The 110,842-nt window shown below is 39.9% G+C and overlaps 2 protein-coding genes and 1 long non-coding RNA gene across 6 annotated transcripts; 1 reads left to right on the top strand and 2 right to left on the bottom strand.

The window, feature by feature from the left end:
• Positions 1 to 41,908: 41,908 nt before the first annotated feature.
• LOC132327714 (uncharacterized) lies at positions 41,909 to 43,870 on the bottom strand. The gene is made up of 3 exons (XR_009486581.1): positions 43,177 to 43,870; positions 42,882 to 43,082; positions 41,909 to 42,138 (listed from the first exon to the last, which is right to left on the bottom strand). It is a non-coding gene; the product is annotated as an uncharacterized LOC132327714 (long non-coding RNA).
• Positions 43,871 to 43,899: 29 nt separating this feature from the next.
• On the top strand, positions 43,900 to 91,024 carry ANKRD26 (ankyrin repeat domain containing 26). Of its 4 annotated transcripts, none has more exons than XM_059847163.1 (37): positions 43,900 to 44,296; positions 46,054 to 46,168; positions 46,405 to 46,578; positions 46,699 to 46,805; positions 47,321 to 47,458; positions 48,237 to 48,388; positions 54,105 to 54,138; positions 54,220 to 54,289; positions 55,515 to 55,575; positions 55,927 to 56,948; positions 57,482 to 57,611; positions 59,159 to 59,220; positions 60,303 to 60,414; positions 61,933 to 61,961; positions 62,062 to 62,128; positions 62,213 to 62,257; positions 64,339 to 64,421; positions 67,883 to 68,091; positions 68,650 to 68,799; positions 69,748 to 69,781; positions 69,935 to 70,073; positions 70,472 to 70,685; positions 70,976 to 71,159; positions 71,532 to 71,678; positions 72,838 to 73,791; positions 75,346 to 75,498; positions 76,448 to 76,623; positions 76,824 to 76,917; positions 78,029 to 78,103; positions 79,254 to 79,388; positions 80,301 to 80,413; positions 80,831 to 80,972; positions 81,573 to 81,854; positions 82,551 to 82,786; positions 83,527 to 83,773; positions 88,451 to 88,496; positions 89,530 to 91,024. In XM_059847163.1, exons 1-37 carry the CDS (start codon positions 44,094 to 44,096, stop codon positions 89,649 to 89,651), a joined length of 6,456 nt encoding a protein of 2,151 aa, XP_059703146.1. In that variant the 5' UTR covers positions 43,900 to 44,093; the 3' UTR covers positions 89,652 to 91,024. The 4 variants fall into 4 exon arrangements, with proteins under 4 accessions (XP_059703146.1, XP_059703144.1, XP_059703148.1 ...); XM_059847161.1 differs by having other exon boundaries at positions 54,217 to 54,289; XM_059847165.1 differs by lacking the exons at positions 43,900 to 44,296; positions 46,054 to 46,168; positions 46,405 to 46,578; ... (2 more) ...; positions 54,105 to 54,138; positions 54,220 to 54,289 and having other exon boundaries at positions 48,267 to 48,388.
• Positions 91,025 to 98,387: 7,363 nt separating this feature from the next.
• Positions 98,388 to 102,736, bottom strand: LSM8 (LSM8 homolog, U6 small nuclear RNA associated). Its single transcript, XM_059847160.1, has 4 exons — positions 102,613 to 102,736; positions 101,771 to 101,811; positions 100,287 to 100,414; positions 98,388 to 98,636 (listed from the first exon to the last, which is right to left on the bottom strand). Exons 1-4 carry the CDS (start codon positions 102,641 to 102,643, stop codon positions 98,546 to 98,548), a joined length of 291 nt encoding a protein of 96 aa, XP_059703143.1. The 5' UTR covers positions 102,644 to 102,736; the 3' UTR covers positions 98,388 to 98,545.
• Between the last annotated feature and the right edge of the window lie 8,106 nt (positions 102,737 to 110,842).

Genomic DNA, 110,842 nt, shown 5'->3' with positions numbered 1-110,842 from the left:
CTGCTTTGTGCTGTTAACAATCTGTGTCCTGAATTACACTGCCTACATGTTACATTAATAATCCTTTTGCCATTTAATTTCTCTTGACTAGCTCTTCAGAACTGATTCATTTATTCCCCAAAGCATTATAATGACTTTGAGCACACAACAGAATACATTTAGGATTAGACTTTACATTTGGTGTAGTACTTTCAGGCTCCTAGACATTCAAAACTAGTAAGATCATTTCTACAGCCAATTCAGTTTCTTATTTGTACAATTCCTCCATGCTTTTAGCTTACAAGTGAAGAGGTGTAGGTTACAAAGATTTGCAAAATATAACTTAATTATGCAAAATTTAATCAAGAAATTATATTTTTCTTATAGCTTGAAGCAATTCCTAAAAATCTAATTAAAATCTCTTTAATTAATGCTGGCAAAATTGTTCAAGTGTCAAAGCAGATCATATTCCCCACTTCTAGCAGAAATGATAAAATCATTTTACAATTTATATGCACTATTGCTTCTGGGGAAAATATGGCCATTTGACACTTTCTAGACACTCTGTTCAAAAATGTTCAAAGAAAAACTGTGCAATGAGTCATACTGGCGTTGTACTGCACATGACAAGAATAAAAAATCATGATTATTCTGGAAAAAACAATGTTCTGAGATGTCAAACACTGTGTCAGTCATCAATGTTATCTGGACTCTATACTGATTTATTATCAATTGGGTGAGGCAAGGTACTTCATACTGTCTAATGTGTATTCTTGTCTATTCATTAAACAATAACTTTTGAAACTTATGTCTGATCAGTGTCAAAAAGGTAGGGAATGTCCAGCTAAATCTCATTCATTGTGGTCAAAAGTCAAAAAACATGAGAGGAGAAACTGGGCACTCACAAAAGCTATTTGTCTTTCTGTACCAGCAAAACCTGCACAGGTGTTTTTGGAAACATTGGCATGCTCTAGTGACATGCACACAGAAAAGAGCTTGAGCCTTTGCAGTGTAGTACTTGTGTCCACTCACATCATCAGGTGTACCACTGAGTAAACAGGGGATTAATTTTGTGCACCTCACCCCACAACCCTCTGCCAGCTGCATGTTCCATGACCACCACAGCACGCCACACAGAAAGGACTGCAGCTGTCACAGCCTCCAGCCATTTCTCTGAATGTCTTTCCAAATCATGCTACAGCCTTCTGCACTCATGGCAGACAATAAGATGAGGACCAACACTAGGGCCAGCATCTCAGGAACATCCTCCCCTCCTGACAGGAGAAACAGTGTAATTGCACAGTGGCGTGTGCAGGGCTGACAGGGATGCACAGCAGAAAGACAAGAGGGAGTGGGCAGAGAGGGATATAAGGGGAAGAAAAGAAGGAATGGAGATGGGGAACAACACAGTGAAAAACAGAAATGAGGCCATAGAGAGTCAAATACCATGTCCCTGGGATTTGCAGCTGGGGGTGCACCATTCCTGGTGTCAGCTGTTCCACTCCTTTCCATGCAGCATGACAGAAAAATGCCAGGCACACTCAGCAGGTCTCCATCTCAGTGCACTGGTATTAATGCAAGACCCCTCCTACTGTTTGTTCTTCTGCCTAATGGAAGATCACCTGAAAAGTTAGTACAGATACTGTGTACCAAAAGACCTCTGGCTCCCAGACCAGAAGAGCTATCTTCCTCATCACTGTCATGGATGTGCTCATGCAAGATAGCAAAAAATCAGGAATACAACAAAGATAAACAGATCATAGGGTCATAAAATCTTTTAGGTAGGAAAAGACTTGTAAGATCATTGAATCCAACTGTTAACCTAACACAGCCAAGTCCACCACTAAACCATGTCTCTAAGTTTCACATGCAGACAGATAAATGTGCAAACACACATCCATATCTGTAATAAATCCCCAGCAAAATTTCTCCTAATTCCATGACAAATTATGAGATCTTCTGCCTTCCCTCAGCCAGGAAGTGAAGGTATAGAAAAAGTCTGGGGGCACAGAGCTAGTAAGAACATAAGAGATCCAGGTCTGGTTGATTAAAGGTTTCACCTGGAGTTCCTAACACAACCCAAAACTGAGAGCTCCCTTTTCCTTTTGACTTTCCCTGTCACGATGGAGAGAAAACCTATCACTCCCCAAATAACAAAATGTTTTCTAGCAACTTCATTTTCTTTCTTTTTGATGCATTGTTAAGAACCTGAGCATCAGTTCTGCCTCCTTCAGGTCAGCAGGCTGTCTTATTTTGTGAGTAGTAGCAGCAGTACATTTCTCATGTCAACTGCCTTTTTCTGATTATTCTTTGAAATATCTCAGATGCATTGGAGAAGTTGGTGGGGGTAAAATAGAGGTTTGAGGGACATCTCTATAAGTGAAGTCTGATGCTTTCAGAGTTAGAAGACTTGCAAACCACAAGACATTTGCAATAAATGTTGTTTCATATTAGGCATGAGCACAGGCCCTCTGGAGAGGGATCCAACGATGATTCCCTGCCTAGACACATACAGCCATTCGTCCTGACTGGCTGCTGTTATGGTTTTTACTACTATAATTAATGCTAACAACAGTAATAATAATATTATCTAAAGCTTGGTAGAGCTCTCAATTAGTAGATCTCATAATACTTCCCAGGAACCATTAACTTCTCAGTTTGTCAGTGGCATAAATGAGATGAACTAAAGCGCCACTTACTGTCAAATGTGCATCACTGTCTGACACTAATAGGACTGGCAATTGCTTTTATCCATGTATGTGAGCATAATTACTTATGGTTGTTGTCTGAAGTGCTGCCATAAACTAAGAATTAAAAGTCTCAAATGCTTTCAAATAAGCTGCCTGCCAGAAGAATCAAGAGGGACATCAGCATACAAAATCTTTAGAGATATAATTTAGACAGCAAAATGTTTTAGTTAGTTCCTACCAAATTGTAAATGGAAACTTTCCATTATTGTCAGACAATTTTCTTGTGTGTTTCTGGTTTTTTTGTATGTTTCTGTTTAAAAATTTCTGCATGGAGTTAGTCCATGACTAGCTCAAACCCAATGGCACCTCTGTGCTTGCGTTGTCATGCACCAGTGCAAACCCCTGTACTAGTACAGAGGATCAGCACCACAGCCATTTCCACAGGAGCCAGCCCAGCTCAGAACACTTACACCCTAATTCTCTCTAATAAGCTCTGCTAAGAAAAGTAATAACCTGAAGTAAAAGGCCACCTGAATGAAGGCACATAGTGTTGAAGTTAGTGGGAACTTTTTGTAAGTTTTGATGTTCATTAGGATTTAAAGTTAGTGAAACAGTTTTTAAAGCCTAACTTCTTGTTCCTTTTATTATGGGTATGAGCAGGGAATAAAAGGTCATAAGAATGAATTAGAAGAGCATTATTTATGTATACATGTAAATTTATCTGCTGGAAGCATGTTGCCAAGCAGAGTAATAAGTATTGTAATAAAATTTTCAGGATTATACCTAGTATCTTAATTTTGCTTTTATAGTCATGTAAAAATTTCTCTATATTATATAATGATGATTTAGTCCAAGAAATAATTACATTTTTAATTAATTATGACGAAGTTATACATTGCAGGATTTAGAACAGATTAGTAGAGATGAAGAACTATGCTATATGTTGACTCATGTATTTCATACTATAAAAACACGTAACAAACATAGCAGTTATAAAATTTACCCTAGGAAGAAAGTTTTAAAAATTAATACACAGGCTGCTAACTTGGTCACTGCAAATAAAAAGAACATTCATTTATGCAGGCAAGTTGGACTCTGATGAGGTTGAACACTGTGGCCGAGCAATTAAGGTGCCTTTTGCTTCCAAAAAGGAGTAATTTTTACACCATACTCAGTACAGCTACTCACAGCATTATTTTTAGCTTTGTTTGCAATAATGCATTGGAATATCTGCCCTGAGCTATGAGTTTGTGACATAGTACAAATGAGTCTTGGGCAGACTCATTACAAGGCCCAGTTGTGACCTAACAACTTTCTGTCCTCATGTCGCAGGCAAAGCTTATTAAAAATTGCTAACAAAAGTTGTTGGAAAACTGCAATGGACCAGATGTAACATGAAGGCACATAAGTTTTCCTTTTGCATACTTTTCATGGACACACTAAGACCGCCAACGTATTTCTTTCTGGTTTACATTTTTTTAATTGCAATACTGGGTGTGCCCAGTCTTGCAATTAAAATTGTGTGAGATTAAAATTTATTTCCCCCAAATGTCTGTGCTAAAATTTCCCACTCAACACCTCCCTGGACTATGCAGAAGACTTGAAGACCTGAATGGAAAATCGCAAAAGCATCATTGTAGGAAAGAAATTTTGGAAAAGGTAATAAATGCATAATCTTTTTCTCAGGAACATTATCTGGTTCCTGTTAACAGCAGAGTTGCATACTGCAAAATATGTTTTGGGGTTTTTTAGACTGAAACAGCCCATTACGAGCAGTTCGTTCATTCATTAAGCACTGTGGAAACCATAACTCCACTTGTATGAATTGTCCCCTTATGTATGCTAAATGTGGACAACAGCTGCATTTAGCAGATTTCATTGATTGCTCAGTGCTCCTGAAGTGTAGGGAAGTGCCATGTACATTTAGGCCTAAAACATTTTACAGGCCTCTTTTCATTATCAGCCAAGGGCAGTTAATCCCTGGAGGAGAGGAGGTACAATGTTTTTTTAGTTTGCTGTTCTCAGTATCAAACTTGATTGTCTTTAATTCTCCTCCATTCCTTCCTAAAGCAAACAACTGGTTGTCTGCTTCTTATTCCCCTGCGGCTCTGCTATTTCAGGCTGCTTGTCTGAATTTCCTTGAAGAATTTACTTTCTTCCAGTCTGACTTCAAAAGAGAATTATCAAGCGGGCATGGCTGTGTAACTAAAGATTACTTTTTTACTTAGCATCCTCCTCATGTTTTTCCACACACTATTTTTTTTTGTTCAAAATCTCAGCTTCCTCTGTGCTTTGAACAAAATCTTAATCTTCTTTCTCTGTCCTATATTTGTCTCCAGTTGTATGGAGACTGAAGTTTGATGGGAGCACGCAGCTGTGATGACTACTGAGGGATTGTCTGAGAAAGGAAGAAGTTGGAGATGATGGTTCTTAGCACAAAGACTGTTGTTGGCAGTAGTCTGAGATGAGGTCCTGAGGGAAGCACTTCTGCTAGGAGGAGTGCTTTGGGGAAGAGGACGAGATAATTTAAGGTGGAACTGTAGGAAATGGAAAAAATGAGAAAGATTAGGAGAGAAGGAGAATATAGTGGTGAAATCACAGCAGGATGAGAAAGAAATGGTAAGTACAAGTCAGTTCCTGAAAGAGAGGCATTTAGTGCTATTTGAGATACTCTATAGTACTTTAGATATCTCCATGGGACTGGCAGCTAAAATACAGAACACAAGTGAGTGTTCCTGGACTTGCAGGGGAACATTTCCAAGGACATTTCAAAGGAAAATAGATCCCTATGAGTATTTGATTGAACTATTCCTGGTATATGTAGCAAGACATAGAAATTAGGGAGAAACAAGGACCACTCTATAAAGAAAGCACAAAAAAGTAATCACAGAAAATGGTAAAAGTGAAGTAGAAAAAGGAAAATTTGACAGGTCATATTAAAGAGAGAAAACATGCTGAAGAGTAGAAAGCACAGAAGCAAGGGATCTCTGGGGTAACAGTAAACAAGCAGAAAACTGCAGTGCTGCTTAAAAGCTCCACTAGTGAGTTACTGGCAGACACTCCCTACACAAGTCAGGTTCAACTTCAAAAATATCCATGTCCCACAAGGCCTCAAGTTCAACACAGCTCTTATTCTGCAATGTCAGGACCTCATCCATGGGTATATTGCATTAACATGTAGAGTTCTAATGTTACATTTTACTTAAAGGCAATAATTTATTATTTTCTAAATCAAAAGCTAAAACTAAGGACATAAGTAGGTCAGCCATTAAAGCACATACTTTGCTTATGTCTGAATCCATCTTTCTTACCAGTTGGTAAGAGTGAGCAAATGAAGGATCATAAAGTTTTTTATCCAGTAGAAGGAGAGGGGAAGGAAGAGGGTGGAAAGGAAGCAGCTTCATCTTCTTGCCTTAGATCAACTGGGCATGACTTCAGGCAGTGTGATGTTTTTCCAAGCTGGAAGCAAGAATTTAATTGATATGTTCAGATCCAGGCTCAAACTGAACATTTTTCCCCATAACTTGCATTTGCATATTCAATTTAGATCCTGATTTAGTTTGATTAAGAACTTGAAAAAGATGCTATTTAATAACAACTCTGCCTGGATAGACTGGAAAATAAAGAAATATGGCAAATAATTCGACTTAATAGGTTTTTTTTTTATTGCCAAACATATTTATAGATTTCATTGAATGAATTCTATGGGACAAGGAATGTATTCAAGATGGGAGATAAGGGTTTACATTCAGTGGCCCAAAACTGCCCATCTTAGGGTTTTAAGTCTGTACAAAATGTTAACGTACCAGAAGGAAAAAACAGAATTCATTGCAACCCCTAATGTCTCACCAAAATTCTGTAAACATAAATTGTTCTGTATAAGGCACTTTAGCAGGCAATATACTGCAGTAAGAATCAGACTAGCTCTGGCAATGGCTTGACATGCAAACTTGACTTCCTGTGTTCTTGTGTACCTTTATCCATTTTTCTTTCACTGCTAACGAGCTGCAGCACGAACAAAGTGTTTTGTAGTACCCTGACCAAAGGAGAGTCCTAGTTCCTATGAGATTTGTGAATGCACAAAGAAAAGTAATTAGAAAGGGTATCCAGAGCATCCAACTGTATGATTCTAATTTAGCCTTGGAGCCCACTCTGTTAGCAAACCACAGTTCCTGGGAATTGCCTATGGCTCTTTACTGCTAGGCAAATGTTACACCTATTTAGTAAAGTCTGGTGCCTATTGCTCAGCAAGATAACATCCTCTCAATGGAAATGTACCACATGTTTGGAAAGGCCTCATGGGCCTAAAAGGAAGCAAAGCAAAAGTAAAATACGAACACTTCAGTTCAGGTGTCGATTTCCCATTGTACTTCTCACAGAAGAGGGAGAGTAAGAAGAAAGATACAATGTAGTTTCTATTTCAGAACAACTGAGAAACACCCACAGATCACTGTAGCATACAGTCATTTCATACATGTGAATAGAACCATCAGTGCCCAGCCTGGGAACACAGTTCATGTTTTCCCTAAGAAATTAAAGTAACATTAATCCTTGATGAATTGAAGTATCTTCTAAATACCAACCCTTGTAATTTCTTTTAAAAGCATTTTTTATCACCAGACTATAAATGGGACAATATGCCTGTAAGCATGTCACTCTGTAGAGAACAGAAGCTGAATATCTATGACAAAGAACTGTCTAATTAGTCTACATTTTTAAAAACATTTTGGCTGTCAACCATTTAAACCATCTTCTTGGAACCATATTTCCCAGGGAAGCAATTGAAATGACAGAATGTGGATCCCTGAATATAAACTTTCCTCAAAGAAGAATATAAACCTTCCTCAAAATCGGTCCTATTTCTGTTGAGTTATAGAAAAGCATCTTTTCAGTGCTATTTTATTTTTGAAGTGCTAGGCATAAAATTACAGAAAGATATATTTAAAGGTTTTTCAGGGCTCCAGAAACAATGTACAATAATGTACATTTCAACTAATGTACAACAGCTTATTTCAAATAACAAGGCCAATGATTTATTTTATGGTATATTGTAAGTGTTCCTAAACCTAAACAGTTTAAAGCATTGCTGTTGGTTTTTCAGAGGACATAAAGCCCATGCATTAACAGTGGCATGAACAGATTACTGTGAGGTTGAAGAAAAAGGGGTTGAATATTAAAGCTGTCACTCCAGGGGAAGATGGAGGCTATTTTTTGATCTTCCTTTTAAATTGTGCTTTGAGCAATAATGCATTCATTATCAGACTCCATGGGTACTTCTACAAGGTAAAACTTATTCTGAATGTAATGGTACAGAGACTAGGTACTTTCTAAGATACTTTTACATAACTTAGAAAACATAAAGCATATTTCAATAAATATTAGTATCTTTAGCAAAGCTCAGATGAGCTATTTTCCAATACCTCATTATGTATCATGCCTTCTTATTCTACCAGCAATAGACACCAGGGAGGAAAAGATCTAATACCAGGAAAAACAATTAAATTAGAGATGGAATAGACTTGTTTTGTTCTAGTTATATCCCTGAATATGAATCTGATATTATGTAATCAAGAAACTGTTAAGAACATAGGTGAAAACTGCCTAATTATTTATTGGACATTGGTGTTTATAGATTTGCATAACTCAGCTCTTCATGCAGTGCAATTTGTATGCTGTGATTTACAAATCATATATAGTTAATTTCTGGTTTTTTCAAGGCCAGGGTTCTACAACTTGAAAGTCTAAAAATTAGGAAATTTAGAAACTGGGGAAGTTTTCATGTTCACACTTACCACAACTTTCAGCAACGCATCTCTCCACAAAATACTTATTCTCATCCTTAACACCCAAAGCACTATGATATTTAAAAAGGAGCTACTAATGTTTGCTTGCAAAAAGTCTTTATTTCATTTTTTACCTTAGAGAAAGATTAATTGTGATGTTTGGCTTCCCAATATATATAAGCAGAAATAAAAATCCCTGCTAATTTTAATATGCCTCTGAAGTACAAATCTAATGACTACTCTGAAGTTCACACACTAGAAATAAAATACCCCAAACCTCTCTTTTGCCATCTGAATTGGCAGACACCAGATGTAGCAGGTTTTGTGTTTACTTGCCATTCATTATTGGAAATCTCTTAACATCAGCCTTCAGGAGTATTTTTGTCACTCTGTGAAGGAAGAATCCTGATTTTCTTTCCATATTCAATATAAAATAGATAACAGAGATGGTATTACAAATAGAAAAAAATTCCCTGACCTTCCTTAAGTTAGTAATTATTTGACTACACGACCTAACATGAACATTTTCCAAAATACTATGTTCATTCTTTCAAAATGCTACATTCATTCTTTTTTGCTACAAAAACCACCCCAACAAATCAATGTCTTTAGATATATTGCTTCTAGGTACCTATATACCTATATCTAAGTTTTATTTTAGCGAGCTTCAAAAATTTCCAAAGATACCCCTTCACTTATACTGCAAGGACTCAGGATAGCCTTAGAATTCTTTTCATTTGAAAACTATTTATATGAAAGGATTTTTAGTTGTGCGTATATATATAACTTATTACCTATGTGTGCTCTGAAAAATAGAAAAATGAGTGGATTTGGAACTATAACTATACTTTTCCATGTTACATGGATCATCACGTTTCCATAATGAACACACCAGTGACATCACTGAGATTTTACTTTTGTACATGCAAACAGAATCCAGACAAGACTGGACATATACATCAAACAATAACAGGCCATATTGCTTATTGCATATTGCTTAGGTGTGTGTTTGGCTTTGATTACACTTTGTGTGTACTATACGCATCCTTTTCAGGCATCTCTGCTATAAATAACTAGAGTGGTAGACTCTGTGAAGAAACAAATGGACTCTGTAAGACAATATTCTTGGCTATATCAACATCAAAAATTAAGAACCTAACTGGGAAAAAACTTGGCATACCACATCAAATGTTCCAAACAATGTATTAATCAAATATACTAGTCACAAGTTTACTGTGGTTAGCTATGGAAACAGGTCACATGGTACTTTCGTGTAATTTTTAGAAGGAAGTCTGGACATGCCTCCCACTCTCCCTCATTTTTTCTGTCAGCAACACTTGTCTCTTTGGTGTCTAATTGCAAATTTTCTGTATAATGCAATTATGCTGGTACCCACCCAAGCTCTACTTTATCAAACCAAATTGGTTATTACTGGTCTGAAGTTAAAATTCCTGATTCGGTTCTCAACAGAGACATTATAAATCCTCAGATAACACTGACTCTTGTGTAACTCTTGTTACACATGGCTGTTCTGAAAAAACAGTTCATAAACTTGCAGTCCCTGTCAGAGTCTAGTTACTACAAACAATTCAGAGGAGGAGGCAACAATAAAAACTGTCATCCCATCCAAAAATGGCAAATGACACAGGGGTGTCAGTATGAGGAAAAGCACAAGCAACATTGCAATCATCTATGTCAATTTGAAGAGAACATAGTTTACAATTCAATGTTATGTATAACAATAAGATAAAAACAATGAAAAAGAAAAATACAACAGAAGAAAAGGTTTTTTCAGTAAATATGAGGATAAAGGTCACAATGAATATAAGAGTTGGTAAAGCCATCACTGCAATGCAGTTACAGAAGAGGAAATCAAATAAGTGAAGAAATTGCCTTTTAGAAATGTTTCTATGCTTTTATTACAGAATCAGCACCAACTGAGATTTAAATCTCAGGGGCTTCCTCACATTTATTGCTATGTAAATTGCTAATGTTTCAACTGAAAAAACTCCAGCCCTTAGTGCTGGTAAAGAGGGAGAAAGGCACAACATTTTTTAAAATAGGAACATCTCTATTGTACCAAGCCCTGGAATAAAATAAAACCACTGGGGCCCATGTTAAACCCTTATAGCTACCAACATAATTGAAAAGGTTTATCTTCCTACAAAGAAGACAACTTTCACTGAACTACTGTGAAGCACATGTTTTACCATTTCCTCCAAGGTCCTCTTGGCTGCCATCCAGCAGATCATATATAGCTGCAATACTGCAATATCCAGTGGGCTTTAAAGCCTTTTCTGCAGGGACTAGTGGCATGTACACTTTTACCATTGCATCATGTCATTAAAAGCGGAATAAATTTTGGTGCACATTGCACTGGCATGTATCTTAGATGGGAAAAACATGTTATTGCAGAATTATTTATGTGATCCATTCAGTTCCTCAGAGATACACCTGGTATTGGCCTCACATAATTACTACAATCTCTAATTTTGCTTCTAGAATACAAGTTGTATTCATGGTTGTAATACACCATGCTAAACATTACATGGTAGAGGTCTGCAGTTGGGAATACACTTTTGTTCATAAGATGCTCTCGAGATTTGAGGAATCCATATGGATACAGGGAATTCCTGTTAGCTTCACAAATTTTTGTGGTTTCCTTCTAGTTTTCTGACTCACACTAGACAATAATGAGAAACTGTCTCCACTTACAGTCAAGGAGAAATATGCTTTACAATCACAGAAAGTGATAATATTCAGATTTGATGTGAAGCCAGTTTAAGCTCAATAACCAAATTTAAAGAATACTCTGAAAATTTTAACAAAGATCTAATGATATTAAAATAACAGTGTGTAAGCTCCAAAATAGCTGAAGTCTGCTGTGTTTATCTACATGCATACATCTGACCAAATGTAAGAAAGAAATTTCTTCCTATGAGGGTGGTGAAACATCGGCATGGGTTGCCCAGAGTAGTGGTAGATATCCCATCCCTGGAAACATTCAAGGTCAGGTTTGACAGGGCTCTGAGCAACTGATCTTGTTGAAGATGCCCCTGCTTATTGTAGGGGTGGTGGGACTAGATGACCTTTAAAGGCCCAAGGATGCATCTACTTAAGCATCACTATAATTAAAATAAAATAAACCCATCAGATGTTTGGGTTTCAGCTGGGATAGAATTACTTTTCTTCTCAGTATCTGGTAAAGTGCTGTGTTTTATATTCAGTATGAGAATAATGTTAATAATACACAGATGTCTTAGATGTGGCTAAGTAGTAGCCACAGTATCAGTATCTGGTAAAGTGCTGTGTTTTATATTCAGTATGAGAATAATGTTCTTCTCAGTATCTGGTAAAGTGCTGTGTTTTATATTCAGTATGAGAATAATGTTAATAATACACAGATGTCTTAGATGTGGCTAAGTAGTAGCTACTCTAAGCCAGGGACTTCTCAGTGTCTCATGCTCTGCCAGTGAGGAGCTGCACAAGAAGCTGGGAGAGAGCATGGCCAGAACAAAGGGATATTCTACACCACAAAACATCATGCCCAGTATATAAGCTGGGGGAAGTTGGCTCAGACTTTTCCTCGGAGACAGGCTGGGCATCCATCAGCAGGTGGTCAACAATTGTATTGTTCATCACTTTTTCTAACTTTCTATTTTTTTGTTGTCCCCCTTTTCATTACACCATCATCATTATCATTATTGGGGTTTTGTTAATATCAAGATAAATATTCTCTCAATTATTAAACTGTTCTTATCTCAACCCACAGGCTTTACTTTTTTTCCTATTCTCCACCCCATCCCACTGGGGCAGAGGGGATGTGCAGTGGGCTAAGCTAATGGCTGCATGGTACTTAGTTGCTGGCTTGGGTTGAACCATGATGACAGTTAACTCAGCATTTTTTCTTGAGGCTGGGAAAGTCAGATTGATCATTGCCATTACTACTTTTAAATCCTTGGGAGGCACTCTCCAGTGACAGAAGTACACAAAGTCTGAGGCAGGTAAATGGATTTTCCAACTGAAATCTAAAATAATATTATCAGGTTTTCCAGAAGATGTGATGTTAGTCCCAAGGGCAATACAATGATGGGGACACACTGCTTGATGCTATAAATGCCATATAGTTTTTAATTTCTATCCCTTTCATCTCCCTTGTAACATGACCCATCTACATGCAGTGAACTGAATGGAAGGACTTTTTACTGGGAAGATTTGTGCCTGGAAGGGATGAAAAGCACTTTCTTTGTAATCTCTGTAAACAATGAATGATCTTTCCTGCAACAGCAACTAACTAGGCACGATTGAATCCAGACATTAAGTCATGAACATTTCACAATATTTTCAGAAATGGGCAAGCAGTTGTAGGGGCCAGAAACTTTGCAAGTAAATGACATCACACTGCAGTTTCCATCTCAATTAGTTATCAGCTGAATGTCCAGAAACACATGCACATTTTTTTTTCTTTTAAACCATGAGTTATATAAAATAGGAAAAAATTACTTTTTTCAAAATAAGAATCTGGTCTTTTTTGTACATTTAATTCTCCACCTGCCTAAATTACTTCTCTGACAAATATTTTTAGTATTGTGTGAAGATATTAGTGTGAAGCTTTATAATGGAAATTGTTGTTTACTGTGTATCCAACACCGTATTACTTTTCACCTTGTAGGAAAATGTTATCTTCAAGCAAAATCATCACTTGGAATGCGGAATACAAGCACACTAAATGATTCTGCTGTTGTTATTGTGGTTTTAGTAAATTATTATTTCAACTCATAATCTCATTTATTGTCCCTTTCTTACAAATAAGGGGCAGAGGGAATGGCTTAGTTGGAGTTTAATTTCCCTGCTGGTGGTAAAACCAGCACACTGAGCTACAAGCTGGCCACAAAATACACTGACAATTTAAAATACACCTTTGGTAAAGTCATGGCTTTAAGAAGAATTCACACTTAATCATAACACTGTAGAGATGACACTATATTTCATTACCTGGAGTTGAGTTCAGGATCTATCTCTCTGTGTTATAATTCACTGGTTTATAGTATTGAACTGAATGTATTTGAAGTACAGACTATGACAGGCAATAATGGAGTGTGTTTAACTACAAATTGTGACAGGCAATAACCACTCTCTGGTTATCAGGGAAGTATTATACTCCTAGAATCATGAAACACTAGTAAGAGAGATTAACATGAGTCTATAAATCTAGTGAAGACATCTGCATTAGTCTTTCCTCAAATGATAGTGACAAGACAAATTTCAAGCTGTAGCTATCATGAATTTAACTTCTGACAACTTTCTTGTTAAAATGCAACAAATATTAAGTAGTTGGTTACAGGTCTCCTTGGGCACCAGTGAGAGACAGCAGAGAAAATACTCAGGAAAAAGAAATAATGGTAAGAAAAACCCATAAAGCATCTTAAAATAGCTCTAAGTGTATGAACACCTAATATAATGGAAGTCCTTTGTATAGACTTCCACTCAATAATTCAGAATATCATGCACCTTAAAAAACATGAGGAAAAAATAAAGCAGCATTGAAATGCATGAAGAGCAACTTTTCTGTATGCCTTTGTTAATGAACATGTAATGTTTTAATCTAACAGCAACTTTAGCTTTATAACTGGAAACTTAGACATCTTGTAGTATTTAACCTTAAATGCTTTGGAAAGAAACTGCAAAAAGTAACCTAGTTATTCTTTCCATGTTGAGAAATGACTGTGCTGGGATGGGGCTAAAACCAGCCCAAGTGTTTCTTCCTCTTTTGGAAGCAGTCCAAGCAACTTTGAAAAGATCATTTGAGTATTTAAATAGCTACTTACCACACCAAGCCTTAAACCTAACCAACAAATGCTAACAAAAATATAAATGCAATAACATTATAAAATACTAAGTTATACAAACTAAATTTACATGAATAAACTCATTTAGATAAGATCTCAGTTTTGCATATATCATGCTGAAAGAAGCATGTAGCATGCCTTTTTTGTTTAGTCTAATGCTCTCCCAACTGAGCTATTGAAACATCCAGATCTTGACCTCACTTGCAATGGGACAATGAGCTATTCCAGCAAGATGGTTTTTTAATCTTTGGAAAATGTAATAAAACATAAAAGGTGTTTGCAGCACTTTGTGACAAAAAGCATTAGAACAAAGGAATGCATGTTACCAAGCACTTTTCAAGTATTACATGCTGCTTCCTTTTTCTAGCTGCCCAGTATTTTGACTAAGTACTAAAGTACTAAGTCAAGAAAAGTAGTCAAGTACTACTAAGTACTAGAAAAAATAAAATAGAAAATTATACAGGACTTTATTAAAACTAAGCAAATCCAAGAATTCCTATTACCTTCTTTTGTCTTGGAATCATGGCTAGGTGATCTAAGTGCTTTTCATGCACGTCTTAGTTTTTCTTTACCTTGTTAAAGGGTAAGTAACTGATTACATTTATAAAGTCTTTTTAATGCATTCTTGTCACTGAGATTGCTTTTTATGACTCATTCAGGTACATTTACTGCAATCTTCCATTTATTGCTACCTGAAATTTTATGTGCAAGAAACTCTGCCATGACTGCATTTGCAGTCTTAAGAATTTTTCTTTTCCTTTCATTTACTTTTCTTTCCTTTCTATATTCTTCTCCATCACCTAGTGTCACCCCACTGAGGTTTTATTGCTAGTGAAAGAACATTTACTTACGTGAAGCAAGCACCCCTTTTCACAAATACATGTGAAATAGATGATACAGCTATAGAAAACCAGATATATGCATCCAAGTTATACTGTTCCTTGCAAATGCAGTTTGATAACATTAAATTCACAGGAGAAATGTACCCCTCAGGTCTGCATTATTCAGATCAGTATGGATGATTGGATAATTTGGCTTATTCAAAAAGCATTCCTTTATGTGATTTATATCTCACCCATTGAGAAGAAGTAAGTCTTTGGACTGTCTCCTGTAGGGAAGGAAGATGATATTTATGACAGAAAATGCTGAGCTGCCAGCACAAGTCTTGGGTCCACCAGCACATTTTTAGTCTAATCTCTTCACTGTCTATTTAAAATACTTATTGGCTCCTACTGATATACCTTCTAATCTGAGGAACATGTATTCATAAAATCTTGGGGTCTGAGAAATAGCATTGTTCCTATTCTCACAGGTGGGTGGAATGAGGCACAAGTATTTTAAATCATTTCTCATGATCAAAGAACAAATTCCTGCTCCTCTACAGTTTAAGTCTGAGCTACAAATGCTCTAGTCAACTTAATGACTTCTGAACTCTCAAACTCACTAATGAACAAGCAAAGCAGGGCAGTGCCTGGGTAGCATCAGTCTGATGTGGGCCACATGCATGCCTAATGAGTTCACAAACCACAAACTACGTTACAGCAGAAAAAGTCTTCTCTTCCACAGGTCCCTGGCACATCCATCAGGGCTTCACTGGTGGACAGAAGTTCTAGGGCTGAGACAGGATAAAACCCATTTAAGTACTGAAATCAATGTTGCTGCACAACAATAAAATGGGGTAAGACTACAAAGACTCTGATGCAGGCTGCTGAGTGCACATGTCCTGAAACTACACAGGCACCTTCCCCAAAGTCTGGGAAGACACAGGTTCAGCACAAGCTTTTTCTACTTCTTTCATCCTGCTGCAGCTGGTGCAGCAAGCACACAGCTTAGAGCCATTACAGGCAAAGGAAACAAACTGCAGCATGGAGGACAGGGCTGAAGCACAGCTGTGCTTTGATTACATGGTGCTGGGCCTGATGCCTTTGGTAGGGAAGAAAGGCCTCTTGTGGCCCTGAAAGCCCTCCTGAGACTACTTTTGGGGAAAATACCCATCATTAGTATAAATAGGAACAAGGACCTCAGACTGAAAAGATGCTTTGTCAGTGACACAAAGTCTCATGGCATCTGCTATTGGCTCTGGGAAAAGAAGCCACAGAGCTGTGTATTTAAATCCTCTGAGTCCTCTGTGTTGGAAAAAGGACTTCTACCTGCCCTGAATACATAAATCCATCCTCTTTTAACATTGCAAATACATGCTTTCTGGCTCTTTGAGATGCAGACCGTCTCGAATAAAGAGGCTGAGGAATTTAACACTCTTCCTTTTGGCTGTTGAAAGCACTTGCCCACCACTATCATATATGTCACTTAGAACCTTCTTTAGTAAACTTCCTCAGTGCAGCATAAATCTAAAACTGATCTAGGCCACTGGGCTAAATCTGAGCAGAAGTTTGCAGAGGTAGGTCAGGGAGCCTTTCCCAGGTGTGAGGTGATCAAGGTTAGCTGAGCCTTCCTGCAATCCCTGGCTCCCAGGAAGAGCAGAGTGTCAACTGAAGATTCATGGTTAATGTCAGGAATTTAGGAGCAAGGGTTTTCAGAAAAGAAGATCTGTGTTGATTGTTTTGTGTGAACAAAGGTTCTGGTTTTTTTTCTTCCTCTTCTCTCACTTAAGCTTCAAAGTAGCCAGTAGCTTTGCAATACGTCTGTGATGTTTCAGATGTATGAACATTCTGTAATTACAGTATGAAAATCTGTAGAAGGATATTGTTGTCACTTCCTAGCCCAAAGCTGTTACAAGGGCCCAAAATTGCTTGTTTTGTAACTAAAAGACAGTGTTTAATATTAAAACTAGTTTATTCTAAATCTGTTAGTTTCAAAACAGTCCTCTTTGTACATAACTTGGTGATCCAATTTCCTTCAGTTGCCTGTTTTGGTGTATTACTCTGTCTGATTCAGCTGTAGGAATCAGCAAAGCTAAAATCACTGGTGAATTGATCTGCTTCAAGCTCATGCAAATCAGCAACATCAAATTTCTCAGTGGCCTAATTTGTGAATCAGCAAGAGTTTTACTGAACCTAGCAACAGACACTGATGTCTGATAGCATATTAAAGTACTTGCTTTCCTAATTTTTATCACTTTTGATAAATAATAGCTTTATAATAGCTTTAAAATTTTCCCATCTTCACCACTATAGTTTCTTCATTAACAGCAGCCTACCACCTTAAATATACTGTATATAATTGTACAGTATTTAATATTCCCTGACTACTTTCAATTTACAGTATCTCCTTTCCTCCTCCCTCTCACAGAAGAATATTATATTTTGAGCCCTTTCTCCCATTTATATTTCCTAAACTGCAGTAGCTGTTGCCTTTTCCCTGCTGTTTAAAACGTCTTCCAAGCCATCCATCAATTTATGTCAGAGTGGCACAGTGAGGGAAATGCAGCAGGGCTCTGCACCTGCACCAAATCCAGAGTTATGCTGGGCTAGTGAATAAAAGCAGCAAACAAGCTGCAGCATAACAAAAACAACCCAGCAGATTGATTACAGCAATGGATAATACTAATGTCTTATATTAAATATGTCTGACAGTATCCTCATCTATTTCTCGCACTTGATGCCAGGATGTACTTAACTTCAGCACAGGCCACGGCAGCCTGCAGCATTATAACAGGGAAAGAAAGTGTCTGATCCAAACAGGGGGGTAAGATAGGGGAGGGGGCAGCCATGCAGCTGTACAGCACAGACATCAATGGAAAAATCTGTTTTCAGTCAGCTGATCCTAATGGAAAGAATAAAGCCTCATCCCTGCTGCTATACCTATGTCTGGTTATTACTTGGATTTCCACAAAAATATCAACATTCCACAAAAATATCAGCTTTCCACAAATATCAACCACAAGGCAATGAATTAATCTGCCCTGTAGTTCATGTACATCTCATGCAATTAACCTGTCATGGCTAAGACAAGTTCTTGCAATATTTACCCATCTTCCAAAAGTTGGTAATGTATTTAAAGTCATGACATAAGACAACTGAAATGAGAATCACATTTCTGAAATGTACAGGCTTTTTTACAATGTTTATTTGTATTCACTAAACCTCCAAGCTAGTTTTGTTTTAATATGATCTATACATAGCATTTGCATGATAGTGAACCCAAGACACTGCCCCAACCAAAAGAGTGGTGGCAGTACAGGGCCAAGCCATGCAGAGCACAAGCCCCAGTGGAGTGACACCAGTGCCAGAGGCATCCACTCAGAACGGTCTGAGGCTGCAGCATGGCACAGGGCAGATGATCTAATTTCTGAGGGGGTGTGCTTGCCCTAGATCTCCATTGCTTTATCAGACAGGGCAGTAGGAGCATTAAGCCATGGAAGTTCTCACAAGCCATATTGCTCCTGTCTTCCCAAATACCACGTGGCCCCTGTTGCCATATTGCCTTCATCTGGGAAACCGCACAGGGCACTACCTTAGGGAAGTGCTCTTGTTTGCTTGGTGGTGAACATCCTTTTGTGAGTAAAACACTCTGTCTCTTTTGTAAACTTTTTGTTACTAATATTGCTGTGGTTATTGCAATTTTCAGTAAATTGTTATTCCAATTCATAATGTGTCCCAGTGTTCCTCCATTATCAGAAGGAGAAGGGGAAAGAAAGAAGCTTGAGTGTGTTTAATTTTCCAGCTAGGTTTTAAACCATTACCTGATCCTTCTTTAATAAAGCGAATCAATCCTGCAATCCTCTCCAAGTACCCATCTCCTGCACTGCAAATGGTCCCTTCCCCACTTTCACTGGAATGAAGGAATAGAAGCAGACCCAGCAAAAGAGGGCCATGCCATCCACTTATGCATATCGACATAAGAGAAGCTAAAGAAAAGGCTCACCCTGAGGGGCAGCAAAGGTTGGGTCAGCTGTTAGCACTGCAAAGGAAAACCAGAAAAGGAGGACCAAGGGCTAGTAAGAGAGCTAAAATTCTTTCTGCACCACAGTGAAGCACATCTAGACCATATTCTCTTTAAGATTGCCTGGCTTCAGTGAGTTCCTTCATAATCCCATGAAATACAGAAGATGATGCAACATAAGACTTTAATAGAGAAGCACTATCCAAATATAATCCTAATCTCAACAATACAGCACACAAACTGCACACATTTGGAAGGAGTGATACCAGACTTTATCTTGATTAATATTGTTTCCAGGCTGCAACTGAGTAATAATTAAATGCAAAAAATCTGCCTTTGTATACTGCTAGGGTTAATAGTTTACATATAGCAGGAGTAAAAAAGGAATAGATTTATATTATTTGTCTGTCAAATCAGACAAAATTGATCTGTGCAGAAGATTTTATATGTAAAGAAAAACACGTTGCTCACTAGAAGGTAACAATAAGACATGTCATTAGAGTATTACAAATAATCTAAGTTGTATCACAGATCACGTCACTACAGAATTTTGAAGGGTTCATAATATAGTCTTGTTCTCCATCTTAGGAAGTTGTCCTGTGGGCACATGTTCCATGTTATGCCATTGTGCTTGAAATAAAAGAGATAGCTAATACTGAGTAGGGATATTTAACAAGAATCAAAACATTTAACTGCATCAATATAAGAAGCAGTCTGAATAAAAAAATTTATTGTAAAATCAACCCCTCTTAATATTAGCAAATCCTAAAATGTGTCCATTCTCAAGTAAATTATTCTGTCACCTTAAAAAAATCACTTTCTGGAGGGAAACTTCCTAAAATCTCAGATACTGGTCTTGCCTGGCCCCAACTATCTTCCCATGTGCATTTTCCTGACCTCTGTTAAAGCCTTCCTTGAGTCCTCTATCCATCAATTTTTGTGTAAGACATTACAACACTCTTGGGAGTCATTTGCAAGTTATTGAAGTTGAACAGGTAATCTGAGAACTTCCACTCATATGCCTTCTAAAAAAAGGACTGAAAATCTGAAGAACTCAATTCTGATTAGAATCTTCCTACATTAGCAAAGAACGTGGCATTGCCTTTACTATGCAACCAAATTGCTTACAGCATCAGAAATATTAACATCAAAGTCTTTGTTTTTATCTTACCTGCTTTTCATCACCTGAGATAATGAAAACCCAACTGAAAAAATTACAATGGAGCACACCAAGAGGAAGAGAAAGAAAGCATAAAATTTTGCTTATTATAGATTAGTAGCTGATATCCAACTGCCCAAAAGAGAGATGGAGAAAGATGTTATGCTTATGTTTTCCTTCTCTTTCTCAAAACCCACCTATCACCTGTGATCAAGTTATAAAACTGCTCTTCTTAATGACTTAAAAGCCAGAAAAAATTCCACTCCCACACACATCATCTCTGATAAAAAGCCTGTATGACTTGTGTCATTTTGTTTTGGCATAAAAAGAAATCATTATGATGAATCATTATGATGAATGCTGGCTTCTGGGTATTTTGATGATATGATTCTATAAAAGTAGAGTTTCAGTATTGCTGAACATATCCTGTACTAGTTCACCAATTATAAATATTTTAAATCTCTCAGTGACATTCTGGAACAGCCCCACCTCATTAATTAACACTAATGATTATGAGGATCAAATTAGTGACTAATGGATGAATACATAACAAAGCAAGGCAATGTAGCAACAAAAGTCTGTTAATATGTTTGTTCTGAACAGTGTCATTCCTTTTTAATGCAATGATTTATGATGAGAGTAATTAGAACTCTTTCTTTTCTATAATTATTTTTATTTATTTGAAAAAATACTTTCCCTGTGGCAAATGCCATTTTATTCAACCTGAGACATCATGTAGTAACATCTGAATGCAAGAAAAAAATTTACAGAGAAAAGGTGTAAACCTCCCTATCTCTCTGGCATCCTACCAGAGGTTACACTGCTTTGTTTAAACTAGTGTCAGGCAGAAACACTGAGTCTATCTCCAGATAAACTGGTGCTCCCACAGAGCAGAGGTCAGTGTTACCCAGATTTTTCCTTGGGTCCCATATGCAATACCAGCCCATATTTACAAAACCTCTGCTCATGCACATTAGCCTGAACAATGCTGAGTGCCTTATTTTTAGAGAGTCAGGTTTCCAACCTGGCTGGTTCAAAAAAGCCTTGTGCCATACATTCTCATGCCAAGAGACAATCAGCAGCCTGGCAACTCTTAATCAAGTCACTAGCAGAGATTAGGGAAGGTCTGCAAGCATCTCCTGCATCCTCTTACTGTAAGTATGTACGTATAGTGATGGCAGGATTTCCTCATATCTATCTTGGCCCCATGTACTGTCCATAGGGCTGATCAGGACTCTTTCATACACTCTAAAATTAGCAGAGTAGCTAATTACCAATTTCTCTAAACTGAAAAATTCCAGTCTAATTCTTTTTCCATAGAAATTGTTTTAAATCCACTCCTTTTTTGTTTAATTCATTAAATGATAGAATTTCAGGAATTCCAGTGCATGATGTGTTACAATAATAATGGTACACATAAGCCCTAAAGTTCAAACTAAAAGTTAAAATTGTAGAAAACCTGAATTTTCTTAATGTGGCTGTGTTCTACATTTCTCCTTTAGGAGTATCCCTAACATTACCAGCTGGATAGTGAAGGATATATTGGAGCAGGCAACAGCTCCCATCTGGCATCAGGTATCTGTTACCTTTCAGATAGTGTATTTATTGGAAATATACCTTCCAGAGGGATTTGAATATGAAGGAAATCTAGAAGAAAACTCATTTTTATGTAAAAAATGCAAAATGTTAATAAAACACAAGTTTTTAAAATTTTGCTTTAACACTTCTTCCCAAAATATGATTGATAATCTGCCATGATAGCAAAAAAAGCAGAAAAGAGACTATACATATTAAATAGGAAGCCAAAAGCTACTAATTAAATAAGAATGTTGAGCTCCAGTGATCACTGCATAACTCCCTGTAAAGGAAATGCACCACCGAATTTACCTGCTCCTCTAGCAGCTATATTTTATAGAAGCGCTCCAAAAAAAGGGAAATTCTCAGTGGAAGCTGAGTTCATGGAGGTCAGGTGGGGGATGTCTACACAGATGGACTTGTCTTGAGCTTCTCTCCCCTATGCCTTATCAATGAGCCATGAACATGTTCATCCCAGGAACTACACAACCATACTTGTTAAATGTAGACCTGTGGGCAGCGGGAACAAACATGGCTGTGTCACTCTACACAGGAATGATGCCCCAGGCTGGCTTGGCTGACATCTTCTGCCAGGGATTTCTCTGTTGGGTGACAGCACTGTGTTAGCAAACGTTGTAGTGCTTTGCCCAGGCTCACAGGTTACCAGTGGTGCTCCGCAGCCTGAGAAAAGAGCCCCTATGGACAGCAAGGTTTCACACTGTTCACACTGAGATGAAGCAGTGCCCCTGAGCCTCACCCCTCTCTCTTCATTACTGAGCATATGCATGGAGTGTAAATAAACTAATTCACCAGGGAAATTATTTTCTGTGTCACTTAATTTTCTACAGCCTCTCCTTCCAGAGGCCTGAAAAGGCTGGTATTGAGCAAACAGGCAAAACTAATTAACCTCTCTCACCTTCCAATTGATCAGCTGTGGCCATCCTCCCTTTTATCTGGCTACAAGGAAGAGGTTTGTGGAACAACTTTTCTATAGTTTACCACTGGTCACTGCATGAGACATTATGAGATCTACTGATGCAGAAAAAACTTATAATTAACTATCTGAGATCTTCAAAAAACTGAGCTAAAGGGTCAGAGATGAGATCTCAGCCCTTATCACATGTTTGGGGAAAATTACCAGCTCAGTGACAGAGCCCAGCCTCCTGCTAGCAACAGTCTACTCTAGAAGGATTTTACTTTTGGTCATTATTTTCCACATGGAAATTCTGTTTCCATGCTGCTCCAATGAAACACCTTGAATGAATGCGCAGGTTTGCCTTTCTAGTAACCCAGTTGCAGAGATTTCTAAATATTCACGGGTAATGGGTGATGCAGATCTCAGAATAGCTGTCTTCCTCCAAGAACCTCTTAATATTACTCAATAAAGCAGCTGTGAAAATGGTTCCAAACTTGTGTTACAAATAATCTTCTCAAGATAAGACAGTTGTCTCCATGAAAAAACGCATGGGTCTTTTTGTTCTGGACAAAACCTTCCCCAGATTTTGACCAATGACTTGTGAAAATGGTCAGAAAGTGTCTTACAATAACTGTTTTGTTAGAAAATCAGTGTTCTTCCATGGACTGTTCTGTGTTATGAAAAAGACCCCTTTTTGCAATGCTGACATAGGAGTTCTTGTAACTCTTCTGCCCCGTTTTTAGACAGAGAAAAGGCAGAAGAGATTGGAGATCACATCGACTGCCGTGTTTTGAGTGGTGTTTTGTTCAGTGATGTCATACATATTACAGTCAGTGACAGCCCTGAAGGGATTTTGAGAAAAGGGAAGTGGAGCCTAGCAGGGCTTCATGGGTGGCACTGCTTTCTGGAAGCAAAAAGCATGACCACAGCAAGTGAGAAGCTTAGTCATCAGCAGGTGACCAAGGAGATTTTCTTCCCGTGGTTGTATCAGAGGTACTGTCTGCAGATCTTAGGCAGGCCATCTTGGAGAAAGAGAGGATGCTGGTGCTGATTTGGAGGATTTAATATTTAGGCATGTCAACCAATGTCAGGATATAGAGACCTGTTACCTCATTTATCCCAATGAAAACTGGATGGGTAGCTTGTCTCTTAGATCTCGGGGACCAGAGCAACGGCTCTGGTTATCCCTGCTGTCTATGGACAATGACTTTTTACTCTGCTATTGACTGACCCAAACATTTAAGATCCTTGAGTCCACTGAGTCAAGAACTTTTGAAGCCTACATTCAGCCTGCATCCAATTGCTGTGTGTCTGAGGTGCCTGAGGTTTTAATTCAACAGCAGTCAACCTTGAAGAAGTTTGGCTGCTGTTCCCTTAAAATTCAGAACAGGTCTGCTCTGTGTGGAAACAGACACACTATTCCTCATCTTTACAGTTAAGACTGATCTAAATTATGAACATTTTACAGTCTGTATGTACTGGTCTCTTTTAAATATTTTTCTCTTGAGTAGTCCCATATGTAATTCCCTGTCTTACAGTCTTTCTTTACCCTGTTTTTGTCTGCTCTCTTCATATCAGTGCACCTGCTAATTTATTTGTGTTGCCACGAAACTGAACATACAAGGAATGAGAAGCCGGTATTGTTGATCTTAAATAATCCGCTGTACAGCTTGTTATCTTGCCATAAACCATTACTCCCAAGATATTTGACAGACACAGAACAGCTAGTAGTTCAGTAGAAGATCACAGAACCTGGGGACCTGTGCAAAAAAATGAATCAGGAAGAAATAATTAAATTTGTATACTCTACTGAGGCCTACATGTTGTACTTCTGTGAGAAAGAAGGGGCCAGACGAGTAAAACCCAGGAAACAGAAAGATGCATTAAGATAATGCCAAATAATATGGAAATCTAGTGGTTCTTCAGTAAACATTCATGTTCATCCATACCTGGAGCTCACCAAGACTTCCAAAAACAATAGAATGCACAATATACAAATAAAAATCTGCAGTGGGGACTGAAGGAATTCAGCTACCTAGCTAGCATTCTGATTGCTAGGGTGGGACACAACTAAGCCAAAGCCTCTTGCAGACAAAGTGCTAAACAGACAGGTAAGCTGTCCCTAGAGGACAGTGACAGTAATAATGACACTCCTTTTTCTTTTTTCATTGTGGTCAAGCCTAGAGATATATTACTGATTAAGTAGAATCAAAATCTCCGTAACATCTTTCCCTGAGAACAAACAAAAGCAGTCTGGTAAAGAGGTTAGCAATAGCCATCAGGTATCTGGGAACAGCACGAGTATTCACTACTGACCCACTCACGCTATGTTGCATGTAGTTGCTAGGTGCAGAGGAGAGCCTTCTGATATGTGATATTACACATATGACAAATGAGGCACTTCAAATATATCTCTTTGGCTTTTATATAAGACAATGGACTTCTTTCTATCCTTCTTTATCCCCTCTTAGAACAAGGAGAAAAATATTCTTTTCTGAATTTGATCCCTGAGGAACTGGAATTAATTACCACAACACTGAATTTCATTTTTGTTCAGTTTTTTTATGTTTGCTTGTATCCTGTATAAACAAAACAAATGAGATTTTTCCCAAGTAGCCTAACACCACAATTCCTCTGAAAATAACAAGGTTTGTATTCCAAAGTTAGTTACAAGTTTTAAGCAGACTATCAATTGTATTTTATATACATACTTACTCAACTACATATCTACATATTTATTATGTATATAAAGACACAAATAGTACAAGGTGTATACAATACACCACTGTAATTTGAAGGTCTCTAATTTCTGGATGTGAAAAGACACATACTTTAATAGCTTCATATCAGGTGCTAGAACAAGACATGAATAAAGACAAATCTAGTTCCAGTTCATACCCTGTTTCAAAAGTGGATGAAAGCTCAGGAAAATGGCCACATAAAATCCCTACAAATGTGCACAACTGTATTTCAGTGAAGCAAATTCCTCTAAAGCAACTTGGCATCACTGTTGTGGAGCTGTTTTAAGTACCTGCATGTCCAATACAACTGCTGCATTTCAGAGACACAGCATACCTAATGATAATGGGAGGCATTCATGAAACACACATTCCCATCAAAATACAGCTTTTCATTTTAGAGGCTCTACAATCATAGACTTGCAGGATTGTTCAGGTTGAAAAAAACCCTTAAGGTTGTCAAATCCAATTATTAAGCCAGCACTGCCAAGCCCAATACTGAACAATGTCCCTGAGTGCCACTTCTACACATCTTTTAAATAGTTCCAGGGATGGTGACTCAGCCACTTCCGTAGGCAGCCTTTTCCAATGCTTGACAAACCCTTCTGTGAAGAATTTTTTTTTATTATTATCCAGTATAAACCTCCCCTGGTACAACTTGAAGCACTTTCTTTTGTCCTATGACTTGTTATCTGGAATAAGAGACTGACCCCCACCTGGCTACAATTTCCTTTTCAGATTATCATGGAGAGTGATAAGGTCTCCCTGCTGTTTCCTTTTCTCTAGGCTAAACAACCCCAGTTCCCTCAGTCATTCCTTGTAAGACTTGTTACTTCCAGGACACATCCCTAAATCAGCAACCAGGCCTCCATACGATCACATAATGAGCATTTGGTTAATTAACTCACAACTCCATTAAGCTTCAGAAAAGGACCAATTTTGAGCACTGCTGTGGTGAGGTGTGAAGTATCCACTTGACACTGGATACTTCACCCAACCTGACCATTCCATCGAATCTGCGGACCCTTCACCACAGCAGCACAGTCAGTAGCATGGATGGAGAGTTGCACCTTGCTACTTGATGGAGGAGTCGTACAACAAACAGTTTTGCATCGTGCCTAAAAAAGTAAAATTGTGAGGCAAATAGTATACGAAGACATACGGGCTGCCACTAGATGGCATAAAGTGCCCATGAAAAGCATAAGGTGTTTCTGAGAGCACAACTAATGGTCTCTTCACTTAGAGGAGCTTACTCCGTCATAGGAAAACAGACGTAGGAAGGCAACAAGGCAGCAAAAAAGCCCTGCCTGAGTATATAATGTTCCTTTTGAAAAGCTGTATTGTATCCCAACGCTAATTCTCCACCTCCCATTGCATCAAGCTGTGTTTTAAAGCTAGCTAACAACAACAACAACAACAAATACAACAAAAAATACAATAACAAAGTTGCAGCTGAAGCCCCAAAGGCTGTTAAGGGAAGCTTTAAAGACAGCGCACAACAGAGTTCAGAACTCTGGGTGCAAGAGACTATGAAGTTGTGAGGATAGTGAAAGAGGAGGGAACAAGGAAATTCCTGAGCCATTTGAAAGGATTTACTCCAGAAGTCTTGTTGTTGACTTGTGGAGTGATTATGGGACACGACACATTATATGAACAGAGACTTAAATAACACAAAACAACCTCATCTACACTAGGCCTGGGGACAGGCAACACTGTGGGAGTTACTTGAGAAAACACTGACACCTAACATTAATTACCACAATGATAGCGGTGTAAGTTTCCTTTTCCAAACATACCGGGAAACAGATCTCCAAACATACTTCCCTCATCTTTACAGCATTATCTCCTTTTAACACTAGACTGGGAAGTGACTCTTACTGTTCACAGACTCTTACTCTGTGAACACAAACTGAGATGTCCCCGAAGGCTGAATGACTGCAAGGGTTACAGGTTAATAGGGCAGCAAAGATTTTTGCTATACATCCTAGCAGGTCTGCTACAAAGGACCATATTACTGGCAAGTTTCATTTATTCTGGTACAGTGCTACAGACAGAGTCCATCCATCCCCTTTTTGCATCTACTAACCTTCTTCACATCAAAATCTCCTTTCCAGCACTTCTTCAATTTAAAAGACTTTGCAACACCTTGCAAAGCACAATGACTCAAGAAAGCGTGAACTGAAGGCGCTCAGAAAGCAAGTGCAGAACCTCTAGGCCTTCACACTCTCTTGTGACTGGGACCAACAGGGATGTGCTTTCAAGCATCTTTGCAGCGGGCCGCGTGCTGTCCCTTGGCTGGTGGAGCGGTGGAACAAAAATTCAGCGTTGGCAGCCGACATAGCAGCAAGTGCCAGAGTTACCATGGTGTAAGGGGATAAAGGGTCTGTTTGGTCTTCAGCAGGGACAAGACAGAGGAGTTGGGGAATTGTTCTGGAACTCCAGCATTGCAGCTCGGAGCCATCACCTCCGAGATGACTGAGACCTCCGGTTGCCCCCGCCCTCGGACTGGGATCCGACCCCACCCTGAGGGGACGTGAGCTCAGCGGCACCCTGGCCGTGCGCTGAGGGAAGAGCCGAGAGCGGATGAGGCGATATTTGCTCGAGTACGTGCCGCAGCCTCCGGCCCGGCCGGACCAGCCCGGGCCGTGCCCCGGGGCAGCCCGAGGCGAGCCTCACAAGCCGCGGGCCGCCTCCTTCCCGGGCGCCCCTCGAGGCCGCGCGCAAGGCCCCGCCGTCCCCCGCCCGGCGCCTCCTCCGCCCGCGCCGCGGCCTCTGTGACGCCCCCGGTGAATGCCGGGCGTGCCGCCGGCCGTTGTGTCGCCGCAGGTTCTGTAGGTGCTCGGAGCCGAGCTCAGAGCTGCCCAACCCGCTTCGGGAGCCGCAGCGCGTCCCTTCCGCCTTCTCGGAGGATCCAGACCGCCGCCACTGCGCGGACCGATCTTGTGGACCACTGCCTTGTACCGAGCGCCTTTTCTGGTCCTTTTCGCTTCCCTATCCTTCATCGTCGCCCTGTCCCTCATCCTCGTCCTGTCCTTCATCCCCCATCCACACCCGGGGCAAGCAGCCCGCCGGGTGCTTCCTGCTGCTGATCGCCCCCAGCAGGGCCATGTCGTCGCACGCCCAGCAGAGAGTCGGGTGGCTGTTCGGCAGTAGGCGACAGCAGTGGCCATCCAGCAGCCCGTCTGGGCAGTCCCTCGCCGCCGCCGCCGGTGCCGCCGAGCTCAGTGACGAGGTCCAGGGCAGGCTGCACCGCGCGGCTGCCCGCCGCGACCTGGCATGGCTGAGGCCCTGGCGCTGGCGTTCCAAGAGAGTCGGCATCGACCCGCGAGACCAGCTGAGGCGGTCAGTTCTGTGGGCCACGGATGGGACACTTTGGCGGCTTCTGGCAGGCGCTGCCGCGGCATTTTCTGAGCCAAGCTCCACTAGTCCTCAGCAGGCATCTCTTCAGGAATAGGCAGAACGAGAGTATCAGCATGGTGCGACCAGACCCCTCTCAGCAGCTTTAGATGCCATATGGAAGCCCCCGCCCTTAAGGCCGTGTGTGGGATCGCGTTCAAGCTAATGGCTTGAAAAGCGAGATTTGTCCTGTCAGCTGGGAGAGTGAACTCTAGAGTATTTTGTGGCTTGGAGCGGCCTGGTTGGCTCAAGTACTGCTGGAAGTGCATGCTGCCGGCCTGCTGCTTTGCCGTTGTCTCTCTGCAGGGCTGTTTCACAGCTGCTTAGACCTCACCCATTCTCTTCTGCCCTGTGGCTCTTCCAGCGTGACTGGTAAATGCAGGTCTGCTCTTGGCTGCTCTCAGACCTTCGGTACTCTTATATTTTGTCTGCTGAGGACTGCCAGAACGTGTTGTCTGTGGTGCACTCTCCTCACACAGACCCAGACTCACTGGGGAACTTGCCATTAGAAAAGCAGCAAGGTTGCTCTGCAGGAGAGGGGGTTTTAAGCAAAGGACCTAAGTGCCATGAATGGCAGCATTGGGAGAAATAGAAGAAACTTGTCCAAGGGGACTTGATGGATTCCAGCCACACTTACTGGATTCCAACCACACATGAAGAGAAAACATCTTGCCATGTAGATGGTCAGGCAGTTGAACAGCTTGCCCCAGGAGTTCATGCATCTGCATCCAGAGGGATTTTGAAGAGTAGTTGAAGGAGCACTAAACACCCATAGTCAAGGCTGTACTGCAGAGGCAGTGGGACTGGAGACATCCTGAGGTTCCTTCTAAGCTGCATTGTCCAAGCTTCCATGTACTTGGCTGTCCTTTCACTGTTCTTATAGGAAAGGGGGAAAGAGTAGACTTGGGAGCAAGCAGGGAAAAAATTATGCCGAATTGGACATGTTTCCTATCAAATTTTGGATGCTTTAGGACTGCTCTTGCGGTTACTACAAGCCATGAGGCTGATGTGGATGAAGACAATCTGCACTTGCAGGAGAAGTTGGAGTGGGTTGAAGCAGAGGTATGGAAAGCCTGTTCCTACAGGAATAAACCATGGGGTGCTTGATGCTTTCCTGTTCATCATGAAAAAAAGACAAAAGAGTATCCTCTTTTGGCCAGAAGAAGAGAGATCTAAGGAAGTGCTAGTTACACTGGGATTTGATCTTCCTCTGTCTCTCCTGCCTTTGTGCCCCACCATGCTGAGGTAGAGCTACCTCTCTTCACTGTTTCACCCCCTCCCGGTCAGGGGTGTGGGATTTCTCTCTCTGCTCTACATTTGAGATCTTCCTGGTTTAAGAACACTCCCCAAGCACCCCAGTGTGATTCCCAACTCCAGAGCATAATGGTCTAATGGCATAGCTCACCTGGAGCCTTTGCTGAAATGGTGCTCACCAGGTTATAACTGCTGCCATCCCTCCTGGCCCCACCACGCTGAGGCAGAGCTGCCATTCATCAGGAATCCACTGCTTCCTGCTCAGTGGGAGCTGGGCACCTCTCTCAGTGCTGCGTTTGAGGTGGTCTCTGCCATATCAGAAAACTCCCCATGCTCCCCTGGCACAATGCTGTGCTCCAGAGCAGGTCCACTGAAGCAGTTTTCATCTGACACTTCCAAGACTCCTTCATTCTTTAGGACTAAAAGCATTTCAGTTCATGCTTTCCTGCAGTAGCAAATAAAGTGAATACAAAGAGCATCACCACAGGTCCCCAGAAGGGTCAGAGCAGCAGTGTCAGTGCTTAGAACCATGCTCTAGGAATTCTGTGGAGAGATGGAAGAGGTCACTGTAGAAGATTAGGAGGTAACACAGCTTGTGTTCATTTGCTAGTAGAAGCAAAGCTTTGAAGGTACTTGAGATGATTACGGTTCTTTGGGCAGTGGTTATGGGCAGATATCTGCAGCACATGAATCCCTGGACAGCAGCTGAATCCTTTGTATAAAAGCTCACCTGAAGACTGTAGATCCTTTCTGTCATTTTACAGCTGCGGGAGGTGAAAGAAAACTATCTTAAGTCTAAGTATTTTACTCATGAATTGAAGATTGCATTGGATGATAAGGATAGAGAAGAACTAGCTGCTGTCCAGGAACTGCAGGAGCAGTTGTTGGCATATTTGGAGAACCAGACTACTGTGAAAGGACTGGAAGAACACGTGCAATGGTAAGGGAACAATACAGTGGGATGAGGTTCTTGTTGCTTGCAGAGGCTGGGAGGAAACCACAGGACACATACCCTGATTTTGAAGGACACTCTTGCTTTTGATTCTGTTACTTCATACTGTTCATTTGGAATTGGAGCTCTCCTTCTAGAATTTTCTTCAATAAGACCTCTATTTCTCTTAAAGCCTTGAAATTCAAAATACCAAATTGGAAGCCACTGTCCAGCGACAAAGTGACAGGATTGAAGCCCTGCAGAGAGACCTGCAAGCCACTGCCTCAGTAAGCTGCTCATAAATTTCTCTCTTGGAGCCTCGTTACCTATTTCTGTGGGCTTTCTATTGTGGACTTCTCCTGAAGACCTGAGGGGAGCTCAGTGCCTGCATTCTCCTGAATACAAGCTTCCAGAAAGCAGCTGAGGACCTGACATTCATAGCAAGGGGCCTTTGAGTGGCCTTTCTAGTCTTGAGTAGAAGCAGTGAAGTTTTCCCTATTTCCCTCTGCAGCATTGGGCTGCTTGCTTAGAAAAGGAGAAGAGAGAGTTCATTTGTTTTTTGGCTACCTGCTGGTGGCCAGCAGCATTTCTTAGTTTGAATTCACTCTGAAGACAGGCATAATTCTGCAACTGAAGAAGTAAAAGCACCCATAATATGCTCAGCAAAAACTTCATGCTTGTGGAACACCATTTCCCTAGGGCTCAGTGCCACACCTGCAGTAGAAGGTTGCCAATGCAACCAAGACTCCTTCATTCTTTAGGACTAAAAGCATTTCAGTTCATGCTTTCCTGCAGTAGCAAATAAAGTGAATACAAAGAGCATCACCACAGGTCCCCAGAAGGGTCAGAGCAGCAGTGTCAGTGCTTAGAACCATGCTCTAGGAAATCTGTGAAGGGATGGAAGAGGCCACTGTAGAAGATTAAGAAGTAACACAGCTTGTGTTCATTTGCTAGTAGAAGATTTGAATGTACTTGAGATGATTACAGTTCTCTGGGCAGTGGTTATGGGCGGATATCTGCAGCATGTGAATCCTTGGGCAGCAGCTGACTGCCCTGTATAAAAGCTCACCTGACAGCTTTTGACTCTTTCTGTCATTTTACAGCTGCGGGAGGTGGAAGAAAAAGACCGAAATTCCAAGTTTTGTGTTCAGAACCTGATGGCTACCTCGGATGAGAAGGAAAGAGAAACAACAGTTTCTGTCCAGGAACTGCAGGACCAGCTGTTGGCATATTTGGAGACTGTAAAACAACTTGAAGAACGCGTGCAACGGTAAAGAACAACAGTGGAACAAAATGTCTGGTGCTTGCAGAAGCTGTGTGGAAACCACAGAATAGAGCTCTTGTTGCATCAAAGCAAATCATTATGGTTTTGAATTATGCTCTTGATTTTCAATATTTTACTCTGTTTTTTTTTTGAATTGGTGCTCTGGCAGATTTTTATAGTAAGACATATTTCTTTATAAGCCTTGAATTTGAAAATACCAGTTTGGAAGCCACTGTCCAGCAACAAAGCAACAAAATTGAAGCCCTGCAGAGAGACCTGCAAGCTACTACCTCTGTAAGCTGTTCATACATTTCCCTACTGATGAATCCTGAGGCTAGTTACTTATTTCTATAAGGAAATTTTGTAGTGTGGCTTTCCCAGAGAGCCAAGGGGAGCTCAGTTCCTGCATTCAGCTGAATAGAGGCTCCTCAGAAAGCAGCTGAGGACCTACCTGGCTTTCATAGCAAGTGGCCTTTGAGTGTTCACTATGCTCTGTCCTACAGAGATTGTGCCCTTTCATTAGTAGATTTGAATAGCAGTACTAATTTGGGCTTTGTCCTGAGTGAAAAGACTTATGGTAGTAGCTCCAGGGTTCTGCCTTAACTGCTGATGGTAGTGAGAAGGCACAGCTGCCTCTGTGAGCCAGGCTGGGCCCTTGAACTTGGATAAAACTGACAGATGGGGAGAGTTATCTTTTTCTTTGTGGTGGTTGAAGGTGCACTGTTTCTTTCAGGCACAGGCAGCCACTCAGGAGTTCATAAAACAAAGCAGAGCCAGTCATCATGACTCACTGACCAGCCAGCTAAAATACAGAATTAGAGATCTTGAATGTGAATTGGATAGGATAAAAGAAACTGAACAGAAGAGTACTTTTCAAAAACAATGTGTACAGGCAGAAGTGGAAAAGTACAAGGAGCTGTATCTGAAGGAAGTGAATATTAGCAAATGGCAAGCAAAGGAACTGGAAAGGCAAGTCCATATTTTTTGGAGTGGCAATAAAAGTGACTCTTGTTTCCTCATGCATCTTCCTTCCAAATCACTCTTCTCCACCTGCTTAGCGTCATGTGTGGAAGCATGAAATGGCATAATTCTGGTGAAAGACCATCCCCTTCATCAGCCTTCTCTTTATTTCTCTTTAGAGTTCCAACAGCAACACCACAGTAGCAACACTATGCACGAACAGGATACTTTTCAAGTCGATGATTTTTTAACTGGCCGATTTGTTTGCCAGCCTCTATAATCTCTTCCTCCTGTGGACCACAAAAAAGATTAATTTCATGTCCATTACTCTTTGAGTATGAATAGGCCCCTCACAGAGAACAGATTTCTATTCTGTGAAGGAAATATAGAAATTATCTTTTTTGGCTTCTGTTTAAGCAGTGGCTCTGAGCTTTGAGCTTTCCTTGGGAAGGGAATCCAGCCCAGAGTTGTTATAGAGGTGACATACATTCCAGAAGTTCTGTAAACACATGGCTTTCACGGAAGGCTTTGAAGCCCTCATGCTGAGCACTCCTAAGTGTTGGTGACTCTGCTCCTTGCACCTAGTGTGATGTCCTAGAAACGGGCCCTCCAAACAAGCTCTGGTCAAATGATGTACCACTTTTGGAGGTTCTTCACCTCAGAAGTCAAATAATAGTCAAGGACCTGGAGATTAACTTTGGAACAGTGTTGCTACCGAATGTAACTGTTTGTGTGCTTCCAAACGTTTCAGAGCTAATGAGAGACTTGAAGAAGCCAATGCTAAGCTCCTGCGGGAGCGCCATAACAGCAAATCGTTAATCACAAGCAGCATCGTCAGCAGAGGTCTGGCTGCAACTCCAGTTCTGTATTCAACTGCACTGGGACATCTTGGCAACAGTTTAGGACTGGACAGAAGTCTTAGTCTTGGGGGAAGCTTCCTAAGCCAATGTGAGATGATCTTATCATCAAGAAAGAGGTTTGCGGCCTCTGTGGCCAAGGTAAGCATTATGAAATAACATTCTCGACTCCTGATGAAGAGTAGCCATATGAAAGGTTCTCCCTTTTAGCCTGAAGTTAGAATCCATTTCTTGTTCCATGCCATATGTCTAATAGGCCAAAGCAACTGCTAATCCTCAGAACAGTGCACAGCTGTACATTCTTAGGCTGAAGATTTTTGGTCATCAGGGTTGTAAAAATTTTAAACTCTTAAAACCTCTCTGAGTCATAAATAGGAAGTACTGTTAGTGATCTGTGTACCAGAATTTGGAAATGTAGTGCATAGCCCAAGGCAGAGAATGTCTGTCTACTTGCTGCAAGTATTGCAAGATTTTGGGACACAAGGCCATTTGTTATACTTACAAACTGTCAAGCTTCTATCCTAACAGCTGTGCCAAAGGCTGCTGCAAATGAATGTGGGTGTCTTGATGTAGAAAAGGATAGTGAACTCTGCTAGCTGCAACCAGTGTGAATTGGTGGATTTATGAAACCAGTTTCCCTACATAATGTGAGAAAGGGAATGTCAGCTCCCTACGCTCTCTCTCAACTTCTGTTCCTTTTCTGGCTTCATTTTCCAACTGCCTTCTTGTATTTTAGTGGTCTTTCTATTGTGAGCTTTTTTCCTTGCCTCATGTACATGTAGGCCATGTTCTTGTCTCACTGAAGACCTTTGAACTTAAGGCTGTTTTTCTTTCTTCAGATCCTTAATCAAAAAATCTTCTCTCTCTTCTCTGCAGCCAGATATATGACAAGGTTTGTAGTCTGTACTGCTTAACCTTGGGTGCTATTGCAAATGTTTTGTCTATTTATGCTGCTAGGTTTGATTCAAACTTACTGATGCATTTACATTGGCCTAAAGCTGGAGACACTTTGAAGTTGCTGGTTTCTCTTGCGTAAAAGAGTGACTTGCTGCTGAGTAGTTCTGTGCTTTATGTCTTTGTGAAGTTATGACTTCTGTGGTAGTTCAGCTTCTGTAAGATGGCACCATATGTATGGATTTCACCTCTTCTGATGGAACTTGGTTAAACTAGAGGACAAGGCTCTTTACTGCCCTTGCTTTTTATGACAGTCAAGAAGTTCTGGGTAGCAACAGCAGTTGTGCAGTAGCAGTACTGCACTGGAGTTGAGTTCCTAGACCCTGAGTATCATCTCATGGAGTCTTGGAGGATCCAACTTACTCTGTGCTCAAGAAGCCCCATGGGTAAGTAGTAAGTCAACATCACCTCCTGAAACAGAATTACTGAGATGGTGACTGCTGAAAGTGACCCAGTATGTTGCTGCCTAAGAGCTAAGCAGTGAGAGGTACCTACTCAGGTACCTGCTCAGACCTGTGATGCCTTCTCCAGAGGGCTTGGGGATCAGGAGATCAGTGGAGACACTTTCAGAGTCCTCAAAGGTGAATTTTCTTTCTCATTCCTTTTCAGAGAAATCCTTGTGTTAGCTTTATTTCTATCTATTTCTCTTCCATCAAGAAGGGATGAGAATCACAACAAGGTTACTAAAATAAATAAGAGGCAAACAAGACCTTTTTCTTCTCTTGATTCATCCGCACATGTAGCAGAGGGTCCTGTGGACCTTCTGGTCATTGTGAAGGCTTCATAAATTGGGGAAAGTGCTTTCTTCCAACAGCTCAACTACTGTGGCTTTGCTTAGATTAGTCCTGCTTTAGGTCATGTTTTGGTCTAGGCCTGAGATTTCCAGCTTCCTTCCTCTACCCATGTCTTATTTCATGTTCTGGAGGGATCCTTCTTCCCCAGGATTTTACTGTCCACACTTGAAAAAAACTTGCAGCTTGCGGGCAGTTGGTTTTTTGGCACCACTGAGAAGAATTTGGCTCCATCTCTGTTACTCCACTCCCTGATAGTTAATACACACAGACAAGGTCGCCTGAGCTTTGTCTACTCCAGGAAAGAAACAGTCACAGCTCTCTCACAGCCTTTCCACATAGCTCATGTGGTCCAGGGCCTTCAGCATCTTCTTGGCCATCACAGCCCATCATCTCCTTTTGGGATGATATTTTTAGGTCTTATCACGTTGTCCGTGGGGTATAAGAATGTTTTAGGAGTTTTAGCAGTTATATTTGGGTCATATTATGTATATTATGTCTTAACTGTATATTTGATGCATAATTGTAGGCACAACAGGAACTGGATGAAAAAATCACTAAGGAACTGAAAGAAGGTAATGTGTCATTACATTTGTGTTATTAAGGAAAAAGGTGTCTATTTCTAAGTCTTGACATCTTTCAAGCCATTATTTTAAACTTCCTCTGCTAAGCTCAGAGATTTTTTTTCTGCAAGCTCTCCAGTTTAGACTTGAATGTGAAAAATTCCTGCTTCCCAAAATACTGCACAGAATGTTATGCACTTGCCTAGAAAAAAACAAGCAAAAAGAAAATTCATCCACTGCTCCACTCAGAAACACTCAGCTTAGGATGAAGCTGCTATTCACTAATCTCCAGCAAAAACATCAAAGAAGCCCCCAGATTTTTAGAGATCTTTATAGGCTTCAGCCATCCCTTTCTTCCCTGTACGTGGATTGCATTCAGTACTAAGCAGTACAGTACATATTCTCTGCTCTTAGATCTTGATTTTTCTTGCTATGATTCATGGCTTGTCTTTGTAGCTTAGGTGTTGCAGTCAGTCTTGTTTTGAATAATTAAGAAGAACATGATCAGGGATAAAAGACAACATTTCTTTAGGAAGAGATGGTTCAGTAGTGTTTAGGCAAACATGAATTCAATGCTTGCAACATGGAGCATAAAACACACTCTGTAACTTGAGGCCAGGCGTCCAAAGAGGAAATCCACTTGCTTCATGATAGCTGGTCCTCCAGAGTCACTGCTTTGCAGGGACTGCAGCTGTGTAGTTGTAGTTGCAATAAAGCACAGCTTTGAACAGTTAAGGAAAGCAAAGACTTCAGGTTGAAGAGCTCTGCAGGGGCTTCTTTAAGAAGCACTGTTAAGGGCCACTAGAATCGTGTGGAGTCCCACAAGATGTTCTGTGTGTAACTGTAGGCACAGTTTGTGGTGATTGGGAATGAGCTGAGCCTCATCCCTAATGAGATACAACTGTGTAGGATAGGTGAGCAGTATTGAAGGCAAAGAAACATGGAATGCTGAGGTGTACTGACTTATCACAAAATTGTGGAGAGAGCACACAAGTGTAATGAAATAAAGATGTAGGGTATAAAAGATTGTACTGAAATAAAGTGCTGATGCTTAGAATCTTCTTCAGAGTCAGTAGTACCTCTACCGTCATGTAGCCTCTGGAATGTCTGTCACTAGCTTTAGAAATGTTGTTGACTGATAAGCACATATGCATAAAATGTGTCTCTTCCTATTTGCCCAGTTTGTCTCTTGTTAGGTGTCTTTGGAAATTTTCAAGTCTTGTTAAGATTTGCAGACTCTCAAGTTATGTAAAATCTTCTTACAGTGCCTTATTTCTCCATGTCTGCTGTAGAAGTAACATAAAGAATCTTGTGTCATTTCCCCCCAGCCACTGCTGAACTTGAAACTCGATGTGCTGGATGTTCCAAAAACCTTCATGTGGACCAGAATTCCCTTTGCAGAGCAGTAGAGGAGTACCATGATGTTTTAACCAAAAATTACCTAATTAAATGAAATGCTGTGGGAAAGGCTCTGGACATTTTTTGCTTTTATAGAGCATCTATGGTTTCCCTTCTCCCCAGCTCAGATGTGAAAACCTATTCATTGCAGTCTGAATATAAACTCTATTAAATGGATGTCAAGCACAGTGCACCCACCTGTTGGGCTTTTTCCTGCATAGTTGGTTTCTTTTGCACTCACAGTAAGAACCACATCTGATTTTTCTGACCAGGAGATCAACTGATCTGGATTCTTGAGTTTGACAAAATTGTCAGAAATGTTTCCTCTTACAGTGGCTTCATTATGTTGCATTTTTCATGTTCTGTTTTTTTAAAATTAAAAAAGTTTAAAAGTTAAACCAGTTTCCCTTTGTTCTTTCTCATCCTTTCCCTTAATGTGTTTGGAATGTTTCCAGTGTTATTTTCATGCATAGAGAAATGTTCGAGACCTGGAAGTCAAGAAGAAACACCATTCCGAGGTCTTGATGGGAAGTAGACATCTATGGAAGTCCATCTCACCAGTCCTCATTTCCTCAGAAGGCAGGCATTAGAACTCTTTGACGTCACTCTCCACACATACACCAAAGTACAGTTGGCAAAAAGTGCATTAAAATAATGTTCCACCTCCTCTCTAGGTGATCCACATGAAAGTTACATTTATTAGCAAATGCATGGGTTGTAAATCCCAAATGCCCTTTGGAGGCCAACAGTTTTAATTAAACAGTATATTGCATGAGTTCTTCACATGATTGAGAACGAGACCTCTGCTTGGAGGACGAGAGGAGCAACAGTACTGTAAACTCTAGGTAAAGGCAAATTATGTAAGAAGCAGCAGTAAACTCTGTGATGCCATGTGAGCTGATGAAATCTGGCTGCTTAGTTTGATCAAGGACTATGCGGTATAAGCAAATCACTGCATATGTGTTTTGATTTAACACTGTTTTCTTTTTGTCTGATGCTGGTTTGATTTTAAACACCAAGTATGCATAATTATTTCAGAAAGTCTTGATCTTTCAAGAAATTGAAACTATCTTAAACGTGAAAAAAAGGCTAATAATCAGTATGTGAGGGTCACAGAAAAACCATTTACCAACTGAAACTTTCAGTGGACTTTTCTGGGGACAGTCATGGTTCTCTCTCTCAGTGTCTGTTGAAAACCATGTCTAAGCCTATTCTAAACTAATTTATCAGTATCTGAAACACAGCTGGCATAAACTGTAAGCACAAGAAAATATTTCATCGGACAACAGAGTGAATAATGTCATCATTAACTTTCTGCCTACTCTCATATTTGTTCACTGCTGGAAGGATGAAGCCTCCCATACCTCTCCATCAGAATGTTTCTCACATGTTCTCTGTACTCAAGCACAGCTCTGGGCAGGGTTGATATCTGCACTGCAGACTCAGAATAATTGATGCGTTAAGTTCACTGTACAGATGCATCAAACCCAAACATAGGTCTAACCCTACAAAGCATTTTAGCTCAAATTATTTCATTGCCATTACTGGATTCACTGATAGACTCTCCACTGAAGAGGAATGTACACCCTTACTGCAGTTCGATTCTGAACATTCAGCACTTTTCAGAATGAGTAAGATTGGAAATTAAGATTGGTTCTGCCATCATTGCTGCCATGAATAAAACTTTCTACTGGATTGTTTGGCATTGTTCTGCCTAATTCAGCCCAGGGGTATCCCAAATATCGCCTGCCTGGGTAGGCAGTCCAGGACTGTGCTCTCAGGTCCTGACATTTTGTAGCTATCCCAGAGCAGGTGGCCCAGGACTGCACTCTTGGGACCCAACCGCACTGCTCAACAATAGTAAAATCACCTCTACACTGTCATCATTGTGTTCAGAAAAAATCCAAAACTCAGCCCCATACCAGTCACCATGAAGAAATTAACTCTGCCACAGCCCAAACCAGCACAATAACACACTGATGTTTTGGCTGTTGCTGAGCAGTGCTTATCAGAAGTCAGGGAGTTTCCCAGGTCTTGTATGTCAACCAGTGGGGAGGTGTACAAAAAGCTGGGAGGAGTAAGCTAGGACAGCTTACCCAAACTGGCCAAAGGCATATTCCACACCATAGAAACTGGGTCAAGTTAGACAGGATGGGCATCAATCAGTGGGTGGTGAGCAACTGTATTGTGGATCACTTGTTTTTTATGGGTTTAATTTTTCCTTTTTTAGAAATTACAATTCTTACCTTTTTGTTTGTATCAATTATTAAACTGTTCTTATCTGAACCCACAAGTCAGGAGGTTTTTGCTACTTTTTCTAATCCTCTTCCCTATCCCACTGGGCTGGGGAGGGGTGGTGGTGTATATACAGGGGGTAGTGATCACGCAGCTGTGTGGTACCTCAGTTTGGGTCTGGGGTTAAGCCACAGCATTTAGGAATTGGAATAAGTTCTCAATGCATTGCAGTTCTACTGTCAGCAGACATTTCTTCCTTTCTTTGGTTTATCATTTCCAGGTAGTTTAATAGAAAAAAGGAAGACAAAGTTCTTATTTTGTATTTTTCTCAACTAAAACAAACCAAACCTAACAAATCCAATTGCGACCTACCTGACTCCACAATAACACAGAGTTCATTTCCATGATAACTGTATATTGGTAGCCCAGAAAGTGAGCCAGTGAATTTGTGTGGTTCTGAATATGCTAGTAAGTCTCTTCTGAATCATAGTATCACAGAAGATTCTGAGTTGGAAGGGACCCACAAGGATGGATCATCAAGTACAACTTTTAAGTGAATGGCCCATAACCTCAGTGGTATTAGCACCAATCTCATACAGTATCTCTTTTACTGTATTGAAAAAAAAATAAAATTTCTTGTTCATCACTTAGAGGAAGCCAAAAGAAATCCCTTCTACATTCTGAATGGAAAGCTAGCTGTTAGTCCTACCATATGCATGGGATATGGTGTATCAGGCTGGACTCTGGGAGCAAGTAAACTGCCCCCACTGGACTCTCCAGTGACTCTGGAAGGCTCCAGAGGTGGCACACCAGAAGCACCCCCACAGCTGCAGCTCTGCCCTTAGAGCAAAAGCTGCTGAAGTCACTGTCTGAAGGATGTGTTCTAGCTACCCCGTCCCCATCAAAGCCTCAGAGTCAGTATTACTGAGACATGCAATCCTCCCAGGAAGCTTTTCTAAGCTGTACCACTTCTTCTATAAATACAGCAGTTGCAAAGCAGGTGTACTAAACCAGATTCTTATCAGCATATTGTTATCAGCCCAAGTCTTTACTGACACTTGTCCCTCCTGGTTGACAAAATACACCAGGTAGTCTAATAAGGGAATCAGCCATATTGGCAAAGGGGAATTTCAGACTGTCATTTTATACCTCAGTAAAAAGATTGTGAGCTAAATTATCCAGCTACAGTGAATCATGTTGAAGGAAAGGTGTACCTATAGCAGACTAATCCAAATACCAGTGCTTATGCAACATTGAAGTCACACTTAAGCCCTATCTGGAAATCTCCCAGTGGTACACAAGTCTTGTAATGAAACAAGAATTCAGGAACAGGAATGAAACATTTCATGCAGACAGGAAAAGAAACAGCTGCTATTAGATGATACTGAGAAAACTACAGATAAGCATAGAGAACACTGAACAGAATAGGAAATACCAAAAGTAAAAAAAAAAAAAAACCAAAACCACAAACCTAAATCAAAAAAGGAACTATAAAAATGAAATTTAAAATAGAAATGGATCAAAACTAAAAACATACACTTTGGTATCTTCAACAGCACCCTGAGCCAACACAATTAATGAAGCAGTATTAATAAAACAGCTGACAGTGATAGAGACTAGCTATTTCTTTTGCATCTTTCTTGGCTAGTAAGGAATGAACAGTGCCTGTTGTACCCATATCACTCTATGACCCCATCAGCATCCCCTTATCTTCAAAAGCATGAAACTAAATTTTAGCCCATTCAGCTATCAAAGTCACCAACTGAAACTGACATTGTAATCACAGGGGTTTTTATTGATACCATTCTGAAATATTTGACATAGAATTAGGGCTTCCTGGTCTTAGCTGGGGAGTAACCTGTAAAAACAAAACTATTTGTGGCTGAGCATGTGTCCACTTGAAAAGCTGAGATTAAATACTTCCTCCTGAAGAGCACAGAGATGACTCATGTTTATCCCATGTTGCCATCTTGTAAATAAAAACTTGTTTTTCTTCTAAGATGGCTGGAAGAAAACAAATATATCCAGTTAAAAATGCATTTTGCTCTCCATTTTTCCATTAAATGCTCGACTGACTATAGAGACACTCTCTAAATGGTTACTAGTAGTTATTTCCTAATACTCATAGAAATTTAGGTTTTGCAACCTGAATCTATTTAGCTGCGGTTTCAGCAAAAGAGTATTTGTATATCTTTTAAAAAATATTGTTTTTATTAGTATTTTGGCTCTTCTTTCTAGAGTCAGGTCTGAAAAAAAAAAGAACACTGCTAACACACTGAGAATCAACTAATGAAAGTGTCTGTACATCAGTCACCGCAGTACAATAGAATATTGCCAGAAGCAAACATTTGATAAAGCTGTGAGGATTCTTTCTGGAAAGGAAAGTAAAGATTTTAATATACATACCATACTTAGTGATGAAGGAAAAGAAAGTATTTCAAGGGCTGAATCATCTTCCTACAAAGTGGTACTATATTCCTCTCCAGTTGCAATAAATATTTTTACTACTTATCATAGTGAAATGCATACCTCTGTTTGAATTAGGTTTTGTTTGCCATCTGTTTTTCAGAAATTCATATGCAAAAAGTAGTTTCTAAAGATAGGAAGAATTGTTTTGGCAAGGTGTTCCATTAGACAAATACCCTAGGGTATACTGTACCATGGCATCACCCCCAAATTATATGGTATCTGAACTACCCAGTGGCATCACTGTAGCAGTACAATATTAATAATTATTTCAAACTTACCAAATATTTTGCTTTCTCTGCTACAATTTCATACCGGCCGTCTGCATCCATGTTTGTATTCCTCCGTGTCGGGGCCAACTTAGTCCCACTTATCAGAAAGTAACTTTCTGAGTCTGTCATGGACGTTAGGGAATCTTCCCAGTCTGACCATTCACAAAACTCTGACAGTCACATAGCCCAAAGGTGTCACAGGGCCAAAGGCTTCCACTGCTGGAAGCGCAGCTCCGCACGGCGGGAGGCTGCAGCGAGGTGAGGGCGCCTCGCCTGACACATCTCCCCACACCCCGACTCTCACACGGTCACACCAGGTTTCCTTACCGCTCCGACCCCTGTTTCCCATAGCAGAGTCTCAGATATCTCGTTCCATAAAGCAGTTTATTCCTGTGCAGTAACACAGAAACAGCTCGAGGTGGTGCCTCTGAGGAGAGCGCCTACATAAAGAACCTCTGGGCTTCTACACCCTCACCGTCGCCCCCTGAGCCAGTCTCGCTCTTCCGCCCGAGTCTTCGGATCGCGTCCCACTCTCCAGGTTCAACGACTTCCCTGCGTCACCTTTGCTACCCAAGAAGTCGGCAATTCCAGGCTCCTGCTGTGTCTCTGTTCACCTGAGTAGCGTCACCCATCTTCGCGCTCTTGGACATCCCGAAGGTTGGCAGCTCACGGCCTCTTGTCTCGGGCTCCCATCCAAAGCTTAACCTGCATCTCAGTCGGAAGCTTGCGATCCCAGCTACCAGACCTACGTCTTCCTCAGCATCTGGTCAGGCACGCAAATAGATGATGTCTGAAGTTCTGCTCCATCCCCTTTCCTCTTGTATTAATCCTTGCTGTCTGTTGTTGTCACTCATTCACCCAAGCCTGATAGCGGCACCCACGCAGTACTGAGTGCCCTGGGACATTAATTCCATCCCAGAACTATTCCCTCCCTACTCCCTAACTCCCCGCCTCTCGCGGCCGCGCCTGCGCAGGCCTGCCCGCGCCTGCGCAGAGCTCGCGGTGCGCGGGGCGGTGGGACGGGGCTACCGGGGGCAGTGGCCCGGGCTCAGCCCTGGTGCGCCCGCTGCGCCCGAGCTTCGCTCCGCAGGAGCCCTATCGAGTCGAGCTCGCTGCCGGGAGCTCCCCTCCCCTTCCCCTGCTTGAGGCACGATACAGCCCGCCGGTGCCTCCCGCTGTCGCTCTCCTTAGACGGGACTGTGCCTCCGTTCCTGCTGCAGGATGAAGAGGATCTTCGGGTTCGGGAGGAAGAGGAAGGGGCAGCCGCCGGCCAGCAGCGCCTCCCTTCCCTGCCCCGCCGGTGCCTACGAGCTTCGGCAGAAGGACCTGGGCAAGCTACACCGCGCGGCCGCCAGCGGCGACCTGGCCCAGGTGCGGCAGGGACTGAGGAAATACGGCATCGACGGGCGGGACAAGGCGGAGCGGTAAGGGCGGGAGCCGCGGGGCGGTCTCGGGGGCCCCAGGTGCAGCTGTAGGAGCCCCCGGGAGCTCCCCGGCGCAGGAGCGGACAGGCAGCAGCGCTGTGAGGAGTGGGAGTGCGGGCGCCGCAGCCCAGCGCTGCCCTTGGCTGGCTGTGGGAATCAGGCTCGGGCTGCCAAAAACCCCTTGAATTCGGCCAACTGTCGCCTTACCATTTTTGACCCGGCTTCCTCAGTGCCCTCATTCCCGGACTCCTATGTCCTTGCCCAGGGGCGCGGGGGTGGAAGCGAGCTCTTAGCCTGGCAAAGAGGAGTTGCAAGAGGAGCCTTGTGGCCGTTCTCTAGCCAGGGTTTGAAGTCTGAGTGTAATCGCACCCATCTCTGTGCATCTCTGGGGGCTCAGCCTGCGGGTTTGGTAGTTGAGCCTGAAGGATGTGCTGCCTCAGCTGGGAGCAACTTCAAGAAAGGCGGACATTGCAGGAAGGATTTATAACGCAAAATAAACATGTTTATTGATGCTGCACGCATAGTTGCCTTTTTTGAGTGTGATCTGCAGCCTCAGCCACAGTGTGGTTTTAGGTGGCAGTTAGTTTTTTGCTCTGAGGCTTTGGTACAGCTGATCAGTACCTTGAACTGGAATATCTGGTCAGTCACTTGTAGGAGAAGCTGTTGCTTTCTCGCAGGTGTTGTGTGGAGGTTTGAGTCAAGCACAGCAAGCACTTATCAGTTTTACCTTAAGGAGAAGCCCTGGGCTGCAGCTTAGTTCTTAGTGATCTATCATAAGCAAAAAGGAATCACCTTTTCTGAAAAGGCTCAGAGTCAAACCCTTTGTGATATTCTGAAGAGGGTCTGGTTTTTGCAGAGTAGCTTAGCTTCCTGGGCTGGACTTGTGGCAGCAATAAAGCTCATGTAGTTTTATTGCCCTAAAAACACCTACTAGATTCGTAGGAGGAAAGACATGCAATGACTTCCTCAGTGATTGTGTCTTTGTGTACAAGTAGATTGGTTAATTGACATCAGACCTAAGATGTTGTGGTTTGAAGGACTGCTTTTTCTCCTGGCAAGGCTTTAAATTGAAGAAGAAAGTTCAGTTTTCCTGTGCTGGTTATATATTGTGGGAACACAGTACTGCCTCATTGGGGAGGACTTAATCTGTAGGCTTTTTATCACTATGATAGTTAAACATTACAGGAAAGTCAAAAGCTACTTTATTGTAGCCAGGATCAGAGTGTTCTGGTCTCTGGTTTGCTACATATTGTTAGAGGCACTTTGGTGCACATGTGTTCTTGGTTTTGCTTTAATAGTAAAAAAGCTAGAGAAAAAGGAAAAATTCTCAAAGTGAGGGAAAGCTCTAATATTCTTGCAATTCAGCCCATCTCTAACATCTCCAATACATTTCTGGCCCATGGATGATCAAAGAAAACTTAGAAGTTGATTTGCCATAGTCCTCAGATTCCCTGGCTTTGGTCTCTGTTGCTGTGCCACGTGTGTAGTCCCACACTACAGAGGACAATACCCAACACCTGGGCGCAGGAATCTCTGCAGATTCTGTTTAACAATGAAGGAAATGTCTCCTTACTAAGCAGATGATGTGGAGGGTTTTTGCTAGCAAGTCCCGAGTATTTGGTGTGCAGCTACTGTGCAGCTAATGGAGTGGGTCCTTAAGCTTGAGATTTGCAAAGTGAAACTTGTCGTCATGTCTGTTTATCAAAAAAACCTGAAATTATCCCTGTCTGTGCTGATTCAATTTATTTAATTTTTAGGACAGCTCTGCATCTTGCTTGTGCAAATGGCCATGTGGATGTAGTTACATTTCTAGTAGAAAACAAGTGTAAGCTAAATCTTTTCGACAATGATAACAGATCACCACTGATGAAGGTACGTGGACTATGGTATGTTCTTGCAAGTGAGACTTACTGATTTTGAACTAAATTATGTATTTTTCAGTATTCTTTATATAGACCTTTGTAAAATCATGCATATTGTGATTGTTGTGGAACGGGCATGTGTTAGCTAAATTTGAAAGTGCTCTTAATTCCCAGTGTTGGGAAGCTGGAGGAATTGCAACAAAGTGAAACTGTAAATGCTGGAAGTTTTTTGTGTTTCGTTTCCAGGCAGTACAGTGCCAGCAAGAAAAATGTGCGGCTATTCTGCTAGAACATGGTGCTGACCCAAATCTGGCAGATGCTGATGGCAACACTGCCCTTCACCTGGCTGTCCTGTCTGGTAGTACTACTGTAGCAGGGCTGTTACTTCGGCATAATGCCAATATTGATGCTCAAAATAAGGTAAATTTTATATTTGTTAATGAAGTGCTTTCCAAAAGTTGTGTTCACATTTTTCTTAAAGTTTTGTTTAGTTGGGGTTTTTTTTTGTTTTTTGATTTTTAACTTTATCTGCCCTTTCAGGAGGGATGTACCCCTCTTATTCTTGCTGTCTCCGAACATCATGAAGAAATAATGGAGTTTCTCCTTAAAAAAGGAGCTGATGTGCATGCTCGAGATCAATGTGAAAGGTGAGGGGCTGTCAAAACTTTACATGGTCTCTTTAATATTCTTCAGGTTGGCTTGAGAGAGACATGGGAGTGAGGTTTGAAAAAATACTAAACAAGGAGCCACTCAGAAGCAGTTACTTCTGTGTGACTTGTGAAAGATGGTTGTACCTCAGTGCTTGCTGTCATATCTCGTTCGATGCTTTCCACATTGAGGATTGTAAAATTTTATTGTCTGTGATGGCCTTTCTGGCAGGAAGCCTGCCACTAGCGCAGCAGCATTCCCTCAAATTGAAAAGCCATCTCCTGCATAGTAGTAGAGTTTCTACGTGTTGTCTGTGTGAAAGCTTTGTTTTAAGATTAAATATTTAATTGTTTTGAGACCCTCTCCCATTTTATTGTTTATCTTAATGAAAAATGCTTTTTCTTTTGTTCATTTTAAAGTAATGGAGAGTATGCTTTTTTGAGGGTGAACAGAAAGAAAAATATGTATGGCAACTGTAAGGCAATCTATTTCATATATTTCCTGGATCCTTCAGAACCCCACTTATGACTGCTGCTTCTGGTGGAGAGCTTAATGTGATAAAGGTTCTTCTTCGGTATGGTGCTGATGTTTCCCAGAAAGACACTAACGGATGGACAGCTGAGGATTATGCTGTTATTCATGGATATTCTAGGTAAATTTTAAACTGTATCATCAGACTAAGTTGTCAGTTATCAGTGTGGTTTTTGATAATGTTTGATAACAGCACTAAAGTTTAATAGTGTGCTGAGACTTGTGTTGAAGGTGTTCTCAGTGATGTCTTCATAGAATCATTTAAATTGGAAAAGGCCTCTGAGAATCAACCTAACCCTGCCAAGCCCACCACTAAACCACGTCCCTAAGTGCCAATCTACAACACCTTTCAAATACCTCCAGGGCTGGTGATTTAACAGCTTCACTGGTCAGTGTGTTCTAATGTGTGACAGCCCTTTCCCTGAAGTAATTTTTCCTAATATCCAGTTTAACCTTCTCTGGCACAATTCATGGTCATGTCCTCCTGTCTTCTGATATGTATCATTCCAGTGTCTAGTGTTAACTTGGAAGTTGAGGAAAATTTTTACCCAGAGTTCTCTATTAGATTTCAAGTTTTATTGCTAAGCTCACTTTTGCTCAGTATAAACTCTAAAATATATCTGTATCCTACAGTTCACAGAGGTGAAACTTGACAGGTACCAAGCAGGAGTTAATACCTTTGTAGGTTTGAATATGACTTTAGAGTGAACGTGACTGTAGTGAATATTGAAGTGTGTAGTAGTCATCCAGTAAGTGCATATGAGTGTATAAATATAAATGGCTATGGATAGGATAAGAATAGGTTGGATAAGAGGTGGCTGTTAACTCTTCTATTAAATGGTATATACAGGTATGGGATTATTTTTTACCTAATGCATTTCCTCTCTTTTTCTGTACAGTCTTAGCAAACAACTGGCAGAATATGCAGACTGGGAAAACACAGGAGAAGCTTCTACAGGTGGTGGTGCACGAGGCATCACAGCACTTGGCACTCCACACAGGGCAGCAGCTGCTGGCTTTACATTAGGTGCTCCTGCTGTGGACAGAGGAGGTAAGACCCTTCACCATGGAGTAGCTCAGGAGGAGAATCAGTGTGGCTTTTTCTTAGTGGGTTGTGTTGTTAGCGCTTACTGTGTTCACCATTGGCTTTAGTGGAGGCATCAGATGGAGCAGCACAAGCTTTGTGAATGTGCTTATATGATTATAGTTGGAAGTGCTGCTTGTCAGGCTGTGAAAGCATTTGATTTGCATTCTTGTGTTCACTTCTTAGGGTTGTTGCTTTCTCTCTGTCAGACTGTCCACCTATTTGGGTTTTCCTTGAGAGAGAGAGGACGATAGGGAAGGAGCTAGGCAAAAGTGTTTATTTTTCAAGTGTGTACTTTTACCTAGAGGTGACAATTCAGATTGTGAAAATCCAATCACAAAAGCAGTGGGTTCCACCTGAGTAGTTGTTCCTCTTTCTGTACTTGGGAAGCAGCAAAGAAATGAGCAGAAAGGTATGTGTCTTGTTGATTTTCATGAAGTTTGTGTCTTCATTTTAATGTTAATAGTTCCATCTGTACTAAGGTCCTTTTTGCATGTCCTATTTCTCAAAATCAGTTATAAGTGTTTCCATGTAGGTGCTGTAGAGACATACTTAGCAAATATTATATTGGAAAAGTAACTTTGTTGGCAATAACATAGCAGTGTCTGCGAATGCTGTATTGGCTAGAGCATGGTTTGATTTACAATAAAAATAATGTTTTTCTTCCATTTTCAGTAATTTTTATGAATTTTTTTAGAAAATAATTACCTTGTGATCCAGAAAAATTAAATTGCCTTTTTAATCAAAAAATTAAATCCTTCAGTGAGTTTTAAAAATTCAGTCTGTGGTTATGAGCTCAGAGTCCTAGAGGAATCTTAGAAAATGAATACCTTAGTATAAATGAAATAGTGTGTCTTGTTCTTTACATTTTAAGCCCTACAAGTGGGAGATTTTTATTCTTTCCGAATTTTTAAGGGCGTTACTTTGGTACTCTGTGGCAAATGGGAAGAAGACATTGCTCAAACACAATTCGTTATTCCTTTAAATACAGTTCCTTACTCTGGATATTTTTCCTCACTGACCTTTCCTAGATACAGGAATTTAATTTAGAGTCAGGCTTTGTTGCTTTGACTTAGGAACACTTGATTTGACCTTGTCAGAGATTTGGAAAGTTTCTTGGTAGATTGCAGGATTTTTTTTCTTTTTTAAAGATTTTGATACAGGCGATTTAATCAGGAAACCATTGCTTTTGCCCAAACAGTGCACACTATTACTGTCTCTTAGAGATTAGTATCATAAAGAGAATATTTAACTGCATTAATTCTGCAGTCTGTAACCTGCACACAAAAAGTACAGGTCCTGTAGCATGCGAGTCCTTCTAATATGCTACAGTAACAGACTTTGAAGCCTCTGTTAGAGGAGAAGTTGGAATGATCTCAGGACAACAGAGAAACCTATTTTGGAATTATTTTAGTTTCTGTGGCTCTTCTATAAATTTTTCTGGGATTTTCAGTGTTGTCTTTGTTCCTTTTGCTGATTTTGCACTTGTTGAATATTTTTCAAAATACTCTCCTCTAATGAGCAATTCAGCCTACTTCAAAAGTTGGCTTTTGTTTATATGAATACTCACTGTGTGATGTATTGTTCCTTTCATGTTCCTGGGTCCCTATGGAAACTGTTGGGTTTCCATCATAGAGCTCTTTGAAAAGAATTCAGTGATTTCTATCTCCCAAGTTCAGTAATAGCTGTCCTGTATTATCCCTTCAGAATGCTGAGAAATGTAGAAGAGATGAGAAACCATCATGCGGTCCTTTCTTAACTCTTTAAATGTATCTTGTTTTGATACAAGTAATTTTGCCACCTTCCTTCCCTGTGGTAAAATCAATAGAAGCAGGACTCCCATCTGTTCTGAGACAAATGTTGCATCAGAAGGAATTTGGTTTCAGTTAGCGGGGACAACAGAATGAATTCTTGCAATTTACTAAGTGGGATGGGTAGAGCAGAAGCATAGTGATTTATATTCTGACCTTGTGTTCCACAACACACAGACATGTACACACAAACGCATATGTGTGATAACCAGTCCATGCACCCATTTCAGTCCAATTGTGGCCTGCTTTATAGCCCTGGCTGCCCTCTTGTCATGTCTAACTGGTTCAGCGTGGTCAAATTAATATAAGCAGGACTCTTCAAACTGAGGTAGAAGTGGCCTATGTTTGTATCAGGCACCAACTGACACAACTTTTAAGATGAGCTGGTTTAACAAACAAGTTACTGGGTTCCTTTTTTAGCCAGGGATAACAAACATGCTAAAACTGTAACTTAAGACAAGTGTTTGTAAATAACATAATGTCTCAAAGTTGCATGCTGGTCTGAGTTCAGGGAGCCAAGATTTCCTCCCTGTCTCCAAAGTTTGGTTCTTGACACATAGGGATTTTTGAGATGCTTAGAATAAAGACTTTTGTGTGCTGTATGTGTAAGGCACTCTACAACCATGAAGGAATTTAATTTGCATCTCTGCTAGACGAGTAGTCAAGTTGGGGGAAATACAAAATTGTCAGGAGAGTATATTTCTGATAATATGTTTCAGGGTTTCAAAATACTGAAATATGGATGTTTTACATGGAGCAGGTACATTAAGTTACTGTATGACCCTGTCCTTTGAGAGCAGAGTTTTTGAGATTCTGGTTGGGTTGTTTCCAGCACTTCTAACTGTAGAGTAGGCTGATAGTCCCAGTATGTTCTCCCATCACTGTAGCTGTTTTGATGTACTGCTTGTGTTTTCCAAGTTTCTGGAAATTCCAGTTTATTCTGATGTCATTGTTCCATCTGTCCTTTCCATGCCTTTTCCTAAATGGATATAGAAATTCAACAATCTTCTAACCAGACATCAAGAACAGGAAAATCAAGGAAAGGTATTTTATACAGTAGCATTTCAAATATGGAACATGTTGTACAGTATACAGATATCAACACATCTATGATGTTTATTATCCTGGATGCTCCTATTTTGATGGTACTGGTTTTATGAACTCCATTTGAGAGCAGGCTTTGTGTGATTTTTGTTTGTTTGCATGTTTTGCCTTGGTTCTTTATTATTGAATTTAGCATTTGCTTTGTGTCATTGGTGAGAGTAAATATTTTTTTAAATAAGCCCTTCTTTTATTCTGAAATGGAAATGGGCTTGACTTAAAGTGGAAACAAGCAATCCCCAGAGACTGCTTTTCTAGATCCCATTTCTACTGTAATCAGAGTTCTGTCTAAGAGGTAGCTCATGAACTTTCTCTCTTGCCTTCTAAAGGACAGTGTGACTTGTTCTTGATTATTGCTTAAAATCACTATTTACAGAATGACAGAATATTTGGAGTTAGAAGGGACCCACAAAAATCATCAAGTCCAGCTCTTAAGTGACTGGCCCATACAGGGATTGAACCCACAAACTTGCTATTATTAGCACCATGGTCTACCCAACTGAGCTAATCTGTTCATTGGAAGCAAAATTTCAGAAAACTTACTCAGCTCTTTTGATTACTTATAACTGTACTAATTGAAAATATAACTGAAGTCACTCATCAGGTGTGATAACTGACTGCTCCACACTGGTGGAAATGTTTTTACTCAGCTTGGGAAATCAGCAGGTAGGTTAGACTGCTGGTACTGATTGAGTTAACAGGAACTGTGTTATGTACAAGTAATTAATATTATTTAAATAGTGTGTGTTTGCAAAAGAAAACAGTAAAAATTAGAGACTGTGCTAGTATTTTTAACTGTTAGTGTGTCCTTGTTTCAGCTCCTAGGCTTTCTCTACGTGACATGCACACTGTATTTCATTGTCCAAAAGCCCTGTGCAGGTCCGGAGATGTACTTATCAACATTTCTACATGTACTCTGTCTTTAGAACAGACAAAATTTCCATGCTATTTTGTGTTTAATGCTAGTGGAGGAGATGTCTTCAGGCATATTATATGCCTTTGTTTTCTTTTCCCTTTAATGATTCTGCCAAAGACCTTGGATTGGTTGTTATGATAGTTGACAAGAATTAGTAATCAAGAACTTGAGGAATGCTGAAATAGGTACTATAGGAAGTTGTGTTTATTTTCTCCTTCTGTTTTGGGAATTGAAGATCCCTTTTATATGATCTTAGCTGTTGGTAGTTGAGAAGGTTCTAGCACTCTTGAAGCTGGATTCTTAGAGGTCAGGTTTCTTTAGTGGATCAGTGATGTGCTAGAGTGCACTCTCAACAAGTTTGCAAATAGCTCTACGTTGGGAGGATCAGTGGATGCACTTCAGGGCAGTGCTGTCATTCAGAGGGATTTACTCTGACAGACGGTGTAAATGAACTCTCAGGTCTGTCTAGCAAAATTCAACCAGGGCAAATGCAAAATCTGCGCATGGTAAAGAACAACCCCTTGCTACAAAGCATGCTGGCACTGCCTGACAGGAGAGATGCCTTGCTGAGAAAGCCTGATGGATCTTGGCAGAGTGAGCTGAGAATGAGCCAGCAGCAGGGTGCCCTGGCAGCAGTGTCCTGAGTTGTATTAAGAGCAGCATAGCCAAGAGATTGAGGAAAGTGATTATCCACCTCTACTTGGCACTCTCTGGATTATGTCTAGTGCTCTGGGTGTAATTTGAGCGTCCAGTTCAAGAGAGATTTGTCTTTCAAAAGTGAGCGAGCTCAGTGGAAAGCCATCAGATTCATCAGGGACAGGGATATTTGCCCTTTGAGGGCAGGTTGAAGAAACTGGAATTTTTCAGCCTTGAGAAGTGAATTTGCAGGGGACCTAGCAGCAGCTTCTAGTATATGTGAGAAGAAAAAGCCAGGTGCTTCCCCGTGGTACATTGACAGGAGGCAGAGATATAAGAGTCATAAATGGCAACAAAGTAGTTTCAAATTGGATGTGGGAACAGTACAACAGAGAGGTTGTGCAGTCTCCCTCCTTGGAAGTGTTTAAAACCAGACTGGATAAAGCCCTGAACAACCTTATCTGACCCCATCACTGAGCCCACTTTGAGAAGGCTGGCTAAGAGACTTCGCGAGGTTCCTTCTGACCCGATTTATCCTATTATCCTACGTGCGATAGGATAATAGGAGTGTGTAACACTGATGAAAGCTTGGAGTGTGCTATAGAATGCCCTGGGTTTGCCACTTGTGTCTGCTGAATTCCCTTTTTGATGCAGTGTACAGAAGTGTTGGTGCTCCTTCTGCTTGAGATTTAGAGCTTGATTATCCTTTTTGATTTTCATTGCCTTTGCAAAACAACCTGTAACGGTTAGAGCAGCGGATAGTGTAATATCTAGCATAATGTTATACATAATGCTGCATAAAATAATAAATCTCTGAATCTGATGTGTAAGATGAGTACTTTGGAAGTTCTTAATGTCTTGCTAAACCACCACCATTTTGTAAATTGTTTAAATTGTTTACTAATGTAGGATATTAATGTTATGCTTTTTTTTAGTTTAGGTGTGTTTCTATGTTTTTTAAACTTCTAGGTATAAGACTCCAGAAGAGATATAGCTCTGGTCTTTTTATTTCCTTTTTTTTTTTTTAATTCAGTATTGTTTAAAGATGCAATTTTGTTTTGGAAATGCAGTCATTTATGCCACCTTGTACTGAATTTACTACCCAAAGCATCGTTCTGTTATGATGTGTGGAGTTGTCCATGTAAAATGTTTAATTTTTAAATGGTTAATTTCTAGCATGCTAAATTTAATTTCAACATGTTGATTAATGTTTGAACAGCAATAGATGACTTCTCTCAAGGAGACTCAATAAGGTGAGACTTTAAAAATAATAACACTTACCTGAGGAATGACTTGAGAGACACGGTACTCATTTTGCTTTGCTTTTAAAGAAGCTCTGAGAAAGAGGGGAGCGATGACAGTTGGCATACCTCTGAGGAAGAGGAACTTGATTTTACCCCCAAGGTATGGTGCATTTACAGGAAAAATATCCTGTGAAAATAAGGGGTTTGAAGGCAAATTTTCTTTGGAACTGAAAGAAACTGCAGCTCCAGCCAATACTGTTTTCTCTTTAAAGTAATCTCTGGCCTGCCAGCCTTCCTTCTGCTGTGAGTTTTTCATAAAAGACCTGTAGCTGTGACAGAGTATGCAGTAGATTTGTAATTTGAAGCCAAAAAGCAGTAGGTGACAAGATAACCACATAGTTTTATATTTTTTCCTGTTCATATGAGTCAGATTTGCAGACTTCAAAATTTTGTAAGTTATTATTATAACCTATCCTGTTCTTGTCCAGTCATTGTTCTTTGTTTTCTGTAAATTTGGGGATAGATTCCAAAGTGATAAAGGACATTTATTTATCAAGATCTGTAAAAATCCTCATCACCTAGTTCTCCTTTCCTCAGCAGGTTCCTCAAGAGTGCTCAATGAGCAGATGAGTTACTCAAATGGGTCATCTATTTTCTTCTATAAGATGACATTCAGTACTTGCATGTGATCTCACACTGCATGTTTTTCCCTTTTTTTTTTTTTTTAATGTTTGGGTAGTACTCTTTTTGTTAGTTACAAGCTCTTATGCCTACTGTTTTTACTAATAATCTGTAGAATTATGAACTTCTGAGTGATATCTGGAGCATCATCTGTTGCATTGGCATTGTGCTGTGATGTAGAAACCTGAGTGTGGTCGTTCCACCCACTCTGTGATACTGGAGATGCAAGCATGTTTAGTTTTAACTTGATTTTATTTTCTTGCACTGATTTAAATAGAAATGATACATTTTTCTGCCATGATTTTGAAATTTAGGGGTATTTTTAAAGTGTACTTGCAGGGACTAAATTTATGCATTAAATATGGGGATATTAATAGTTACCTTGTGCACATCTGCAAGTAAGCATCCTGAAAATGCACTTTTTAAATATAATTGAATTTTACTTAAGTATTACACATATTAGAAGCAGATTTTTAGAACAGTTATGCACGTAAACATTTTTGGAAACAATTTGCAGAAGAGTGCCTGCACATGCTTACTGAATTGGGTATGAGAGGAGTGTTTGTGTAGTTAGAAGTATAGGATGGAGCCAATACTGTCATAAGGACTGTCTGATTATATTTACTGTTCAAGATTTGATGTGAACAAAGGATTTGTTGTTGTTACTGTTAAAAAAAAAATCCTAAATAAATATTTATTTACAGAAGCTCCAGAAGCCAAACCTGACACTGCTAATGAATGCTTCACAGCAGTTCAGGAAAAACAGTAAGTTAATTTGCAAAAGTTGAATGATATATTGATATATAAAGTAGACTTGCTAAGTAGATTTTTTTTTTTTTTAGTTTGGATTGTTGTTTTTTTTTAAATAGTAAATGAGAAAAGTAGCATTTTGTAAACATTACACTGAATAATTCAGAATAAGTCATTAAAATGAAGATATTAATCACCTCTTAAACCCCTTTCCTTCATCACGTTCATCCTCCATCCTGCCATACCTCTCTATTTCTAGACATCCCCAAATGGCTCCTCTCTTGTACATTAATCTGAAAACACCCCTATTACTGTTTACCTGATTCTTTCTGTTCACATGCATTTTTCTTTTTTTTGTACTTGAAGATAATGGTGGTGGTTCTAGAATTGAAAGTCCTACGTCACCAAAGAAAAGTCTTAAACAAAGAATCCCATCAAGTGCAAATGTGAACAAAGGGGACAGTGAAGAATTGTTTAATCAAGATGTCTCAGTTGCAAGCAACCTGGATGAAGAAGAATTGGAGGAGGAGGAAGAGGAAGAGGACGAAAATGACAATGAAGATGGTGATGAAGATTATGAGGAGGAAGAGGAGGAAGAGGAGGAGGAGGAGGAAGATGATGATGAAGATTTTACTGAAGATGAAAAGGAGGAGGAAGAGCTGAAGGATGAAGAAACTCAGTCTAAAGAAATACTGGAAGAGGAGAAAAAAGAGCCTAAAGGGGAAATGAATCAGAAATTAGAGTATCTCAGTAAAGCAAAGTATGAAGGTGATGCTCAATGTGGAACGGGAAATGTCTGTGATGATGATGAAATAAATAAAGAACATGATGAAAAGGTGGAGGAATCTGTTGATACTCCTGTGTCTTTCATAGCTGGGTCTTGTGAAGGGTTCAAGGAAAATAAAACCGCAGTCTCTCCAAAGGTCATGAACAATGAAGTATCTTGCAAGTCAGTACCAAAACAAGCTGTCTTTCAAAATCTAAATAATCTGCAAGACGTGCAAGAAACCTGGAACAGAAAAAGCATGATTGAGGAGACATTTCACAGAAATGCTGACTCCTGTTTTCCAAACTCTGAAGTGACAGACTGGAAAAAAGAGATACCTCAGCCTCTCTTTGATAGTTGTGGTGTTAAGGAGAAAAGGTCAAACTTCAGTGATGGCTTTGAGAGTGGCAATAATTCTTGGTTAGCAGAAAAAACCCCGGGACCTGAAAGGGAAAGACCAACCTCTGTCATACTTGAACATGTGGATGGTGAAGATACTGAAGAAGAGGAATATGGAGGAGTAGATGATAAAGTCTGTAAACCACTGAAAAAAGAAGGTGAAAACTTGCACTTAAATAAACAAGAAGAAAATTTGAGAGCAGCATTTCATTCAAGCAGTGAAGTAAGTATCTAAGGATGATTCAGTCACAAGGGTACTAAGAATCAGATAGGTAAGAAACACATACTAAACCTGATTTCTCTTAATACTTATTTTTCACATATATTCATCTTTTGATCATCCATATTTGATGTTAATGTCTTATTTGGAGTCAAAACAGTTTCTTTGCTATGGTTTTACATTATAGTGTGGAAAAAGAACCGGCAGTAGACTCTGGAATCGGTTAGATTTTTCTAGGTTCTATGTTACAGCTTTTATCCGTGACGTTTTAGGAATTTTTTTTTTTTTTTTTAATTTAGGAAAATTCATGGCACGATAGCTGAAAGTGAGGAAACAAAAATAATTTTCTATAAGATTGAGAGCAGGAAACTAATGATTTTCCATGGAGCAAAGTAGAGGAAAAAAAGAAATACACTCCAGAATATTGGAACTTAAATGAAGCTAGAGTTAGACTGACATGAGGAATTGCTTATGGAGGAACAGCAAAGATGATGTTTGGTACTGTTCTTTTCAACTGTTTGGTTGATCTCTTTCAGGAAGAATCATCTGAACGTGAAGAGAAGGAGAGTGCTGGTAAAAAGCTACAAATTACAGTTGCTGAGGATGTGAAAAATTCTGTTTGTAATGATAGGCATGAAGTCCACAAAGTTTCAAAGGACAACTCTGGTGAGAGAACTACTTTGTAAATCCTGACCCAAGTTCTTCCTCTACAAACATTAATGCATGGAAAATGAACTAAAATGGTGATTGACTTCTACAAAAGCAAAATTTTCTTTTTTGTGTGAGTCCCAGTGGGCATTGGCAGAGAAGGAAAGCAGATGGTGTTGCTTTCATTCATTCTTAAAGAACTGAAATTGTAGGTATTATTGGGTATGAAGCAATGCAATACAAAGCAAGTGCCATTCTTGATTTGTTGCTATGTTCTTCCTGAAGTGATCTGAACAAAATGCACAGATAACAAAGAGAAGGAGAACTAGAATGTTTTGAGTGATAACAGTATTCCCTTTTATCACTAGTGCTGTCACATTGAATGGCCGTAATTGCTCTTGGCTGAAGCCAGGGAAGGATTTGAGTCAAGCTGAGAGAAAGCTGTTCAGTGCCTCACCTTATCCAGTTTTAAAATGTAGGTTTCTCCAGCACCACCTGTGTGTGTTTAAAAACATTACCAGCCTAGTCAGAGTAGAGCACTTTGGTACTTACTTGAGGTCTGACAGTAAGATGACAAAGCACCATTTCCATTGTCTGTCTCCAGAGAGTAGCTTGTTGTAGTAGATTTTACTAGAGCCATGAGTAGCTATTGCTCAGATGCTGTGCAGGAGGCACTGGCAGACCGTGCTGTATTCTAGTGTTGTGCCTATACTTGCACATCTACCTATGTGTGTCTTACCCTAAGTATGTATTTGGCATAGTGTAGGTAGCCAGATTTCAGATTAGAACCAGCAGTTGCCTGTTCTGGGGTGGGTGCCCTCACAGGCATCCAGGTCCTTCCCCCTTCTTTATGTGAATGTGTCCACACAATTGGATTCTGAATCAGTTTATTCCTAATGGAATAGCTTAAAATAGAAATACAGTAGTTAAATCTGGCTAGGAACCCCCTGAGACCGAACCTTAAAATTGTCTTAAAATTTTAGGGAAGAGGTTTGAATTTTAACCCCCCAAGACAGAAATGGCTTTTGTGTGTTTGGGTTAAGTGTTTGAGGTGTGAGCCTCGATTTTTAAATGGCAATGCTTGGGTGTCTAGCTTCTGGGGAGGGGCTGGGTAACAGCTTTGTCAGGGAAGATCTTTCCTAGTAGCACAACAAAGGGAGGATTGTTTCTTGGTGACTTTGTACATGTTAGTATGAGGAGGTTTTGTATAGTGTTTCTGTGGTATCCACTGTACAGTGGAAAGTGATAGCAAATGCCAAATTTTGGAGCTGTAGGCTGGAGAGACCTTAACTCTGCATACAGCAGAACTGCAGGATACTGAAGTATCTTCCTGAATGTTACCCTAGCATGCTGGATATTGCCTGTAGCTTTGTTAGCTGCTCTGCATAGCCGTCTTCTAAAAGAAAGGAAGAAAAGGAGCTGGAAGTGTAAAGGAGATAACATGGTGTGTCTGGGTGGGAAGAAACACTTGAAGAAAACTTGCTTCTTAATTTGTCCTCATCAATGGAACCTGCATCTTTGGATGTACAAACATTCAAGCTTCTCGCTTCTTACCTTATTTGTAGGTGCCCTTCCAACAATGGGAGCAGAGCAGGAGGAAGATGCTGAATCTCCCTGGGATTCCGAGGTATTTTTTGTGAAGGACACAAGGGTTTTCACTACAGGAAGTTAGAAGTAAGATCCAGAATCACTTGAGAGCTTCCTTTTCATCTGGACACTACTGTTGAAAAGACTTATTTTCTCTTTTCTTCCTTTTGCTGTATGTTTGTAACTGGGGGCCCTTGAAATAATTCTGCTCTAGGCCAGCTGCTCAGTTAGGGTTGGGATGAAGTTAGGTTGAGCTAATGGCTTGGGTCACAGTATATTCCTGAAACAGTGACGTTCCTTGCTGCTTAAAATATTCTGACCTTTTCATAGAGGCTGGCGGGATTGTTGCTTTTTCACTGTACAGCCCTAGTCTGCTGACCTGGTTAGCTGTTGCCGTTGGGGTCTAGAAGCAGGATGGCAAGCTGCTTCTGAACAGATCTCTCTACCTTTTGAAGGTGTACTTTGGTCCTCTTTAAAATCATGTTCAACAGAGGCACTGCACGTGCTGGCCTTGTTTGCCTTTTTCATTCTTCCTGTCTGTGGCAATCAGCAAGGTCTGTAGCTAAGTCACTCTGGTTCTTCTTTTGAGAAAAAAGAACTTTTCCCATCCCCTTCTTAAAAATACAAGGCTTAAACATTGTTAGTTTCAAGATGATTTTAAGCTCTGCCTTCCTTTGTTCAATCCAAATGGCTCTTGCCATTGGGACCAGCACTGTGTTCATTCACTACTGCAGGATATATGGCTAAGAAATGGCAGTATCAACTTGAATATCATATACAAGTTCAGTACAAATGTTGGACCATTGCAGACATCTAGCTGTTGGTTCACAACCTGTATCTTGAGTTACCATGTTAATTCTTGTTTGTGGTTGTCCAGTCTGTCAATGTTTGTCAGTGTGGCAGAATAGTAGCATGAAGTTTTTGCTTAAGATCTGAGAACCAACACAATTGCTGTGATTTTCCGATATACTGTGTTTTGATGTATTCTTGCCAAGGGCCTTAAAACATTTTTGTATCTAGAATATACTTGATACCATGCTACATGAATTGGTTTAGCAGGAACTTCTGGTATGGAAATTAGTTGAAAATGCATTTGTACCAAATCTCATTCATGTGTTTTAGGTTACGCAGGCAGATTCTGAAACGCAGAATAAGATACCATGTGGTGTGCTGCTCCCAGCTGCAGAGAGACTTGGAACATGCTCCCAGTTTGTTTCAGCAGAAAGTGACAATGGTAACTTCCTGGTGGGCTAATGTTTGTCTGTAAGCATTTATAAGCTAAAGTAAACTTTTATCATGTCTGTCTTAGAAATGCTGTGATGGTATGAATGCAAACCATATCTGTGAAGTGGTTATTGTTTGTTAACTAATGCCAGTAATCACAGCACTTGCTGGCCAGTTTGTAAAGGAAGTTCTTTGCATTATTTGTGTTCTTGCAGTGAGTATCTAGTTTTTTTGATTCAGGTTCTTGTTTCATTGCGATGACAGTGTATGTCTATTAGGACTGACTTTTCTCAACATTTAACATTCTTAGATGATAATGCAGCTGAAGACAGTTGTGATCTGGCTTAGCATTTTTGTCGCCCTTAGCTTAACCTTTGATAGCATTTTGATAGCTTTATGTTGTGCTTTGCCTAGGAGCTAAAGTAGAACTACAAGTACAGGGATTTTTGCTGAGGATTTCTGCCTGTAGTTTGTGACACTGTCTCTTGAGTGTCTTGAGCAAAACTTTACAAGCTTCCAGGAGTTTCAAATGTAGTTGTTAACTATTTGTCACGGAATTCTGCTTAGACAAGAATTCTGCTAAGACAAGTTTAGTATCAGTGTGAAAAGATGGTGAAAGGTGGTTATGGTAATCTTTCTAAGGTCTTTCCACACTGCTGGACCACCAGGTTTACTGAAATTTAATACTGTTTTTTAATGCTGGTTTTGGTTTTTTTTAATATAAAATATAAATTATTTTATTTAAATATAAAATTCTTGCCATGGAGCCATTCTTAATAATTCTAAGTATTCTTTCATATACTTCTTTAGTGAGAGGACCCAAACCGTAATATGACTTAAGCGGAGGATTTGAGAAGAATAGTTGGGTTTTTGTGGGTTTGGAAATGATTTAATGTTGGACAAAATTTAAAAACATATTTGGAACTATGTTGTAAATGTAGATAGAAACCTGACAGCATTTGTTTCTGTTGTTCCCTTGCAATCTGATGAGCACTGCCTTGATTTTACCTTGTTAGACATACATGAGGTTTCTCTGTCTGCACCCATGCTTTCTTAGTCCCATCAATGGAAAAGAAAATCCTCCTTGATATTAAGCACTTGTAGAATAATCACAGTCATTGCTGCGATTATTTATGATCATTCATTGCAGCAGACCAGCTTTGGCTTTTGAAATAATCCTTTTAGAAAGCAAGATTCAGCTCCTCAAAAGGACTAAATATTTTAATCTTTTTCTGTTAACAAGCATGACCTTACTGCTTCACCTATATTGTCCTAGTTCTGTGACAATCATTTTTAAATCCAAGGTATATAATGGGAAGTATGCATTGTTCTTTTCTTGTATACTAAGACACATGCTGCATGATGAGGTAAATGGAATGTTCAGTATTGTACTTTTGATGAAATAATGCTTGTGATAATGCTAAGTATTAACTAATACTTAGTTGTAGAAACTACTGATGTTGAATGGGATAAAACGTACTCACAGTTTAAAAAAAATAACATTTCCCAAAATATTTTTCACTTCCAGGCTTTTTGGAGAAGCCCAACAATTCACAGGTAAGTATTTGTTCATGTTAGACTGACTACTTATTCTGCTCATTAAATAGTTTGTAGTTACTTTGAATTTGGTGTTTAATCCTTGAATTGTCTTTCATAGCTGAAGACTCCCATGTCTGCTTCAGAAATGAACAAAACTTCTCCTGAAAACAGGCAACAGAAGTCAGGTAATATTTGCCTTAAGTGGTTCTGGATTTAGCTTCATAATCTTTTAGGAGTATTTAATAAGGCATCTGCTTTATGTTTTGCAGATCTATTGCAGGAATTTGATTTAGAAGATGTTGAGGATATTGAAGGTATTCATGACCGTCTCTTTGTCAAGTTCTTTCATGGGCAGACACATTGTAATTGAAAATCCTTTCTTAATTTTAAATTAATGCTTCTAACAAGGTGTTCTGGAAGCAGAAGGACTACTGAAATATGCCCCTGTACATGTTTGGTCCCTCCTACAGTCTACCCTTCCAGGATGTTGGCTTCCTCCAGCATGCATGTTGTCACCTCCCCTTTTCAGGCAGTCCTGAAGATGGAGGAACATTGATGCCTTGTGTCTTTCTTGCCTTTTTCCTTGTGTTACACAGAAAATTCAAGATTGATTAAACACTATGTGAAATAGATCTTATGAGCTCCAAAGATCCTAAAATCTTAATTGAAGACTGAGACTTCGGACTCAACTTTCAACTCAAGTTGAAAATTTCTCTGATGGGCTAGACTAAATTTGAGTTGGGGTTGCTTTTGATTACAGCAGTCTTGATAATGATAACTTTGGATACCCACTGCAGTAATTTCTGTGGTGCTACCTACAAATGTTCCTCAATCACCAGCACATCTGTCTGTTTTTACTGCTGGCTGGCTGGAGCTTTCATCTGCACCAGCAAACAGCTTGGTATTGGGATATCTTATAAGCATGAGTCAAGTCTAAAGCACCTCTTGCTGAAAAACAAGAAAAAGGGAAAAATGCCTGCGTTCCTTGTAGAACATTATCCTTAGATAATCCCTAATTATTACTGCTAATATTGTCTTTAGTATTTATCGAACTATCTGAAATGCATCAGAGTTACCAAGAGATCATCATAACAACCCTGTGAAATAAGTGCTGTCAGTCCATTAATAGCTGTTGTGCAGTGCCTTGTACTGAAATGCAACAATCAAATCTACCAAAAATCTCAGAAATTTTTCCCAGCAGTGAGGTGGGAGGAAATGTTGTTACTTCACACTGGGTAACTTGGGGTCAGAATTGACCTCTGGAGACCTTTGACTGACTGAGGAGCTCAGACATAAAGTTGTAACTCTGAGCTTGTATCAAATGTTAAGAACCCTTCAAGGAATGAAGGCTTGCAAAAATACTCACCTAAAGCAGAAAATGCCAAGAAGTGAGGTATGTTGTATTTTTGTGATGATACCTATGTATTTTTCTCAGTCTTGCTCATTTTTTTGTAGGAAGGATATTGTGTCACTCTTTAGCAGTGCAACTTTGTATATAGAAAGGGTATTGTGTAGCATTCATGGCATTATGGAGCAAGACAGGAGGTGCAGAGTGATAAGGGTGAAAAGCCTCCATCTCTTGTTTTTAGATTCCCCAGCTGAGTTGCTAAGACTCATTTCTTTCTGAAAGCTTGTCACTTGAAAGTGTACAATATGCCTTCCACAAGAACAATGACAGTGAGGTGCTGCTTCTAGATTGTGTCTAGGATTATCTGGAGTGCAACTCTGTGGAGTAACAGATTCAGGGTAGGCTGCCAGACTGAGTAAATACATCTGAGAAGTTTGTGACCTGCCCATGTTACATAGAAATTCTGAGAGAGGTAAGAGTGGAATCCAGTTTTCAACAGTGTAAGCAAAGTGTTCAGATCATGGATTGTTTCTCAGCATCACACAAGTCTGCCTTTCCATTTCCATCTGTGTCTTCTGCAACAGATAAGGTAGAAGTTTGAAATACTCGGTCCAGATCCATGTCTAGAGACAGATTTGTTTCATGGATAGAGTAAAACTGCAGCCTTAAAATATTTCAAAGCTGTGATTTTTTTTCATGATTTTTTGTGTACTGCACATATGCACAGAGGGGAATTACAGCTGCTGAAGCCATGTAACTATTTACTGTATGGCTCACAAAGTTTCAGAGAGAAAGATCAAGATAATTCACCTTTAAGAAACAGGATTGGTTGATTTGTGACCACTGACTATTGTCAGAAAACAATCTACACAGATGCATCTTCAATCTGTTTTATGGTAATTTCTGTCTCTAAGAGCTCACAAATTAGAGGCAATGCATTATTTTGTGTTAAGATTTTTCTCACAAATATGATTCAAGATGCACCCTAAATGTAAATAAGTAGTATTAGGCCATGCTGGTTATCAAAATATAGTTTTCTTACTGTAGGTGAGTACTCAGGATCTACTTTTCATATGTCATCAGCAGCTGAAAAAGAAGATAAGGATACCATTGAAAACTATGGAGTGTGGGTATGTAACACCAAAGGTTTTGAATTAGGAGTCTGGAACAGTAAATTGTATTATACTCTGTAAAGCAAAGAATTATATACATGTAAAGTGAAGGAAACTTACCAGTCAATGAATAATTCTGGAGAATCCTGTAGATAAAGGTTGTATAATAGCCTGAAGTAAAATGGGATGCAGTCTTCTTATGGTGAGGAAAAGTCCCTATTGTTGTATTGGATACTTGCTGTTGCACTAATTTGTTTCCAGTTGGTTTGCTTAGACTTTTTTCAGTGTTTTTCCTTTTGCACAGTGCTGAGAAACAGAGCACTCAAATTCCTTTTTTTTCCCCTATGCAAAATGTACACTCAAGTAAAGAAGGAAATTTGTCTATAGTGTGCTGATCTATTTGATTAAGTATGCCTGGTCTTCCGCTTCGTAACAGAAGAAGAAACAAAAAAATAACCAGTTAAATTTTGTGACCTCAGTGCTTTCCCTGTCTCTGCAAAATATGTGCTTGTTTGGCCATGTTAGTAAGTGTTTGAAAAGGTTTTTTTCAGAGGGCATTTTAGAAGGGAATAAGGCAGATATCCTGTTTGTGTTGGGCCTACAACAGGAGAGGGAGAGGGCTAGAGGGGTCTGGAGTCTTCTCTAGCACCTCAAGGGACAGTGGAGCAAATCAGTTCTACCCCACACCCAGGTATGATGAAAAAGGAACAAGCTTGATATTGACAGGCAGAGCATGGAACTTAGGCCTACTGGAAGTGGTAGTGGTTGGGCGATGAGGGAACTTAGGGAATGGTGAGGCTGAGACACATGGGAGCTGGCTGAGGTGCTCCTTCCCTGTCCTGAAAGCAGGAATTTTGGCAGAGAGAGAAGGGCTTTGCTAATGAGAGAGAGGAGTTGAGTGGTCTCAGCCCCTTGGGACTGAGGCTGCAGGCCTGTGTGGAAGGCACTGGGAAGCGTATGGGGAAGGAGGATGTGAGGAGCAGGGTGTGGGGTCAGGGACAGGGGGACACTGGGGGCCGTGAGTGAGGCATGGTATGGTTTCACATTAGTTTGGGTTCCTGCCTTTTGAGATGAGGGGAGGAATGGACAGGTTTCCCTCATAAATGCTTTTCTTTGGATCTTGGAATGAAATTGAACATTTCTGTGCCTTGGGTGAAGAAGTAGGCCCAGTTCTCCGTGTTGTGGACAATAAAAATGTTGTCACATTCATTAACGCTGTATTAGCTGAGCTGGCAGGGGATTGTGAAATGCCAGACAGTATGGAGGAAGGAAGGTGAGGAAACATGGGCAGTTCCAAAGAAAAATGGTATTAAATCAGCAAACATGAAAAAAATAGCTTTCTAACAAAGGCCACTGGTTACAGAAAGCAGGCAGGCCGAAAGGTGAAAGTAACCTTCATCCAGCCAACTCCAATCCTAGAAAAGCTGTTGTCTCTAGTAAGTCCTAGTAGCTAGTAAGTCCTTTATTTTTAAGAAAAAGGTGAGTCAGTGAACCTTTAATTTAGTATCCCTTGACTTATAATATAAAAATTGTTTTCAGAATATCTTGATGCTGTTATTTCTGTTACATGATAGGATGAGTTTGCAATGGAAATTACCTAGATTAACTTCCTTTTTCTTGATAATCTTTTTGTCTGTACCTGTTTACTTAAGGATAAATATATTTTAGAAACTACCAACTTGATAGAAAAAACAGCACATGAAAATCAGACTGACAAAGCAGGAGTTTCACATCAGAAAGCCCTAACAAAAAATGAGGAATCGCACAGTGTTGACAAGGAGTTAAATCTAAAAACTTGGGAAGAAAGATATGAAAGAATGTGGGTTGAAAATGAGAAAAGGGAATTGAAAACAAATTTCAAAAACATTACAGCAGAGCTGAAGCAGTTGTTTGGTGAAAATGAAGCTGGGGAAACTGCTTCCCTTGTGGAAGAAATACCAGAAGATGGCTTTGATGAAGAATTGAAGAGTTCTCACATTTTTTCATCTCCTGTGACAGAATCAAGTAATAATTTAGAAAGCCAAGGTGAATTTGGAGATAATAAACTTACACTATGTGGAAAAATACCCAAAATGGAAATTGTATTTCCAAGTAGTGGTGTTCTTCCTGATCAAAATACCTTGAAGACAAATGTAGAAGATACCTGGAATACAGATGAAGAAGCTGGCATTAACAATGTAGATAACGGAAAGGTGTCTCTAGCTAAAGGAGAGAAAAAGAAAATGCCTACTATGGAAACAGAAGAGAATGATAATGGAAATAGTAAAAATGCAGAGGAAGGTCCTGTTTACTCCCTGAGACATAGTTTGAAATCAAGTATTTTGGCTGACATTTCTAATATTCTTCCTCAAACAAGACCTGTTTGTACAAGTGATGAGAGTGTACATTCTGTAACAGAAATAAAACTTAAAAAGTACTCTGGATTTAATGATGGTATTCCCAAGGGCTGCTGTATCAACAGTAATATAGGGGAAACTGAAAGTCTTTTTATTAGTGCTCAGGAGTCGTGTGATGTGCCGGAAAAGAGTCTTGATGAAGAGCTAAAACGAGATATGGAAAGATTTAAGAGTAAGGTAGGAATGCTGCAAACAGTATTCCTGGCTTTGGAGAAAGAGAAGGTACAGCTGCAAAAAGAGGTAGTTCACCTGCTACTCCTTATTCTTTAGTCTTTCTCCATATCAATGGTCCTGTTCACTTCAGCTATTCATCATTAAATGAAGATGCTTTGTGCAAAGTTGTTGTTGTTTAAATGAAAATACAATAGTTATGAATAAAGACAGCAGTGGAGAGTTGCCTTTTCCCCTTTTTCAGAAAACACAGAATGCACTATTGTTCCAGTTTAACAGTATGTGGCACTCAGTTCCAGTGTAAGAAGTTATCACTTCATTGACATAAAAAGAAGTGCACACAATTAAATCAGTTTTGATTCTGAAACAAAGAATGAAAATAGCTTCTGAACAGGGTCTTGACCAAACTTCTCATTTGCTGTGATTTCTGCATGATGTGTCTTCATTGCCCTTCACTTAAATTCCTGTTTGCTGTGAGTGGAGTTGTTTCTCCTTGTGGGTTTGGCATCTTTTTCTCTGCTACCCTGCCTGCCCTCCATGGAGGAAGCAGTTACCAAGCACACTTCTGTTTGATTTTTTTTATTTCTGTTTTTATAACAAACTTTGTACAGTCCATCTAACTCTTTAATCCATCAGTAACGCTTTTGCATTTTTGTTGTTCATGGTTTAAGATACACTGTTGTTTTCTTTCCAAGGACCATGTTTCTGTTACATCATAAGATCATGAGTGAATTTGAAGTATTTTCAATGAAAGTACACTTTGTAATGTAATTTTTGTGAAAATACTTGTCTATATTTCTTTTCATTTTACACTTCTTCAGAGGTAAACCCTGAATTATTCATTCTTGGATATTGTGTTTCTCTTTTATGAAAAGACTGATTAATACTTGAAACTTAACTTTCTTTTTGTAGGTTGAGAAGGAAAAAAACAAAGAAAGATGTTTCAATACGCAGACAGTGGCAAAAGAGGAAAATGTTGATAAATTAAATACACCACCAGGCAATATTACTAATCAGCAAATGAAAGAAAAGCTTACACTAAGGAAGAATGACTCTTTGAAAATGGAGGATGAAAACACTACAGAAGAAAAAGTCAACAACAATTTTTCACCTGAGGAGAGGTCAGAAATTATTAAAATGCCAATGAAAGTAGAATATAAAGATGTGATATCTAATTCATATTTGTAGGATTACTTAAGTATCTTTTAGGTTTTCTAATGTTGTTCTAGTTGAAGCAGTTTCTTTGATGCTGAAAGCAATACTGAGTAGGCCACTGCTTCATAAACGTTTGAGAGAAACACTTGTTTTTTTAGGAAGAGCGAAAAGATATTACCAAATGAATATTTAAAGTTTGAAGGAGGCATTGATATTTTTATGAAATCCTAAGCAGAAGGGTTTTTCTGTCTATCCTTCAAAGGAATCTCTGCTCCTAATACTTCCTCTAATATGGATATAAGATACTTCCTGAATCTCGTTCAGGTTCCACATTCCCCCCTCATTCCTAGGGCAAGGTTTTTTAAATACTTTTAAATACTCCACAATCCTTGGAGTTAAGTCTGTGTTTTATCAGAGATATTTTTCATCTCAGTTGTTTCTGGACATCATCGTATGTCTGTTTCAAAGAAATATTTTCTGTAAAGTTACTCAATTGGTAATTTCTTTTTTTCTGTTTAATGTAGTCAACTTGCCCTGAAGCATGACATTGCAAAGAACAATAAAGGACAGACTTCAAAGCAGAAGGTTAATCAGCAGATGAGCTCTTCCAGTGGGAATAATTTTCGAGTACTAGATGATAGCACTTCCAGTGAAACATCTCAAGAGGAAGGAAGGTACTGAATATAAGAAATGTTATAGCTAAAACTTACTTAATTATAAAAATTGACCTAAGGCTCAAGGTAAGTTTATTGTAAACCTGTTGTGCACAATGGTTTTTGTTCCTTCATGTGACAGTATGACTTGATATCCTTTGTGTTTCAAAACACAACCTTTTTGCTTTATGTGCTTTGAACATCTTACCAAGTTCATTATAAAGACAATGAGCACAAGTGCTGAAAGATTACCTGAAGGTCCATGTAAATGTTTACATATATTTTTAAAAAGGCAGAAGAGAGACTTATACAAGAACAAAGTTGCTATTTCATCATATGCATCTTAGTGTTTGAGTTTTTTTCTTTTTATCTTTTGTTCTTCATCTATATATCCTCTTGACTTTTTGCCTACTCAGACTGAAGTGTGAGGGGCAAAATGAGAAGCAGAAATTATCAACAGGATACAAGCACTGTTCAGCAATAGCTAAACCACTGGTCTGTTGTCAACATTGTTTTGGTCAGAAATGTAACACACAGCATTGTGTGGGCTGCTCTGAAGAAAATTAACTCCACTCCAGTCACGCTAACCACACTAGAGAATCTAAAATTACACTAGAGAATCTAAAATCTTTGACCTTAAGGGAAAAAGTCTAAATACTGAAGAGAACTAAACCTCTAGTATTAAACAAGAAATGCACATAACTATGTAGCTGTATATCTCAATGTCTGTAGCTATATGATTCCTGTCACTTTGAGTGAATAGTTATTTCAACTTTCTGGTTAATATCTTGTGAAAAAAATAAACTTCCTATAAGGCTGATAATTTTTTTCCAGTATTCGCCTACATCTAAAAGAACTCTTATATTAAATTTTAATTCTCTACTGAAATTACATTTTCAAAACAACTTTAGATATTGTTCTTAATGCAAGATAAACATTCCAGAATTGAAATACATTTCTGTTTTCCAGACCTGCAGCAAAAGCAGCGAGTGAAAAGAACAAGGTACTGTAAAATTTGTTTATTGATAAATAGTTTTATCAGCTTTTAATCACTCAGATGGGACCAATCAGATATGGACTGTGAATGAAAGAATGAATCATTCATGTATCTGTAACATTACATAGTTGTATACAGAAAATACTGTACTGTTTGTAGGTCAGCATACAAATGGATGTAACTGATGACCTCGATTTAACTCACTCATCTGACACAACATCAGAGGACGTCAAATTACCAACATCCACCTACAAAGAGGCTGTGTTGCTCTTGGAACAGCTTACTGTGGATCATACAGGTATGTTCTAAAGTCACTCTTTCCTCAGATCTTACTAGTTTGAAACATGGTTTCTTTATGTGCACTCCTAGATGTCCTGGTTGGTCGCTGACCCATGTGTGTACAGAGCAGCTGTTTTTCCTATTTCTTTCCTTTGCCTTTGCCTGAGTGGTGGTTTTGTCTTCTCCTAAATATATTTTTATGAGGTGCCACCAGCATGGCTGAAAGGCTCAGTTGTGCCCTGCAGTTGGTCCATTGTCTGTCTGGCATGCAGCAACCCCTAGCCTCTTCTCACAGAGAACTCCCACTGCCTTCCTTCAGTCTTTCCACTACCAAAACTTTATCACCTACACCAAAACAAATAATTTACACATTAGAAAGTATTTATGTGCAACTTTGTCTTCTCTTTCTCAAAATAGGTTCTGCTATTTTACTGAAAATTCAAAACATACTTCTTAAATATGAACAAATAATAGAGCATGAAAAAAATCGGTATGCAGCAGTCTGGAGAGAAGTAAGAAAACTGGAAAGTGAAAAGGAGGAATCAAAATTAATAGCGGAAGAGACTCAAGATTTGAAATCCATATTGGCTCACCAAGAAGTGGAATGGAAAAGTGATATCCAAAGCCTTAAGTGTGTAATCTTGTGTTCTGATAAGGTGTTACCTTGTAACAGTGTATTTACCTAGATAAACTTACAAGTGTTAAAACAGTCAATAGTTTATTTCCATATATTGTAAATGTGATACCATGGATAATGGAATGATGATAGAATTATTTAAAAAGTTAAAAATTAGAATAAAAATATAAAATCTGAAAATATTTAACATTTTATGGTTTGAGTTGTTTCTGCAAGTTCATAGTGTAGAATATTTAATTTTTATATCGGTGCTTTAGTTTATCAACTATACTGTTAATTCCCAGGTTTACTTTGAAACAAGAAGAGGAAAAGAGGCTCAGAATAGAAACACTATATGAGAAAACAAAAGAAAAACTCAGAAGGAAAGAAGAGCAATGTTGTAAAGAGATGGAGGAGAAACAGCAACTTGAGTTACAATCAAGGAATTTAGAAATGGAGTTAGTAACACTGAGAAAGCTCTTCAAACAGGTATATTAGATAATGACTTAAACACTTGTCTTCTTATTTTCTTCTTTCTTTTTAATTAGTGTTGTATTCCAGTATGCCTAAAGAAGAGGCACTTTCTTCATGGAAGAGGCATTGGGTAACTATTGCCAGATTTTGTAAACAGCTGGTTTCCAAGTAGTGTGTTCCCTTTTTTTGGTTTGTATTTCAAAGCCTAACTTTGAGTTATTTTTCAAAATTATAACAAAATAATAATTAAAATAACTAAATTATTTATTGATGGATTATTGTAACTGGGGAAAGTAAAACTATTTAAAAGGATAAAAGGGAGAGTGAGACAATATTGCTAGCTTTGATTTTTCTGAAGTTGCAAGTAATTTAATTGTATTATTGTAGGTTGAAGACGAGCGTGATGAAACACAGAGACAGCTCTCTCAGGAAAAGAGTGCCAGAGCCCTGCAAGAAGGCATTTTGAACAACCACCTTTGGAGACAAAAGGAACTAGAAGAAGAGACAAGAAGAACTATAGGAAAAAGTTCGGATGTAAGGAGATTTTTTTTTTTTCTAATTAATTCAATTTCACCATGTTTGTTCTAAAGTTATAATAAAATTTTAAATTTTTTCTGCTTCTTGATGGAATATTTGGAGTGTAATTTTACTGTGCAAATACCTCTTCTGTTTTCCCTTCTGTCTTTGAAAATTCTGGAAAGCAGTATCAGTGCTGTATGTACAAGTAGAAAGCTAAAAGAAAACACTATTTATGTCATTCTTTAAACTGTCTTGTTTTCATTTCCTTGACATTTTATCATCACTTTTTAAGGTTTCTAGCAGTGAAGCATTTAGCTACCTACATCCAGATTGACTCGGAAGGAAGTTGACACTCTGTGTTCCCATTACTTAGGGTTTTTTAAATTATTTATTCCCTTATCAAATATGAAGTATGAAGTTTTGTTCCACCTCCACATATTAAAGTTTTATGAAGGAAGATCAGCAATCAATTAAACTCTCAATACTAGTTAAAATAATTGAAGGAGAATAAGTAATCATGGACACTATTTAAAAAAAAAAAAAAGTCTTGAAGTTTAATGAATTTACTAAGAATGTGAAATTCTTGGAAGAATTATTTGGTTTTGGCTGTACTGCCCAATAAATATAGGGTGAATATATTTACATGGAAAATAATTTGTATAATAAACAGTAACTATACAAGACTCTTGCATTCCAGTGATTATTCAGCTGTATAGCAAACTTTCAGTAATGCCAAAAAAAGTGTCAAGAAGACATTTAAAAAGGAAAATACCCTTTTTAGCCTGGTAAACAGATATTTTACCAGATTGGTAACACAGCTAAATTAATTTTAAATGGAATATTTTTATGGCATGCACGCACAAGAAAGCACTGTTATTTTATAACCTTTCTACCTGAAATATTTTAAATAATTTTATTATTTAGTTGCTGGTTTACAGAAAAAAAAGCATTATTTATTTGACTTGTTTATTTATGGATGTGTTACGCCTTTGTTCTCTGCCTGCTTTGGACAAATGCACTGGTTCATAGAGTAGCTTATGTCTTATCTAAAATTTCATTTTCATCTTTGCAGTCATGTTGCACTGTTAGAAATATTAAAATGCAGTTTAATGCTGAAGTAGTTTTGTAGATTTATTTCCCACCTGGATATTTATTCATGTTCCCTGTCATTCAGGAATCTGACACTGAGAGAGAAAAGGATCTGTTGTACAAAAATCAGTTACTGCAAGATGAGATTGCCATGCTAAGACTAGAACTTGATCAAATAAGACTTAGGCACCAGGAGGAAGAAGGAAAATATTTAGAGGAAAATGAGACCTTGAAAGAAAAAAATGAAGATCTCCAAAAAGAACTTAAGCTGAATGAGGAAACCTTAACACAAACAGTTTTTCAGTACAACGGACAACTGAACTTACTAAAGACAGAATCTGCAATGCTAACTTCCAAACTTGAGCAGACAAAAGAAAGCAAAGACAGACTAGAGACAGAAATTGAGTCATTTCGTTCCCGCTTGAACACTGCTGTTCAAGAACTTGAACGTCACCAGTCATCAAGAAGCGATGTTGAACGAACGTTTCAGAGAGAACGTGACGAATGGCTTCGTTTGCAAGACAAGCTCCATCATGATCTCTCAGATGTGCGAGAAGCCAACAAGAGCTTGTCTCAGCAGCTGAGTAAAGCTGAAAGCAAAGCTAATAGTCTAGAAAATGAGCTTCACCAGTTAAGACAAACGCTCAGAGAGAAAACATTGCTTTTAGAAATGACACAAAAAGAATTAAGTCAAACCCAGTGTCAGGCAAAGGAATATGATCATGCTCGACAGCTTGAGAAAGACCAAGTAAACAAACTTATAATAAAGCAGGAATCCATGCAGGAGCGATTGGCCCAGCTCCAGAGTGAAAACCTTTTGCTCCGTCAGCAACTGGAAGATCTGCAGAACAAGGGGATCATCAAAGAAAAAGTAGTTAATGATGTGCAAGATCGTTTTAATGATATTTTCAACAAACTCAGAGCTGATACTGAGAAGCAAGTTTACCTAATGGAAGAGAGAAACAAGGAATTAAATGCCAAGTGTATTGATTTAAGAGAACAAGTCTACAAGAATGAGACTGACAAAATAGAGAGAGAGGTAAAATACAGACTTAAAGCAATTTAAAGTTTTCCAGTTCTTGAAATTATTTTGTGTTTCTAAAGTGTATCAGATATAAGCCATATGCATGGGACCAGATAATGATGATCTGTTCTGGTTTGTTATGTTTCTCTTGGAACTGGAAGGGTTTGGTAAATGGGGTGTTATATCTGAGCTCATATCTGAGCAAAGAGTAGAAAAAAGATATCCAAATCTGCTTTGACCAAGAAAGGTGGTTGTTCTGTAGAACTTCTTTCATTTCTTTTTCTTAGACCATTTTTTGCCGTATAGAATTTGTTTAGGTATTTGATTTGTTTTTTTAGTATTGCACTGATGACACAAATAAGAGTGATGTAAAAGGAAGAATGATCCAATATGTGACAGTTGAGAAATGAAGACACAGATGAGTGAATTGTGTGTGGGATGCACTTATATTAAGTTTCTGTAGAGGAAAAACATTGCTTTTCCCTAAGTTGCTATCAAAATTGAAGAGTATTTTAGTGCCTAGGTATTAATTTATGAATATTCTGGGGGCTCTAAGAGGTCTGCCTAGAGAATGCATCATTATCGGGGTTCCTAGGAGTAGGTAGGGTATTCTGTAATGACAGTGTTCTGGCCAATTTCAGGTAGAGTAATGACTTAAAAATTGCCTTACCTATTTCGTTTAATCTCCCTTACTTTCTAGAAAATAGGAGCTAATAAAAGTCAGTATTCAGACACACTGGTGTTCAGTTTGTCGCCTTTAATGATTGGAACAGTGATTTAAAATGACACTTCCTTCTTCCTAACAAGTCCACAATCTTTGAGTGAGATAAATATAGGCATGTGTGAGATAAATGAAGAATAAAGCAGTTATCAGTTACTGTAAGGTGTGTGTGAGGAGAGGACTCCAGATACTGTCAGTCATTTTAACCTGAGAATTGCTGAGTATTCTTCATACCAAAACAACAGGTTCCCTCTGAAAATACTACATCTATATAACATCATGAACTATCCAGGTTTTAGAAAACCTAATATGTCAGTATAAAGGCAGTTGTTATTCTAAAACATACTTATTAGATGGCTGGAAGAGAATGTGATTCAGCATATTCTTAGAGTGTATCTAAAAAGAGCTTGTAGATGTAGGTATTCATTTAATTATATTTGTAAAATATAGGAATAGAACAAAGAATGATGTGATATCAAGTCCTGCCTTTGGTCAACAAAATAGTATTTGCAGTCAGACTATGGCTCTTGCGTCACAACAGATTTCTTTAGATTGTTAGTAAAATTCTCATGATTGCAGTGTGTGCTTATGCATGGTTTTAAGAAGAACAATATCTGGATCTTTTTTATGTTTTAAGAAACAAAAATCCTCATGAATAGCTCTTGACAGTTTGGGGGTGCTCAGCTGAGAAAGATGGAGAGGTGATTGTCTGTGCACATATCTGCTGGTGACAATTTCACTTGAGTTCAATCCAAAGACAGGTCTAACTCTGTAATCAAATAAGTCAAAGTAAAGGCATTTTTCATGTTCTTACAACTTTTTTCATGCTCATTCAATTGTTTCACTAGGGCATGATCAGACAGCTGCAGCAGGAGCTTGCTGATGCTCTTAAAAAGCAATCTATGTCAGAAGCTTCACTCGAAGTTACTACACGCTACCGCAGTGACCTGGAGGAGGACAAGCTGCGCTTGCAAAAGGACTTGGAAAAGGCTAAAACCAAGGTTCATAATGTCTGTAATTATATGAATAAATCTTAGAGTGGCTGTTAAAAGTAGAATTGGATGTTGTCCTAAAACCCCAGGAAAAAATTAAACAGGATAGATTTAATGATGTGTGAATCAATTGCATTGTTTTATAATCTCGGTGTCCGTGTCTTTGACATGCGGACATTATGCCCTAACTTGGACAAAATTTTTTATTTGCGAAGGTGCTTTTCACAATAAATTTCTGTCTATATTTATGCCTTGTTACCTTTGGTTTAGCCAAGCAGATTGTCTGATTTCTGAAGAACAGTAGCAATATTGGACAGCTGTGTTTGGACATTTTTATGCTCTTGCTTTCCCCCTGCCCCCACTCCCCCCACACTGCCCTGTCACCAGGTAACACATAAAATTCTGAATGCTTTTATAACTTATTCTGCATGTTTCCCCTTTGGCCCTGCTATAATTTGCCATCCTTAAGTGGCTTCCCTGCAAGGGAAATATAAGTTATTTCTGAGTTAGGGACTACCTTTCACTGTGTTTTTCCAAGGTATGGACATATAGAGGCCTTGGAGTTCTAAAAGGAAAATAATTTAAAATCTGATCCTTATGAGGGACTTGTGAAGTCACTACCGACAGATAAACTTCTTAATTTGTGTTTTCACAGAGGAGCAAACGAGTGAATACAAAGAGCATCCTAAGTCACCAAAAGAGTCAGAGAAGCAGTGTCAGTGCTTAGAACTGTGCTCTTGGAAATCCATGGAGGGATGGGAGAGGCTGCTGTAGAAGACTAGGAAGTAACAAAGCTTGTGTTCATTTGCTAGTTGAAGATTTGAAAGTTGAGATGATTACAGTTCTATGGGCAGGGGGCACGGGCAGATATCTGCAGCACGTGAATCCTTGGGCAGCAGCTGACTGCCCTGTATAAAAGCTCACCTGATAACTGTGGACTCTTTCTGTCATTTTACAGTTGCGGGAGGTAGAAGAAAAGTATCTTCAGTCTGAGCATTGTGTTCGTGACTTGAAGTCTGCCTTGGATGGAAAGGAAAGAGAAGCAACAGCTTCTGCCCAGAAACTGCAGGACCAGCTGTTGGCATCTTCTGAGACTAGCACTACTATAAAACAACTGGAAGAACATGTGCAACAGTAAGAGAACACAGTGGGGCGAGGTATCTGTCACTTGCAGGGATTCACTGGAAACCACAGCATAGATAGGTAGCCTTGTTGTGTCACAGCAAATTATTAAGATTATGAAGAATGTTCTTGCTTTTTTATTTTTTTGCACTGTTCTTTTGGAATTGGTGCTCTGGCAGATTTTTATAATAAGACCTGTATTTCTTTTTAAGCCTTGAAATTGAAAACACCAAATTGGAAGCCACTGTCCAGCAACAAAGCAACAGAATTGAAGCCCTGCAGAGAGACCTGCAAGCCTCTGCCTCAGTAAGTTGCTCATAAATTTCCCTTTTGGTGTCTCCTGAGCCTAGTTACCTATTTCTCTGGGGAAATTTTATGGTGAGGTTTTCCTGGAGATCCAAGGAGAGCTCAGTGCCTGCATTTTTCTGAAGAGGCTGCTCCGAAAGCAGCCTGCTCTACTTTCCAGCCATCCAGCTTTGAAAATTTTCCCATGCTATAGCAAGTCAAACATAACACTCTAAAAGGTAAGGAGTTGACAGCAATACACTGGTGTAGCTATTGTCTGCTTTAGACCCTTCATAACATCAGATGCTGCTTTGGGGACTGCCGTGTGTTCCATTTAAGGTATTCATCAAGTTTACTGGTGGAAGTTCCACAGGGTATATTGATGCCAAGGCCTTTGTACCAGAGATCTGGCTGACATCAGACTGAAACAAAAGTTACATGTCCCAGAGCTTTTGTTGTGCAGAATTACTTTTTCTTTGGTTAATTGCTGTGCGTCTGTTCTTGTGAAACAGTGAAGAGGACTGCTTGTGGTATCTGCAAAACTCAGTGTGAGCCTTGGAATTTACTACAGCTTCTACACAGTGGTTAATTTTAGCTCAGATAATGTGCTAACATCTGTGTCCTGAATTAAGAGATTTTTTGTTGTTCTTGGGTTTTTGTATTGTAGCCACTAAACTAGGGTTCTTGTTACGACTGTAGTTATCAATTATAGCTGAAGGTATTTTGAAAATCACTATATGTGATAGTCAGACTTTGTGATGTACTGATACTGTGACTGCCAGTGGGAAGGCAGTGACAAGTCCTTCCACTTTGATTAACAGGCCGTGATTTTCAAGTGTACTGGGGATGAGAAAAGCTACTCCTGCCTGTTTTCACTGAAGATTCTTTATATCCTACATGGTCTTTTCTCTCTCTCTCTCTCTTTCTCTCTGTACATCAAATGGCAGAGGTGATGATTGCTAACAGTTTTACAGTGGCATCAAAGTAAGGCCGTTCTGATCATTGTTGCTGGGTGTAAATATTGTAGGAATAAAGAGGTTAAGAGGTTTTGTGTAATACTTCTGTCAGTGAGGTGTAATTTCAATGCAGAAAGTGATAGTGTGCCTGCTTGCTTTTTGTAATGCTTCTGTAGGTTCATAACCGCCTGGAAGACTTGATAATGAGCATACAGACAGCACAGGCAGCTGCAGAGGATCACCACAAGCAGGTATATGACAGGCTTCTGTGAATGACTGTTTTAGTCTTTGTATATTTTGTATAAAGGTAATTGATGAAAAGATCATGTGGGCAGTGTAAGCACACAGCTATTAAATACCCATCTGATTTTCGGGCAAGGCACCCTCAAGGGAAAAGACTGTAAATTTCCTTGTTTTCCTACTGCTGTGTTTTGTATGTGTTGTGGTGTGCAAGATAGTTGTGTTCATCAGTGTGATTCATCTGATGAATTCTCTTCCCCATGCCTCTTGCAGGGAGTGAGCCAGTGGCTGTGAAATGCTTAGCTCTCTACCAGGGTTAAGCCACAGCAGATGACTGATAGAGTCCATGTTGTGGACAGTATGGGCATCTGTGGTTGAAAGCTGAGAGAGGAGAGCAAACTTTACAGATCTATATTTTCTTTGTAATTTTGTCAGAGCTGGTCTTGAGACCATGTCAGTTTTTGTTGTGTGACCTAGTGTTTTATCTTTTTGGTAAGGACTTGAGAAAGTCATACACCCTAAGGATTTTTTTTTTTTACCTGAGACTTTGTGTTTTGTCACTTTCTGTAGCCATTAAGCATCTCTTGTTTTTTCTCTTTTTTTGCTTTTGTAATTTTCTTTTTTTTTTCCTTAAAAAATGCCACTAAAAGCATCTAACCAACTTCTAGTCTTTATACTTGAACTGAATCAGCAAGTTGTGTTCAACTCAAATGCATCTGTTAGGCATTGTCCCTTTAAATAGAACCATCAATACCATTGTCAACTTCAAAACATTTTCTTGATCTGAGGAGATGTACAACTGTCACAGAAGCCATGAGGGTAAGCTATATTCTGTGCTGGGCACTAGAAAAGACTGCATTAGAAAGTATGTCATGAACTCTGAAGAACCTTTGGAAGAAAACTACAGGGTGATTTTGTGTGTGTGTCTGTTATTCTCCAAAGTTCAACCTCATCTAACCAGCCCTGTAACATTCATTCTTTTTCCCACCTTCAGTTTCTCCTCTTGGTTATGCTTTCCAAGCTGTGTTTTACATCCCACATTCACATTAACCATAGACATAGGATGGGGACAGGAGAGAGTTTCCATTTAAGTTACAGCTTTCTGTTCCAGTGTCTTCTTTATGGCCACCTTAGTTTCTTCTTCTGCCATTGCTTTTACAGGTGCAAAAGCAGAATGTGCTGGCTCTGACATCAAAGGACTTGCAGAGCATGTGGGAAGAGCAGTTTAAGTCAAGATCTAACCTTGAAGAGCGTGTTGCTCAACTTGACAGGGAAAAGGCAGACCTCTTTGAACAGGTAAATCCAGAAAATTCTCCAGAGACCTAAGCCAGTACCTGAGAGAACCACGTTATGCTTTTGGTTGAGTTCTTAGATAAAGAGCATTTTTTTTTATTACCCCTGCCATTCAGACTCTGGATATGTTGTGATTTGTGGATCATCCAGGAAGCAAATGAAAGCTATCTGGGTATCTTGTGTAAGTTCTGGAGCGATTCTCTTTGAAAGAGTTCCCAGTATGGTTTGCATCAGTTGAACACATCAAGCAGGGCTTCAGTTCCCCAGGTCTTTCTTGGTTTCCTTCTGGCCATCTTCTGACCCCTTGTTTTCTGGGCAGGGTTGAAGTATTTCATTTTTCCAGTGCAGTACAGGGAGTAGCACCAGCATGTTTTCAGGGTAGTGGATGCTTAAAAGCCTTGCAGAAAAACATAGTGAAGGAATTCTGGGGAAATGAACTAGTGCTTGGGAAACCAGAAATGACTGACAGTTGCAATCAGGCAGTCTTTCCCTTTGTCTGTAGAGGAATAAAGGAAGTAAAAAGCAACTAGCACATAAGTAGCCACAAAGAAGTAGTGGAAGAGAATAGTATATTGAAAAAATTCCCTAAGATCAAATTTCTCTGCCCGCTTATCAATAAAGATCCTGTAAAAGCTTTAGATTAGTTTGTATTCTTCCATGATAAGCACACCTAAATAATCCTTACTGTGAGTTGAGAACTCTTGAAAGTAGACCAGCATCTTCTCCACCTTTGTTTCAGTGGAGGCATCTATGTTTGTTCTTCAATATTGGCCCAGTTTGCTGTGAAACCTAACGTGTAGCTTGGCTAATGGAGATGGGCTGCAGCTTCTCCATGGAGACCGCTAGAGACACATATTGCATGTAGCTGTTGTTCTTACATGTTCTGTGTGTCCTGTGTCTTCTCTGTTTTGAAAGTGTGAGAGTGAAAGAAAGAAAGTGAAGAAACTGATAGAGTTAAAACGCCCAGTTGAACTCCGTCTGGACCAAGAAATGAGACGAAACTTGGAATTGCAGAAAGATTTTAAGAGGTATGGCTTTTTGATATGGTGAAGAGATATCCCTGAATAGAAGTGCAGTTTTATTGAACTGTAATGTAAGAATAGGTACACATACTCTGTGAGCAAATTGAAGTCTTGTGTTAGCTCCTGCAAGGTGCCTCTCTGCATGAGCCTATACTTAAAGCTGCAAGAGGAATTTCCAGTCCAGGTTGCCCTGCAGTTCTCTGGGGGTGGGGAAGGTAGTCTTCAATTCATCTTTTCAGCTGAAATTTGGATGTGCCAGGTGATTTGTGGCACAGGAAGAGCAGGTTTTTTATCATAAATTCCTGGTACTTTCAAGTATGTTAAAGATGAAGAAACCTATTTCTGCATGCCTTACTGGAGAGCAAATGGAAAGGGTTGCTTATTCCTGTGTTTCATTGTTTTCTGAACTGATTTGCTATTTAGGTTGAAGAGACTTCTCAGTAGAGCTACAAAGAAAATAAAGGTGTACGAGGAGAGAGAAATGGAGTCAGAGCTTAATTTGAAGGGAGAAATGAAGAGCAGATATTCTGAAATGGTCAGTGAAGTTGATAGATTGAGAACAAAGGTGAGCCTGCTTAATTTTGGGTTTGTTTGGTTGTGGTGTTACTTCTTTTCAAACCTGTGTGAAGCTTTGCCTGTATTTCTTGTCATGTTGATGATTTGCTTTCCTTGGCTGTATTTTTGATTTGATTGGTCTCTCTCAATGGTTTTTCTACTGTTAGAGAAGCAGCTGACTATAACTAATACTGATGTCGTTGTCCTTATGGGTAAAGATGCAATCCTTAAGTATAAAGCAGCATCTGCAGTGGCATCAGAAGGGCAGACTATCATGCAGAGGAAGGACAAGCCAAGAGTGGCAGCAGGGCTGGCAGGGCCCATGACCTCATGGGCCAGGGAGCTGCCCCACAGGCACTCACCAAGAGGAACAGAACGGGTCTGGTGACAGCAGGCAGGGTCAGCACAGAGTGCACATCCTCCGGGTGGGCCTTAGGGATGGGCAGTTCTGCTGTCCTACCAGGATGTCATGTCCATGGGTGAGGGGCAGGGCTGAGTGTGCAGATGATAAATGCAGTCTCCATGGACAACCCCTTTAGCGATTTTAACAGAATTCACTGCCGTTAGATGCCTCTGAGTTTTTGGGTTTTTTTTTTCCCTCTACATACAGGTTGCTGAACTTTCCCAGCAGCTGGACATGGAGTCTAAAAAAAGCATGCAGCTAGAAGCCCAAAACCGGGATTTGCGAGAAGAGCTATCTACCCTGCATGGGAACTGTGAAAAACTGGAGAAGAGCAAATGCCAGCTGAAAGAAGAAGTGGCAAAACTCCAACATCACTTGGAGACTAACATGGTGGATCACAGCCAAATAGAACAGTATAAAAGAGAAGTTGATGAACGAGCAGGCCAAGAAATAAGACAAAAACTACAAGAAGTCAATCTGTTTTTGCAAGTGAGTGACTTTCTGACATGTGTCTGTAGGCACTCTGTAGACTTTGGTTGTGGTCACTATTTTTTAGTGTTTTGCTTTGGGTGCCCGATTCTGTGTGTTAGTGCTGTATTTGTATCTGTGCCAAAGGGCAGATGGTTGGGCAGGAGTGCTCTTATGGTGTGGAATGTCCCTGAAGGCAGGTCCCTGAATCAAAAGCTTGCCTAAGGTAGGTTTCCATTTTGCAGTGCTTGGGGTTGTCTCTATCAACTGGTCTTCTTCTTCTCATTGTTCATGCTTGAAGAGGTGTTGCACCTTCCAGCTGTCACGGCCAGACCTACAGGTCCAGTTTTGTCCTTGTACAGGGGAGAGTTCTCAGAAAACAAGTGACTGAAGTTGCAGGTGTGGAGATGGGGAGGAGGTGAGGCATCCTGCTAAAGTCTTTCAGGAATCCTGTTCTCCATGCCCTGTCCTACAGAGATAATGCCCTTTCATTAGTAGCTTTGAATAGTGGTACTGATTTGGGCTTCATCCTGAGTGAAAAGAATTATTTACCCTGGTGGTAGCTTCAGGGTTCTGCCTTGATTGCTGATGGTAGTGAAGAGGCACAGCTGCCTCTCTAAACCAAGCTGGGCCCATGACCTTGGGTACATGCAATTGACAGGTGGGGAGAGTTCTCTTTTTACTTCGTGGTTGTTGAAGGTGCACTGTCTCCTTCAGGCACAGGCAGCCTCCCAGGACAGACTAGAACACATCAGAGCAAGTCATTATGCTTCTCTGAGAAACCAGCTAAAAGACAGAATTAGAGATCTTGAATGTGAATTGGACAAGATAAAAAATACTCAACAAGACAGCGCTTTTCCAAAAGAATGTGTACAGGCAGAAGTGGAAAAGTACAAGGAGCTGTATCTGGAGGAAGTGAAAACAAGACGATGCCTCGCAAAGAAACTGGAAAGGTAAGTCTCTGCTTTTTTTGGACTGGTAAAAAGAGACTCCTTTTTCCTCATGCATATTTCTTGTTAATTCCTCTTCTACACCTGGCCAACATTGAAAGCCTGTGATGACATGTTTGTGGGAAAAGTACCTTAAGACCCTTCCCATTTAGCAGGCCTTCATTTCTTTTTAGTGTTTTAATAGGAACACAACTGATCATGGCATTAACAGGAGACTTTTCAAGTTGATGTTGTTTTAACTGGTGGCTTTTTTTGCCAGTCTCTGTAATCTCTTCATCCCGTGTACAACAGAAAAAAATGAATTTCATGTCCTTTATTGTTTGAAGAAGGGTAGGCCTCTCACAGAGAACAGAATTAGATTCTGTGAAGGAAATACAGAAATTATCTTTTTTGGCTTCTCTTTAAGCAGTGGCTCTGAGCTTTGAGCTTTCCTTGGGAAGGGAATCCAGCCCAGAGTTGTTACAGAGGTGACGTACATTCCAGAAGAAGTTCTGTAAACACATGGCTTTCACAGAAGGCTTTGAAGCCCTCATGCTGAGCACTCCTAAGTGTTGGTGACTCTGCTCCTTGCACCTAGTGTGATGTCCTAGAAACGGGCCCTCCAAACAAGCTCTGGTCAAATGATGTACCACTTTTAGAGGCTCTTCACCTCAGAAGTCAAATAATAGTCAAGGGCCTGGAGAGTAACTTTGGAACAGTGTTGCTACCGAAGGTAACTGTTTGTGTGCTTCCAAACGTTTCAGAGCTAATGAGAGACTTGAAGAAGCCAATGCTAAGCTCCTCCGGGAGCGCCATAAAAGCAAATCGTTAATCACAAGCAGCATCGTCAGCGGAGGTCTGGCTGCAACTCCAGTTCTGTATTCAACTGCACTGGGACATCTTGGCAACAATTTGGGACTGAGCAGAAGTCTCAGTCTAGGAGGAAGCTTCCTCACCCCAGCTGAGAACACATTATCCTCAAGAAACAGGGTTGCAGCCTTTGTGGCCAAGGTAAGCATTTTGAAATACCATTCTCGACTCCTGATGAAGAGTAGCCATGTGCAAGGTTCTCCCTTTTAGCCTGAAGTTAGAATCCATTTATTGTTCATGCCATATGTCTAATAGGCCAAAGCAACTGCTAATCCTCAGAACAGTGCACAGCTGTATGTTGTAAGGCTGAAGACTTTTGGTCATCAGAGTTGTAAAAATTTTCAAGAGGGTAAAAGGCCATAAAATATTTAAGTCAAAGCAGTGAACTGTGCCATGACATTCTTTTACTGGAGAAACTGTGGCAAGGAATACTGTGGCTTAGGGAGATCCCAGCTAAGCTCATGATGAAATTCCAATGTATGGCTTGGCTAACCTGTTTAAAGTGGCTAACATCATGTTGAGTGATAAATCAAATCAGACATCTCTGAGACACCTTTTTCTTCTTCCTTGATCTTCACTGAGCCTGCATTAGTAAGTTAATACCAACAAAAGGATGCTTCAAAAATAGGATGATATGAATGGGATAGCATAACTTTGCTCTTACACTTCATTGCAGAATACATACTATGTATAAGAGACATTTGTTCTTGTAGTTCCTGCCGTGTGTTATTTCCTGAAATGGTAAAATTACCTACTCTTTGGCAAGTCTTCACAGTTTTCTGATTTTACAGCAATGCTGCAACCTCTGCAATGCCTCTGGTCCAAGTATGCTCTGTAATTAGCAGTCACTGTGATAGCACAGAAGGCTGAACATTATGCTATGAAAACCCCACACCAATAGTTGTAATCAGTGAGAGACCCACTTAACATGGCTGAGCTTCTCTGTTGAGTCATTGTATGCTGCTGTCAAGGGAATGTGACAAGTATTTCTTCACTTTTAAGTCCATCTCAGTTTGATGGTCCCACTTCATTGGAAAGAATCATGTGTTTACACAGAGCACCTGTTCTACAAAAACAAGCCAAGAGAACAGATGGGACCAAAGCAGCATTGGAAATGCATAGATGTGGCAGTTACAGAGATGAACCTCTTTGTGTAGCTGTGAACACTTTTGAGGGCAGAAGTGGACAAACATGACTGGAAGAACTCATGAAGTCATTTGTACTGTATCATCTGCAGGGGCTATTCTGCATACAAGCACTAGAAAGGAAGGAAAATTCAGGGACCCACTGTGAAAGGGAAATAAAGAAGAGACCAGGAGGGGTAGGGAGCACAGAACAAAAGAGGGAAAGAAAGGACAGAGAGATGGGAGCAACACATTAAAAAAAAGGCAAAAGAGGAAACCATTTATCTTCTTAGGCAAAAAAAGCTGCCCTAGTTTACAACAAAAAGCTTAACCGTTGTGGCCTTTTTGAAGAAAAATTAGGAAAACAGATAGTGAAGGGAATGAAAGTGGAAGTACTCAGTGCTTCTTAAAACTCAATTACAGCAACAGTTTTCAGGTAGTGCTTTCCCTTTTCATTTTTCAGAAGACATTAAAACTCTCTGAGAATCTCAAAGTTTTGTCAGTTTCAAGATAGACACCTTCACTGGTTTGCTGCCTTCCCCTAAGTAGGGAAATTTAATTACAGCAATTAAATATTTCTCCAGGCTATTTCGTGGCTCATTGTTTTATACAGCTGCTAATAAGTACAGATGTATAGTTCAAATTGCTGTGTAGGCCTCTTCAATGTTTTTTGAAAAATGCTTCCAAATCCACTTGTGAAAAACATTTGAGCTGATTCGAAGACAAGTCTGCATTAGATCTGAGAATGGTGATACTGTTCCCTCTCAGTGTCCTGACTTCAAGAGTACCCACAGAGTTTCTTTCCAGAGCATGTGTGTCTCACAGCTTTCAGCATACTCTCAAGGAAGTTGTTGAACAGTTATGTATGACATTTTCCCAGTGTTCAATTACTGGTGTCCAGTATTTTCTTCTTAATTTGGGGGCTTTCTTCTATACTAAAATTTTTCCTTCCTAGTGCAGTTTTGTTGGTAGAACCTAGTCCCCTGAAATTCTTTCTGCTCTTGATCACAACCTGTGGTTGTTGTCACCAGAGAAGCTGAGGGTAATTCACTCTCACTATACAAAGTTTGTCTTCTCAGGATTCCCTTTTAGCTCTAATACTGTATCAAATTCTGAAGTTTTCTTACTTGAATAAGGGTGAGACAAACAACTGTTATACCCACAGAAAACATACCTATTTCTTACCATTTCAACCAGGTTCCTTTAAGAGAAAGATGGAAACTCAGCATGCCAGATGCTCTGTCAATGAAAGCCGAAGGGTGGTGTCTGGAACTCAGATTTCCTGCTGTGAATTTATCTGCCTTCATACTAAATTGAGCTGCACATTCTATTGTGATAAGTCTTCCTGAAATCACCAATTAGGGAACAACTGAGACTGTCATGGCATCACCTGTAGCCTCAAGTACCCCAATGTTCACTGTGTTCAGGGAAGTCTTATAACCAAGTCTTCCCTCTCTGAGTCATAAATAGGCAGTACTGTTAGTGATCTGTGTACCAGAATTTGGAAATGTAGTGCATAGCCCAAGGCAGAGAATGTCTGTCTACTTGCTGCAAGTATTGCAAGATTTTGGGACACAAGGCCACTTGTTACACTTTCAAACTGTCAAGCTTCTATCCTAACAGCTGTGCCAAAGGCTGCTGCAAATGAATGTGGGTGTCTTGATGTAGAAAAGAATAGTGAACTCTGCTAGCTGCAACCAGTGTGAATTGGTGGATTTATGAAACCAGTTTCCCTACATAATGTGAGAACGGGAATGTCAGCTCCCTACGCTCTCTCTCAACTTCTGTTCCTTTTCTGGCTTCATTTTCCAACTGCCTTCTTGTATTTTAGTGGTCTTTCTATTGTGAGCTTTTTTCCTTGCCTCATGTACATGTAGGCCATGTTCTTGTCTCACTGAAGACCTTTGAACTTAAGGCTGTTTTTCTTTCTTCAGATCCTTAATCAAAAAATCTTCTCTCTCTTCTCTGCAGCCAGATATATGACAAGGTTTGTAGTCCGTACTGCTTAACCTTGGGTGCTATTGCAAATGTTTTCTCTATTTATGCTGCTAGGTTTGATTCAAACTTACTGATGCATTTACATTGGCCTAAAGCTGGAGACACTTTGAAGTTGCTGGTTTCTCTTGCGTAAAAGAGTGACTTGCTGCCAAGTAGTTCTGTGCTTTATGTCTTTGTGAAGTTATGGCTTCTGTGGTAGTTCAGCTTCTGTAAGATGGCACCATATGTATGGATTTCACCTCTTCTGATGGAACTTGGTTAAACTAGAGGACAAGGCTCTTTACTGCCCTTGCCTGTTCTGGGTAGCAACAGGAGTTGTGTATGCAGTAGCAGTACTGCTCTGGAGTTGAGTTCCTAGACCCTGAGTATCATCTCATGGAGTCTTGGAGGATCCAACTTTGTGCTCAAGAAGCCCCATGGGCAAGTAGTAAGTCAACATCACCTCCTGAAACAGAATTACTGAGATGGTGACTGCTGAAAGTGACCCAGTATGTTGCTGCCTAAGAGCTAAGCAGTGAGAGATACCTGCTCAGGACACAGACACTGACTTGAGGAATAGTGGAATTTACCATAATGTAAAACTGCAGTGAATTCTGCAAGGATATGCTAAGCTAAGCAAAGCATATAATCATTAGCAAAGAATTGTAAAGGACAAGCTATGCATTGCATCTAATGATTACTCCAAAAGAATGCCTAAGTGATAAAGAAAGATACTTCACTAGTTACTCCAGTACTTTGCCATAATACAAGTCTGAGACACCTTAGCTGTCAGGGGAAGGTGTCACAGCGAAGGACTGGAGAACCAAGGTAACTGGGAACTCCTGCGGTGCATCCACCTTGCAGGCCACCAGGCTCCCCCAACTTTGCTGTGAAAATAGCCCAGCTTTTATACTGTTAAACAAACAAGCTGACATAATGTGTAATTTCATTCACCTGTTTGCTTCCTCCCAAAGCCTGGCCAGGGCTCAAGGAGGAATCAAGTCTTTGATCCTATACCCCCCTGGTTAGGCCAGATGTGGCCTCGTCTAGTTTCTAGATGTGGAAAGGTAAATACATGATTGCCAATAAATGCACACATATAACAATACTATAAATAAAATACTCATAAAATAATGAGTAGGTATATAGAGATAACATTTGGTTGGAAGGTTCATCTAAAGTCAGCTTTGGCTCTGGGCCTATTATTGAGACCTCGTTAGGGCCTGTTGTTCAGTCCTTGGTACTTCGTGCCTTCTCCGGAGGGGGCAGGAGGACAATGGAGACATTGTCAGTACTCAAACATGTATTTTCATTCAAAGGCCTTTTCCTTCCTTTTCAGAGAAATTCATGTGTTGGCTTTATTTCCATGCTTGAGAAAAACGATTGGGGGGAGTTGTTCTTTTGGCACCACTGAGAAGAGTTTGGCTCCATCTCTGTTTCTCCACTCCCTGGTAGTTAATACACACAGACAAGGTTGCCTGAGCTTTTTCTACTCCAGGAAAGAAACAGTCACAGCTCTCTCACAGCCTTTCCACATAGCTCATGTGGTCCAGGGCCTTCAGCATCTTCTTGGCTATCACAGCCCATCTTCTCCATTTGGGATGATATTTTTAGGATTTATCACATTGTCTGTGGGGTGTAAGAATGTTTCAGGAGTTTTAGCACTTATATTTGGGTCATATTATGTCTAAACTTTATATTTGATGTATAATTCTAGGTACGACAGGAACTGGATGAAAAAATCACTAAGGAACTGAAAGAAGGTAATGTGTCATTACATTTGTGTTATTAAGGAAAAAGGTGTCTATTTCTAACAGCTTTCAAGCCATTATTTTCAACTTCTTCTGTTAAGCACAGAGGTTTTATTTCTGCAAGCTCTCCAGTTTAGACTTGAATGTGAAAAATTCCTACTTCCCAAAACACTGCACAGAATGTTATGCACTTGCCTAGAAAAAAACTAACAAAAAGAAAATTCATCCCCTGCTCTACTCAGAAACACTCAGCTTAGGATGAAGCTGCTATTCACTAGAGTTAATCTCCAGCAAAAACATCAAAGAAGCCCCCAGATTTTTAGAGATCTTTATAGACTTCAGCCATCCCTTTCTTCCCTGTACGTGGATTGCATTCAGTACTAAGCAGTACAGTACATATTCTCTGCTCTTAGATCTTGATTTTTCTTGCTATGATTCATGGCTTGTCTTTGTAGCTTAGGTGTTGCAGTCAGTCTTGTTTTGAATAATTAAGAAGAACATGATCAGGGATAAAAGACAACATTTCTTTAGGAAGAGATGGTTCAGTAGTGTTTAGGCAAACATGAGTTCAATGCTTGCAACATGGAGCATAAAACACACTCTGTAACTTGAGGCCAGGCGTCCAAAGAGGAAATCCACTTGCTTCATGATAGCTGGTCCTCCAGAGTCACTGCTTTGCAGGGACTGCAGCTGTGTAGTTGTAGTTGCAATAAAGCACAGCTTTGAACAGTTAAGGAAAGCAAAGACTTTAAGAAGGACTGTTAAGGGCCACTGGAGTCATGTGGAGTCCCACAAGATGTTCAGTGTGTAGCCTCTGGAATGTCTGTCACTAGCTTTAGAAATGCTGTTGACTAATACGCAAATGTGCACAAAATGTGTTTCTTCCTTTGTGCCCATCTCTTCCCTTATTAGGTGCCCTTGGAAATTTAGTCTTGTTCAATATTGCAGACTCTCGAGTTATGCAGACTCTTGGCTCTTACAGTGCCTTATTTCTCCATGTCTGCTGTAGAAGTAACATAAAGAATCTCGTCTCTTTTCCCCTCAGCCACTGCAGAACTTGAAAGTGGATGTGCTGGATCTTCCAAAAACCTTCATGTGGACCAGGATCCCCTTTGCAGAGCAATAGAGGAGTACCGTGATGTTTTAACCAAAAATTACATGATTTGAATGAAATGCTGTAGAAAGGCTCTGAACAATTTTGCTTTTATAGAAAGCACACCTATGGTTTCCCTTCTCCCCAGTTCAGATGTGAAAACTTGTTCATTGCTCAATTAAATGGATGTCAAGGACAGTGCACCCATCTGTTGGGTTTTTTCTGCATAGCTGGTTTCTTTTGCACTCACAGTAAGAACCACATCCATTTTTTCTGAGATTTTTCAGGAGATTTGACTCATTTGGATTCTTTAGCTTGACAAAACTGTCAGAAATGTTTCCTCTTACAGTAGCTTCATTATGCTGCATTATTCGTGGTCTGTGTTTTAACAAAAGCATTCACTTTGTTCTGTTTCATCCTTTCACTCAATGTGTTTCTAAGTTCTCCAGTGTTATTTCAATGCTTAGGACATCATTTGATGTTCTTTGAGCCCAGCTGCAGAACTAGGTTCTGCTAATTAACTTATAGTGGTGTTCAAGCTAGAGAAAAGGGCACTTTACGTTGTTGTCACTTTATGCAACATAAGTTTAAAATGACTGTGAGTGTGTAGTAGTGCCAAGACTTGTTTTATGGTCTTTTTGTATTTTTTTTTTTTTGTATCACAGAATGAGTGAGGTTGGAAGGGACCTCTGGAGGCTATTTGTTCTAGCACTTCTGCTCCAGGAGGACCACCTTTAGGTAGTTTCCCAGATCTGTGTTGGTTTTTTCATTACTTAAAAAATGGAGACTCCAAAGTCTCCATAGGCAACCTGGCCTCATGATCAGTCACTGTCACAATACACTTGAATATTATGAGGGGTATTGAAAGTCAGTACCTCTCATGGTATTGGTCCTGATTTCTGTATTAAAAATTGCTGCAGCTTCAGACTTTTGCAGCTCTTGCTTAAACACTTATGGTACACCTGAAAACACTTTCAGTGGGAGGGGTAGAAAAGGAACATAAATATTATTAATACTCCTTGGTACTCTCCAGAACTTGTGTGATAGGATACCCAATCTTTTTGTTGCTGCTAGCAGCTGATGATATGGTGTCTGTAGCACAGATGTGGTGGAAATTTGATAGCAACCATATAAGCAGTTTTACTTGTTTCAGGGAGTTACCGGTTTTTAATTAAGATGTGTGTTGTCATTTCCCATCTGCAAAAGTCACCAGCAGAGTATAGAACCAAGTCCCAGTTCTGGAAAAGTAAGAATAAGTGTACTGAGATGAATCAAGACTGAAAGAATACTAGGGTTTTACCCACTATTTTAAGGACTTGAGTTAACAGATAGTGAGAAAAGCATTAAATGCTGCTGTAACACTCTTCCTTTTTATATGAATATATTTGTGAAGCTATTATACTGTATTTAATTGAACTTGATATTTAATAAACTTTGCAGTCTAGAACATGGCTTTGTTTTATTGTTCCTCTTCTTGACACTGCTTACCCCCCCTTCTCTGCTCATAGAACTTTCCAGTGCTCACAGATGCACCTTGCCCTGTAAGAGACTGGACTGCTACAGATGAATGACTCAAACACTCGACCATTTGCACTAACTGCCCAGGTGCTGCAAGAGACTGGACTAGCTCAACCATCAGCTGGGTGCTTGGCCACTGATGCACAGAGTGGCCTTCCCAGTGCAGGTGGGTGTGCACACCTGAGGCTACAAACTGGGTTTCCAGATAAGGGAAGAGGCTGATAGGAGGCAAATCCTGCAAAGTGGGATAGTTCTCCTTACCATGCCAATATCTTCCCTTACATAATGGCTCAGCTGTGACAACTCCCTTCTGAAGTACCATAGGATGAAGGGATTTATCTCAGCTGATGGGCCATGATTAATTTAGCTATAGTAGGTAAGAAACAGCTGCAACACCTTAGAAGATGTCAGTGACTCATTGAATGTCCCATGATCCAGTACTGCATCATCCTGGGGAAATACAGGGGCCTTTCCACCTTGCCTCAGCTAATATAAACCCCATGGACCTGGTGTTATGTGGGCTCTTTCCTCTCCACTTCATGGATACAGTCTGCAACCACCACATCAACAGGACTGCAACCGCCAACAAGACAAGAGAACCAACAGGCTCTCATTGGAACCTCTGGGGGGGTGATACTTCTGATGTTTATTCTGTTTCTGTCTCTCCCTTCTCTCCCTCTCCTCCACTTGTCTTTTTCCTAACTCTCTCTATCTCACATTTACTGATAAATAAAAATCTGTACTAATGCCTTTGGTATATGTGCCTTTGCTTGCACCTTTAGTAAGACAGAGGCTTGTCTCTAATAATTGTAATAACTGGCCAGGTCTTAACAGCCAGTGGCCAGGCAAATGTGTCCTGTAGTAGAAGCTTTGTCATCTTAGAAGTTTCTCACTTCATTAAATTACTAAGGCTCAGGTGGCCTATGGCAGACAGCATGGGAACTTCAGTACTTTCAGTACTTTCATAACAAATGCTCTACTACTTAATGACCCAAGATGATGGAGGGCATTGCTCAGGCATTCCTGTGTGTTGAAGAGTGGTTAACAGTAGGGTAGCCTGATAATTCCCTTTTAGCTAAGGGCCATTTTGCTGCCATCTGCACTTTGATGTTGAAAGTCAGAAAAAGCATAATTAGAACCAAACTCAAAACTGTTGACACATCAAGTGTCGTTATAAAACACTGTACATGTCTTGTCCATAAATGAAATGGATACGTGCAAACGTATTGTTTGCCTTTCTTACTCCTTTCTGCATTGGCTGGACTTCTGTAAAATGGTGAAATCAGAAGTTGCAGCATAAAACTCAAAATTACTTCCTGTATGTTATAAAGGATGCAAGAAGTTAAACTAGTCTCTAGCCAAATCAGGAAGCTGTCCCCTTCAGCCACATAATGATCATCACTTAAATTATAGCAATCACTCTGTTCCATTTCTTATCAGGGACTGTTTCCACTTGGATCCTTACAATTTTAACTGAATGTGAGCTGATGCCTTTTCACAGAAGCTGTCTTGAAAATCAGAAGCGCAATTCCAGAGTGATCCTACGTTATTACAATTACACAAAATAATCTTAAACCTTTCTTTTCAAAGTCCTTGACCATTTGCACTTCCTAGATTTAAACTGCACTTATGCCTGACTCTTGCGTCCAGGATGAGCTAGCACAACCTGTAGAAGAAACACAGCAAAAAGCAAGAAGGCCACTTCCGTTCAGCATTGATGAGCACACGCGTTCATGGATTTTGCACTTGCTCTTTAATCATGGAAATCATTCTGCACGCTCCTTCTGCTAATGATCTGATTGTTAGGAGAAAGGCTGGCCCCAGTCCTATTGACTGTTTACATCCTAATGTGCTGGTTTTTAAATCTGTTTCCAAACTGACTGAGGTTCTATTGTCTGATATTTCCTCCACAGCAGCACACATTTTCAATCAGCATCAGCTCCTTAGCCATAATCACTTCCTGCCTTGGCTTCTGTTCAGTCTTGTAACTCAGTGCAAACCAGAACAGTACATTAGGTCTGTATGCATGAAATGGTACAGATGAGGTGGTATTTACGTGGCAGTTGGCAAGAAATGGTTTTATTAATTGGAAATGCTAGAAACCAAATTTGAAACTGTTATGGGTAGCTAGGGGGGGTTAATGCTGCATGTTTTTTCTTAGTCTTTTGCATGCACGCTGCTTTGAATACAAGGTTGACAACCTGTCCCTGTATCCAAAGTCTCTACGTCACACACATGTTCATCAGTGTGAATGTTGCAGATCCCAGCCATACACCACCAGCAGCTCTGGCCAATTTGCAGACACATGGCACATTTATGTGCATACAGGTTTGCATCTGCATCATAAACAGAATTGTAGTCTGAAAATTACACAACTAAGAATTACCAAAAATTTAAGCACACAAGGCAATAACCATAATTAAAAAGTAAGTTTTTAGGATAGGAAGCTTGCATATAAACTTCCAGTGCCTTAAAATACTTCTGAGTAGAAAATGTTCTCTCACAATTTCTCAGTATTTCTTATAAGATGAATGATTTATACAGACACAATAACTGTACCTGTGTTTAAGAGAATTTCACTACAATGATCACTGCTGTAAAGCCCAACTTTGTTCACATTCAGCAGGTTTCCATTCTAGCTATTTCTATTTTTTATGCATTAGAGTACTTCAGGTCCAACTTCTTCAATTTCTCCACTGAATAATTTCCACTCCCACTTCTACGCACTGTAATCATCGCTGCTGGATTCCACACTGAAGATAAAATAAACCTAGAGTATAAAACAAGATGGCAGGAAAGCCATTAAAGAGGTTTTAGCAAAAGCAGTACATGCACATGTGCTTGTCCTCTCTAAAGCAATGAAAGCCTTTCATCTAAAAGTGCAAGGAGCCGGAAAGAAGTTGAGCACAGAGTGAAATTTTTTTGGCATCCGGTGGCATTGTTACTGGTGTAAGGCTGAACGGCAGCAGCACATTGTTCCAAGCAAGTCCAGAGCTCCTGGAACGTGCTGCAATGCTCCAGGAAGGAACATCAACAAGCAGACAAGTCCTGCTTTTATGGCTAGTAAGCAGGTTTTGGCAAAAGTCTGAATGCTATTGTGTTTTCAGCTTTGGTTTTCACCTGCGTCAGTGGAGCTTTTATTTCCTTCAGGGAAAATACTACTGATGTAAGAAATATCAGCATTTCTGCCATTACTGTAAGAATTACAGTAAAAAAAAAATTACAGGAAAAATTACAGAAAAAAAAAGGCCCCTGAAAAGGACCCTAAGGCAAAATACGGCACTCTGAGAGAGGCCATCAGGAACATGATTTCCAGAATAAATACCTGTCTCTTTACAATCTTCTGTCATGTATTTTTAACCCAGGTGTGGTACAAGCTTTCCCTCCCTCACCTCAACAATCTTGAACTTCTGGCACATCTGGGTTTCATAGTTATTTGTCCATGAACACCTGATACTTGAAGTTATAATGCCTTTTTATTTAAGCAACTGAGAAGTTAAAACTGATTGATATGAGACAGGTTTTCTGGCTATTTCAAGTTCCACTTAATCCACTGAATTATTTTCATTATTTTTATCGATAAACTGCAGTTCTCTCAATTGGAAAGCAGAAATAAGAATCCATTAGTAAAAATTAGTAGAGTAGGATACACAGGTGCCACAAAGGTACCATAGACCAAATATAACTAGCAAACACACCTTGGTGTTCTAACTGGCATAACTCACACTCAATTTCCAGGTCTCTTCAACTGAGGCTTCTCCTTCTTGAGAAGTGCTGCTGTGGTTATGGTAATTCCTAAAGGAGCAACAGCACATGACTTAGTATTTGTCATATTAACAGTTGAATAAATGAAATCCTTTCATACCAATGCATGGAGAACACAACCCTGGTATTTGAGGATAATTTCTATATTAATCTGCGGAGTAAAATTCTTAGCAGAGTGCAGCAGCATGCAGCAGAGGCTAATTGGTGGAATTACGTTGCTATGGGTACAAAACACCTACTCAGGCACACAGATCTGGTACATCTGCTATGAAAGTAGTAGTGGCCATGAGATAAATATCATCCACCTGCACTTTATCTTCAGTTCTAGCACTGAGTGTGTTATGTGTGGATTGAAGAATAAACACTACCTCCAGGGCTAAGGACAACAGGCTATAGTTGATAGGAAAGGTCAAGTTGTACAGAAATTGTCCACTGTGGGATTACATCCTCAAAACAGTATCCATGTTCTTTCAAACCAGTACAGCCAGTAACCTGCCTGAAGGCCACGCAATCTTGAAGCACTTTGATGTGGATTGCAGTTAGAGAAATTGCCCTTGGACCACAGAAGATAGTTTCTGTGTTTCTTCATGCTTCATGTGTTTCTTCATTTCTTCTTTCTTCTTAATTTACTTAATCTCTTCACAAACCAGCTCATTCATTTCACTGGAGCATTTTTCCACTACTAGTCAAGAGCTGTCCTTTCACTCCAAGGTCTCAATTAATCAAACAAAAGGAGGAAGTGACCAACCTATGACAATGCAGGAAATTTAATGGCATATGACAATTACCTCTAATTCAGCTTTATTTCCTTTTGGCTTTAGTATCACCTTTCTCTGCCCTTCTCATTTTTGTATAATATGCTTATTAGTCTGCAAGGACTCACTGGATTTTACTGAGTATCACCTGTTATTTACTGAATATTTAATCTAGGTTCATTGCAGGAAGACCATTTCAGGAAAAAAGTATTCATGATCTCAGCAGGGCTCTTATGTACCCCATGGAACCAAATGACAGTCATAAGGCACCAGCAGTCAGAACTCTTAGGGAGCACCTTCAGTTCCAGAAAGAGAGTTACTCTTTTTTTGTTGAGAGTACTTTTCTCTCCAGGAAGAACAAAGCAAAGGCTTTCTGTAGACAATACTACTTATCTCCCAGGAGAAATTTGCTTTGCTGGATCTCTGCAGTGTTAAACAGGAGAACCTTCATCCCAGCCAGCTGGCACACAGCGATCAACATACCCCTTCTCAACACAGAACTAGTATCTGTGGTGCTCTTTTCTCATTCCACCCAGTCTTCTTTCATAACTCCTCAGATGCTGAAGAGGTAAGTTTTCCTCTCAGAACTTCGGCTCTACTTTATCTGCTCTGTTGTACCTTTTTACTACCTTCAATGTGCTTGCAACACTGACTGCAGAGTTCCCTAGTGTGAACACACACACAGGCTTTACATGTGCTGAGCTTCCACCCCACTCTCCCTCTGGGGACTAACACTCTCTAGCTTTCTTCAGAATCACTGGTACTAGGCCATCAGTCTATGTCCACTTTGTGGTTTCAATTGCATTGATTTGTCCCATCTTTCTTCATTTATGAAAACAATGACATAAATTACTCTCATTGGTTATCTGTTTTTTAGTCTGGACTGCACTACAGCTTTCATTCAATGAAAATAAATCTTTCAGACCAGTTATAATTCAATTTCATGCATTAAATACTGTTTTACTGAGTGATTTCTCTGCACTAAAAACTTACAGGTACCTAGTTAGCCACTATGGCTTAGAGTCCCTGAAACTTCACAAAGCTTTAATTGCATCTTGAAATTTTTAAAAGAATTATCAAGTCCTACATTTAAGAAATCCCTTCTGACTAGGTCTCCTGGCTTTGACCCTTTCACCATTGCAAATGATGTGTTTGAGGTAGATGGTCTCCAAAATGCATTAGCATTCCATGATTAAACTTCAAACATAATTTCTCAGCTATAGACAACATATTTCCATAGTTTCTCCAATGCTACTAGAAGTATTCAATCCATGTGTTTCAACTATAACTCTCCTAATACATCCAACAATAAGTAGTACATTAAAAATCTGCTCATCCTGACTCCACTCTTTGCTCTGCACTTTTTGCTGAGCTCTAAAATACCTACTTTAATAATCTGCTTTTTCTTTACCAATACAATTCAGTTCCTATTCTTTCCTTTCTCTTGTGAAGGAATCAGCATTTCAGTAGCAAAAAGCTTTTTTCTTGACTGTTTAATGAAACTGATTCTCTTGACATAATCAATTATAGCCAGAGTTAGCAATGACTTCTGGTACTTACAGGAAAACCTTATTTGACTTATTCTATGTTTGCTCAGCAGTTCCCAGAAGAAATGTGGACAGAACACAACACAGTACTAGATCACAAGACGGATAAAGTAAAAAAAGGTTTGCTGAGCTTCATATGCTCCACCAAGAACAACCTTAGAAAACAAGGTGGAAGCTACAAGAATTGAGAGACATTTTATGGAAAACATGTATCTTCAATGTATTTGCTTCTCAAACAGTGAACTTGCAATGAAAAAATCCCACTTAATAGTAAAATTAGTATAAAACCCCTTAATATGCACAATAAAATTCCTTTCTGTTTTGACAGCACATTTATATACAAGGGAAAAATACTGGATCTGTGGTATTGGATATTGCTTCACACCACAACATGTGGGACACTGGAGAGTAACAAAAACAGCTTTGTTCAAGAGTACAGCTTTGTTCATGCTGATACGGCATCAAACACACTATGCTGCACAGAACTTGTCCCACTTAGTTTGGCTGTGGCTAACGTCTAAGAGCTCTGTATGTGATCATTGTTACTTGGGATCCTTATATTCAAAATTAAGGCAAATTTCATTCAAAATAAATCATTTACCTACCAAAAGTATTTCTCTGTCATCGAAACTATATTCTAAGACAATAGTTACACATTAGCAAACAAACAATTCTCTTTCTATAGGTCTTATCCAAATTTTAAGCAACACAACAGCCTCTGAAAGGTAAAGAGAGAATGAGTTGGTCTGGAATTTAATGGGCTTCAAATAAATGCATGCATTTGGGTTTTTTGTTCCTGCTCAAAAGTCTCCTTCTCCAATTTGTCTGCAAGGATAAAGGCATTACAACTCCTGCACCTCCAGTGGAGTCTTGGGGAACAACAAGGTCTGACACCACAAAAAAAAAGTATTATGTGCATACGTCATTAATTTGACTTTTAACATTCTTCCTTTCTACAACACACACATACACAAAAAAAAGTACAAAGATCAGTTTTCCACATACAGCCACAACTACATTTAGAGATGGTTAAACTGACTGTTACACATCTACCTTCAAATAATCCTGGGTTAACTTGAAAAAACCTTGGTTTACCTTTAGGAATGAGATCTTATTTTAAGAACAAGGTATATATACACAGTATCAGGACCATCACTGATACTGACTGCATTTCCCAGTGAAACTATGCAGCATGAAATCCCAAAAGAAATTCAATGAAAGTATCTTTAGCAAAATGTAGAAACTTTAATTTACATGCAAAACTACAACATAGTACAAAACTGGTGACTAAACAAATTAAACACAATTTGTAAAAATTGTCCACATTGCTAAATAGGTCTGTACAACCAAAGATTTACAAAGTCCCAGTGCATTTTTATCTTTTCAGTGTACAACTGAGTTTAAAGGTTCTGCTCGAATATTCCCCAAGTCAAGAGCAGAATCTGTCTCTTCATCAATTTCACCAATCACAGCACTGCAATTAAAAAAAAAATCAGGTTATTATTTGTTGAAATCAAATTACACAGTTCTAAAAAAGAAGCTGCATTTTATCTTCTAATAAGCCTTACTTCCTGTTGAACTATACCAACTTCTGACTGATGCTGTTTGTTCCATGAAAGCTTCTAGTGATGCACACTGGAATGCTCAAAATATTTTGTATCATGTACTCTTTCTTTCCTTTTATTTTTCAATAGCTTCCCTATTTCATGAGAGTCTCCTATTTTGAAGTTACTGTTACTTAGCTGTTGATTTTTTTTTTTAATTCTTCCTGTAAGGACACTGAATTTCAGCATGTTGAAGAGTTGCATGAATACATAATTATTACTTGTAATAAATATGTTTGAATTTGTTAAGACTCACAGAAGCATATTCTGAATATATTTCAGTAATGTGGCTGTAGGATGTCTTTCATCATCCATTTCAACTGTATGATGAAACAGTGAAGTAGTAAACCATTATTTGCTGTTTTATACACATTTTTACTATCTGAATGAAAAGCTACTGGTAGAGTGGCATACATAGTCCCACCTTTGTACATGTGTCAAATTAGTTTTTCTTAAAAGTTTAAGTCAAAAGCTATGAGTATTTGGAATAATCCACTTTCTCACTGATGGCAGATAAATGTACCTAGATATCAATTTAAGCCTTGGCATTTTGTTGTACAGAAGTATCCATTAGAAGATAAAAATTCCTATCCAGGCTCATGTGTTGGTCACTACAACATACTCTTTCTTCCAGCTGTGATAAAAAAATAATCTTACTTTTGCCATTGGTTTCACAATGCTGCTGCAAAAGTAATTTTCCAAGCTGGCCCACTTACCAGGCCTTCTTCCACTTCTATAGTAACCCTTCCATGGTTACTTCCACTTCTATAGTAACCCTCCCAAAGGTTTGGGACACCAGCTACTTCCCTCTGCACTCAATGAGCTTTCACCCTCATTTTGTAAAGAAATTTTATATCAAATACCAACTCCTACATTTGACACATCACTACACTGGCTTCAACATTTGCTACACTGTCAAGTCAGAACCTTCAAGGATTTTCCAGATTATAAAATGCTCTCTGTGAACATCTGTGCTGAAGTAAAAAAACAAAAACAAAAACAAAACAAACAAAAAAACCCAAAAACAACAACAAAAAACCCCAAAAAACCAAAAAAAAACCCAAAAAAACCAAAACTGTGTATACCAGGTTGCTGACTTTTTGCACAAAAGTTCTATCTCATTTTTTAGTGATAATTCTGTCTTGTCCTTCATCATCTCCCAGCCTGTCCTTGTACAAGAGATACTCCAGCCCTGAGATCATCTTCAATCTCAACATTACAAGGCAATCACGTCTGTCAAAGAAGTGTAGATGTTTGCTCTTTAACACAGAATCACAGTTGTGTGTTAGGAAGGATCAGGTCCAACCATTAACCTAACACTGCTAAGTCCAACACTAAGCCATGTCCCTAAGTGTCACTTCTACACATCTTTTTAATACCTTCAGATTTGACAAGACTTTCAGTGCTGCCCACAAAGATGCAAGGTGTGTGGGGCTATCATGATTTATACAGATTATAGCTATAAATATCCACACACAAGTCTGTATGGAAGGATTTAAACAAGAACATGAAATACTTACACGTTATCACCTCTCACAATGTATAAGCCCAGCACCACTTGCTCAACTCCCTGTGAAGAACTGAACACTCGTTCATGGCTTTCATCCAAAATCAAGTTTATGGTCTGATCAAAACCTTTGAGTGTTCCCTGAAAAAAAACCCACAAAAAAAGCACACTGCCATTGCCATTAAAAATTTCCTCTTTGCTGTCAAGATATCTTAAACAGAGTGGCAAAATAAAGGTACTGAAGAACAGATATTCTGTTCAGGTTTTACTCTTCGGCTTAAACACAAAAGCTGAAGAATGAAATTTTAAAGCAACAACTAATGAAGCACCCATGTGTTACTGTGTGTTCATGCTAAAAGACACAATAAGCTTAAGCATTATTATTAACAAAATAAATTTTTCATTTTACCAATGATGTTCCTCTAGAGAACCAATTCTACTATTTCTACACTGGTTTTTTGTATGGACATTTCCAGAAATTAAAAAAATTATTAAATAAACAAAGAACAGAAAAGTTGGATTCTTGCAGTCAACAATATTGAAACCACTCCTAACAAGCAATTAAGTGGTATCTCTTTGAAGGAGATTGCCTTGTGTTAAACAAATTATAATAAAAAAAATTTAAAAATACAGGATTTTGTGGCACTTAAGTACATATTTGGAAAATTATTAACACAAATTTACCATCCCTAATTGATTAAGAAATTCAAACTCACATAAAACAACACTTTAAACAGCCATAACATGCATTTATATAATTTAACAAGTCATATATACCAACTCCATTCAAACCTTTATTGATAGGAAGTATCTTGTAGCACACACACAAAGTTTACCAGATTGACTTCAGCAGATTTGGTGAAGCCAACAGATTTCTGCTTTCTCTGTCCAGAGGCTGCACAAAGCTAAGTGCAGACAGAGAGACACAATCCTCCTACAACAATCATACTATTAAGTTACACTCAAACCATAAAAGAATAAAAGATGGGGGCAAGCGATGCAAGGAAAAAAAACCTCAGAACACAGAAGCAATAAAGCCAAAAATATTATACAGTCTAATATATTAAGTTGGCCTATCCTCAGGTTTTCAGGTATAAACAAAAGCCCAAAACACTTCTCCAGCAATTCTCCAGATGATGTTTTTCTACAGCCATAGGGAAGAAATGGTTTTAGCAGGAAAGCTGAAGAGCATACAAAACAAAGTGAACATTTTAGAGAGAAATGAAATTACTGAACGGAATGCACATTTTGGTGCATTCCCACAGAAAAAGCCATTTGACAAAAAGGCCAAAGCATCCACACACACAAATTTATCAATGGAAAAAAGCTGACATGACATGCAAGAAACAGTCTTCATAAAATTATTTTTTCAAGCTTTATGGCAATTATTCTATACTATATAATTTAGAAGTGTGAATATGTGAGACTATCCTAACAAAGCTTAGGGATGGGAAGTCTTTATGGGGGAAAATAAAATGTTAAAAAAAAAAGTTTTACCACAATCATTCTCCCATCAGAAGTAATTACTGCAACAGTACCTGATATTTCATTAAGGAAACAGTCATATCTGGAATAGAACCATTAACATTTTTTGAAGCGTTTATATGCAATGCAGGTTTTATGAGCCATTTAGAGCATAAAAAGCCTATCAGCACTTTTTTTTAAGCAGCATGGCTGACAGTAACATGTGACAATATAATATTTTTCATTAATATCTCCTTGAAAGTCTCGCTTCACCCAACCATGAACAGTCATACACAAACACGAAAAGCCTTAATAACAGAATACAGATTTGAGCTCATCTCTCTTCCCATTACTAACTGCATTGCCTCAAAATGGAAACAACAGTTTAAGTCCGTAAAAAACTTTAGAAGTCCTTAAAAAGCTCTGCAGTGGTGATTTCGAGGCTAGTATTCTGCATCCCTTCGTATTGAAGATCTGATTATCCCAATGCGATGATCATATATTCATCACCTTGACTAACTCTAGGTTACTAGCTTACTGTTTGTGAATAAAACTGAAAATGTCCATGGGTACAAGAAGCACAAAAAACTAACAAAAAAGCGTTGCAAGAACCCCAGCTCGCAGGTTTTGAGCAAGTGATGCGAAGCTGTTATCTAAACGCATGTTAACAGCCCTTAACGGGCGCAGGCCCACCGCGACTCCGCTCACCACGGGCAGAGCCCAGCCCGGCAGCACTGGGTGCTGTAGGGGACCCTATTCTCCGCGGGACCTCCGGCCTGCCAGGCCAACCTGCCGAGAGGAGAAACCGACACGGCCAACAGGGACGTGCCCAAGCAGCAGCGCGGGCGCACGGCCAGGCCCGCTGCGGAGGATACGGTTGATGTAGTTCTCCAGCGCGGAGGTCATGGCGGCCGACTCTCTTCGCGGGGCGCCGCCACGTCCGGCGCGCGATGCTGACGTTGAGCCGGCGCGCAGGTGCACAGCCCGGAGGAGGGGCCGGCCGCGAGCGCGGGGAGCGCGCACGCGCTGGGGGCGAGAGGCGGCCAGGAGGTGGAAGAGGGCCGTACCAAGGAGCGATCGCCAGAGCCGCGCGGGGGGGCTGTGGCGCCCCCTCCGCAGCACATGGCACCGCCTGCAGGGACGCCGGGGTCCGCGGCCAGGGCGGGGCTTTGGTGTGGCCTGGGGCGGGAAGGTTTGTCCCTGCAGCCCAGCCCAGCTTCAGCGCCTGCCTGCCTTGTTCTGCCTTTCTCCTCTCAGTGGCCGCAGGCAAAGAGCTGAGGTCAGGGGGTCATTATCCACGTGGAGACCAGTGACTAGAGGCGTCCCTCCAGGGGCCGGTGCTGCGGCAACTCCGTTCGTCTTTATAGGCGACATGGATAGTGGGATTGAGTTCACTCTCATCAAAACTGCTGATGATACTAAGATGTGTGGTGTCATCGAAAGGATGCCATCCAGAGGGATCTGGATAGGCTTGAGAGATGGCCCCATGTGGATCTCATGAAGTTCAACAAGCCCAAGTGCAAGGTCCTGCACCTGTTCGGGGCTATCCCAGACACACCTACCGGCTGAGTGGAGAGGTGATTGAGAGCAGCCCTGCAGAGAAAGACTTGGGGGTGATGGTTGATGAAAAACTCAGCATGAGCCAGCAGAGTGCACCTGCAGCCAGAAAGCCAGTCGTACCCTGGGCTGCATCAAAAGCTGTGTGGGCAGCAAGTCAAGAGAATTGATTGTTCTCCTCTCCTTTTGTGAGACCCTACCTGTGTCACAGGTGCTACCACAGAAGGAGGACATGGAACTGTTGGAGCAAGTCCAGAGGGGGGCCATGAAGTTAATAAGAGGACTGGAGCACCTTCCTTATGAAGACAGGGTAACAGTTGGGAATGTTCAGCCTGGAGAAGAGAAGGATGCATGGAGACCTCATGGCAACCTTCCAGTATCCAAAGGGGTTCTACAGGGAAGCCAGAGAGGGGCCCTTTTTCAGGAACTGTAGTGACAAGACAGTGAGTAATGGGTACAAACTGAAAGTGGGAAATTTAAGTTAGATATTAGGAAGAAATTCTTTACTGTGAGGGTGGTGAGGTACTGGAACAGGTTGCCCAGGGAGGCTGTGGATACCCCAGCCCAGGCGGTGTTCAAGGTCAGGATGGGTGAGGCCTTGAGCAGCCTGGTCTAGTGGAAAGTGTGCCTGCCCGTTGCAGGAGAGGCTGGGATTAGATGATCTTTAAGATCCCTTCCAACCTGTAAATTCATGAGTCTTGCTAGTCTGGGAGCCATGTAATCCTCCCTCGGTTTCCTGTGGGCTGCTGGTGTGAGGAGGGCAGGAAGGAGGCCTGACTGCTGCCCTTCCACACAGCCACCAAGTCCCACACAGCTGCTTGCTCATTTCCCAGTCAGTGGGATGGGGAAGGAATTGGAAGGACAAAAGCTGTAAAACTCTTGGGTTAAGATAAAGACAGTTTAATAGGGAAAGCAAAAGTCGTGCACACAAGCAAAGCAAAACAAGGAATGTTTCCCATGGGCAGGCAGGTGTTCCACCATCTCCAGGAGAGCAGAGCCCCATTACACGTAATGGTGATTTGGTATGTCAAATGGCATCACTCCAAACATCCTCCCCTTTCTCCTCCTCCCCACTTTATGTTCAGAGCTTGATGTCATATGGTACAGAATATACCTTTGGTCAGTTTGGATCACCTGTCTCGGCTGTGTCTCCTCCCAACCTCCCAGTTTAGATTGTCCCTGTCAGTAGTCCAACTTCCTTTTATTTCAGTAAAAGAGAGAAATTGACAAGAGGTCCAAAGTAGGACTTGGTGTCCAGCCTGTGGTTTAATTCCTGCAGGGAATACAGTTTCTGGAAAGGAGAATGCTATTGTTTATTCTCCTAGCATGCCAATTGTTTTCTTGCATACTATAGCCATCTGAACCACAGGGAAAGCAAAAAAAAATTTTTTTAAGGCAAATTAGGCAGAAAAAAAATAAAGGTGTTCTTTGGCACCTGTGAAGGTACCTACACCAAAGTAGTCTCTGAAGAATTTGTCCAATGGCTCAGCCTTTATCAGAAACATGACAAGAGATGTCAGAGAACAAAATACTTTTGGAATTGGGCATTACATAATTCTCATCCTCTTAAGCTTTTATTATAAGAAGCTTAATTTTCACTAATGGTTAGACCAGCACTGCAATAATTATTCTGTATTTCATGTAAGAGGCTAAAGGGTTTTTGTGGGGAGGATTGACATTTTCCTTTTCATACTCTTCTTTCTCTTTGTAAAGAGACATTCTCAAAGGCCAAGAGCATGAGATCATTGGGATACAAGGATGTAGGATGAAATCTTAAAATACTTGCAGAACATTGCCACAATACCTGATATCAAGGATCTCTGATCCACCTGTTTATATTACAAGTGTCCCTCAAAACCAGAGAAGGGCTTTTTAAAAAACTGTTTTTATTTTACGAAGGAAGATTAAAACCCAAAGATAAGGCCAGACTCCTGAAGTCCGCTGCCCAGGCTTTGCCAAACCAGGTGCTTAAAAGCAGTTAGCATCCTCAGTATAAAGGAACTCTGAAAAGAGAATTCCTGGCTTCATCTTAGTCTCTTCCTGAAGGCGGGCAGCTCAACCCTTCTTCTCACAGCCCTAATTGAGGTTCTGTCCTCTGTTTGAAGCCACCAGTGCTCCTGTTCTCTTCTTATAAAACACCCACACAGAGGAAATGGAGAACTCTAAACCCGTATCTTTTTTGGGGGAGAAAAAATATACCGCCTCTTCCCTTCAGGAGCAAGGTTTGGCAGGCTAAACTACAAACTGGGGGCACAGGTTGCGTAATTGTGTGGAAGTTGCGGCCGGTGCGGAGCGCCCGCGGAGCCACGAGGGCGGGCCCGAAGCTGTGGCTCGGCCGCGTGCCCAGCAGGGGGCGGCCCGCGCCGCTGCCCGCCAGCCTCGCGCGCAGCCCGTGCGCTGAGGGGAGCGCAGCGGAGCGGAGGGCGGCGAGCGGCCCTGCGCCTCGGAACCGCGGTGTTCGGCCTCTGCAAGGCACCTCTGCCTCCTTCACCCAGGAAAATAGTGTTCTACCCGAGAATTAAATGCGTTTCCCGCTAAAGATGACTGTGTTTCCCCAGTGCTTACAAAGCGAGCCTTCTGTGACTAACTCAGACACGGACATTTCACAGGTTCACGCTTGCGTTAGACCAGACACATTTTATTTCTGGTGACTATGTAACATTGGCAACATTTGGGATCAGAAAACTGTAGCTAGCAACGCTTTGCCCGTTCCTTCTTTTCAGTTGCTGCAGAGCTGCCCTTGGGGACATAATAAGTAATAATAATGCCCATTAAGCTGTCAGATGAAGAAACAAAAGACCCTTTAAAAAAGCTTCCTTTTCTCTTACATTGTTTAGATATAGCTTACTTGCTAATTACGTTTTCCCTAGTAATTAAAATCAGTTTATTTCTGCAGTTGATTCTCCAAACGTTGAGGTTGCTATGGCAAGTGATTGCTCCATGTTATGCTTTCTGCAGAATATGTGACCAGCTAATCATGCCCTGTAGTGTCTGCACACTTTCCAGCTTCCTTGAAGTCTGCCAGGGTAGGGAGGAAATCCTGCAACGGTTCTTGTAAGGTGTGTGTGCAAGCAGCTGTGTGCAGAATTGTTATTTAGCCTAAGGCTGATTAAATGCCTCAGTAAATGCTTTGTTGCTACTCACTGTATAATGCTTATCAGTTTTACATCTCTGAAACCATGCTAGCTGCTGCTGGCTGTGCTTTTCTTAGTTACTCAGAAGTAGCCAGGTTTTATAGAGCCTGTCATGCTGAAGAGTGAAATAGCTTTATGATGCTCTTGTGAGAAGAGGGGCCCTGACTGCTGCTGCTGTGCCATGGCATGTCAAACCATGTCCCTGTCAGATCAAATTGAGAAAGATGCAATACTTATTCCTCCAGCTTCCTTGGAAGCTGAAAATCTAGTATAATCACCTGATGACTGTTGAAATGGGAGCTTTAAAGAATTTAATATAACAAAATGCCCCAAATTAGTAACATCTGTCAGCCTGCTCAACAAGAATTGCATCCCTTGGATGCTGCTCAAGAAAAAGATAGCACCTGAGGTAAGAAATAATGGAGTGGTACATACTGAAGAAGAAGAAGAATCAGGCAGTATGTACTCCACAAGAAAACTAAGCATCCCCAAATCCCACATATTTAATTTACTTAATCCAATAACCTTTCTAATACTTTCTGAGACTCAAAGTTTTAAATCGCTCTGATTTTCACCTACATGCCCAGAATATCACTTCATAGAAAGAGCTTAGCCCTTTAGCTTTTCTTTAGTTTATATACACCCAAGCTGGCTAAACATGATTGGTTTTGTGTTCAGGAAAAACAGAAACATCCCTTCACCTCCGCTTTATTCCTCTGAATCTGTAGAAACTTTAGGACCCATTATCAGCAATGCAAGGATATAGATTTTTTTTTCTGGTAGCTAGAGAAGAGTAGCAATCTCGCTCATCTCATGCATGACTAGCTGCAATCTAAGCTGAGATATGTTTAATGTGTAATATTATATCAAATGACAGGGTTTTGCAATTAAACAGCTGGAAAATATCATAGAAAGTTAACAGTCTGAAAAGGGTTGGTAGACTGCGAATATGTTACAGCGCACTAGAAACAAATCTGTAGCATGAGGTCTCAAAGTACTTTTTATTTATCTTTAGAAATTCATTAACAAACACCTGATCTAAAATTTGTTATGATAGCAACTGCTGCAATGGCAACATTGAAAAAAAAATTTACTCCAAGTGCATATTTTCCCCAGCAATTTTTGCTAAAGTGTGCAAAATACTATAGCAATCTTAATGAGAATATTCCTACTTTATGTGTTAACCATAAAAAATAACTTTGCATGTTTCTGTTGGCAGGAAAACAAGCTCTTTTCCATTTCCCTCCCCTTTTTTACTGAAGAAATGTATAACAGCTGTAGAAGTTCAGTACCATTATCCTCTTAGCTAATAATTTTCGGGGATGTTACGAACTATTGGTAGGATAAATGCCATTGGTAATAGGTTGTGTACCTATCACAAAATAACAGAGCAAATGGATTCTTGTTTTCAGTTGCTCTAAGCAGAACATAAAGACAATTCTGTTGAACTTAGAATAAATAATAAGCTTCGAATAACTGACATTTACTAGTATGTCATGGAATCATTTTTACAGTCATAGCTGAAATTGCATTTGCTAAATTGCTTTCATGAAGGAGGCTTTTCCTTCTGATAGATTCCCTACTTCTCAAAGTATAATTCATCTTCCTGTAAAAGCACTGATCCTAATCTTTAGTCTGCATTAAGATGACTAGATCTTCCAGTTTTAATTATAAAGTCCTTTATCTTAATACTCTGCAGAGATGCCCATTTGACCCCATTCCACTTCTTTTTTCATATGCTCTGTGGCACATAATCACCATGTAAAAGGAACAGCACGTTGTCAAAGGGCTCTGTTCAGAGGTGACTTACATTTTGCCTGCTGCCAGATATAATGTAGATTGCACTAAAAAATCAATATATTTCTGCTTTGTAATTTATATAGCATCATTATTTTTTGAAGTAGGTTATCCATTGTACCACAGAGCAGTCTTTTGGCACCAGGACCTTTGAACCAATTATGAAAGTGGAGAAAGATCATACTGGGCAGATTTTGTCCTGCCCAGAAGCAGTGTTGGAATCCTTGTTGGAAACCCCAAGGAAAAATGATCAACAGGAGCAGAAGATAAATAGGACTATCTGCTTTCCTTTAATAGGCACTGTGTTTTTTTCTGATAAAAGGCATAAGACCAGAGGGCAACAGGAGGCTATTTTTCTTATCGGTAGGCTATGCTGTGGAAAGCAAATCTTGAAGAACAAGAAACAGAATTGCACCAACAGAATGAAGAGAGGTGGCACATGAGGATGGCAGATGCTATTCTTTCTTCAGAGCCTTGAGGCAGGCTGTCTGTTTAGTCATTATTTCTAGCCTAGGATTTTACAAGCTGCTACTTCAACTTGGTATTTTCTCTTATTATTTCCATTGTCTCCTTGGTAATCACAGCTGGCATCCTTGTTCACTGCCAGAGTACATGCTTGTGCTTTTAGGCACTCTCTTCATGTCCTCTGGTTCGTGTTTCAGCTGGGACTTGAGACACCTACTAGTGATGAGTCTTTTCAGCTGCTATTGTTGAGATACTGAAGTTGGTTAATGTATGGGGAGAAAAACCAGTTTCAGTGAGATATTTGAGCTTTACTTAGGACCTTGCTTGTCCCAGCTGTGGTAGCTCATTATTCACTCTGGTGGGCAACTGATGCCAATGGCAGGCTCAGCACTGAGGCCTTTGGTGTGAAAAAGAGATCTCTATAAGCTGCACCTTGGACACTGTGCTGCAGCCAGCACAAGGGAATCTGGAGGGGAAGGAGGAACTATGAGAGCAGAGATTAATAGATGTAAAAGCAAGTGACAGCAGGAAAAGTCCTTCTGGTTGACTTTCTGTTTGTACAGTTGGTCTAAATTGGGGAACACCTTTGTAAATAAACAAAAAAAAAAAAAAACAAACCAGGGCTTTGGATCATGACGAGATGGAATTTTGTTGTAACTTCTTGTTTGAAGAAATATTGTCATGAGTAAAGCTTTTTGTTTGAGGCAGATCAGCTTCATAGCAAGTTGCACGGTGCTTAGGGTTTTTCCCTCTTTAATTGCAGGAAAAAAATTTGTTCTTAGATTACTATGGTCATGTGTCTAAGGCCGAATTGTGACTCTGGAGTGATGAGTGGCACAGATAAACTCTGTGAAATTTCTGGGCTATTTGAATTGGTGCATCTGACGCCTGACCTGAAAGTACTGCTTAGGTTTTGCAGCTCTATAGTGCTGTAATAGCTGAGGGGGGCAATGATAAAAGGCCTTGAGAAGTGTCCTTCTGTTGGGAGTCTTACCTGCTTACCTGGCTCTGGTGTAGTAGGGTTACCTTCACTGCACAATATCTCGTATGAGAGAAGAGCAGTGTCTCAGAGAGCACAGTGCTAACCACTGGTAACTTCTGCCTTTTCATTATCATCCGCTGTGCTATTGCATTATTGATTAATGCTGTTGAAAGCCATCCATGCCTGTGTCTTATGTTCTTACTGAAAAACACGTAATATATCAGCCACATCTAATTGAATAGCAAGAGGAATGAGTGAAATACAATTCATAAGCACTCCATTTATAGTCATTGACAAAAATATATATGTCAATGAATGTTGAACACATCCTGAAGGCATAAAATTTCCAAAAATAATGGTTTTTAAAAATATTTTAGTCAATTTCTGCTGGGTATGGTGCCACTATTAATGTTCTGAAGAGTCGCATGCTTCATTTATTGTAGAGGCTAAAAGTATTCTTTCCATTTAGTTGATCATTACCATGTCTCAAAATGATTGGTAAATATTATTCTAATCGTGTACTAAGTCTGTAAGTTGAACTACATCGATGTTCACTGAAATAGCAGAGTTTCTTTTGAATTCAGTGGTGGAACTATAAATAGAAATAAGCTAATTTTTAAATATTGGTATTAAAATTACTCCAGAAGGCATCAGTCAATATTAGGGCTTCTTTATGGTAAACCCTCTGCATGGGTTTACCATGGCCTGTGAGGAGATAGAAGTAGTTTTGGCTACAAGTACTTTGCGTAGTGAATAGTCAAGAGAAAGTGCAGAGGGAAGAAGGTGTTAATGTCTCCATTTTGAAGCCCTTAATAACATGACTTAACTTTTGTTCAGCCCAGAAGTGGTTAGACAGATTACATGATCATTAAAGCTCCCTTCCACCTGAAAATAATCTATTCTGTTTTATTCTATAGTATTTTACAGAGAGAATGCAAAGAAAAGTAATTTGTGTAGATCTGCTCTGTTCCACCCACAGAAAAAAACCCTCAGATTTCTGAACTATGTTCTTGGCAATTTCTAATAGTTTATTTTACAATGCCCTTTTAGTCTTTAAAAAAGGCTCTTCTGCTTCCCCCTCAGCATGTAATTTGATACAGAATATATAAGATCATTCCCCATCTTGCCCCTTCTCATGGCCTTTCCAAAGACTTCAGGATTTTGCTAATC

The sequence above is a fragment of the Haemorhous mexicanus genome, chromosome 5, assembly GCF_027477595.1.
Source record: "Haemorhous mexicanus isolate bHaeMex1 chromosome 5, bHaeMex1.pri, whole genome shotgun sequence".
Classification (NCBI taxonomy): Eukaryota; Metazoa; Chordata; class Aves; order Passeriformes; family Fringillidae; genus Haemorhous; species Haemorhous mexicanus.
Note: the sequence above shows the minus strand (reverse complement) of the source record. Positions and strands in the feature narration are given on the sequence as shown.

Excerpts from the sequence above, each read along its gene's own strand:
- ANKRD26 (XM_059847161.1), top strand. The coding sequence starts at position 44,094 with ATGAAGAGGATCTTCGGGTTCGGGAGGAAGAGGAAGGGGCAGCCGCCG. Across the intron at positions 62,129-62,212 it reads AAACAGGCAACAGAAGTCAG|ATCTATTGCAGGAATTTGAT; the intron begins GTAATATTTGCC and ends TATGTTTTGCAG. Across the intron at positions 83,774-88,450 it reads TTGCAGCCTTTGTGGCCAAG|GTACGACAGGAACTGGATGA; the intron begins GTAAGCATTTTG and ends GTATAATTCTAG.
- LSM8 (XM_059847160.1), bottom strand. The coding sequence starts at position 102,643 with ATGACCTCCGCGCTGGAGAACTACATCAACC. Across the intron at positions 100,415-101,770 it reads CTGATGGGAGAATGATTGTG|GGAACACTCAAAGGTTTTGA; the intron begins GTAAAACTTTTT and ends GTTTTTTTTCAG. Across the intron at positions 98,637-100,286 it reads ATTGTGAGAGGTGATAACGT|TGCTGTGATTGGTGAAATTG; the intron begins GTAAGTATTTCA and ends TTTTAATTGCAG.